At 42.9% G+C, this 144,179-nt stretch overlaps 1 protein-coding gene across 1 annotated transcript; it reads right to left on the reverse strand.

Moving 5' to 3' along the window:
- Positions 1-14,828: 14,828 nt before the first annotated feature.
- Positions 14,829-116,776, reverse strand: TNFSF10 (TNF superfamily member 10). The gene is made up of 5 exons (XM_069213042.1): positions 116,536-116,776; positions 86,790-86,948; positions 67,302-67,347; positions 58,735-58,854; positions 14,829-23,272 (listed from the first exon to the last, which is right to left on the reverse strand). The coding sequence occupies exons 1-5, from the start codon at positions 116,656-116,658 to the stop codon at positions 22,836-22,838; spliced, it is 885 nt and encodes a 294-aa protein (XP_069069143.1). The 5' UTR covers positions 116,659-116,776; the 3' UTR covers positions 14,829-22,835.
- Between the last annotated feature and the right edge of the window lie 27,403 nt (positions 116,777-144,179).

The raw sequence follows: 144,179 nt of genomic DNA on the forward strand, positions 1-144,179 counted from the left end.
GCTGCCCCTGCCTGTGACTGTGCTTTGTTGGGCTATCCTGCAGTAGCTGCTTCTGCCTGAGAAAGGGGACAAATACTGAAATTTGTGGTATACTGCTTCTTCAGAGGTATCTCCAAGGGATTGGACTGAGCCTGCCCACTGTTCTGAATTCTCTGGGACATCAAACACTTCCTCTACCAGCACCTGGAATATCTGCTGAGTTTCCTACCCTGCCAAGTGGTGCCTCAACCAATCCCTATGCCCTTGAAAGGAGAAGATGATGAAAAACTAAGAAGAACCAAGTGTACCGACTTCAGACGACTCCGGACTGACGCTACAGCTGATTCTGCAATGCAGCCTGCAATTGAAGCCGTGGCCGCTGCAGCCTTGCTGAAGTCCACAACTCCGTGAGTCCCAAAGTGCTGTGCCACTGACATCTGTGACACCCAACTGCTCCGCAGCACGCCGTGACTGTCGGATATGGACCCCATCGGAAGTGTGCAGATCCAACGCTTCCCACTGGTGACGCCACACCTCCACAGCAAGGACTCGACGCCTTGCACTGACACCTCCACTCCTTCACTTTGCAGCACTGGAACAGGAGCCACACTGGATCCAGCGACACCTTGAACCCTGACTGTGCACCGGCTTGTTTCCTCATTTACACAAAGTACTGTACCTGGGGTTCTGTGTAACTCCGTGACCGGCATCATTAGTGTCGGGTTGTTGGGATCGACTCCGTCACAATGCCGTGATATCACCAAATCGAAGCACTTGTGTTTCTAAGTGCTATATTGAAGTTTAATCTTTAAAAAATCATAACTTGGCTTGTGTATGTTGGATATTTGTTGTTTTGGTCTTGTTTTACTTGGACAAATATTGCCTATTTTTCCAACCTGGTGTTGAGTCCTTGTGTGGTGTTTTCACTGTATTACTGTGTATATTTCTGTATATAGCGAATCCATTTAATGTAAAAAAGTTGTATCTGCCGCCACTGCGCCTGGACCATCGAGATCTGGACCATACATCTGGATTCCGAGCACAACTTCATATGTTGCCAAGCCACCCAAAGATCATCTAGGCAGATTATTTAATGCTCTCCGGACTCCTTCGAGGTGATAAATCCAACTACGACCTGAACTTAATACTCTAGCTGTTAAGGATTGCTTTAAGTCTCGGTTTTTCATTTCTGCAATCAAATTTCCTTCAGGATGATATGGAGAGGAATAATGCACAGCTACACCCAGGGTTCCCGTGGTGTCCCTGTAAGCCTTGGAGTCAAAGGTACGGCCCTGGTCCAAGTGGAATGCAGCTACTGCGTGTGTTCTGAAAGAGACTTGCAAATCTTTAATGACAGTGCGAACGTCAGGAGATCACTGTGACCACACCCAGAGGAATTAGGAGCAAGCATTTACAGCAAGTAAAATGTTTTCAAATGCACATCCAAATTTAGGGGGCTGCAATGGTCTAGATACACATACTGCAGTGCTTTGTTTGAAACTAAGAGGGGTCTGCGTGGGTGTGCAATGGTGGAGCTTTTAAGTTGTTGGCAAGTGTCACAACTAAGGGCATACTGCTCTGTCTATTTTTACAGACCATGCCACCAATAGCATCTTTGTAACTGTGGCCACCACACCAACATGGGCAGATGCTACACCCTCATGTGCCCCTTTAGTTAACTGTAACCTGTTGTCCTGGTTGGGTATCAATCGATAACCCACCCCTGGAATGGTGGCAAAAGGAATGCTTTGGGCACTTGGGTAGTAGGAATATTTTGCTCGATATCCTTTTCGTAAAGGGGTACCATTGCCCAAAACATTAATGGCAGCCATTATTTCTTCATCTAGCCTCATATGAGAATGAGTAATCGCAGCTACTGTAGCAGTCTTAACTGGAGATTTGACAGCTTCATCAGCCAGTGAATTCCATACAACATGTATTCCAATATGTTGGTGACTCAGTGTTTAAATTACATGAGCCTGTGGCAGATTGTCTTTGAATTATGAAATTTTTCACCAAAGCACTTTATGCTTTATAGTATTTCCTTTTGAGTCATTTAGGGACTAATAATGCAAGCTTTCATTGAAAGACAGGACACAGTAATACGAATCTCACACTTTAACAGTGGGGAATTCAGGAATCATATGTTCTCGTGCCAGAATCAAAGCCTTTAGTTTAGTCAGTTGTGCAGTGAAATACCTAGGCACTGCGTGAAAGTTTGTTGAGCGTGGAACTCTCCATCCCTCATTACTCCATATGCAGCTGCACAAGTCGTGGAGAATTTGTGCTTGGTGCCTATTAAAGGCTGAGCAGAATCATCAGTGTATATATAGTATATTTATACTGTTCAAGAGGCGATATGTTAGTGGGAATGGGGTATTCTTGTTCATATTGGAGAAATGTTTGAGTCTGTAGCGTGGGGTCAAAGACACAGGGCCTGAGTTAGATCTTCACAGTGTTAGCACCCAACTGCCACGGTGGTGGACCCAAGAAGACCATCAATTCTATGGCATTCTGTTGGCCATATTTAGATGTATTGCTGCTGAGCCACAGACCGCCATGATGTAGCGTTCTTCCTAGCTGTCAGTCAGGCGGGTTCCAGCCACTCGTATTTAGATATTACTGTCCTGCATATAGAGTTCTGCAGGCGGCTTCCTGACTGAGGGAGAACATCGCTGGACCCAATGAACATCAGACAATGGCAGTGGCTGTGGAACAGAGGTAAGTCTCACACACACACATACACAGAACACACAATACCCTTGCCATGTGTCCCTCTGAATCACACACGACAACACACCACATACAATCCATTGCAATCCCACCACAACACAACATGTACATGCCGCAAACACACATTCACATTCATTCATGACACAACATACACACACTATTGATGCTGTACCCACACACAAGACAAACAATACAACTGCACATTTATCTATACAAACACAGGCACACAAAATTACAACTACACAAAACATGGCAACGACTGCCGCACACCAACACTCACCTGAATATTGCACACAGCAACACAACACACAACACAACATACACAACAACATCTATGCCATATGCAAAAGGCACAAATACTGACAAAACCACATCACCTGCTTCACCTCCCTCCACCTCAGTGAGCCAATAGCATCGCACACACACATACACATACTGGGGGCATATTTATACTTTTTCGCACACAAATGCAGTTTTGCATGAAAAAGTTTACCGCCGGTAAGCGCCATTCCAAGACGCCGGCCTAGTGTCATATTTATGGAATGATGGTAGCCGGCGGTAAGGCCCAGCTAGCGTCATAAAAAAGGATGCGAGCTGGGTGGAGAGGAGTATGAGGGACAGGAGGTTGTGCATCAAAGGATGACGCAAGCTTGGGCAGAGGCATAAAAATGCCTCTAACCAGACTAGCATCATTTTTTGACGTACAACTCCCATGGACATTACTCCCCTCTTAGTAAAGACAGGAGTCATGTCCCCCACCCCAATGTCCAAGCCCAGGGGACATATGTCCCCTGGGCATGGCCATTGGGCCCAGTGTCATGTAGGGGGGCCCAAGTTAGTCCCCCCATGGCACTTTTAAATAAAATTGAAAATACCTACATGTACTTCCCTTACTTACCTGGGATGGGGTCCCACTATCCTCTGGTGTCCCTCTGGTGTGGGTGGGGGTGTCCCTGGGGCTAGGGAATGGCACCTGTTGGCCCATTTCATGGTCTCTGACCATAGAAATAGGCCCACAGGTCCCCTAACGCCTGTCCTGATCTAGGCGTTAGGGGACCTGCTTAGCACCATTATTTAAGGCCACCTTCCCCCGTGCGTCATTTTAGAAAGGGGGAATAAATATGGCGCGAAGGCCATATTGTCATTTTTTGCACGGGAACGCCTACCTTGCATCTCATTGACGCAAGGTAGTTTCCTGCAAGCAAAAAATGACGTTAACTCCAAAACTTTGGCGCTAGACAGGTCTAGCGCCAAAGTATAAATATGGAGTTAGGTTTGTGCCGAATTTGCGATAAACAAAATGACCCAAATTCAGCACAAACAGAAGATAAATCTGGGCCTAAGTCTCACACACAACTCGATGCACAACATGACAGGTACAGGTCCCCTTGCAATGTGCACACATGGATACAGTTAACAAGTGTGATTGTACCATCATTGTGGTGCCAGCATTCATTTGGCAATGAATACTGACACTATAATGACAGTTGTAAATGTGTGCAATATGTATTGTGTACTAGTGTGTTTCCATCCATGTCTAACCCACTTGTGTCCCCGACATATGCATGTCATAGTAATTTAAAAAAATTACTGTGACATGTATATGTCTGCAGTGGTCCCGAGCTCATGTGCAGTGACCTCCCAACATACACAGACAATGTGGGTTTCTTACCTTCATGTCCAGTGCCGGGGTCATGTTTTCTCTGGGGTCCAGCAGCAGCAGCGATGGAGTGTTATCCAGTAATGTCCAGTCTAGAAGAAGAGTGGACTCGGAAAAAAAGGTGAGTTTTCACCAGCCCCATCCGCCAGTTCAGAAGTGGCGTTCAGACTGCCACATTTTGCTTGGCGTTAAGGCCCATTCAAATCTGCTTGGCGGGAAGTGTGGCTGGAGTCCTGCCGCTAGCCACTCGTTCCTATGGCCCCATGGCGACAGAAGGAAATCCTTGGCAGAGTCTGCAGGACACAAGCGGGTTATCGTCTATGGGAATAACGGGTGGACCGCCCAACCGGCAGTCTGGGTTTTGTCAAAAAAGTGGTGGCAGACCCATTACTGTCAACATCTAAATCAGGCCCCAAGTGTACAACACAGGTAGTCAGGGAAGTGGTTGATTGTAGTCAACAAGGATGTAAAGGCTTTCTTGTTTTGGGACGCTGGCCTTTGTGATAGTCTCTAAGGCTGGAATGGGAGTGATAACAATTACGTGTTTCCCTTGATTCAATGGTCATTCCTTTATGACAGCCATCTGAACTGCAGTCAGAATATTTTCAGTGGATGCAAATCCCGTTACTGCATTAGGAAACAAATTTGATTTATATGCAATTGGCACTCTGCCACCTTCATCAAATGTAACACAGGTGAAGCTAAAGGCACCCGGTATTATCCCGATTACCAGAATTTGTTTTATTGACACATGGATGTAGTTGTTGTGTTGCAAACATGTCAGTGTGTAATGTTCTGAGAATGTTTTTGTGCTTTGGTGTCCAATGATTGCTTGAAAAGTATGGATGAAATAATTTGCATAAGGGTTTGATGCATAGTTTGGAATGTATGTTCTGCCAACATTGAAAAATTGTAGTTTTTTTAACTGTGTTTTGTGGTCATCATTATTCACACTCCTCTAGGAAGTGTGTGGTCCCAGGCTCTTTCCCTCATTTCATTGCCTGTATCCTAAAAACAGATCACTGAGAAAAGCAATTTTAGTTTTTCTGTAAAGGAATTTGCAGCCATGTTCAGAAAATTTCAAAACAATGCTACCAACCCTGGCTATGTGTGTGTTTAAGTCATCATCTATAAGATATAGGTCATCAACATAGGATAATGTTTCTGGATCAATGTTATAAAATATTGATGTTATATGGGCAACATACTGTCCTGGACTGTTCTTTTATTCTTGAGGGAACCAACAAAAACAGCATTGAGAGCTGAGTGTGGGAAAAGCAGTTAGATCCCTGCCTTCAGGAGCTATGTTTTGTCAGAAACACTTAAAATCCAGGGTTGTTTTGTAAATTTAACAGACAATATTGTTCAATTGTGTGAATTTTGTATTGGAAATGTGCATGTGTGACTTTTTAAGTGTCTACAATCTAAGACTATTCTATAGGAGTGATCCGTCATAGCTACTGGAAACAAAGGCTATTCATAGGATATACAGAGGGTTGAAACACTCCCTGTACTCAGGTTGTGAGAGAACTTCCCTCATTGGAGCTTTCAGTTTATGTTTATTTGGATATTGTGGGTGCACTTGTGGGCTAGACCTTAAGGGTATTACATGATAAGGTGAGTCCTTATTCCAGCCTACATGGTTGTGGTATAATGCAGGGGTTTCTAAAAGGGCCCGTTTTACATCATAGGCTTGTTTTACTTCTTCAGGAATAAGGACCAAGAAACATGGTAATATTAGGTCTTCCCCTTGTGGGAGAGTTCTAACGAACTCTGTGGACCAATCCCTTTCAGCCAACAGAATGTCATACTTTTTTTTTTTTTAATCTGTTTATTAGTCATAACACTCACTCAACAGTACATTTGCTATTAATAATTTTGCGATCTGTTTACACACATTTATAAGCTTGTACAACGCTGTTGCGCAAGGAGTTGCCAAAAGAGAAAAAACAAAAAAAAGGAAAAAAATTCAACTTGAAACTGTACAATAACTAGTTAAAGTCGCAACTAAACGCCGCTAATGGCATTCCTAGTGCTGGCTACCCCCATTGGAGGGTGGGGGAAAAAAAAAAAAAAAAAGAAAGATACAGCTATTGTGCATGAGGGGAACGGAAGTAATAGTTGAGGTATGAATTATGCATTGCGGGGCATGAAGGGGCGCAGAGCCAATCTAGTAATAAGCAAGCTAGGTATGAGTTGCGTATAAGCATAGCCGCAGAAGAAGCATCCTAATATGTTACATTGTTACATTGAGGGAGGGGATGAGGATGTTAATACAGAAAGTGAATGATGGAGAGGCAGCTGTGAGTAGCGTCATAACGATGTTAACCAAAACGGTAATACCTATATATGGCACCCAGTTTAGGGGGGGTATGTGTCATCCCTAGCTTCTATTGCTACCACAAACGTGTCCCAAACTTTGGGGCCATCCTGAATTAAGCCTTTGTGTTGTAATAAGCGAAGTGTCTGAGCTTCGGCTTGTGAACGACTATGTAAGTCGCGGAGCCAAGCAGAATGGGATGGAACGTGTGGGGCTTTCCAGTGCGTAGCTATTAGGTGCTTGAAAACAGCAAATGCTAGATCTATAAATCTGTGTAACTGTTTATCCTCTCTGATACAGTGGCGTATGCCAAGTAAACAGGAGTCTGGGGTGGGCAACAGGGTGTGGGACGAAATGTCTGCTGTGGCATCCGTAACGCGGTGCCAAGCCGAGTTTATTGAGTGGCAGCTCCAGACCATATGGTAAAAGTCCGCTGCCGGAGTAGCGCATCACGGACATGACAGGGTTGTGCTCGGGTATATTCTTTGGATGCGGGCCGGGGATACATATGAGTGGTGAATATAATTGAATTGGGTATAACGCAGACGAGGATTGCAGGATATTGACTTGATCATTGTGAGAGCCGCGACCCAGGTTTTTTGTGGTAATGGTGAAGGGAGGACTGAGTCCCAGCATGCCTTAGCGATCGGCAGGGTAGTGCAAACTGCTGCTAGTAGTTCTTTATATAATTTAGTTATGATGCCTTTTGTGCTACCTATGGTGAGGATGGTGGTAAGTAATTGGGACTCAGGAGGTTCGATGTTGCAAGAACCCCAGAGGTTATTGAGTAGCCGCTTGATGGCACTATATGTCAGAAAGGCACCAATGTGCATAACCCCAGCGGACACCAGTTCCGCAAAGGTATGCATTGCGGAGCTGGAGTAAAAATCACCCACATTCAGTGTGCTTATGTCCGTGTATCATGGTGTGATGAAAGTATTTGGGTGCCCGGCAATTGAAACAGCGTTAACAAAGGGGAGTAAGGAGGAGAGGGGGTCTTACTTTGAACGTATCTACGCCAGCAGAAGCGAGCTGCTTCCAACAATATGGGTTTTGAAGGTAGGCGGTGAGGGCCAGATTACAGTGAGGACAGTATTGTTTGCGGGGCCATATATGCCTGTAACATTATGCCTTCGGGAGGAGGAGTGTCCTGAAGCCATGTGGATAACCACAACAGCTGAGCAGCTGCGTAGTATCTTTCGAAGTTAGGCATGCCCTGACCACCCGCCTCTTGCGGGTATTGTGTTATAGCTAACGCTACTCTGCGTCTATCTTTGCCCCAGAGCAGGTCAGTTAATAATGAGTGCAGTTTACAAAAGAACGAGCGTGGTAAGCATAGTGGGAGGGCAGTAAAATAATATAAGAACCTTGGGAGGATGAGCATTTTGGCTATTGCTACCCGACCCATAGGGGATAGGGGAAGTGAGCTCCAAAACGACAATGAGCTGTGGGTGGAGCTGAGTGCCCTGTCAATATTGCCCTCTTTTAGATCGGCAATGGAGTGATAAATTTGTATCCCGAGATATTTAAAGGTAGCATGTGACCATGGTAGTTTATATTGCGGTAATGCCATGTGAAGGTCATTTGGTATGGGGTAAGGGGGAAAATACTTGACTTGGACCAGTTGACATGTAAACCAGAGGCAAGAGCGAAGGAAACAAGCATTTGCAACACTTCTACCATAGAGGTGGAGTGATTACGCAGGTATATCAGGGCATCATCTGCGTATAAGGATATAATATGATGTGTGTTTGATTCAGGGATGCCCCATATGTGTGTGGCTACGTAGTTTAATTGCTAATGGTTCCATGGCTATAGCGAATAATAAAGGGGACAATGGACAATCTTGTCTGGTACCTCTGCCTATGGGGAATGCTTCGGAGATAGTGCGTCCATTTTTGACACGGGCTGTGGGCGTGGAGTAGAGCGTTTTGATCCATCTAATGAAGCCGGGGCCGAAACCGAACGCTTTGAGTGTGTTTAGAAGATAATCCCAGCTTAACGTATCAAACGCTTTTTCAATATCTAGAGAGAGGGCCACCGCTTTTGATTCTGTATTACTGTGCATTATGTGGAGCAGCCTTCTAATACTTAAGAAGGTGCTTCTCCCTGCAATAAAGCTGGACTGATCATAGTGTATCAAGCTTGATAAGTAAGGGAGTAGCCTGTTTGCCAATATTTTCCCCAATAATTTGCAATCTGTGTTGAGGAGAGAGAGCGGCCTGTATGATTTAACGTCAAGAGGATCACGGCCCGCCTTTGGGAGGACAACTATTAGAGCTTCGCACATGGAGTCTGGCAGTTGTAATTTACTACGCGCTTCGTTAAATACCTCTATGAGTGGTTTTAGGAGGTGGGTAGCATGGGAGTTAAAATATTCTACCGGTAGGCCATCCGAGCCAGGGGTTTTGCTACGTGCCATTTGTGCCAGAGCTGAGCGCAGCTCTTCAATAGTAATAGGACCATCTAAAGTGGCGGTATTGTCAATAATGTGTTGGTTTTGGGAGACGAGTAGTAATATGTCAGTTATTTGCTGCTCCGGCGGGGGGGGGGAGGAGGCGTGTAAAGGGCACGATAATATGTGGAGAAGGCTTCGTTGATACCTGCTTGGGTATTGACAATGACGTCAGTGTTCAGACGTATCGCACCAATGGGTGATTGTTGCGAAGGTTGACGGGTCAGCCACGCTAACAGCCTGCCTGATCTATCCCCTTCAGCGTGTTGTCTTGTCATATAGTGTCTGTAGTCGTGCTTACCTAATCTGGTGTCTACTTCACTATGGGCAGCTCTAAGTGAATTCAGTGTTGCTAGTGTGGACTCATTTCTGGAGACCTCAACCTCCGCTTTGCGGAGTTTTACCTCCAAATCTTGTAGTTCTTTGGTGAGTATCCTTCTTACCCCCACCGTGGCCGCAAGGCAATGTCCGCGTATTACCGCTTTGTGGGCATCCCACTCTATAGCGCGGGATGAGGTTGTGCTTTTATTCAGTGAGAAGTAATCAGCCAGTCGCTTGGACATTTCTGCATGAAAGGGGGGTCTAAAAGAGTTTCTGACTGCAATCGCCATGTTGGTATACGAGTGTGCATGTGGCCCCAGGCCATTATTGCACAGAGAGGGTTGTGGTCTGATATGGTGCGCGCTAGGTATTCGGACGTGCACACTATCTGAATTACGGTTGCGGATACAAAAATCATGTCTATTCTGGTATGTAGCTTATGTACAGAGGAGTAGTAAGAATATTCTCGGTGGGTGGGGTGGCCCACCCTCCAAATGTCTCTCAAGCCGTTATTAGAGGCGCAGTTTGCCATTGCTTGTGAGGCACGATTGGATGGGGCTGTGGTGAGTGGGGGAAATGAGCGGTCTATTTGAGTATCTAGGACGCTGTTAAAGTCGCCCCCCCATATGTACTCTAGTGTGGGGTCACTGAGATTGCCAGTGGTGAGCGTGCTCAGGAAATCACGTTGATTTGAATTTGGGGAGTATAGCGCTACCAAAGCTAAAGGGGACCCGTCAAGGACGCCTTCTAGTGTCCAGTGTCTACCATTTGGGTCGCATTGTGTGTGAGATATGATAAATGGGACCCCAGGAGCAATCCAGATCGCCAACCCCCGAGCGAAAGACGAGGAAGTTGTGCCGTGCAATTGACTTTTCCATTTTGAGCGTGTGCTTTCCAACGTGGATTTAGAGAGATGTGTCTCTTGTAGTAGAGCTATGTGTACATGATGCCTCTTAAGAAAGGCGTGAACCCGTTTTCGCTTACGCGGCGTTGCCATACCTTTGATATTCCATGTGAGTATCTTATATTTCAAGATACCTTGATGAGTTTGGGTGGCCATGAGGCTATTATAGCTTTCGCATAACCGGAGAGATGTGTGTCCTCCGTCCCCATTATGGAGATATTGTGACGCTTACCCACTAAGGCTAGCCAGTAAATATCCGTAATGTTGTAAGATGTAAACCTATTACTATGGTAAATATGACATGCGCGTTTGCTACTGTGTTTGCGACTAACTAACGTGTGACAAAACCAACAACCCAAAAAAATGCACTCAAAAACAATATATAACAACAACTGAAATAATAAAAAATAGAAAACAATTCCAGCGATTGCCGGCTTGGAAGAACAGTCCATATGGAGCAGGGGGGTGCCGAAGGGCATTGGTTCAAAGTCATGGATTTGCCCTGCCCGAGTTACTCATGGTGCAGAGTGCGCCGCCCAAGACCACAAGCGGGCTATGTGCCGCAATAAAGGACCGATGGTGCCGCCAGGCCGCTACTGAACAGCCGAGGGGGGGAACCAATATTGTTGTATCTGAGGAGCGGGAGTAGATGGTGCTTGATTGTCTTAGCAAATGTCATCCGCTATGCGCGGCGTGAGAGTAGGACCTCGTGTGGATTCCGCTGAGTCAGAGTTTACGTCATGTTCCGGATCCACATCAGTTTGTGTGGATAGGGCAGTTGGCGACGTGTTAACAAATCTAGATGTGGCCCGCAGGAGCAGGGAGCGTTCGGTTTGTAACTGTTCAGGTGAGGGTTTAATGCCTTGTTTTTTGCATTGCCTACGCCTTGTCATGGAGGAAGACCAATTTTCACCCAGGGTGCTTGTGTCTATCGGGTCGGCTAGACCCTTGGCATGCAGCCAGGTCCAGGCATCTTCCGGAGTAGTGAAGAAAAGTGTCAGAGTATCGTCTTGTACCCGGAATCTGGCTGGGAACATCAAAACATACTTGATGTTATGTTTGCGGAGGCATACCTTAACACGATAAAAAGAGCTCCGCTTCTTCTGCACTTCTGCTGTAAAATCTGGATAAGCTGTAATCTCTGCGTTTTCGAAGCGTATCGGTCCAGATTTGCGAAATAACTGTAGGATGAGGTCTCTATCTCGATAGTTAAGGAGTCTTGCTATCAACGGGTGAGGCTGTGAGCCAGGTGGAGGGGGCCTGCCGGGGACCCTGTGGGCACGTTCGACGGAGAAGAACTTCGGGATGTTATCTTTAAGAATTGTGTCCGGAAGCCATTGTTCTACGAATAATTCTGTGCTGGGACCCTCGACGCGCTCAGGGAACCCCACCAGGCGAATGTTGTTGCGCCGGGACCTGCCATCTGCATCCTCAGCTCTACGTTTTAAGAGGTCCACCTCTGCTGTTAAATGAGCCAGTTGCGATTGGAGATCTTTCACAGTCCGGGGGAGGGTTGCAGAGTCTTTTTCAAGTTCAGACACCCTGTCGGCCAGTGCGTGTTGATCAGTACGAAGTCTGTTACCGAGCCTATTTTGGCTTCTAGGGTGGTCTTGGTTTCTAGAATGGCGAGCAAAGGAGCAATCTGCGAGGTAGAAGAGGTGCAGAACCAGAGGACCACAGATAACTATTGAAGGCCCGAAGTGAAATACTAACGACAATGGTGTGGTGCGCGATATTAGAGATCCACCTCTTCCGCCTTCGGGGCAAGTGTACAGGTTTGTGGCGAAGAGATTAACTGGCTAGTTCCTGGTGGCTAGCAGAGTGCTTTAGCGCTTTGTCGTGTGTCCGTCACGCCTCGCGATTCCAGGCAGCGGAGGGGTCAGGCGTGTTATGCTTCTGCATCCACATACAATAGCCAAGCCCAACATCCACACAAGGGCGACGCAGCAGCAGGTGAACACGAAGTGACGTTTATGGCCGGGTTAGGAGGCGCACCACAGTACAGTCCGGCATGGGCGCTGAGGTCAAATAAAGCGAGAGTAGGCCAGTGATAGATGGAGAGTAATGGCCTAATGTATTGGCTATTGCTTGCGCAGTTTAGAGATTGTGATGCTGGTGGGAAATTATATGTAGAGTATGGTGGGGTGGGGGCGGAGCCCCATGTATCTTGTTGGGGCTATAACTGCCCCGAGTTCATTGGACCGCGGGGGTGGTCGACACAATTGCATACTGCGACTCGATAAATGTCGCCGAAAGGCTCACCTCACTTATCCGTCCGGTCCAGTCTCCCTCTGCGCTCTTGACCTCCGGCGGCGTTCCTACCGCCTCACCACTCCTGTGGTGAAGCTCGGACAGGCACTGGGTGAGGTCCCAGGTTTGTTAAGTCTTTGGTGGAAGTGGAAATCCAGATGTTGCACTGCGTGCCTGCAAAACGACCTCCGCTAGCCCACCACGCTGAGATGCCCCCTCCAGGCAGGCCACAGCAACCCCCAGCCTTGGGGCACAGCAGAGTATCAGACGCGCCCCCACTCCGTAAGCGGGAGGGCCGGGACGCCACCACCACCGGCAGCAACCTCACACAGGAGTCAGTGAGATTTTAGACCTACTTGTCACAGTTCTGACCACACCACTCTCACAGACCTTTTGTCAGATGAATCCTGAAAGCAGTGAGAAGGACGTGTATCAGGATACTGATACTTTATGGGTCGTTTTAAAGTATCACAGGTACATAAATTATGACGTATTTTAGACTCTCTGGCTGCGGAGACTCTCGCCATGATTTTGTTTTTTCTTTGTTTTTTTTGTTTATCCCAGCATTTCTTAGAAGACGCTGGTGCTTGCTTAGTATTGTCCTTGTCAGAACTACCTTTAAGATGTGGCTTGTTGGTCTGGCCTTCAAATTATCTCAAGGTGTAAAGGTGTCTGCAATAATTTTTGGTAACTCTTGCTCTTGGTTTATACCAATGGTCTGCATGAAACACTGGCAAATTTCTAGTGCTGCTCCTTTAGTATTTCCTGAAATAATGGAGGACACTAGCAAAATTGCCTATTAAGTTCTTCTCCACGTCCAGGACAGGGGCAGCCCATATTCATTTTAAATGTTTTAGCACATCAGGTAAAACGGCGAGTGATGGTGTACCATGAGTTATGATATATATATATATATATATATATATATATATATATATATATATATATATATATATATATATATATATTTATATATATATATATCGGCAAAGAGGGTACCCCATGTGGCACAGTCGTCTATGGAGGGTACCATTCCAAGTAGAAAGCCCATAGTGAGAATTCTACGTTTATTTTGGGATCCAGTATGGGGAATCACTGCTTCAGGTCGGTTTGTTTTTTGAGCAATCCAGGACAGAATTTCCTCCCAACTAGCGGGTACTTTACCCATGATAGCATTGAATAGTTACTGGGTGAATTCCAGGTGTAGATGATTGTGGATGGACAGCTTGAGCAGCCCTAGCTGGGGCAGCTGTTTCTGTATGCATAGCAAACTCTGTTAAATGTCTGTATAGTCTAACTAAATTATCATATAAAGAGTGCAAATCGCCCACTGCTAAATTCTGTATGTTTGGGTATGGTATGTAGCCAGCTAAAACTGGCCATGTGGCCCCATCATTACTAAGGGGACCCAGTCTAACATGTTGTAAAATGTGTGGTAGGGCACCTTGGAGCCACTTTTGATGTTCCTGGAATGTTAATAGTATTTCTAATTCATGATATGGTCTGTATTGTCCTGGTACACTGGCTGCTGCATATGTGTGAAATGTGTTTGCATTTGTATCGACTGCAGGAAAAGAGACCCATGAGTAAAATACTTAAATTTTGCATGCACTGTGTTCCTTAACCATAAAGGTAACAACTCCATCTCCATTAGGTAGCCCATGCATGTTTAAAAGTGGTGTAACAGCATGCCTGCAGCTAGCAGGAATATTAATTGGATTTGCAATTTTAATATGTGGAATTGAGAGAGAGATAAGTACAAAGGTGGGGTAACCTTTTAAAGGTTCAAGCTTGAAAAACCTACAGACAAGTATAGGTACTACCTATAATGCTGAGGAGGATTTAATCCCTAACACCACGGACGTCTTTGTATTAAGGAGACTAGGGGACCTTGGGCACACTACTGAGAGAAACTACAATTGGAGACCTGATAAATAAGTACCTGAACTATGAACGTTGGTGGCACCATGCTATGCAGTTACTGCTAACATAACAGGACTGCGTATTAGCACGACAGAACTTCAGAATTTAGCAAACTAAGGCCAACCACACCATCAGGAGCCATTGGCCCAATTCTAACCTAACCTTATTGGGGTTGAAGGTGATTGTGCCAACTTAAGCTTGACACTTTGACTCCCGAGCTAGTCATGGAAACAGATCCTACCCTTTCATTGGATTACTCATGCATGCCCCAATGAAACACAGGAGGGGTACAATACATTTATTGAAACAAACGTAGTCTTGCATAGCAAAATAAGCTCTTATAATTAAGCAGATGAAAAAAGCACAGTAATCAGCATTAAGAAAATTATAAAAAGAATGAACAAATCAACCATGGTAAATGATTTCTAGGTATTTATACAGACTCTTGACCTATACTGAGAGCATAGTGGGTGTACCCTCGCCTTTGCCCGATCTAAGATGTTAGAGGGAGCCCCCATACCAGAGGAGCAGTGTTAAGAGTCAGCCTGTTGTAAGAATGCAATCCTTTTGTGAAGCTGGTAAATGGCACCAGCAGAGCTGCATGTCAAACACAGCATCCCAAGATGTTCACGGCTGAAGTGCCCCTCTGCCCTTCCGAGCCACTGCATCCTTTATGTAATAAAGCAACACCTGGTTAGAGGAAAAGCTGTGATGCAATGATATGTCCAGTTGGTAAAAGCTGTCTCCGAACAGGCAACTTCAGCACTAGGATATCATGTACTGTGTTCCCAGCCTTGGACAGAATGTCCTGATTATACGTTGAGAAAAGGCTAAATAAAACAAGCAACTCGTACAATATGTTCTTAGAATAATATCATACAAAGTGTGTAAAATGTCACTGCTAAAAAGCACTGCAGCTAAAATGTGTAAAATGTAAAAGGAAGCTAAAATTGGGCGACAGAATTAGGTCCAAAAGGGCCTCACTACAGCGTTGGATAGTAAATCACACTTTGCATCGAGTTTGCCTTTCTGCTTTGTCTTGAAAAGGGCCCTCCATTTACACGTGATTGATATGATATTTTTTTGTAATTTTTCCACAAAAATCTGTTTATTTACAGGCTTACCTGAGATGATGGAGTAAATAGGAACGAGTGGAAAATCATGGAATAAAGCAGTCACAATCAATTACAAAGTTTGGATTTTTCATTTAAGATTGTTGAGGTGGTCAACTTTTTGTCCGGGTCAGATTATTTTTTTGAAGCCTCTGGTTTTGGTTTCTAAATACTTCCCGACGTAGTGTATGTCGGGGTTTCCATTCCTAAGCAATCATAATACATTACTATTTAAAAATTATTTAAGCACTCACCGGCTTTTTTCAGAAATAAATCCAATAACTTGCACCATGTAACGTACAACTACACAAGTACAAAATCTAGTCATACAAAACAAAGACAGACTAAATCAGGTAAAAAGCCATAAAAAATATTTGTTCAATATATACATAACACTGAGGTTCACAGGATGTAAAATCACAGTGGAAAATGTGCTACACTCTCGATTGTGATTTCTTGAGCCACTGCAAGAAGATAAAGAAACCTGTGTGTTTATTTTGATCATGAGGTTCTTAGACCTTTTGTTCCAAACTAGATATTCGATACACGTTTGTGAAACACCATGAAAACCCCTAAATATATTACCAGGGCTGGAATTGTTGATCTATTAAAAAGCAAACCCCAATCAGGTGTTCACGACACAACCAATGAATATGGAAAAATTCTATATAATGAATTTCAAAGTAGATTACTTGCATGTGTTTTGGTCTTTCTGAAATCTTAACTGCTGTTTACTATTCACTGGGCCCACAAGTGTGACACTATCTATTTTAATATAACAAGAAACAGGAGAAAATGAAATCATAAAAATTAGACATAAGAGTTGTGTGGGAGTTTGTAATGGTCATTCTACGTGACAGACCTGTCATGTCTTTGTTTGAAATATATTGCAATGGCCCACTCTTTTCCATGGTGGGGTGGAGGTGGCATAGATGTGTTCAGTGTAGTCGTAATGAGAATCATGTGATTTATGAAGTCCATTATGTCATGCATGACCCCATACCACACAAATAGAGGTACAATATAAATAACAGCCTGTATGGTAGTCTCACAAAATGTTACCAGACAAAGAGAAGTGCATGGGGAAGTTCGAAGCTGCGTTGGTGATGCTATGTTATGTATTAAAACTTGATTCCCATCCACAATATATGATATACTGTGTCCTCAATCCCAACACACAGATTACTGTGATCTGGTGTCCTGCCACAAATCTTAAAGAGATTATTCAAATTAAAGGGAATAAAAGGTTCACAGAACTAGGTCCCCAATTTAGAAAGGGTCACAAATATGGATCGAGTATTTTCACCCTTTCTCTGATTTTGGAATGAGGCTAATAGGTTGCATCACAAAATATCCAGCAGCCAGAAACAGTGGGTTCCAAAATGGCCTGCTTAATGATTATTAAGCAGTAGGGATCTATTTGTGACCCCTGTGGTTGGCTACAAGGAACATTAGACCCAGAGATCTGGGACCTACTGAGGATAATGTCCCTAACCATCTTTTTCTCATGGATTCCTGGCTGAACCCTGCTTCAGCACTTGACATCACCAGAGGCATCCCCCCTGGCTACAAGACTGTCAGACTTCACAAGCATGGAGATGGAATAACCATCATCCACAAGAACCACATCTGTGGACACTTTATCCTCCAAAATGGACACCTTTCATTCAAGCTCCACATCACAGCTAACTTCACTCTAAGCGTCACTCTCATCTACACACCTCCTGATCCGTGCTCCAATTTCAATGACACCAGCATGTGCTTCGTCACACCACTTGCCCTCGATGCTGGCAATTACATCCTATTTGGAGGCCTGAACTAACAACTGGGCGACCATCCTGACCCCAACGCAAGAGCACTCATCGAAGACCTTGGAAGCCTGGGTCTCACCCAATGTGAGAAGGGGTCTACCAACACCAATGGACACCTCCTGGCCCCTATTTTCACAAACTTTGGCAACATCCAAGTTAAAGAGCCCACACCAGTTATTTTGACAGACCATGCCCTAGTCAAGTTCACAATCCCTGTCCACGTCCAACGCGCCATCACTAGACCAGCCGACCAAAACTGGAACAGCATCACTGACAAGGTCTGGAACACCACTCTCAACACCCACACAACCAAACTCAGCAACAGCCTCCCCAAAGCCATGGAAAATTCCACCAACCAGATCACCTCCTGCACTGGCCCCCCTAAAACACAACAATACAGCAAGATCCAGACCTCACACTAGCTTCCACACAGAGGACCTCAGGCTGATGAAACACCACTGCAAACAACTGGAGCACAAATGGTGAATGAGTCAGGACAATGCAGAGAGGGGCACGTTCAAATCAACTTTTGACGCTACCTGGGCCATCAAATGGGCCACTCTGGTGGACTGCATTGATGCCAGCACCAACAGAAGCAAATAACTCTTTGCCATGGTGAAAGATTTCACCTTACCATTGGCCGCCACCAACTCAATCACTCCTCGCAGGTCTTCTGCAACAATCTATCTCAATTCTGGCCTGTCATCACTCCAGAAGAAACCACTGCCACCATGAAATCCACTCTAGAAGACTGCAATCCATCAGCACCATGCTCATACCCATTCTGAATTCCTCCACCTCCTCTGAGATCTTCTCAGATGCTTGGAAACAAACAACTGTCCTCCCACTGCTGCAGAAACCCTCTGCAGACCCTTGAAGACTAGCCAACTACATACTGATCTCCCTGATACCATTCCTGGCTATGGTCTTCGATAAAATCCCTAACAGCTCTTTTTGCATGCCTACCTAAGATTAGGAAATTCTTAGTGTTTGATATGCAGGAGTTGGTATTTGTAGGTCTTTTAAAAACCAAAGCGATAACATGATATTTTCAATTTCATGTATATATTCATAAAGTGATTCACAGCTACTATCTTACCTGTAGTTTCTGTGACTCTGGTTTCATTAGTGGCATTTCAAGTTAATTTTTGTGACCATTTACAAGAAAGAAATTTGAAACAAATTAATGCAAATGGGTACTGTGTACCTAATGTTAATAACCCAAGACAAATTCTGTTAATACTTATTACCTTCTCATTCATCTCCCTAGTCTCAGTCCTCACTTAGTGAGGCATTCTCCTCTGACAAAGACATGATTTACTAGACCACAACCAAAACCATTTAGCCTTTGAACAGTCCTTCCAATGTAACTCCTCCCCTCCTGATCACATGTAAATCCATGTTTACAATTGTATTTTCTGTTTGTTCTTTTGTGTTATGACTACTATAATTGTTTGCCCCTGAGTAACATAAACCACTGGTATTTACGCCGCTAAATAACGATGAATTGGGATGCAGCCCGAGCAATTACCAGTGGCTGAGATTATTTCAAGCATTCCATCCATCACTTTTTTATATATATTTCAGTGTGTTGCCCTAAGTGGGAGTGGTGTGCCCAGACATGGGTCCTGTGCACATTTTGTAAATGGAACCAAGCTGGACCCGGGTGATGACATAATAACTAGGGTAAAACTGGTCCTGTGTTGCTTATGTCCCGGTTTAAGGAGAACCTGGCCTGCCAATTTTGGCTGGACTGCTCCTTTTGGAGCAGGGTTACCGCTGATTTGCATATGGCTTGGTACAAACCGAGGGGGCACTGTGTGCAAAATAATGATGAACTGAGATGCGGACCAAATAATTACCGGTGGCTGAGATTAATTCAATCATTCCATCCATCACTTTTTAATATATTTCTGTGTGGGCGAACCTGGTCCTGGGTTGCATGTGTCCCGGTTTAGGGAGAACGTGGCCTGGTAATCTGGGCTGGACTATTCCTTTTGCAGCAGGGTTAAGGCTGGTTTTCATATGGCTGGGTCCAACCCGAGGTGGCGTTGTGTGCAAAATAATGATGGACTGGGATGCGGCCCGAGTAATTACCGGTGGCTGAGATTAATTCAAGCATTCTACTCATCATTTTTAGCATACTTCAAAGTTGTGGAATAAACACACATGTTTTAAGCACAGTGTAAGCCATGGGATTTTTTTTTAAATGTATCTCCGTTTTGGCTCTATGGCTTTTGGCTTCATTCACTTCACATGACTATTTGTGATTAAGAGACGCAACTACAAAATGTTTTAGACAGTAGTTGTCATACATATGGATTACACCAGATAGGTGAACATTATACTTTTGGCAAAGAACAAATACACTTTAAGCATTCAGAGAAAGTTCTTGTATATTTAATAGATGTTATGAATCAACTTCGTTGTTGAAAATAGATGAGCAGATTATTTGAAATTCTGTTTTCTTTTCACTAAACATATGTTTTTCCCCGTAGGCTTCGGGCATGTCTGGGACTTTTTCAAGTCTATTGATTGAATAAATTCCACTGTTCTTGAGCTTCCTCTGAAATACTTTCATCAAAAATAAGGGATTCTTTCCACGAACAGCTTTCCAAAACCCCAAAACCTGAGCGTCGTCTACAGTCAACACACATGTTGGCTGAAAAAAAAAAAATTCAAATTATCTGCTAATCTATTTTCAGCAACAATGTGTATCCATAACATGTATTAAAATAACAACTTGTTTGTAATGAATAAAGTGTACATGTTCTTTTTTTAAAGTATAATTTTACCCTAACTATTGTATCTAAACATTTGGTATTTGCATCTCATTATCACAAGTGTATTAACGAACTAGGGTTAGGACTAGATGCACACAGAGAACTATGGGCCAGAGGTATCAAAGCTTTTTGCATTTGCAAACGGTGCGATCGGCCGTTTGCAAATGCAAAAATGCCTTTCAGTATGTATGAAAGGCATTCGCAGTGCAATTTTAAGGAATCACTAAAATAGCGATTCCTTAAAATTGCGACCCCGTTTAGAGAATCGCAAATTGCGATTCTCTAGATAAGAAATCGCAAATAAGGAATCCTTATTTGCGATTCCTTAAACACGTGGATCAAGCTTTTCCTTCATGCGAATTGGGCATTAAGGAATCGCAATTACCACCAAATACAGTTTTTAAATTTAAATTTAAAAAATGCATTAAAAATGCATTTTTAAAATTGACATGTAACGGACACATGACCCTTTGGCATGTGTGCGCCTTACATGTCCTAAAATAATTTTTGGGGGTGCAGCAGAGAGCACCCTGGGGGATTGCGTTTCCGAAATTGCGAATTCCAAAAATGTAAAAAGTTTGCAAATATGAGCCTACAGGCTCATAGGTGCAAATGAGATCAGAATCGCTATTTGCGATTCAGTGATAGCATTTGCGATTTTTAAGAAATCGCTATTACCGATTCTCAAATATGATGCATACCACTTTGCGACTCTGAAATTGCGATTTCTTAAAAATCACTATTTGAGAATCGCAAAATGGATTCTTGATACATCTGGCCCCATATCTTAAACATTAGCACTAGGACAAAATAGTGCTAATAGTTGATTGAGCAGGGGGTGTAGGCCCTAAACCTAGGCACTCTTGCATTTCCCATTAAAGGTCCATCCACACTGGTTTGCAACTATTCTTCGTTGATTCTCTGTTTCTAAAGGTGCTCCAATTTATGGAGATTATTAAGTATGTAGTCACTGCTTCTGACACCTGAGTTCGAAAGTTCATTTTCTCTATTTTTCATTGAAGTCTGGCTTGTTTTAAATGTTGATCTTGAGATCATTCTTTAAGGAACTGTACTTCTTGACCTCCCAGCCCTTCCATACGTTGTGCTTTCCAGAAAAGGAAATTTGCTCCTTATTGTGCTAGGTGGCTTGGAAACTCAGCCGCAGATTTTCTGAACTTTCACGCAGCAATGCAAGACACCTTCCTGCACTGCGCTGCATTTAAAGAAGATGGCAGGAATGCACCATATTTAACATTATATGGAAAATTCCTGTTCTTTCCTTGCACTGGTAAACAATATTCTGCCTTGCGCCAGCGCAGGCACTCTTGTGCTGTGGTGCAAGGGTGCTTGTGTTGCAGGAAGGATTGTTTTTGTGAAGGAAGGGATGCCTTCCTGCACAAAAACATTCCTCTGAGGCTCTTACTAAGTGTACTGCAGAGTGCAGCACATATAGAAAGGAAAAGTGAGGGGAAATAAAGAAGAAGGAATATGTGACAGAACAACTAGGTCCTAACCAACTATAAGCCTAAACCACTACTGCTAAACAACTAAAAAGTCTCTACAACTAAGTACTGAACAACTACAGTACTGTCTGAACAACTATTGTGTCTGAATAACAATTGCCTGAACAACTAATATATATATATATTCTAAACAACTAATAAACCATAAAAACCAAAAGGAAAACCTTACCTTAAAATTAGTTGTTCAGGCAATTGTTATTCAGGCACACTTGTTGTTTAGACAGTAGTTGTTCAGTACTTAGTTGTAGAGACTTTTTAGTTGTTTAGCAGTAGTGGTTGAGTCAAGTAGTGGTTTAGACCTAGTTGTTCAGGATGTTTCCCAAGGAGAAGTAATGCGCCAAAACCCATGGGTGGATATGTGGAAACACCCACACTCCAACGATGGAACGCCTTCCCAGTGCAAAGTAATGCAAGGCAGTGACTTGTGCTGCCTTGCGTTACTCCAGATTTACCACACACCACAAGGCCACGAAAGGTGGCCTTGTGTTGCTTGGTAAATCTGATTTGGTGTTGCATTGCCCTTGCGTTACCTTGCTTGAAACAAGGGCAATGCAGCACTATGATAAATCAACCCCTCAAGTTTTAATAGGAGCTGGAACTTTCAACAGGCAAGTAATTGAAACACCTGTACTCAATTAAACCTATTGCCAGACGAAAGTTATTGCCAGACATGAACTAAAATTTCTCTATGTTGAATATTTGTTGTGACTCAACTAGCCTGCATTAAGGTACTTCTTGTGCCAATCTCACGAGAAATTGAAGTTTCCAGCAGAAATATCTGTAAAAAAATGTTATAGACATCACAAATGGCCCCTTGATAAAAAAAGATGCATCCCCACATGCACCTATCTACGTATAGGGGCAAATATACATTTTCAGGAGACCCAAAGGACACCTGACGAACTGGCACACACCTGTACACACATTTCTGGTTTGTTCATGAAACGTCACCGCCGATGGCCTGCGACATCAATAGGGTTTTGAACAATGGTCCTTCAGGAAACACTGAGCAATAGAAGGAATGTGTCACAAGTTCAACAAACGTTGAGTTTTTAAGTTCTTCAACCAATCAAAAACGCGCCAAAGAAGCTTGCTTCTTTATCCATGTCTATTAAGTTTCTATCACTCACAGAAACGAAAATTCTGTCTCTCTGTTTTAGTTCGAAAACGCCTCCCTGATTTACGGAATGTAGTCCAAATTCTGCAGTTTTGGACCAGCAAGTTGTTTTTGCACTTTTCATCAGAAGTATTGGCTCTGGATAACTTGTCATTTTGTATATGTACTGGACCATTTGTTTCACCCTTTTGGCTCCGAATGAATGGGTAGGTGGTTCTGGTTCTTGGTACCGGAAGTAAGTCTGGGCATATATATAATAAAACCCAGTTTTCTGAATGATCAGCTCCCCATTTTGGAGAACAATATTGTTCAAAAATGACAGTCCTCTTTCAGACTCCCAGGTTTGCAATTTATGCCCCAAAGCATTTCTTGGTACAGAATCTGTTGACAGAAGAAAAACAAATAGGTTATTAAAAGAGTGCATTATGATGTTCACTGGATCTGATGTCTTACAGTACTGACTGGTTGGGGGGTAAACAGGGTCACAGACTGAGCCATACCTCTGTATAATGTGGAAAAATATTATGGGACATATTTACTATTATATTTACTATTATAACATGCAACGCAGGACAGCAAAGGAACATGCTGTGGTGCGCGAAAAGGAGAGAGCAGAAAGCGTCCACAATTATAAAGATGTTGGCCTTCATTACAACTTGGGAGGTCTTACAGAAAGACCGCCGAAGCTGTGGGCGGTATTTGTGGCTCCCTATTATTACTTTTCCGCTGGGCCAGCGGAAAAGTCACATCAACATTGCAGCCGGCTCTTAATAGAGCCGCTGGCAATGTTGATGTGCAGCGGGTGCAGCAGCACTTGTCGTGCATTTCACTGCCTGAAATTCAGGCAGTGAAATGCGCAATGGGGCTGTGCCTGGGGTCCGCTGCACTGCGCATGCCAAGTGCAAGGGCAGTGCAGGGGCCCCCAGCGGCACCCCGAGTTCCCCTTACCGCCAGCCTTTCCATGGCGGTGTTTACCGCTATGGACAGGCTGGCGGTTGGGGATTATTTCCGCCTGGCGGAAGCCTGGTGGTATAATGGAGGGGCCGGCGGTATGGTCGTGGCTAATGCGTCACGGTCATAATACACTTGCGATACACCGCCAGCCTACCGCCGGCCGCCAGGGTTGTAATGAGGCCCATTGAGTATTTCTGCTCTCTCCTTGCAAGGGTACCTATATTAAGGGCAAGACTGTTTTTCTGAAACCTTCCTGCACAAATAGAGGCATTTTACTCTTTGTGCATCATGCATAAAAAGAGGAAATATTGAGGAGAAACAAAGATTTCTCTCCCTGTTACGCCGTCCTATGGTGTATACAGATGTATTTAATTCCCAGATTTACAAACCTTTGTAAATCTGGAATTGCATAAAATCCATGAGTAGATGCATGGAAACGCCCATGCGCCACCCATTGAACACCTCCCAGCTTAAAATGAAACAATCAGTGCATGCAGCTGTGTTGTGTTACATTTCTTTACAAAGCCAGGCAAAGCAGCGCAAATCGCTGTGGAAATCTGAATCAAGGAAGTGTGCTGCCTTGTGTCCCCCTGCGTGATGCAAAGACCTTGTAACTTAATATTATATCTGCCCATACATGTTTTAGACTTCAGAAGACAAATATATAGTTCAGGTTGTTGTAAATTTATATAATAATTTATCAATGTACAGGCAATGAAAAAAATTGTTTTTAATCAAAGGTAAAACATAAATGTAATACTGAATGTAATGGCACAGCTAAATCTGCCAGGCTCTTATTCTTACTAAAATGTGCGGTGTTGATGTGCCCCTGCCCTCTCTCATAAGGTGCAAACCCAGTGTCTCCTTTTTTAGCAGCAGTATCTACTATTCACCCTATGACCTCAGCAGCAAGCTGCTCCTCCCCCATTGATCCTAATTGTGGCCCTGTCCCAAGAGAGGGCCTCAACCTTGCCAGTATCTGGATTAGGAGCACCATGGCTTCCAGTGATTGAAAGGCAGAGTCCTATATTACCATCTCAGAGGCCACAGTCTCTGGTCCCAGCCAATTTGGTGACTACATCTCCTGAGGGTTTTCTGACATTTTTCCTTTGGCAATGTGCAGCTGATTGATACTCAGATCCCTCTGGCCTCATCCCATCAGTCATGTACGCTTCTAGTGGGAGTCACCCCATTTACTTTAATACCTCCTTTACGAGATTTTAATGGCATAATCACTGTATGTTTTCCTTGAAGGATAGCAACTACAGGTGCACCTCCCACACACTGCTTGCACACCCTGCTTACTTTCTGGGCACTCCTCTGAGTTCCAGCCCTCCATACGTGCAGTCTATTCTTGGTCCACTTCACTTCTGAATGAAGGGCACTGGGGCAGGTAGCGAGGGTCATCAATAATGGGGGTGCACACAGTGGAAATTGGAAGAGAGGCTGCATCAAGCGCCTAACACATCCAGCCTAATTATCCCACAGCACCACCAAGTTGGATCCTTCTGCCTTCGCTATGCCACATTTACTGCAACAGTAAGCGCACGTCGCGGCCGCAGCCACATTTCCACCTTCTGTCTATTTACTCTACTGGTCTTGGTTCGTCTCTGTTTGCAACATGGCAGCTGTGTCTCTTGCTCCCCCCCCCCCCTCTCTCTCTCTCTCTCTCATCGGTGGTGTCGTTGGGGAGGTGGGTTGAGAGAAGCAGTGTGTGGTGAGACAGCTCTGAGCAGCAAGGCTGCGGAGTTCTTCCTACTCTTTCAGACTAAATTGGGCACTCTGAGCAGTATGAGCATCCCTGGTAAAGAGCTTGGTTCATAGTAAGCTCCCCTCATCCCTTGAACTCCGATAGGCCACAGGGTGAGTAGAGATTGATAGACAGTCCCCTAATCGAGATCAAAGTTTGACAACAGCAGAGGGCCCAATGTATCCAAGACTTAGGCGGAATAACACTCCAGCTGAACCGTCAAAAGTAGTTGAAGTTTCTGGTTCCCTACAAGAGGTTCCATGTGAGATTTTGGAGGAAGTAAAATCAGTGAAGGCTACACAACAAATAAATTCTAAGCAGTTGGAAAATTGCCTAGCCAGTCTGGAGGGAAACATTTCACAAGCTCTTGATAAATTGTGAGTGATGGAGCAACGCATCTCAGATTGTGAGGATAAGTTGTCATCGGTCTCTGGGACTACGCTGCAGATTTGAAAGAAAAGCTAGCAGTACTAAGGATAAGCAAGAAGAATTGGAAAACCATTAGTGCAGGTCAAACCTTAGGTGTTCTGGAACAGAAGGAGGATGTGGAAGGTACAATCAATTTCATGAACAATTTGATCAAGTAATACCATATTTCTTGATCAAATTGTTGGTGCCAGTTAGGGGAAGGTTGGAACTCAGGTGTCACATCGAGGAGAGCTCCAGAGCGAGGGGCAGTGTGATGGTGTGGGGCTACAGAAGTTTATGAAATGGGAAGAGTTTGCATGACGGGAAAGTTAAGAGCTCGAGCAGCTTGAGGAGCATCTTGTTGCCCAAGAGCTACTCAGGAAAGTTTATCTGTAGTTATGTATATCCAAGGACCATTTGATAGGCATGTTCAGACAAAGGGCCCGGTAAGCACCTTTCATACTCTATTCCTTTGGGACATTGCACTTTGTCTAATGGCACTTTACCTCTTGTTGAAAGAAGTGAATGATGTGAAACCTATAGGATTGTGCATGAATAGGTGTACATCGCTGCTGGAGTGTCTTTTGGAGTGCACATGTGTTGTGGTGTATACCCAAGGTCCCTCAGCTGGTTGGGACTGGGTGAATGGCCTTCTTAACATTTTAAATGCCCAAGCACTTTTGTACATTTCATTTTGTCGAAGGGAAGGTAACTGGTTGTGCTTCCTGTTAAGGTACCTTTCTGGCTTAGCAATGCCATAGTGGAGACATCACAGATGAATCTAAGATATTTAAGATGGCAGCTAGTACTTTGCACATTAAAATGTAAGCACTTTTATTTAGTGGCCATTGTGGGACAAGATAGCACACTGGGTCTGTGACTTTCTAATCATGGATCCTCCCTTGTCCATCACCAGGTGTTAAATGAAAGTGTAAATCTATAGGCACAAATTGATGCTTTGAAAATCATTTTGAACAATGCCAATGGCCTAAGTAACATTCAAAAGGCAAGGCAGTTGAAGACTAGATACAAGGTCATTCCCACTTTTTGCTCCAGTAGACCCATTACAGGGAGGAGGGAATCCATGCTTTGTGATGTTCAGAAACTAGAGCTGATAAGTGTATTCATCAAATGCCAAGGCATGCAACAGGGGGTGGCTATGCCTGTTAACAAATTCTTAAATATTACATAAGCACTTTTCACGCTGATAAAGAGGGGGAGGTGGACTTTGGTAAGTGAATCATAAACAACGTTAGAATGTTGGACACCCCAGTACTCGCCCCTGTTATGGATGATCTAGCCCTTTTTCAGGTCCTGTCAACTATTCATGGTAAATTAATTTTGGGAGGGATTTTAATTTACTTCTGATCCCAATAATACTCATCCACTATTTCTCCAAAACAGAACAAACCATGGCCTGGCAAACTTCTATCTGACAATTTAAAAGTTCTGAACTTGGTGGATAGCTGGAGAAATAAGTATCCATCTAGGTGTGAATTCACCTGTGTTTTAGAATGGTATTAGTCGGCAGCAAGGTTAGACTATTTTTGCATTCATGGGATGCGACCTTAAGGACTACATACATGTCCCATATGGGTTTTCAGACCACTCCCTAGTCGCAGTCACCGTTATAGGGCTATGTCTTAACAATTCAGGTGATAGATGGACTTCTAGTGGGGTCAAATTAGACGATGATGATTGGTTAATAGAGAATGAGGTTGAGATTGCTCCTGCTTTAAGGTTAATCAGCATTACAGCTAGCCTAGAAACTGTATGGGAGGACTTTAAAGCAATCACATGGTCGTGTATAACATCTGAGAGTACTGCCGAAAAAATGCCTTGTAGGAAGAAGAAGAGAACTAGAGAAGGGTCTAAAGAAAGACAATGAAGAAGTGTTGCGGTATAGGAGCCTTAACAATCAACAAGAGCTTAGGAAGGTGAAATGGTTAATGCAAGATTATTATTATGAACAAGCCTACATTGCTTACAGTGCCTACTCACAAAATGTATGAAGAAAGTGAGTGTATGGAGAGATTTTTAGTCTGGCAGACTCGAAAAAAGAGGGCCAAGAATGGAATTACATCACTGTATAATGAGGAGACCAAGATTCAGATTACCGATCTGGAGGAGATTCAGGCCGAGTTTCAGAAACAGTATGAACGGATACATATAGTGTAGGGTAGGCGACGGAAGATAAACATGTTGGACATTTGCTGAATAGTCTCCATTCCCAGGTTTAAACAGAGTTAACCATATGGTTGACCGCTGTGTTCACGTCAGAAGGGGTGGAGGAAGACATCAAATCATTAGCCAATGGGAAGGCCTGTGGGGAAGATGGCTTACCGGTTGAATTTTATAAAAAAATATCTACCTCTGTTGAAGTCTAAGTAGTGCAACATTCCAGCCATATTTCCATTGTCATTTAACAATGCTATTGTTGTTAGCTTTTTATAAAAGATAAGAATCCAGAGAACATTAACTCGTATCGGCCCCTCAGTCTTCTTAATACAGACTATAAAATAGTAATGAAGTTATTGGCCAACCAAATGAATAAAGTAGTTGGAACTCTTATTCATTGAGAGCAGAGTGGATTTATTTTAGGTAGGCAACAAATACAATTTATTTGGTAAAGGCTTTACATTACCTTAAACAAATATTCCAAACAAGGTGTGTTTTTTTAGCCACCAAAAAGGCTTTTGACCTGGCTTGTTGGAAGATCCTATTTTTATTCTTGAAAAGTTTGGGTTTACCTTAAATTTTATTCAAGTCATATCAAAGATCTACGAGGGAGCAATGGCATAGTTAACTATAAACTCTGACAGAATCAGCACCATTAAGATAAACCAGGGCACCAGACAGCAGTGTCCTCTTTCACCCATTTTCTTTATAATATTTATGGAACATTTAGCAATCGTGATTAGAAATTATGGAAGTACAGAACCAACTTTGAGGAGATGGCAAAATCAAGTTATAAAGTGATGGCATGGTGCTGTTTTTATAACCCAAAGCTGACACCCAGCAAAGGGTTTTGGTCATTTTTTGGGAATTTCAGGTTGTGAGTGGCTATTAAATAACTTGGTTGAAAACTGAGACTCCCTCAGGTAATTGTACAACTGATTCTTTACCCCACCTATTTTCGCCAGTTGGTGAATTTGAAACCCAAGAGGGACCTTGGCATCTACACTATGGAATATGTTAATGATGTATTTATATTTAATTATCTACCTCTTATCAAGAAGATCAAGGGACTTTTCTGTAGGTGGACAGGTTTGCGGACATTTTTCATGGTTAGGGACACGCTGATTCACATATCTGTATTGCTTCTGTTGAATTTTTTATTTGTCGCACTGCCTGTACCCTGCAGATAATATTTTTCAAGGAAATTGAGGGATTGTTCTCTACTTTTATTGGGGCTATTAATACGCTGTGGATTGCTCTGAGGACTTTATAAAGGCCAACAACAGAGGGCAACCTGGCACTGCCGAATATAAAACAATATTACTTTACCAACCTTGCGCATTCCTCATGCAGATTTTTTTATACCCTTGGTTCTGCTGAACCAATTGACAACTTTTTCTTAGATTTAGGGCCGGATTTAGAGTTTGGTGGAGTGGTTCTCCATCACAAACGTGACGGATATCCTGTCGGCCGCATTACGAGGTCCATACTCTACAATGGCATAATCTCCTACGCCAAACTCTAAATCAGGCCCTTAATCATACAGGAATATAAAATTAAGGATTTTCCGCACCTAACCAAATTAACAAAAAGGTTCACTATAAAGATATGCAATGCCTTTGGAAACATAAAGGGCAACTATTTAAGTATTCTAACATACCAGATATCAACAGCTCTACTCAATTTAGGTTTTAAAAGGATCACATACCATTATCAACAGGAGTGCAGCCTACAAATGAGAGATACATTTTGCTAATTGTTTGAGAACAGATACTTGGAAAAAGTGGCCAGATATAGATCCTGATATCAGCTACTGACCGACATCCCTTTGTTGGTCCTTTATTCGAATTAGATATTTATTAAAAAAAGAATAGGTTCCAACAAAAATTAAGACCAGCTCTGAATTAGTGGAAGAATTGATTGAATCTAGTACTCGTAGGCTAGTTAGATATTAGATAGCCAAAATTCAAAAGTATAAGGTGGGTGATCTGTTAAGTAAAGCCAGACAAAAATCGCAGTCAAGGGAGGGAGTGTTGATTTTGGCCGAGGTCTGGAATAAGATCATCGTGTGTAACTTTTCTCTGTTAAAAGGCGCTAACCTCTGCCGGATGCAATATTACACAAAGTGGTGCCTAGATAGAACACCTGTTTTTTGCAAAGGAGTAACTGCCAGATACAGGTGAAATATTTCAGATGTTCAAAAGAGGATGAAGGGAGCTGCACTTGTAAAGTCTGTTGATATGAGAAAGTACTGCATTTGTGAGTTTTTATAGGACATAATGGAGTGACTGAGTGGCTCATCTTGTTTATTTATTGTATTTTAATGAACTATGTGCTCTCTCTATGGATTTATGGTGTATTTATGTGAACTCTTAAAAAAAATCAATGTAATGCTGAAGATACTAAGGATATATATGAATGGCTTAATTCACAAAAATTATATATAACTTTAGGAGACATCGGCTACAACGTCTTTAGTAAACGTTATAATTATTTGTGAAAGTAAAATGAATAAAAATTAAAATTAACAAACATCTTGAGCTAAAATGAAATGCTAGACTAATCAGAAAAGTATGAAGATGAAAAGTGTTCACCTCCTGCAATATCCAAAAAATACATTTAACTCAACTGTTCTTCAAACAACGGTTTTACATTTCTTCCAGAAAACAATCAATGAGTGTTTCAAGTCTCAATGAATCTGGTAAAGAATTGCAGACCCTTGTCTCAATGTGAGTTACGGACTGATTTTTTATCCTAGATAACTTGAGCCCAGTCGTATCTCAGAATACTGCTAATGCTCACGCTCCAAACCCCACTAGAGATTTTCATTTTTCCTATAAAATGGATTGTGGTTACAAGGCCACTGGTCTTAAAACTGAAAGTTTTATAAAACACTATATCCCACTTAGGACATTTGGAGCATGTACTCATAAAGGAAAACATAACAGTGAGAAGATCATAGTGTATGGAAATTAGGCTCTAGCCGTTGCACACGGTGAACCTAGATCTGGCATCCTTCCATCTCATACATGTAGAATTTGGGTTTAACTCAAAGTTCTGAAATATGGGCATAATATGGTTACACTACTATCCCCAGCAATCTGTCTAGCTGTGGAAAATAGCATTTCCTTCATGTTAAAAAGAAAGGACTTTGCAAGGCTAATCAGCAATGCAAAGTCAAAATTAGCCATGAAAAGACCATCACCAGAGTGATGAAAGTCAAAAGGTAGCCAGAGCAGATGTGTCAGTGCAGACCACCCCTGAGTTTAAATTGTTCCAACAAACGTCTTCAATCTGCCCCAACTGGTGAAAGGGGTGGGTACCTTTAACCCCATTAAATTCCGGAACACAGCCTAAATTGATTACGTTCGCTGTGAGCACTATGGAGGAACACCCATACAGGGCCTTATTTACGAGGAAATGACGCAGCATGGTGCTGCACGCCACCTTGCTGCGCTGCCTCATTTTGAAAGTGCAGGTATGCATTGTATTTACAGAAATACAACGCATCCCTGTACTTTCCTCTGAGCTGGTACACAAACTGCTGCCTAGCGCCAACGCAGGCACCCTTGTGCCATGGTGCAAGGGTGCCTGCTTTGCAAGACTGATTGTTTATGTGGAGGAAGGGACATCTTCCTGCACAAAGACAATCATTGTTGGCATTTTTCTCTTTCTATGTGTGCTGCAAAATGCAGCATACATAGAAAGTGGAAAAACTGGGATAAATCATGTTATTTCTCCCCGTGCACCAATTTAAAGCCACCCCTCAGGTGGTGTAGGAATCTGATGCCTTCCCAGCGTTGTAAATCTGGAAATGAATCAGATTCTGTCAGGTTCCATAGGTGTTGCGTGTGAACACCCACAGCAACATCCAAGGAACACCCCTTTCATGCAGAGTTATGTGTGTAAGGGGGCCATATTTTCAAGGCCATGAAAGATCATGCAAGCTGCCTTTGCATGGCCATGTAAGTGTGGACAGCACACTGCCCCATTGAAGCGCTGGTGGCATAGTCTGCCGCTAGGGCCTTGTCAATAAGGCCCAGGGTCTCTTTGTTGAAATGTAACTAAGTTGTGCCACTCACAATATGGAAGTGCGGTGACCGAGTGTTCGGAGATCATGATGATTACTGATTGGTGGGACCAGTCAATGACTGTGTAGTGAAACTCCACGTGCAAACTAAACAACATGTGGACTAAATTGCTTCTTCGTACCACATGAATGTCAAAAAGACTGATTTGGCCTCCACCACAAAGTTTGCTGACGCCAAACCCATCAGGTCCCTAGGAAGTAAGTCACCTTACTCGAATGGAACAGATGTTGCAGTCAGACAAGGAGGAAAAACAGGCAAGATCCATCAACATCAGTCATGCAAAATATCTTATCTAGAGCCTGATTAGTGGAAGTGTCAGCCTTCTGCAACAAAAAACACATTACCTGGACTGTGAAGGCGTCAGAGCTTCCTATCAACATCACCCTCAACATTATGTTGACATCTTAAAATACTATTTTTTGCTAAATAAACTAATTGAATCCTCAATCTCCGGTGTGACATTTTATGAAATGATGTGCATTTTGCTCCAAACTACTAGTATTGCAGTTTGAGTAAATACTTTAACATCCCGAAATAAAAGGTTTTCGTTGTCTGTAAATAAAGTTTATTTTGTTAGTAATACCAGCTTTCATACTCAGATTGAGGATTCAAATACCAGCTTGCCATTTTTAACAATTAATCATTTTACTCCTGCCCCACATGGACAGATTATGCTTCACATGCCCAAGTAGGCCGATCATATATTAGGAATGATCATAATATGACAGCAGCAGTCATTAACACGTTACGTGCCTTACACCAAAAATGGTTGATGGCTACAATCAGGTTATGTTAGGTCTATAGATGTTTTAACGATGGCCACTTAATGCCTGAAATGCTAACAATTAAGCCAAAAATATCTACAATCGTCTAAATATCAACACCCAAATTTAGGGACGTGTTGTGTGTGGGGTGACCACTACTAAGCATAGGTTGACTAACATTATGCCAAGTATACTCATATTATGATGTCAGGACCATCATCATGCCAGAGACAGCCACAATTAGCCAAGGGTTAAGCATCCCTACGCCTTGGTTGGACATCCTTAAGTCATAGATGATCACAATAAGGCCAAATGCACTTCCTTTTCTTTTTCTTGCCTACAAGTTAGGACAGATGTCCATAATACACAAAGGCTAATATTAAGCCAGACAAGGTCACCTTAAAGCCAAGCACTATGGAAAATATACTTGTACCACGATCATGCCAGTGGTGGCTATCATGATGGTAGTGGCCACCTTGAGGCTTAGAAAGCCCACAATTCACCAGCACCAGCATAAATGTCCCCATTCAGACAGATGCCCATAAATCTACTTTCATGCAGAGACTGATGAACTCTCATACAAACAAACACACTTAGCGTGACATGCAATGAACGTGTGGAGGCTCCCTTTAGACTATACGCATGCGGTCATTAAGTAGGTCATATGATTCAATTGGTCCCATAAGTTGTTTTTCTTCAATGAGGGCATTGACATCTAGTACCATCTTCACCAGGCATAAAGGACAGTTATAGCACAGCAAGCACCTGTTTCACAGTCTGAAACTGATTTCCCAAGCCTTTAACATGCTCGCACACACACACACTCACACAGTGGCATACACACTCTTCACACAGGCATGCCACAAAAGTGCACAAACACATCTCACATTCCAACTCTACCTTCTACATTGTTCTGTAAAATGGCAGCCGCAACCTATTTACCTTTCATACCAAGTGGTTAAAAACCGCAATTTTGAGCAAGGAATTGACCAAAAAAATGCAAAATTAAGTAATATTTTATATCAGCCGGAAAACCTTTTTTTTGCTAATTTAACATGTTTTTATCGTCAATACGTTCTTTCGGACTTGCGTCAGCTATGCCAAGGTACAAGCTGGGGTCGCTGGCTGCATCCACTTGTATATAAAGACATTCACTGCACTAATTTTTTAATGGGACTTCAGGATGGAAACATATGAATCAGAAACTACTGCAAGGCTTTTAGGAGAAAAGTGAAATGTCAGGTTATCGTTCAAAAACAGGGATTTTCAAAGGAAGACTAATGTGCGGGAGAACTGTACAGACTTTCCCATCAGTATGAGTATGGTTCTTGCAGCGGTTGTGTGACATTTTATGTTTCATCGGAAATGGCAAGATGTCACAGAACATTAAAAGCAGATGGTAACTAGACGCATTGAGAGCAGTATACATAAAGATTCAGTTGGGAACGGGATTTTATTTAGAACGTTTGGGGGGCCTGGCCCCATCTACATAAGAGGACTCTTAGGGCCATATTTATAGGCCCCTAGCGCCACAGGAGCGTTACTTTTAGTGACGCTACTGTGGTGCTAAGCACAGCGCCTTATTTACAATGTGGCGTTAAGCCACTTTTTGTGGCTTAACGCCACCTTGTAAATACGCCCCTTTCCACACATCACTGTGCGTGGAAGAGGGGTGCAATGGGTGTTGCTGTGGGCGTGGCACAGCAACACCCATTGCATTTTGACGCTGCCTCAGATTTATGAAATCACGTAAACCTGAGGCAGCGCAACGCCTCCCCCAGGGGTGGCGTGAGCAGGGTACAACAAAGAGGAATACTTTTATTCCTCCTCATTTTTTGCTTTTTCTAGGCATGTAGCATTCTGCTGCACGCATAGAAAAAGCAAAATGGTAGAAATTATTGTTCATGTGCGGGAAGGTGTCCCTTCCCGCACATAAACAATCATACCCTTCAGCACAAACACCCTTGCACGATGATGCAAGGATGCCTGCGTTGGCGCTGCCAATTGTGGCTCAGCACCGCGCTGTGCCACTTTTCTTTAAATCTGGCTCTTAGACTTTTGCAAATCAGAAGGTTAGAATGGAAAAAAAGAGAGAGACACATTTGCAGTGTTGATTCTTGAGCCTGAATGACTGCTGGGACAGGCTAGGAGTCAGTATTGCTTAGAGGCTTTTAGGCTTTTGAAAAGCTTTACGGGTATTGGCATTGGAATTTTGCGAATAGGATGATCTTGGGATCTGTTTTCTGGATGGGCCTTGGTACTGTTCACTCTCACCTCCTCTCTGCTCATTCAATAGGCTATTCCCTACTTTGCACCTTCCCTTGTCTCCCATCCCCATGCACCATTACTTATCATCCTGCCCCACTTGAATCACCTACATGGTTGCCTTCTGCTCAGGTACTACCTAATCTCCTTACCTTTCTTCTCCAATGAAAAGTGTGTGGCTAAGAGTACAGGAAAATGAGCAGAAATGGTACCACAGCACTGATATTGATCTCGATGTCAGATGGGATTCCTATGAGGATGGCAACAGTGTAAACTGTCTAAAAATAATCCTGCCAACCCACTCCACCTACCTGTCCCAATTGCTCTCCAAACATATGCACTCTATACACTACGTCATCAGACACTGAGCCCATGACTAGGCAGGACAGCAATTTATGAATTCCCTCACTGAGTTCAGATACCTGTCCCATTAGGTAATCAGGAGCTAAAGACGCAATATTTCTAGATCTGTGAGAAGCTGCCACATGACCAGTCAATGGATGCAGGACCATCCAAGATGTCCCCGAAGACCAATCTCAGGTTAAAGAAAGTAGGATCAAGGCTTAATAGGCCTATTTTGATGGATTCTAGGGTTGAACCTTTCCTAAATATGTTAATCCGTAATACCCAATCAATCCATAGCAATTCCCTTGCATTTTCTGGATGTCTTGGTGCCCATCCAGGATACCCATGTATTTAATTTTTGTTGGGGGTTATGTGGGTACCTCTCACAGGCCCACTGGTTCTCTGCAAGTGGCCCCATGGGCCACGCAGGATCCAGCAACAATTATACAAAAGTTAAATAACTGGGGTGCCTTGGAGCCCACCCAGGGTACCACACATCATGTTTTACATTGCTGCCTGGGGGGAGAACCCCAGGGATCATGTTTTATATTGCTGCCTGGGGGGAGAAACCCAGGGCCCCTGCAGCCTCTATGTGTTCATCTGGTGGGAGTCAGCTTCTTTAGTTGTTGGTGGATGCCACTGTGTTAATCCAGGCATCCACAATGAGTTCCTTGTTGAAGGCTTAAGAGGAGTCCCAGCGTAACGCAGGCCTAGCCGTCTTCCCGGCCATCACCCTACTAGGTGCTGGTGTGAGCAAGCTCCACTACTTTGCTCTGTGAAGTCTCCACTGCATGAAATAGACGATTTTTTAAGCTTAGTGTTTTAAAAACTACTCAACATATTTACATCAAATGACAAAAAGCATGCTTTCTGCAACACGATCTACCTTTCTGCCAAATTTCCTGTAATTCTGTTAGCCTTTTTGGCTGTAGTTGTGTCTAATTTTTCTTTGGAAAATTAATGGGAAAACACGTATTGGGACCCCCCTTTTTCTCAGCCCCTCCTGGGTGGATCAGCATTCCTGAAGAGAATAGAGGTGGATGAGACTTTTTTTGGAAAGTTTAGTAAAACACCACCAAAGTTGTAAGCAAATATGGCAATACAATCTTGGGTTAAAAATAAACCTCAGAAATTCACTGAAAAAAACAAAGGTTAAATCGACCTTATCAGACCTGCCAACTTCCTAATAAATGTCACAGTGATGAGGCATCAAGGAGGGGGCGGGGACTAAGGAGGGGCCAGGACCTCAAGTCCATTACCTCTGAAGTTCTGAAAGTGCACTTAAGGGGCATATGACTATCAGGGTAGAGGAAGGGGCTTTCAGCAGGTCACTGCCATGAGCCACAGTAATCCTTAACCCCATCGCTAAAAACCAACAGTCTCAAGGCTTCCACCGATGTCCTGGGGAAGTTGTAAACCCTTGATGGACATCAGCTGTGCTCAGCCTTGAACACAATGTGATTTGGAAATGCTCATTGCAGGAGTCTCCAACTCACATTGTCTGCCACTGTGTGATTTCGGCTCCTCACTGGGTGACTGGGTGAAAGGAGCTGAAATCGTGTGACACACGGTGGAAGGTAAGAAGATTTTAAGATTTTGGCTTCTATAAAAAACAAAAACTAGAAATTCACTGAAAAAAACATAAAGGTTAAACCAACATTACAGTTAAGTGTTAAAATATTCACTGACGTTATGTTACATAACTGATTACATCACGTATGACATCTCAAGTTATATCATTGACTGCAACTCAAACCCTTGAGTTTTGCAAGGGCCACATGAAGTATTAACATGTGAGAGAAGTTTGTGCCATTCACATGCTGCAGGTAAAGCTGGCACCTGGGAGCATCGCACTATTGGTCTCTTCTTGGGTTCCTGTGTACTCCCTTTGCCCAGGCAGCACCACCCACTCTTGGTGATTCCATCCGGCATGGAAGGAAGGCGATGGAATAGAACTAGGAGTAATGCTATTATCGGTAAGTTATCGACGCATTACCTCCCATCCATCCCTCGCCTTCTTAACCAGTGAGACATAGCAAGTAAAAATAGAAACAGACAACTGAGTTGCAAACACACAAAGCAAAATTGACCTTAGTAACGAATGAGGGAACTGGAACCAGAACAATCTTGCCCTGAAACACTTTAGAGAAAGGAAACTCACAGGATGAGTCCCCGATCTCTCCCAAGCACCTGGCAGTCATAATGGTCACTAAAAAGCATGTCTTCAATGTTAAAAGTTTCAAATCAGCACCTTCAAGGGACTCCGATGGAGGCCAGTCAAGGCATCTAAAACCAACTGCAGATTCCAACTAGGGAACAAACAAACCATTCTAGGGAACAAGTTCAACAGACGCTGAAAAAACCTAGGCATCAGCACCCATCATCCTTTAGATTCTGCCAAGAACCACAGAACGCTTCAATCTCCACCCACTGAACCCTCAAAGTGGGGACCAACAAACCCAAGTTAGCACCATCCTGTAAAACCTGCATAACCAGAAAGATGACCCCAGTAGGATCCAACTGTTTCCTCAAACACCATTTAGAAAGGGCCCTCAAATGCCTGGCATAAAAGTGCAGAGTAGGACATCTCTGTGAAGCGTGCAAGGTCACTGCCAGCCCCACAGGAACCCTCAGATTAGTTCAGCCAATCCATTCAACCTCCATGCCGTCAAATGCAAATTCCTTAAGGACCCCAGAAGAAGGGCAGGAAAGAAAAGCAGAGACAGCACCACTGGAAGATCCCATTCCAGACCGCCCCATAACAACTGCAGTAGAGGAAACCAATTTGCTCGAGGCCTCCTTGGCACCACCAAAATCACCTACGCCCTTTCTCTCCTGACTCTCCCCAGAAAAGCACTGACCAACTGAAAGGGTGGGAAGGCATATCAGCGATCAAGGCCAACAACAAGTCAACCCATCCACCACCCGTGCCAGTGAACATTGACTCCGGGAAAACAATATCTCCACACCTTCGCATTCCCTGGTGAAGCAAACAGGTCTATGACTGGAAGACCCCCACCTCAGCATCAGCAGATCGAATAGAGGCAGGAGCAGGGAGAAATCCTTGGACAATGGAATTTCTCTGCTCAGCAGATCTGCCCGGACATTGTCCTCCCCGAATATACAGAGCATTTAGAGACAGACAGAAACCTGCACCCACAAGAAAATATTCTGTGCAATCAAGTTCAGAGTCTTGGACCTGATACCCCCAGTCTGTTGACATAAGACTTCGCCACCAGATTGCCTGTTTGTACCAGTACCGCTTTTCCTTCCAGGAGCACCTGAAACTGCAGCAGAGACTGAAGATCAGTCATCAACTCCCTCGAATTTGATGACCTCATAGAGTCCTGAAGAGATCAGAACCCTTGAACCTGCTCCGACCCCAGTCAAACCCCCACTTGGAGAGACTTGCATCCATTGTAGCAATCACAGGAGCTGGAGGAGACAGGGGGATTTCCTCGACTAGACGTTCCTGCTCCAGCCACCACGACAGAGCCCTTCTGACTGGGGCTGTCATCAGGATATGGCCCTTAAGACTGAAAGTCCCTGGAGGCCTATGGGAGAGAATCTAGTTGACTAGACTGTGCAGGTGAAAACTGACCCCAGGGACCAGGAACACAGCAAATGCCTAGTGACCCTGCACCTGGAACCACTCCAAAGCCCGGGGATCATCCTGATCCACCAAAGATGGAAACTCCCCTTCCAACATGTACAATTTTAGTAGAAACCTAGGGACCTGAATTTTATCCAGATCCTTACATTCCCTTGTTACCATATCCCTAACAGGACCTTGAAAGGGCTTGGCAAACCTAGAGGACATAACATATTCAGGAAATAGAGCATTACCTGCCTCCGCTGCTTGTCAAGATGAAAAGTCCAGGTTCTCCCTCACATGAGCCAGAGTGTCTCACACCTCTTCACAGGAAATAGAATTCCCTCCCAATTAAGTAGATGGAGCCTCCAAATCTGAGGCTGATCAACCATCACCCGCCACCACAATCTTAGGCATGGCCGGTATTCCAGGCTTCACAGGGCAAGCCTATGGAGCTTTTGTCACTGCTTCCTCAATCATGCCTTGCACTTCTTCCCTAGACATGAGAGGCGCACTCCTCCCTCCTGAATCCTCTTGTGAAGTGAAAAAAATACTCCTCTTCGAGGATGTACTTGATAGCACATGTTTCTGCTTGATAGCTCTCTTCTCTTTCATGATCAAACATAAATGCCCCAAAACCCATCAGGGCACCTTAAATGAGGGAAACAAACCGCATGCTAAACCAGTGGGAAAATTGCAGCAGAACCAAACCAGGAACCAATCACAGCCTCAATTTTCCCACCAATATTTCAAAGTAAAACTGGCCTAAACCCGTTCCTACTGTTTCTCCAAAACAGTTGCCTCAGAAAATGCACCCTGCCCAGCAAAGGTGCCGACCCGGAAGCTTAGCCCTAGCTGCAGCAGGACCACCCAACTCCGTTGCGGTGTCCAACAACATTCCTTCACCAGCCATGCTACCAAACACATAATTCTGCTAAGCCGGGAGACCACTGCTTGGAGCTCCGCACCCAGCTGGGTTCCAATCATGAAGTTCCCTAGGACCCGTGAAGGAGGAAAGAAAGTAAGTCTCTTGGAAGAAGAAAAAGAACAGGATGAGGAGGGGGCATTTTATTTAGGAAGGGAGTGGCCTATTGGAGGCAAGGGAGCCTCACTGGTTAAGAAGGAAGGCGAGGAAGGGAGGGTAGGTAATGCCTAATACCCTGTGAGCAATAAGTTTCAAAGCACTTGCCATCTTCTAATCTAATCAATCACAGGTAGATGACTGCATTCACTTTCCCACCTGCTTCTTCCTGTTTCAGGCATATTAAATTTATAATTTGGGAACACAACATTAGCTAATACATAAACATTTTGCACCTTTGAGCCATTCTCATAATTTCCTACATGATGCTCATGCTGAAAGTTTATTCAAAGATGAAGAAGGAAACGCACTAAATGTATCTTTTTTGAAATATGTCTATCTAGACATGGTGACTGGTTTGCATATAGCTTGGTCACACTGAGGTGACGTTGTGTAAAATAACAATGGATTTGGATGTAGCCCGAGTAATTACCAGTGGCTGAGATTGATTCAAGCATTCTATCCATCACTTTTTATGTTTTTTATATACTTTAGTGTGTTGCCCTTAATGGGACGGTTAAGCCCAGACGTGGGAACCGTGCACACTGTGTCACTGGAACCAAGCTGTACCCAGCTGATGAGCCCATAACTAGGGCAAAACTGGTCCAAGGTTGCTTGTGTTCCAGTTCAGGGAGGGCTTGGTTGATAGTTCGGATGGACTGTTCCTAATGGAGCAAGGTCAAGGCTGATTTGCAAATGGCTGAGTCCAAACTGAGGTAACATTATGTACAACAATGGATTAGGATACGCCCCAAGTAATTACCAGTGGCTGAGTATGATTCAAGCATTCCAACTATCACTTTTTGTATACTTTAGTGTGTTACCCTTGGTGAGAAGGGTATGCACAGATGTGGGTCCCGTCCACACTGTGTCACTGGAACCAACCTGTACCTAGCTAATGAGCTCATAACTAGGGCAAAGCAGGACCTGGGTTGCTTTTGTTACAGTTCAGGAGGACCTGACTTGGACGTTTGGGCTGGACTGTTCTGACAGGAGCAAGGACCAGATTGATTTGCATATAACTGGGTCCAAACTGAGGTGACATGGTCAGCAAATATAACAATGTACTGGGATTCAGCCTGAGTAATTACCAGTGCCTGAGATTGATTCAAGCATTCCCTCCATCATTCTGATTCTAACTCACATAACTAGGTGTAGCTGGCAGTTCACCTTTGGGTATTGCTCACAGACAGCGAGATAAAGGAAATATAGGTATTGGCAGGATGGGCCACTCTGAATTACTAAGGGGGAAAAGCTGTCACCTACCACACTTTCACGTCACAAAAGCTCTGCCCGAGCATTCTCACAAAGGGTTTGATACTGCTCTATTGTGACTGCAGACAAGCTTGGGCCAGGACAGGGAGGAAGTAAATCTCAGGGAAACTTCCTGAAGCTTGTTCAAAGCTTCCTCCACTTCAGATTGGACACTAGGTATAAATGCTGGACCTCAGACACCTACTCTTCAGTACACTTCTGGACCTGTGCAGTCTGCTCGGAAGAAGGACTGCTGTGCTGCTGAAAGGATTGCCACTCAGCTGGACTGCTCCTGTGCTGGATTACTACCTTGGTGGAATGCTGCCTTGTTGGATTGCTATCCTGCTACCCTCTTACCAGAGTCAGAGGGATTTGAACTTGCACCTGAACCCAGGACTCCCTGAATGACTACAAGGACTAGTTGGCTTTGCTCCTGACTATAGCCAGAGGGGCAAAAGGCTCCAACGACCTTGAGCCCAGCACCTGGCTAGGAGTGAGTCTGCCATCTGCCAGTCCTATCTTTCCAAATGGTGCCACCCCAGTCCTGGACCATGGAGGTTTGCTAGAGGGTGTGCTGCTAGCCTATCTGCGGATCCAACAAAACTGGCCAGCGCCTCTGCTGTATGGCACAACCCAAAACAGAATCAAAGCATCACCTCTGGTGCATGCATTTTTCCTGATGCAAGGTCAGGCTCATCGGAACTGCTCCTGTATGATGCATCCCAGATGCAGGTGCTCACAACGCAAGTTGCTCATCAACGCCAGTGTTGATGATGATGCAGGACTCCAGATCGCAAACCCTGCAGCTCCTATAGAACCCGCCTGTGCGCGACTCCTCCTTGACACAGGACTTCACATCGCAAGCCTCTCATCGACAGCCTCCTCGATGATGGCGTGGGACCTCGCAGTACAGCCTTGTAAATCCTTGTAACTGATGCTGTGTAGAGCATCTCTGAACCCGGACCTTGCGCCGGCTCAGCTCATGATGCATCTTTGACGCGGGACACCACAATTTTGTGCAAGCGGACTTTAAAGTACTGTTGTTGAGCTGGCCCAACTGGGTCCTTGTAGCCACACCATGCATTATCACGGTCGGCCTGAACTTGTGACTTTGTCCCTGCCTAGTGTGACCAGAAATCCACAGTTGCCAATTTGTGCTTTCTGGCACTATTTTCACTTTCAGCTTTATTACTGCATATCTTCGATTCTAATGATTGGATTTTTGTCACTTTGGTTTTGTTCTTGTTTTATTTATTAAACTTTACTAATTTTTCGAAATTGGTGTGGGATTAGTCTTGTATTGTGTTTTTTACTTTATTACTGTTTGAAGTGCTGCATAAATACTATACACATTGCTTCTAAGTTAGGCCTGATTGAGATGTGCCAAGCTACCAGCGGGTTGACCAAAGGTTAATTTATGGATTGCTTCTTCCTCATCCCGGCAAGGTTAGTGGTTCCTGCTTGAGTAGGGCTTAATCCCCCTCAACCAGTAAGCTATTTTTCTACAACACATAATTATTTTGAATATATAAAGTTAAGAAAATATTTTTTTTCTGTAGTTGAAATTTTAAAGAAATTCCCACCTTATGCAAAAAGTTTTTTTTACTATGTATTAAACATTATTACAAGTGATGTATACAAGTATTAAAAGTGATTTTATTATTTTTTATTATTATTAGTGTTACGTTACTTTTTCCATTTAAAAAGGTTAATAGACTATGTTAAACTAAAATAATGATTATGTTGTGTAGACTTTAAACATTAAATAGTATGTATTCATATTTTTTAAATAGTTTAAATTATTTCATTTATCTCACCAGAACTTCATATGGGATTTTATTTTAAGTCCCTACTTCTGTTATTGTCTATGGGAAGGTGTTGCAGTAGCAGTGGTTGGTCATGTGTTGGGCTAGACGTACTCCAACTTTGAGATGGAATACATTCACTACTGTTTTGGGTACTTTTTGGAGGTAGTCACTATAGTCAGGCAGTTGATGAATAGCCATAAGATTACATTTTTGTGGGTGAGTACATCTCACTAACCCTTCATTAAGTCCTCTTTACCTCTCCCATGAGCCCTCCCATTTAGTTGCAAGTATTCCTCATTTTCAAGACACTTCTTAATGTTGCTCCCACATTTATTATTAATACGTAAGCATGCAAGTGCTGACGTTGTTCTGCTCTGGCAGGGATGATCAGAGACACATTAAGCATCACTCATGAGCGCGGATGTCAGTTTGTTTGGTAAGCTTGTCTGCATTCTCAGATGTGGAGCTCATCAGTGAATTGGAAGAACTACTGTGCAGGTTTTCTAAACGTTTTTAGGTGGAAAGGAGACCATTCTACAGAACAAATAGATGAGAGATTGGTGAGGAATGTTTGGTAAGATAGAGTATCCACCAGTAGGAGCATTACCAAGGGTAAGTAACTAGTTCTTCTGATGGATACTTCTAACTACAAATTCCTCACCTTGTGAATACATAACAAAGCAGAACTCCCATCATGGTCGGCTTTTGAAATGGCTCAAACTATAAAGCCTTGCAAGACTGAATGGACAAAAAGCCCATTCCAGAGGCCCTGACAGTCAAGGCAATAGTGATCAGAAATCATGTGCACACATGCCCACAAAACTGCCTAGAGATATCCAGGACACACATTCCATATGTCAACGCAGTGGGTGCTACCTTAGCTCTGGTGGAATAAGTACTCAGACCTTGTGGAGTCTGCTTCCTAACCATTGCATTGCAGATCTTAGTACAGAGGACTATCCATTGTGAGAAGGACTGCTCCTGTACTGCCTTGCCCTTCTTTGGCCAAGAGAACCCCGTAAAAAGGTGATCCTCCACTCGATGCTCCTTTGCATGATTGATGTTAAAGCTAAGCACTGTCTTGGGGTCCAAACAATGACGTCCCTCTTCCTCTTTCAAGGAATGAGGCAGAGCAAAGAAGGTCAGAAGACTGATGGCTTGTATAACATGAAAAGGCATTACCATCTCTTGTAGAAAGTATGCTTGAGTCCTTAACATCAGTTTTTTCAAAAGAAGTGTGCTATAAGGGTCTGGACCGCAGCCAGAAAGACAATTTTAAAGATGAGGAGGCCCAATTCACATATAATCATAGGTGCAAAAGGGGTAAGAATGAGCAAAGTGAGAATTACATTTTAGTCCCACTATAGTGTCACAGACATCTGTTTGCAACTGTACCAAACCCTGAAATCTTAGGGGGTGACATTTTCTCTTGCACAGTGGAAACATTTAGAGGAAACATTCTCTTTGCAGAGTCAAGAAAAATCAGAGAGGAGATCCCATCCACGTCTGAAGGTGTGGAAAGAAAGGAGATGACATCAGCACAAGTGTGGCCCTTCTATGCAGCTCTGATCATCACTTCCTGAGTGGAAGAAGGTTGGCTTGGAGTTTCTCTCCAGTGTCCAGAAGCACTGTTTTTTGGGTTTCTGGATCCAGACTTTCATTGGGGATATTGATTATGTGAGGAATCTGCTGTTAGACATAATCATCAGAATGTAACCGTTTACTTTTCTACCTCCTGGGATGGAGAAAAAGGAGCTGGTGAAGGCTTCATCTTCCCAGTATTGTAAAAGAGTGCAAAGGACTAAGGAACATCACATTGCACTAATGTCCTCAGGATAAGAAACACATTTTGTGGTAATATTCAAACCCTTGATGTTCTTACCTGTTTGATTCCGGCAAGTCAAACCTTCAGAAATGTACCGATCAGGGAGAGGGCATGAAAAAATGCAAAGCATGCTGAATTCTGTCTTTTAAACAATAATTCTGAATTTTAAATCCCATTTTAATTCTGCAAATTCCAAATAAGAGGTTTTATCATATGTGGTTAATCCCCCCACACTGTTCATCAAACTTGTAATAGGGGGTTCTTCAACTACTCACAAAATGATTCTGGGGTAAGCTCTTACTTCTGAGGTGCTACAGACATGAAAAGACACTAAGGAAAGATGAGAAAGGACTTGATCCTAAAGCATGAGGAAAGATTATTTCAGCAAGCACTTGCTGCTGTGGCCTCCTATCACTGAGAAGGCACTCTCTGAGCAGGATGGCACTATGTGGCATCCTACAGTACTGAGTAAGCATTATTGGTAGAAGGGTGTACTGAAGGGTACTCTAGCTCTAAGAATCACTTCTAATAGAGGGGAATACTGCTAGAGCTCTCCAGTTCTACGAAGAAAACCCTGGGGCGATATGGGCGCAAACAGGGACATTGTGCCCTATTACCAATAATAGGCTGCCCATTGGGCAGCCACAACTGCACTACTTTGGGGGCAGCACAAGTGGAAGAGAGAGCAGCTGACTGAAGCCCAACTTTCACAGTGCAGGTGATACCCGGTCCACACTTTCAAGTGAGATAGAGATCCTCCAGCAGATGGGTGCAGTGAGTGACTGCACCTGCCTGAAGGGGGATATCTGATGGGGACCATCAGATCTTCCCCACTCCCCCCCAAGTATTGCCTTCAGGAGGCACACTGACTGTGTGCTGCCGCTTTGTGGCGCCTTTGCCTCTGTGCACGCATCCATAATATGGTGCAGAGGTAAAGTGTTTCTCTCAGTTGCATGAAGCCACGCCTGATGTAAATGAGGAAATGCCCTCTTAAGACAGCGCAGCACTACATGTGCATCACCACTACCAGCAAAACAGAAGCAGCTGTACAAGCATCTGCGGCCCGTTCTATAATACAACAGTCCCCCGAGGCTGCAGAAAACAGGCGCGCATGCCCTTTGTGGCCATGGGACACTGTCTGTGATGCTGCTCTGGAAAAAGTTCATATGATTGGGACCCTTTATCACTGAGAAGCTGGAGTAAGTAGACATCATCTGGGTTCCTTAACCACAGAAAATGAATTACTGTAGAGTGCAATACTGAATATGTCCTATAGTACTGAGGAGTCATGGATTAGCCTTGCTTTGCTACAGTCCATTAGTATTGAGAGGGCAGAGGTGTAGGAATCTGGTGATTTTTTGTGCTAAGAAGGGAAGTTGACACTTCCTGGGTTTGCACCAGCTCTGTAGAGTATGTTCCTTGCAAAGTAATGACTTGAGGAATGTTTTTGTACAGAAAGTGTGGAGAAGTGTGGCACAATGGTTAGAGCGGCAGACCCTGATGCAGAAATCTGGTCTGGGTTAAATTCCCACCTTGGCGGGTCTTGGGCTCAATTCACTTGGACCAGATAATTCTCACCTCAGTGCCTAATCTAATTAATTGTCCCCACTCTGTAACTCTGGGCAATAGCTTGCTTAATCTCCACAATGGCCCTCACAGCGTGTGGATGCTTGGCTTTGCCCTGGGGCTGTCCAGGAGTGGGTGCCTCACAGGGAAAAGCCAGGAGGGGTTCCACAGTGGTATGTGTACAGCGCCTTGAGACCCTAACGGGTGAGTAGTGTGCTATACAAGTGGAAAGTTTACAGAAACCCTTCCTGCTATATAGTGACTCCCTATGTAGTCCTTGTGAAGTAGTGACTCACAAAGTTTTTGTGTGAGGTAGCAGGGACGGGGCACTGGACGCCAACCAAGTGCAACATTTTCTGGAATTTTATTTAATTCAACAAGTTCTTTTTGGATCTAGTACGAATTTATAATCCTTCAGATTCTTGCACTTGATCTTCCCTGTTCCTTCTAGGAGGGCCAGTGATTTATTTTGTATCCTTGATGGTCCATTTACAATCACATAACTAAAACGCTGTTAACCTACAGCTTTAGACATATTTCTCAACTAACACTTCTAGAGATGTCCTTGGTCCTCATAAAGGATTTATTTGTCCAATTTATGATTAACTGTTGAAAGCCATTTCTTGATTACTGCAGCTATTCCTATTCGATTAAGAAGTTACAGTTTTTTGTCTTGTAATCAAAGTTATTTTAGACACACAATATTAGTCTAGTTGTGTACTTATAGAACACAATTGTACACCGAGGATCACTTGGCGCTAAGGGGGAGACAGAAAGCCTGAATAGTGGAGAGTGTGGGTTAGCTGGAAAACAGGAAACTGTTTTCGACATAGGAAATGAGAGGAAATTAATTTTAGGGCAGGAGGCCAATTGTTCTATGAAGTTGAGCCATGGAGGAAAAGGATTTTCCTCTATAGCTGATCTCTTGAAGCCTTTCAAGTTTTATTATGAGCCTTTCAAATTTAAAAACAAGGGACGCACAACTTCTCATTTCATCAGGAAAATATTACAATAAGATCTTCACACACAAATTTCTACTTATAAGAATAATCGTTTGGTATGCCCTACCTTTATCGTCATTGTTTTTATTTAGTGCAGTTAAAATCACACCATTTACATTAGGTCTGCTGAACATATTTATATGGTCATCATGCGACTGAAGTGATCTTCATACCCAAATACTCTGTAAACCTATTTCTGGCATGTTCAAGAGAATCTTAAAGAAACTTGTTTGTTGCAAAAGGACACTTGAGACTGAACATCAACAACATTGCTAATGTACTTATTACCAATAGAGTGAGTTATAAAAAACCACATCTTCTACAATACATGCTACATATAGAGCTTCCAACTAGTAAATACAAACATTAGCCATTAGGCATGGGGGAAATTTGAATTAAGCCAGCCCAATTCTCCTAATTTTGGGAACTTTGCATTATTCTTTTTACATAAACTTCCTGCAATGACGTCATTTTGTATGATTAGGTGCCATTCGCTGTAAAAACCTACCACGTAATGCAAGCAGCTTTTGTTTGCAGTGCTTTGCTCAAATGAATCCTCGCTCCACAAACTGACACAAGGACCCATTTCAAGCTAAAATGTAGTGCAAAATGACAGATTTGCATTTTAAAGAATTGCACATAATATTGCTGAAATTTCACGAATTTATGCACAAGCAAACTACACAAATTTTGAGCACCTTAAGTAACATATGGCCACATTTATGGTTGGGCATACTAAGGGCCTGATTTAGATTCTGGCGCATGGAATACTCAGTCACCAAAGTGATGGATATCCCATCAGTCTTATTATGATCCTCATAGGATATAATGGAATGTAATACGGCAGATGGATATTCGTCATGTTTGTGACAGAGTATTCCCCTACGCCAAGATCTCAATCACGTCCTAAGTGTAATGAATAATGGTGGCTGAGGACACTGCCTCTATGACAATCACAGGTGTCTTTCTGCCGAAGTAAGAGATGATTGCCAGCCCAGAGGTAATCGCTGTACACCGAGAGGAACTGCTATCACTGCGGTTCCATTCAAGATACAAAACATTTGGTGGGTGGCTACTGTCAGTTTTGAGAGTAATTTAACAAACCTTCCCAAAGCTTTTGTGCTTCAAAAACAAGCACTCAAAGCAGGACTTTTTATTTCTGAAAAACAAAAACCTAATGACCCCCACACCCAAGGAGTTTTTTTACAGGGTGTTGGGGGTCATGATTTTTTTTTTCCTGACCACCACCGCCTGGTTTTACACTGCAGTGACAACGACAACAAAAATAGGACATTATACAGTCCACCTTAAATAGAATGGACAGTATAATTCTCTTCCTCTGATGGTCCCTACTCCATTAGGTCATCAAAGGACGCTTTCCGTTAATAGATTCAATGGAGACTACGTTGACAGAAAGCTTACGGTCAACCCATCTCTCAATGAGACTGTTGAATCAAGGGTTTGTCAGACAGTGTACCTGTTGCCTTTGCAATGGAGTACCCCGTCCAGCAAACCCGAAATCATGCGAAAATTTAGGGCACTATCTAACCCTATAACTATGAAAGGATCCAGTTTGAAACATAACTGGTAAGAGGATTTTCAAGATACTAGTGATATACAAGACGTACAGCAATTTATTTCACAGTGAAATAGTCCATATAAATGATTAAATGGAGAAAAGAGTAGGAGTTAATTTGGAAATTAAGTAAATAAAAAGGCTTCATTCATTAGAAAGTTAAAGGGATGTGCCCAACCACAGGGTAGGCAGGCCATAGGGATGTGGGTTTCAGGAAGGAGAGGTGGAGAGAGCATAAGATAAGGAAGAAAGAAACCAAAAGGGGAAACATAGTTATAAATCACTAAAAGCAAGATATGAGGAGGAACAGTAGTTTACTAAGCAATGTTACTAAATAGGTTAGTTGCCTTAAATATCAAGGGGTTAGCATTCAGAGCCAAACAGAAATGATTCAAGCAAGAACCAAAAAGTTTAATACCTAATTTAGCCTGTCTACAGGAGACAAGAGTAGCTTGGAAGATTGATCGCTATATGGGAGGCTGGGGGTGAAGAATTGTTTTGATTGCTCTGCAGAGGATGCCATTAAAGGGCAGCGAAATCAATTTACGGCACCAATTACAAGATTTCCATAATAAGGCAAGCCATGGGTGGTACAAGGAGAAAAATATGAGACAGCCTTATATATGAATGCTCTATGTAACGCCTGAATGAAGATAGTCCAACATTCTTTGGAGAAATCAGAAAGGTTCTCATGTCACTAAATGGATATTATCAGGAGGCTTCAATTACAATTTAGGTTTAATCAACAATACAACAAATAATTCAGGCGGCCTCTGCCTTCCCCCATGCCAAAATGTATTAATGATATCTCCTTACTAAATAACAGTCAGGCCTAGATGGATCAATGGAAATGGTGAAACCTGAATGCAAGGGATTGTGTTATTCTGTCCTGTACACATACAATATTCTAGAATTGACTACTTCTTGGTGAGTCTGTTTTAGAGTTTCAAGTGTTAATTTTCACCACATTTGTCTTTCAAATCATGTATCCCTCTCACTAATTTAATAACTTGCAGTCCCTCTGCCATGAAATAATAAAAAATTTTTTTTTACCAAATAGGAGCATCAGGAAAACGATTTGTAGCAAAATTAAGATATCTGTGAAGGAAGTTATTAGCAATAATTGTGGTACAGATAGTATCAGTATGGTGTAGGGCATGCTGAAGACCACCATAAGAGGATATACTTAAGAGTATGTAGTATAAATACCCAGAATGTCACAGGCGAAGGTACGGCAACTAAAGACCACACTGGCATGTTGCATTGATCAAAAACACTTACAAAAGGCAGCAAGCGACTTGGCAAGGAATACAGATTATTAGAGCACAGATCAAAGCATTATGTTGCAAGGGATATGCAGAAAAGATACAGCATTCCAGATTCTTTTACCATGGGGAAAAAATGTGTCCCTTTAAGCTGCACAAACTTGTTTACAGTTGGGAACCCATAGGGTCCTAGAGATGTACAGTGCGGATGGCTATCAAGACAATCCTGATGTAGAGATATATGATACATTTCTAAAATATTATAGCCACCTATATGCTTCACCTGTGGGGGGTTATAATCCAATTGAGGGCTGGACTATTGATACATTTTTAAGACAAGGAAAATTGCCTAAACATCCACAACAATGACAAGATAAAACTATCTCATTCTAAAAATCTATAAATAGTATTAAGTAGAGTTTTTTAGGGGAAAACTACCTGGATGTATGTCATGCCTAGTGAAATATACAACGGGTTAATCCCTGACTTTACACCACCTTTTCTCCAATTGATCAGAGAAATCACAGGCTGGGCCTTGCCTGAGTCCTGGAAAAGATTCATATTTCATAGTCTTCTGAAAAAATGAAAAAAAAACATGATATACAGAATCTTATAAATCCAAATATATTATTATGTGCAGATTATAAAAGTTATAGAAGATCGTTATCACTCTAAATCAAAATTGTAATCAATGGTTTGGTTCCTCCATCGCGACATGGATTCACCCCTTGTGGAGTCAACACAGCTAATACTAACCTTGCTCCAATAATAATAGTTTGGGAAGAATAAACAAATTATCCCTAGTTGCCAATGTCTTTAGCTGCATAGAAGACATTTGATTTGGTGTAATGGTTATTTCTTTGAAACATTATGCAGCAGTTTGGGGTTCCTAGGGTAGTCATCAAAAGGATTCCTGCCATCTATTGGAACCATCCAGCTGGGTTGGTAGCCATCAACAGTGTTCCCTTTAATATATTTCCAGACCCAAGAGGCACCAGACAAGGATGCCCATTGTTGCCTTCTTTATTATGGTATGTTAATTACATACATAATGAGCACAGCACTCCAAGAGCATCTTGGAAATAATAAAGAATACTAGCAGGTGTGCTTGAAATGTTCTTGAAACAGTAAGGTTTTTAGCTGCCTTTATTTTTGCTTTTTATATAAAAGACACTCTTAGTTACAGAACAAGTTTGTTCCACTGCTGAACTGCACTGATTGAAAAATAAGACACTCATGTCCAAGCTTCTGTGAATTTGAGAACTGCTTAAGGATGTCCTTTGTAGGCCCGTAATTGTCCCACTGGTAGGTACTTAATAATCCGCTTGGAAATTAAATCTACGGTATTCTGTACAGAATATAATGTGCAATGCAATTAACCGTACATTTGGCATGTTGTTCGAGGGAAAAGTCAGTGAAGGTCTTTTTGATTAGAAGCAGTTGGACTGAACCTTGAAGGGCCCACCACCAGTCTAGAAGCATGATTGTCATGAACTTGAGTGGACCACAGACAGCAGGGAAGAAATGTTTTATATTCATGTACAGGCTGTTGCAATAGTTCAATCCTGGTTCCTAGGTGGTGGAAATAGTCATTGTTCTACTGCCAGCTGTAAGATAAAGCAGAACGGAGCAACCCTGACAGAGATGGAAGGTGCAGGTTGATACTACTGCTGACAAGTAGTAGTCAATATGCAAAGCTGCAACAATTTTAACTGCCAGGCTCTTCACTACTTTAGAAGATTGAGGCCAAATATCCCAAGAGTGTTGCCAGAAAGTAAGTTGCCATACCATGTTGTTAGCATCAGATATCAGTACCTCGGTTTTATCCATGTTGAGCATGAGCCAATCCTGCCTCATCCCGCCATGGACAGCAGTAAGGCAATTCTGAACATGAAATGAGTCCTTGGCACTAGAACCAAGTTTGAAGAGAAGTTGAGTACCATCAAAATAAATATAAGGAATAAGGCTGTAGCACTGGACTATGGAAGCGAGTGGCAGGATGTAGATGTTAAACAGATGCAGTGATATAGAGGAACCCATGGTAACTCCAAAGGATAGATGTTTCAAAGATAGTTTTTAGTCAGAAAACACCATCTGGCTTCAGACTTTGAGAAAAGATGAGAACTAGTGGAAAATGGATCCACCATTACCTATTGAATGAACTTGATTATCAGAAAGGCATGATCAATGTGTCAAATGCAGTGGAGAGATCAAGAAGGATTGAAACAGAAGGTGTGATCTCATCTGCTGCCAGACAGAGGTTCACTGACACTGACTAAAATAGTGAGGTGCATATTTGCAAGCCCCTAGCGCCACCAGGGCATCACTTTTTGTGACGCTCCAGAGGCGCTGTGCACTGCACTATATTTACAAGGCAGTGCAAAGCCACTTTTTGTGATTGAAAGCTGCCTTGTGAATATGGGCCCCTCCGACGCAGTTTTCTGTGGCAGCGGAGCGTGCAATGGGTGTTGCTGTGGGCGTTCCACCGCAACACCCACTGCTTTTGACGCTGTCCTAAATTTACAAGAATTCACAAATCTGTGGCAGCTCCAAAAACTAACGCATCCCAGGGGTGCCATTAGCATGGTGCAACAAGGATAAATAAGTTTATATCTCTTCATTTTTGCTTTGTCTATGTGTGCTGTATTCTGCAACACACACAGAACGAGCAAAAGGCCATGAATTATTGTTTATGTGCAGGAAGGTATCCCTTCCTGCACATAAACAATCATTCCTTTCAACACTGACATCCTTGCACTATTATGCTAGGATGTCTGCGTTGGTACTAGGTAGCTAAATTAGCACCAGCACTAGGGGAAACACAGGGGTGCACCGTATTTTTGTAAACACGGTGCATCCCTGTGTTTATAAAGTGACGCAGCGTGGTGCTGCCAAATTCGGTGCCAAGCAGCGCCACTTCATTGAAAAAATGCCCCTCGGTTCTGTGCTTTGAAAGAAAGAAAACCTACCATGGATCCATCATGAATGTTATTCAATTTCAAAAAACAGATTTATAGTTTAATTTCCTGTGACTCCAATATGTTTGTAGCAAAGGGGAGCAGAGCGGTAGGATGCTAGGGGGTTTGCAAGGATCCAGATTGAACATTTAGAATAACAGAATTAAAATGTCTTTTTTAAGGAGTCAGTAACCAAACCAGATGCTTAGGATGCATTAACAGTGTACTGAAGAGCAGTAGGACCGACAAAAAACATAGTAGATATATGTTTCACCAGATATAGATGTACAGTGGTTTAATGAGGGCGATATTTCCACTAAATATGTAGGAACAAAATGAGTCCATTTTATTTCCTGTGAAATGGAATTAGTTGATATCCATACTTGCATAATAGACATTGTGGATGCCTCATCGCGAGGCGATATTAAGGAATTAAGCAAACTTCTGATTTTTTTAAATGTTGGAGATACAAAATTTGCTAAGCTATTACCCAAATATTCAAGATTAAGAGTTGGGTTTGGAGGCACTAAATAATTCTTTTAACATAGTAAAGGTTTCCTTTGGGTTGCCAGGGCCTTACCAATTCTATTAGAAAAGTATTGTTTCTTAGCAGCTTTGATCACATTGTTATAAGTCTTAAGTTTGTCTTTGTATTATTTTAAACTACTGGGATCATATGGTTTCCTTCAGGCTCTCTCGCTTTTCTTTAAGGTTGTCTTCACTGAAATGACCTCATTTGGACACCAGGGTATAAATATGTTTTAGGTCACCTCCGGGTAGATCTCAGCAGGGGCAGAGTATCAAGGTCATTGGGAACAGCACAACAGTAAAAGGTATGTGTCTCATAAGCATTGAGTATATTTTCCAACTTTATCTCAGACCTCAGTATGAAAGCTAAAGATTCAGAATTTAAGCGCGAACAACTTTTTGTTAGTTGAGCCAACTGCAAAAGAGGTGTAGAACTGGCTATATTTACTAGTTTTCCTATTAATAGGTAAAGATCTGATCATGTTGTTGAAATCGTCTACAAGTTGGTAACACTTTGTTCAGGGTCAGTCACCCGGTGTAACCTATGGTCAGCAATGTTCATAGCTCCCTCAACATGTTGTTGCATTGAACATGAAGTGAGCCACAAATCAAGCACCGTCAGATCAGGTTCCCCCAATTGATCCATGTGAATATCAAAGTAGTCTGCATTCATAGGTTAATAGTGAGCAATAGTGTATTCAATTAAAAGGTCAGTGAAATCATGTGGAAAATCCAGCTTAGAATCAGGAGTTTGAAAAATACACATCAGGAGCATTTGATATGGAATGAAGTTTAATGGTCCATATTTCTGAATCGTTATGGGAGGGAAGGATAAATTAAGCCAATTTATTTGAGACAAAAGGAGCTACCCCACCCTCTCTGTCAATATCAATATACTGATCTAATGAATGGAGTGGCCGCTTTTATTTATGCTTCCAAGTGAGGATTTAGCCATGTTTGTGGGCCAAACAGCATGTCTAAACCAAAATCATTAATCACCTACCCAGTATCAAATGTGTGTTTAGGGCTAGACAGAACATTAATGAGTCCAACATTAGGAGTAGTTAGGTAGGTCTGGAGTAGTATAGGAAGTAAGGACCTTGTAGGTGTAAAAAATGCACATGGAACAGCTCATACTAGAATTATATTGTAGGGCAATAGACTTTTATAAGTGTGTATGATTGTATTATTAACATACGTATAAGTGATCTAATTCATTCTGCAGGTGTAATGCGTTTTATTGAAAACTAATATATTTTCATCTGATAAACTAATTTGAGTAGGAGAGACCTGAGATTAGCTACTGCTAGTATTAAAGGATCAAATGCCTTAAAAATGCCATGGTTTGGATGATAAAATGGACTGACAGGGCATTATGCGACAATATGAGTGTGTTCGTAATATTGAGTCTCACTATGAGTTTGGTGGAAAGGGTACTGCTGTCAAATGGTATGAGATTCCCCGGCCGCCAACTTGGTGGTCTGCCTGCTGAATTATGATGTTGGCTGGTTGCTGAGCGAGAGCCCACCGGAGTCCCACCGACTCCGCCAGCCATTTGCTGATCACCTCAATGGTGGCATGGGGAAAAGCAGCTGTCAGAGGCTGGTAAGGGCAAGTTTCCTGCCATCCGGATTACAAAGTGCCTTTCCCTTGAGCCGACTGTGGCAGGGAGACCACCTGCTTCAAGACAGCAGAATCAAAGAAAATGGGGTGCAAACTCACCTATTTCCTTCTTTTCCCTTCAGTTTCCAATGTGAACCCCTTCGTCCAGCGCCCCACTTCTCAGCAGCAACCTGAGCCCAATGAAGATGACCCAGTTGGGGCCGAAACTCAGGTAAGTAAGTTTTGCACTTTCTCCCATTGACTGGACTGTGCACATATGGTCCAGACTCCAGAAATGGAAAAGTACTCTTACAAGGTATTTTTTCACATACGTCATGCATATACCTGCATCGACGCATATGAAAAATATTCCCTGAATTGCTAGCTGCGTCCTGGGCTGGTCCCTTGACATCAGAAACACTTCCGCTGTGCCAGCGGTGACATCTAAATATGGCGTGCGAAAGACCGCTGAGTCCATGGAGTGCTTGGGACCGCCACCGCAGTGGAATGGCGGCGAGTCCACCAAACTCGTAATCAGGCCTATTATCATTATTGGAGTTAGGATAGTGGTTTTGGTACTTATTTTGTTGAATTAAATTGGCCTACTAGATCATATTAAGCAGATCTAAGTTGAGACCAGGAGCATCTACAGATTTGTACGAGTGTGGACAGGCATGGGCAGGTACAAACAGACGTGTCTTTGCATTTAAAGGTGTCCTCTTTTCTGGACAAGCTCAGTTGGATCGATTAGGGCAAAACTGGTCTTGAGGTTCTTGTGTTCCAGTTCAAAGAGGACCTGGCTTGGCTCTTTAGGCTGGAATGTTCCTACTGGAGTAGGATCGTGGTTAATTTGCATATGGCTGGGTCTAATCTGAGGTGGCATAGTGGGCAAAAAAAGATGGACTAGGATACAGGCCTGTTAATTACCAGTAGCTAAGATCAATTCGAACATTCCACCCATTCACTTCTTTGTATACTTCACGGATCAATTAAATGAAAGCGTCGGGTAAAAACTCTGTGGAGAAACTGACACAATGTTATACCTCGGGTAGTCTTTATTTGGGGATTAAGTTAAATGCAGATGTAGCTGTATTGTCACTAAAGTGCCAGTGCAAATGAAAATATGAGTAAAAATGTAAAATTAAAATCATAAAAAAACGACACTCTAGTTTAAAGGAAAATTGATGAAAAGTACTGATGTATGCCTCATATGTGGGACAATTCCTGAAAATGAATTTAAGCCAGTGAAGTTTATGAGCTGTGCAAACAATGTGTGAATTATTACACCAAATCCTAGCACAGAAGTACCCGCAACTGAGTAGGCAGCTGGACAGCGTGGAACTTTATCCAGATGTAAGTTAAATCAAGATGAACCTGAGATATTGAACATAGGAACTTATACAACACAGTTCCACGTGCTGTAACCCGTTTGAACTATTTGGGTATTAGACCTCCACCTAATTATTGATCTTAAGAGATGTAAATTGTAAGAAAGGTTTTAGATAAACCTTTCTCTTAGTTAACAAATGAGAGGGACAGCCTATATCTATTGTTGGAAGAGCTCATATAATTGAACCCAATTACCTACCGAAATGAATGTGTTATTTTAGGGCAAAGTCTATTTATCTCCAACCCTCATTCTTTAGGCACATTGATGCTGTGATTACTTTTGCAAGGGGACATCAAAAACCTTGATGATCGCTATGGTTTTTACAACTGTCAGTGGTTATAGGAGGTTCCCTAACATCACATTTTATTATTGTGCTATTTTATGTGAGAGACTCACTAAGATAAATGTTGAGTAAAAAAATTCCCCAGTGGTTCTTGAAGTAAATTTGTACAATGCAATCAAGCTAGTACAATAATGCTACTCTTATCCATAATACCACTTCAATCATGTTAAATATAAAAATATCTTTGATCTTAGTAATATATGTATGATATTATGAACCATTTTCAAGTACCAAAATATCATGGCTTATTCCTCGTTTGAGATCATTTGTACACTTAAATTCTCATGCTAAAATGTAATTTTGACCCAGATATATTCAGAAGGTATATTTAAATAATTTCATCAGATTAGGGAAGAATTTGATGGCCCCAAACCTAGTTCTAGAAATATTTGCAGATATGTACCATCTAAAAGCAAAAAAGCAATGAAATAGCATCTGAATACTTACTGGGTATATATGTGAGTGCCTGTTAGACAAAGATCCATAAACAACTTCTGGCAATTACAATATCATGATGGAGGTAGAAGAGCTACCTATTTGGGCACAAACATGGTAGGGCTGGCTGAGAGGTAGGATAACCCCGACCATGTTTACACAATCAATAGAAAAATACCACACATTAACCAAAATGTTGAAATATTGTATTTGGCATCACCAAAATATATTACATTTTTATATTTCACCAGCCAAGATTACTGCATTGTTCACTAACATAGTAACCCTCTTGCCCAGATGTAGATCAAGAGGCAGACCAGGTATATATGTTTACCACAAGCCCTGTAATATGACCTTTGTGGCACACGGTGTTTAATAGAATTACATTTATAGTGGGGTTTTCTATTGGTTTCGATGCTGTATTGAGTATGATGAGATTCATTAGGGATGTCAAAAGTAACCCTAATTTTCTGGCTATTCTGATTACACACTTATATTTAAGTTTGCAATTGAAGACTATTATGCAACCAAAAACTAGTATGTGGGAGGCAGGAGTGTTAGACAGATATACTATTCATAAACAGGCAAATATAGACAAATTTGAAGTATGAAGTAGAAGGCCTGGGAAACCACAGAACATGAGTAAGTCCATAAATATTAAGTATGTCTATCAAGATTGTGATGACTGTAATGAACTACATCTTGTATTCTTTACTGACCTTGTTAAATAAAACATATCCCATTGTCAGGGACATGTAACTAGCTTTTGATGAATGGATTTGTATTTATCAATCATTAGTATGGATTCAAACAAGCTTTTATGTGTTAACAGTTTCCTCCTGTGATATATGTGTCCATTTCTTACTGTTTTCTGATGAGAAAGCGTTCCCATTATTTCCAGACACATGTGCAGCTGTTCTGAGCCCTGGAAAATTGTCGCCATATTTTTCATCAATTAAACGTGGAAGAAGTTGGGAGATTTCACCTGTAAAGTTTGGTAAGACGATTAGTTTAGGGTACAGAGAGAAAGAAACTACTTTGCTTTTGTTGATAATAATTTATTTTATCAAACATTTTGAAGCAATCTTCATACTACTTATGCAACCAATATCGGTTTGTTCACATATACCTACTAGCCCTGGAAGATCCATATGACCTATAGAGTCCACAAAGGTTCCATCTTGTCCCCCATCATCTTCAACCTTATAAGGAGCCCATTTGGGCTCTACTTACTGATGCTTGAATGAAATTCACCAATATGCTGATGATACACAACTCTACATTACAGTCTCCTCTGTGCCAGAAATCCAACGCCTCATATACTGCCTGCACCTTATCCATCAGTCCTGGATGTTCAGCACCTGCCAGAAACTCATCCCCACCGTCACAGTATTCCTGTTAAGTAGACCACACTTGTCTGAATGGCATGAAGTATGATAGATTCATACCCCAATGTCTCTCAAAGGGAATTCGCTTGGATTTAATCTGGATATTAATGTCACCCATAAGAAAAACACTGTAGAAAAGCAAAAAGAGCCTGGTACCAGCTCTCTTTAGTCAATAAAGTGAAACCATTCCTCCCGGAAAGTAACTTCAGAACTGCAGATCAAGCTCTGCATTTGTATGATAGCGATGTGCTGCGACATGGTCTCCAAGGCTCCACACTGAGCCCCCTGATGAGCATCATAGACACTGCTGCATGTCTAATCCATTGCCTGAAGAACAGTCAACCACATTATAAATGGACTGTCTCCCTTTGCCAGCCACTCCATGTTTAAAAAAAGCTGCACCATTTACAAAGCTTTACCTGCAACCCCTCCTCCCATCTGGCTGAGGAGATCGCCATCTCTGAAATCTCTTGGCGAACCCACACCCAGGACACTATCAGAATAAAGGAAAAGATGTGCAAACAATTAAAACTATAAGGCAACACTCTATTTCCACCTATGCCCCAGGATGTGGAACATCATCCCTGTCTCCACCCCAACCCTGCACTAAAGTGAAGGAGCAGAAGGCTCGCCCCTTATATAACACTACAAGCTAGCCACCCTGTCAATTATTTGTTTACTGTTTCTTTGCTTTTGATCCAGTACATCACTCTGCAGCCTTTTGGCCAGGTTGTGCTTTACAAATACCATAGACATGCATAGTCTGGCCAAACAAAATACTGCTACATAATTCATTTGTGCATTTGTTTTGTACCCTGCTGCAAATGTGGAAAAGCCCCAAAGGGCTAGCGTCAAAGTGAGGGTGTTAGGTGGGATTGTAGCAGAAGGAATCATGTGTTTTCCTCATTGAGGAATGCAAATCAAATCAAACTAACAATGCATACAAAATGTTAACTACTACACAAATTAGACTGTGTCACGTGTTTTTAACAAGTGGCTGTCAATTGTTAGAGTTGCTTTCCCAGTTCTTTCATGCTTTGGGAAAAACTTCCAGTTTAGAAACATTTTGGAGTTTAAATTTGATTTCAGGTTCAGTTGTGGGAAAAATTGATGGGTGCCTGTAAGCATCGTACTACTTAAAGAGAGCAAACAAAATAGGACGTCAAAGAGCGCTACAGAAGTGGATCCGATGGGGCAAGATGCAGGAATGGATGTAAAGTGCCAGTCGTGTTGCAAGGATGTCAATGCCCTGCCCCATTAGGTAATAATAGACAAACAGAATAAGTGTGTAGTAGGCCCCTCCACTCAGGCCTCTGCATTTATGGCCTCATTTTGTATGTAACTGCAACAGTGTTCCCTTCCCACCAACATAACAGTCCACCCATCCAATTTGGAGTTGGGTGCACCATAACTTTGACGACAGCACATACGAGGGAGACTCCTCCGTTTCCATCGTGGTAAAACCCAAAGGCTTGGCTGTACGTCCTCCCACCTAATTTAGAGGTGCAAACATTCAGCCATTTTTCAGTGCCTGGCACAACCAGATAAAATGGGGCGGTAAGGGGCACTAAAACCTACTAATTGCCCCTAGGCCATGGGAGGGAGCTTTTTCCTTTTAATTTCCCAAAGCAAGTACAGCTTTGGGAGCCAATCCTATCACGTCAAACACTTTAGAATAGGGCTACCAGGGAAGGAGAATGATTGATTGATTGGTTGATCTACTATTCAAGTGGTCGGTTGCTGCCCAATGCTTTCTCAGTGCCAACATAAAATATTGTAGCAGTGATCAAACAAGACCTTGGGAGGCTGCAACAATCCCACTAGATGAACAGATAACATTTGATAGCCTTTTAGAAGGATTATCAGTTATGTTTATTTATCTTAGGCTAAAATTGAGTTCCTTCCATATTTTAAGGGCTAAATATCTAAATGATCTACTTCCATGCTGTTCTTTCACTTTTCTGGGGATTTGCCGGGGTAGTTGGCCAGGGGACTTTATGGATTTCTGTAAGCAGGAGTGCTTCAAGTGATTAATAGCCCTCTGAATGCAGTCAGCCATACACAGGTAGGTTTATGTAGTTGGAGAAGGTAAGAGGGCTCCTTCAGAATGCAGCTATACATTTTCAATTGATGAGGTCCTATGCTCTCTTCATTTGGGAATGGGGCAATAAATATGGATGACCACTAATATTCATATACTTGGATATTATTCCACATGTTAATAATGTAACAGCTCAAATGTTTCCACATTATGGATACAGCACTGTATCATGTTGATAATAGCAAAATGTTTGATACTTGCATCTTATAAACATTCCATGGTCTGTGGCTCAGATGGCATTTGGCATCATCTATACCATATGGGGGAGCCCTTATACCCCCGCTGTACCTTGGCAACGTATCAATTCTAAAATATCGATATACAGTGGGGATAAATACATATACACTTTATATCTCAATGAAAATATCAATTAATCACTTAACAGAATGTGATCTTTTCAATCTTATTAATTACTAATATTTGTCTCTCTTTGTCTCAATCTACTATTTCAAATGAATGTAACAAAATTATACACACATCTTAATCACATGAAATATATACAAAACAAACTATGAACTTCTCAGTGCTTAATATATGATGGTTAGACATATGCCACTTGGTACTCAATGTTCTAAAGGTCTTTTGCACTAACAGCTTCCAACAAAGTTTTAAAATGTAAGCTGCTGAGCCTTTTTCAGGCAAGCAGTATTCCAAATGAGGTAGTGATGATTAATACCGCCATTCCTAGGCACTTGTTCTTGTTGATTATTTGCGGTATATTCCCATTCTCATCATTTCATGGTTCCAAAATTCAAAACACTCCTCAAATAAATAGTCGACGCGTTTCCGCCTTTCAACTTATGCCCTCCTCAGGACATCAGAAGCAGTACCTATATATACAATTTTAAGGTGTATTACTCTTTAATCCTAATTCACACAGCAACAAGACAGTTGCCACCAGGAGCTCTACGTACCCTATTCACCATTCTGTCTAATCCACACCTTATCAGTGTTCCCATCATTGTTCATGCCCAAATCTCATTGACATACAAGTGAAATCATATTCAATTTTTTGCATTCTGTTCCGAGTCCAATACAGTAATACACTTTTACTCTATTATCCCAAGTGGTGAATACTTGCATTACAAATAAATTAGAGGAACTCAGTGTGTCTAATATCACACACCCTTTATATATTGTGTATACCCTCTGTGCTCCGTGACTTATTTAGCCATGCACATGACTTTTTGGCTGACCTTTATATTAATTTAAAGACAAGCATGTTCTTTTTAGCAAGACCTCTGGCGACTCGGGAAATCCTATCGGCTTTCACCGTTGTCTGGCTGCTTATGCTTTTGTCTCCTTTCACTAGAAACATCATCAAAGATTTTTAAATCCATAAATTGCATAGCTCAAAAATACTTACTCTCTCTTAAGAGTTATGTTTTAGTTTACATTCATTATTTGCTTTTCCATACGATGTCCCGGGACCACCGTCACCCCGGTGTTCCTTGCTGCACATAAACAATCTACAACAGTGATCTGGTAAATGCAGCACGCATAGAAGTAGCAAATCATAATTTTTGAATAATTGTTTATGTGCAGGAAGGGACACCTTCCTGCATATAAACAATCTTTCACAGCCTTTTACTCTTTCTATGTGTGCTGTATAATGCAGCACACATGGAAAAGGCAAAAACGAGGAGGAATAAAACATAGCTCCTCCTTCTGTCATGCTAACTCCACCCATGGGGTGGTGTTAGTTTTTGGCGCTGCTTCAGATTAATGTCTTCTTGTAAATCTGGGGCAGCTTCAAAAGCAATGGGTGTTGCTGTGGAATGCTCACAGCAACACCAATTGCATGCACCTCTGACACAGAAAACTGTGTCGGAGGGGCCCGTATTTTCAAGGTGCTGTTAATTCACAAAAAGTGGCTTAGCGGTGCCTTGTAAATGTGGTACACTGCACAGGGCCACTGGAGCATCACAAAAAGTGATGCTCCAGCAGCGCTAGGGCCTTATAAATCTGGCCCTAAGTTTTCTCACCATCTTTTCGGTTACACATCTCTACTGTCGAAGACCATTGTATACAATACAAGACAGCCTCTTGCTTGTGATTTGGCGGCTTTCTTATGTATCTCATCCCCCTGCTCTTATTTGATCTCTTTTCTTCCTATTCTTGTGCTTGTCATCTGAATGGATGTGTTGTACCCTTTCACTGTTGACATCAGAGAACTACTTTTTCATTTGTGTTTCAGCAATCTGTGGTCGTGCTTATCTTTGATTGCTATCTTCCCTCACACCTCCCACAACAGCTCTGTTGCTTCATCTTTTAATATTAGAACAAGCTGCCCTTTATCAAACAGGATCATTCTAAATAGGAATATCTTAAGGATTTTGAGGGGCCTGGGCCAAACGTATTTTGGGGGCCCTGTTTGTAACATATTTGAATTCATGATTCACTTTCAGCTCTTTCATGCTCTCTTTGGCCAAGTCACTGACACTGCACAAGTACACTGATCCAAATTCTAAATGTGTTTACATCTAATAGTCATGGATAGTGATGTGTGTTTTCAATACTGAAACACAGCAGCAGCTCCCTAATACTACTGAAAATAATCTCTGTGACACCCTCCCATTTTTCATATGTGAGGTCCTATTTTGATCTAAAAGAAACTCTTTTTATAAAAGTTGCATGAACCTTAAACACATTCCTCTGCAAAATGTCTATAATAAACTCCCACCCATCACCCACATTAAAAAATAGAGGAAAATGGTATTTAAACAATGTGTTTAAGAATTATTCAAGGTCATCAGGGCATGACTCTCTGCAGAGTTGGCTCTAACAGGCCCCCCCTGAAAGGCTGGGGAACTGGGCCAGAGTGCACTTTGCCCATGCCTTAAAAACTCTCTGATTGTAACAAATAAAGAACATTTCATTGCACAGAATAAATGTACTTTCTTAGTATCAGCTGGGTTTTACTCTCTTGCTTCTTTCAGAACATCCAGGAGGTGCCACAATATCAAGTACCAACCTTATAACCCTGATTTGGCTTAATTATTTAGCCAACAGAAATAAATACAAATCATTAGAATATCTCAATTGACTATGTAGATTTATATGTTGCAGCCACGCCTTATCTTAGCTCTCCCATCTTCGAAAGCATATTCAAGTTTTTGCCAAAGCTCTGTTCCACTTATCATAAGAAGATTGTCAAGGAAACTACTTTGCGCATAGCTCTCTCACTTATGAGGCTGAGGGGACAGTGGTGTTAAGTACACCTTAGGGCACCTATGGACCTCTATTATTGGCACAAGGTAATATTCCATCAGACAGCAAATTCCATTGCCTGACTCAAGGGAGCCATCTAGTGCGGGACTGCGGTACTGCACCTTTGTGTAAGAATCCTCAGGGACTAATGCTTATCTAATAAGGAACATTAAGTATCAGCTTGCTGTGCTTTACTTTAGTAAACGGCTCTTGATCTCTTTATTTCGCAAATGGTTGGCGGCAAGTATCATTTCTTGAATTTAAAATATTGTTCTATCTTTAAAACATACTGCAATGGCAAAACTTCACTTCAAACATATTGTTTGTAGTTCCCAGCACAATTTACGTGATGGGCACTAGTGTTGGAAGAAAAGATAAGCATTTATTTGACAAGTATTACATATTATTTATTTAAGCACATGTGCATTTCTGTGTAAATTCAATCGAGATTACTATAAATTCAGGATCAAATACAGACGACTATCCATGAATGCAAAGAAAAAGAAGGGATAAAATAAAAGAAACTCAAAATGTACTGCACTATTCCATTGTCGTCTTAAGGGTGGTTTACATGAAATGTGTGCTGTCGCTGAAAGTTAAGTTGCTTGTACAGTAATTGCAGAACAATACAATTATATTCCCAATCAATTGCCACATCTGTCAACTTAAAAATAACAACTTTTTATACACGAATAAGCAAGGTTTGTCACGATTCCTCCAAATTATTATGAATTCTACCATTGAGCCAAACCTTTCCATCTCTTTTAGAAAGACATGATTGCATTTTACTCATGACCTAAACTTACAATAGGCCTTCACCACATTCAAAGAAATAATGTGGACTTGAAACTGTATACATTTTCAAGAAGTAGGCCTTAGGCAAAGTTAACAGTAGTGTTTAATTTAAAACAAAAGAACTAAACTATGTCAATACTGATGGTACTCGATTTATGGGGGAGTCCATGGGTGGATAAATGGTTGTATGAATACAAAGATGAGTGATCAAGTGGATGAATGATGAGTGGTTCAGTGCATGCATGGAATCATTCTGTTCTCCATCTATCGGTACATCCTGGCATTCACAAATGTGCTCAACATCAATACAAAACCCATACACACATGTTCACCAATCACGTGGCACTTTCAGGTATAAATCAGGGGGCTTATTTACAAGAATGTGGAGCAACGCAGCGCATAAGTGACCTTGCTGCACTGCCTACACCACAAGGAAAGGGCGGAAGTGCACTGTATTTACAAGATATGGTGCATTTCTGTCCTTTTCCCCTGCGCTGGTGCACAAATTGCTGCCTAGAGCCAACCTAAGCACCCTTAGATCGTGGTGTAAGGGTGTCTGCGTGGTCAGCAGGACTGTTTTCATGCCGAAAGGGGCACCTTCCTGCACAAAAACAATCCAAATAGGAAACAACAAGGAGAAATAAAAATATTTTCTCCTTGTTGCACCTGCCCTTGTGACGAGTACAGTTTTGATGCATTCCCAGGTTTACAGATTCTTGTAAATCTGGAAATGCATCAAAACCTATGGGTGTTGCATGGGAACACCCACCTCAACGCCCATGGTACGCCTCCCTGAAGCAGTGTAAGGCAACACAGCGACTCGTTCTGCATTGCCTTACACCATATCTACAAGGCCAACAAAAGCATACAAAGTGGCTTTGCGTTGCCTTGTAGCTATGGTTCTGCACTATGTGCTGCCGTAGCGTCACAGAAGGTGATGCACCGCGGGGCACAGGGTTAGTAAATATGACCCAGGTCTATTGGCTTTGCCCGTCTTCATTTCAAACTGCACATATCTCATTTTTGCCTATTTCTCCCTCTCTGACTGTGACTTTGTTATTCCAATATGTTCATTCCTTGATGACTCTAGCTCGCTGAGGCCGACAACCAAATTATTTCTGGGGTACCTCTGGCAATCATTTCCCTTCTTATAATGTTTCCTCTATACCCTTGTCAGCCTGAATAAAAAAAAAAATTTTGAAAAGTATTTTCAAAGTATAATTTTAAAAAATGTAGTATTTGAAGTCATACATTTGAAGGTTAGAGGTAATCCATACAAGATACGAGCTTATGCCTATCATTTTCACAAAATTACTTTTTTTGAGGGGGGATAAACCTGAGACTTTACGTGGACCTATAATCAGAGGATTTTCATTTTAAGCCATACGAAAATGGTTTGTCCATGTGACGAAAATCAAATTTTCTACATTACCTAAAAATGTTAGGTTACATATTCACTGTTAATTTGCTCACTGTCCCCATCATTTTTACCTCTAACATTAAGTGAGTCAATTGGGTATGAAAATCATTCAAAAGTACTTTTTTAGTAACCAAAAAGGTATAACACATGTTTAAAGGCCACCTCCCGTAAAGGCCACACCCATGTACCCAACGTAATTGTACTTTAAAGCAGAAAATCGAGCAGTGGACTGCATTTTCCGTGGCCGTAAGATTTATGTTACGTTTTTGCCATGATATGTGTACCTTAATACAATAAAAGCCATTGCCGATGATGCCACATATTTTCTACTCCAAAGATACTTTAAATATTGATGCCATGCTGAAATTGTTTCATTTTCATACTTTAGCAGGTTTCACTACATTCCTGAAGAGAAACCAAAAAGATGAGGCTTCATATCTTTTAATGGCAGTGAACATTATTTTCATTTTATGAGATACATTTTAAATATATTCTCATAGTTAACTAAATAACTATACCTCTCACTGCAGACTTTATGTCAGTCCGGTAGTTCTTCAATAATATCTGTAAACATAATGGAAAGAGTACATCAGTACTTGAATGTGGAATGCTAAGAAGTATTACTGATATTGTTCAAATTCGGAATATTCTGATTTTCTTTATTGTCCTACAAAGCAATGAACAATTTTCTTTTGCTTTAGAATTGTGCGTTCAGCTCAGAAATGATTATGTAAATTACTCGCCCACTTTCCGATAATCTGGTAACTAAAATGAATTTGCAAGATATTATTGTTAATTTCCAATGTAGCACAACCATTTGCAGTAAACAATATTGTTCAGTACATTGAGAAAACCGTATACAAGCAAACATAAAGAGAGCACTCAGTTGCTTCATTAGTGAATTCAATTTAAGTGAGCTGACTCAGTCACTCATTGCTCGACTGTGTGCCCACAACTCATGTACTCATGTCCGAACCAATATCATCCAATTTAAATTAACTTCTCAGTTTGATACGCCCTCCCACCGTTCTGTGAACATAAAATTCACTAGAAAAGTATAACAGAGACGAGGACATTTCTGCTGCATCACTGTACATCATGATGCAGTAGAATGTGAAAAGGTAAGTTGACCACCTACCCCCTCAGTTCTGTGTGATGGTGGTGGACTTTTTGTTAAAATCACTTTTCTAAAACATTGCTTCCAAGAAAAACTGTTTTTCTTTGTAGTCTACCAGTTTGATCAGGACACCTTTTTGTAAATGATGACCTTCTTTAGCATCTTTTGGTTTGATTTAGTTTTTTGAATATCAGTTTTAATTAATTTCACTTTATATACACGCACAAACACACACAGACACACACACACAACTATAGGCTCACGCACATACACATACTCAGAAACATATATGCAAAACTACTCCCTGGCACTTATGACATATTAAAAGGTATCACTGATGACATCACTGATGACATCTCAAATGATATCGATGACCACTGATAAAACCGTAGTAATATACAGCACAGTGCTACTGTGAGTATTCATGTGAAATGGAAATAGTGTAAGCCTTCACTATCCACAGTGTTGTTATAAATTATGTAAGTTCAGACTTAGAAGTGATTTTATCAATGATATCACAGAACCTGCCATCAGTGATGTGATAGCTGAGGTATTCAGTAGTTCAAGGCAATGTCATGAGTTATAGTTACTTTAGCGCACAAGTTATAATTACTTGAGGGAATTATAACTGGTGGATTTCCGTGGTTTTGTTGTTTTAAAATGGTATGTTTTAACTGACATTTTAACCTAACTATAACACCCCTTTAACTTTGTTTTCTCCATGAATTTCTTTTTTTAACATAAAGTGAGATATCCATCACTGTGTATGGCATGGTTTTGGGAACACAACTTCCGCTGAGTGCCCAACTCCCCGTTGCACACAGCCACCGCCACTGCCTGACTTTGTCATGTAACAATATAAAGGGAGTCATTTCATTTGACAGAATTACTGGCTTTGCAGAGGGTCAGAAGACGAAAATATATCAAGCAGTGGGCCTGTTGGCTTTGTCAAGGGGTCAGCACATCAACATGTTATACAGCAGATCTATTGACTATGAAATAGTTACCAATAACTGTAATCAAACGTCAAATTAATTTATGTACAAATTCACAAATTGCAATATTTAATCATAGTGAATGTCACAAACTATTTTTAATAAAGCATTATTTAAAAACAATAAACAAATAAATGTCTTTGAATCTTTTTGCATCATTTGTCAAGCCATGAAATGCAATCATAGAACCAACCACAAAGGGTCCATGTACTCCAGCTGAAAACAATACATCTGGGAGTGCTTTAAAATTATGGTTAGCTCTCTAGGGGTCATGGATTTAACAACCATTTACAACATTTTAAAAAACTTGGTGGTGCCCATGCCCTGTCATGGGGCACCACCAGGATCCAAAAATATTATTAAAAAGCCATCCCTGGGCATCATAGAGAGCTCCTTTCATAGAGCAGTAAATAATAAATGAGCAGCTCCTGCTGTTCATTTATTAATATTTATTTTTCTATGTATTCAGTTATTTTTTGGGTGTCCTGGTCCCTCCTGGGGCACCCACACTTTATACTTTGGGGCTCAGGAGGGTGCCCCAAGGTCCCTGCTGGCCCCCCAGTGAGCACACAAGTAGAAGTGGGTCATTTCTTTTTTTAACCCCGGATGTCTTGGTGCCCAGCCAATGCAGCTACATATTTTGTTAATTTAAGAGCCATGGGAGGAGTCCCAAGGCCCCTATTGTCCCTGCCAGCTCCTGAGCCAGCACTCATCACAGGTGCAGCAGCAGCCAGCTCTTACCTTGCTCTTGCCCAGACGGGAGCAGCATTTTTCTGTGTCCTTTCGGGCTACAACAAAGTTGCATTCCCTGCCTGGGAGAGTGTGGGCAGGGAATAAAAGTTACATTCCTTGCCCACACTCTCCTGGGGGGGGGGAAGCAGTTTTCCAGGGCATGTTGTCTATGGGGCTGATCTACAGCTTTAGGAGGGGGCCCCCAACACCCCTCTCTCCACAAAAAGGGCTCAGTTGGAAGGAGTCCCCTGGGCCTCTCCCAGGCACCTTGATTATTGTTTATTCCCCAGGGCATGAGGGCACCAGGGTTTTACACAGGCTCGGTGAAGGGGACCACATGTCCCCTCCCCAAATTGTGATATAGGACATGGGGATGTGGAGGATGGGCTCAGAATGGTGAGCACCAGACTCCTCTATCCACAAAGTAACTTATTGGCCTGGGAGATGGGGTCACAGGGTCTCCAGAAGGCTAGGAGAAAGGGGCAGCATGCCCATTACCCACATAACCAGGCCTTGGAGGTAGGCTATCCCTGCCTCTGTATATTGTTTAACCTTTTCCTTTTTGCAGGATAGGAGTCTGAGTCTCAGATCTAATGTCAACCAATCAGATCATATATTTTGTTCTCTTAGGGCCATATGTACAATCACAGTTTCCCATTGACATAGAATGGGAAAAACCCTTTGCTAGATCTGGCCCTTAGACCCATGAGTCCTCTGCAGCGATACATATACATAAATTATACCCTTAATTTCTCAAACTCTCCTGAACGGATTTACACCAAATCATGCTTTCTGGACAAAAATCTAGATTTCTGCCAATTATGGCATATTTTTGGTCAGTCATTTAGGCTGTAGCTGTCAAACTTTCCTATGGAAAATTGCATGGTGAAATGAGTTTTGGAGTCCCTCCCCTTTTTCTCTGCTCCTGCCTGATGGATCACTTCAAAGCTTTCAAGAAAGCAGCTGAGGTGGATTTACTTTTTTCAAGTGGACGAACTGGTGTTCATTGTGATTTGAAGAGTCCATCATCCATCTCTTGGAAAATAGCTGTTTCAGCAATGCAGTGAGAGCTCAAACCAAACAATTAATGATTTAGTAGGGGGTTGTTGGGAAATTAGTACTGTAATTGGATGACCATTACTTTTTAATTGTTTTCTAAAAGAAGGGAAGGGTAAAATGAGAGTGTTGACTTTGTGGAAGAAAATGGTAAGTTAACCTAGTTTGTGTCTGTCAGTAAAGATACTTCCATGAATGAGGGGCTTAGGTACGGATTTTATACTGCTGGAGGGAGTAATGCCTCACTAGTATGTAGTGGTCTTGAGTGTAATGATGAGAGGTTTGTGATGGTGAGTGAGAATTTAGTCCACTTGGTCATAATCAACTGTGCTGTTGATGAGCACATTGGACAGTGAATGGCTGAATATTGCCATCCAGTAGTTTGATTTCGTTTATCTTACAATGAAGAACTGTGGTCCTAATTATGAGTGTGGCGGTCTGAGGAGTGTCACTCATGCTGGAGGTATGACCCCCCACACTACAGGCGATCTGACCACCCATTTACAACCTTGGCGGTCGGACCCACCAGGAGACCTTCCCCACTGGGAACATCGCTTCTGACGTGGTGACAGCAGTCTGAGTTGTACTCAGCCAGGACGGCGCTGAACTCAGCACGGTCTGGCTGATTACAACTCCCCTCACCTCCAGCCTTTCGATGGTGGTTTCAATGGCATGGAAAGGCTGTAGGGTCCCCCCCACCCAAAACCATCAGAATGCACACTGTCTGTTTTGCAGACAATTCGCATTCCGAGGGTGCTGGTTTGCATCCTCTGTAATACGAGATAGCACTTGGCTCCTTTAAGGGAGTCAAGTGGTATCTCGTAGCACTTTTCCTGCTGGCCAGACTAGCAGGAATGCTCTATTCCAATGATCCCGCAAGTCAGACTGGTGGAAACATTGTAATAAGGCAGGGGGACACCACCACCATGGTGGTAGCGTCCTCCTTGCGAGTTTGGTGGGCCCCCGTTGGGACAGCCAAACTTGTAATGAGGCCATTATTAATTGATGCTGCATTTCCCGTTAATGATGATACCAGAAGGCTATGCTAAACAGCTGAAGCAATGGTTGACAGCTTTCAGTAGTGTGCTGATCTGTTGAACGCATCTGTTCAACACAGAGACAGTTTTTTTGCAACATGAGTGGGTATATTTCATAGAGGTTAATATTATCTGGGAGTAGAGAGGCTGGTGATACCTCTTCACTCTTCCTTAAAAGGCATGTATGTAGCATATAGAGTGCTTTGCAGATGCATGTTGAGCTATGCTTCCGAGGGAGGGCCCAAACGATGTGCTTTTAATGCCAGACATCAGTAATAAAGAAGAAAGAATGTGCAAGGGAGGAGAGGAACAGAGAAAAGAAGGGTGCTAAGTGGCCTCTAAATCCCTCTGTGCAGCATTTGGCCTAACTGTTAATAGCATGCACTAGTATGTGGTAGAGTGAAGCAGGGCTTGTGCGCTCTAAGTTCTACGTACCACTCCAGACATGATATGATGAGTTTGTTGTAATTGGCCTTTATCATAGGTGACTCCATGGCCAAAGAATATGTTAACATAGTTTTAGGGTTTAAAAAGTGTGTAGAATTACCATCCATGACAATTAATATGGATTTTGAGAGAATAAAGAAATTGCAAATTATTCCATCAATCTTATGTTAATTCTGATCAGATACAATCTAGTTAAACTATATGGAATGTGCATGGTATTTATGGCATCCCAAAGGTACTTATACCACTTGGAGGGCCAATATGTGAAAGAACTTGACATGTATCAGTTAAGATTTATTATACCAGATACATTGCCTTTATATTTCCAATGTGGAAAGCATAGCATTTATGGAGAGAGGGGAGACCATGGTAAGTCTTACAAAGGAATGTGTGTCAATTTTATTTATTGGGGTTTAGTGAAGGTGTATGATTTAGGTCCTACCTAACTACAAAGAACACCAGGGTGCATTACAGAGAACTGTACATTGGTGTGCATTTGCTCCTACATAATTCTGTATGTGTATAAATGATATAGATAATTTTATTTCTTTGAATTTATAAAACTTTTTAGTCAAAGTGTTATTCCCAAAAATATAACTGTGAAAGTATTGTAGGAAAATCAAGTTGAACCTCTTATACATGTAAACTTCAGCACAAAGAGAATAAAAAAGTTCTCCAAAGATATTTATTTGACAAGGAAAGCTAAGACCTGTTTTCATTATAAAGAAAGTGAAAGACAAAGAACATCATGCAACTCAGTTCTAAGCTTTTGACGTGTAATGGGAAATACCTGAACCAAGAAGGAGGCATGGGTAGGCAGTTGAAAGGGCTGTGACCATCCAAGCGAAGAACATCTGCTGTGTCATGTGGAGCAAGTGCAGATAATTAGGGACAAGAGGCTTTGTGCATTTAAAACGATGCATAAGTAATGGACCTGAAAGCTATTTGAGATGTGGAAGAGGTGTAAGCCAAATATATAATGTGTGAAATGAGCTAAATAAACATCAAGTTAAATGTGAATGGAAGACTAAAGAATACATTGAAGCAGAAGAAGAGGCTATTGCAGAAGATATGCATAGAAAGAACTGCAATTAGTTAATATCATGATACCCACATATGATAACCCGAATATTTTTCCCCTTTCAACTTCAAACAAGTGGTATTCTTTTGATAAGCAGGTCATCAATTCAATTACGTTAGGCTGATGATATAATTTATGTGTGCAATGTTAATCATTAGCTAATGCAGTGAAACGTAAGATAGTCCTCTGCAGAAAGCAAAATATGAAAACTAATACGCAAATATCTAGAAGAGATTCTCAAAATGTTTCTAAGTTTGATCTTATAATTGGTACTTTTTTCACTAAGACTCTCAATTCAAAAATAAATTGGTATGTTGCTTCCATGAATGTTATGCAACATATTAAAATATTAAATCTAATCAAAATAGATGCAACTCTTGACTGGGTGTTGCGTTGGAATCCCCAATTTGAATATAGAGGAACAATGTGTGGGTATTTTCATGCCATTTCAATTGAATCTCAATCAAATGTGAAATGAAATTAAGGCAGATTAAAAAAGTTAATGTAATCATGATGGAAAAGATTCCGACTCACATGACGCATCCTCACGATGGAGGATCTGCCACTGCTAACATCTGTGTTGGCCTACATTTAACATTATTACCAAATCCCCAACCTAGTGAGGGAGCTGAGAGGCTCTTTTTCAGGTCACTACCGCAAATGTCCTTCACTGCTAAGGCTCAGGTAACTCTATGGCATATGCTGAATCAATTCAATTATGCACAGCCCCAGGCATCACTGTACCCTAGAGGGTTCCTTTGCTGTTGCATCAAAAACAATTACCTTTTATTGTGCCTAAAAATCAACAACAAATTCTAACTGATCTTTTTAATAGTGTTCCATATGATCATATAATGTATGGTTGACTTGACATACTACTGAAAGAGCTGAAATATACCTCCACCATCAGCCATACCTGTTGATTTTTGCATCTTTGTTATTTTGAGCACTTATATGTTGAAAGAGCAGGCATAATTGGTCACAAATATGCCTGAAACACCATTTCAAAAATCCTTAAGAAACCTCTGACAATGGCACAGGGATTGTCTCATGGTACGTGGAACATTTGGTATCAATTTTGTTTAATTTATTGCAAGACAATAGACCTTATTATGTAGTCTCTATTCTTGATGTTTATTTAAATAGCATATTCAAAGCCCATACCCCTGCTCCTATTGGCAGGAAGTAAACAACATAGACAAAGGACTCCACGAAGTATAAATAGATGTAGTATGTAATTAGCCTCTTTCTTTTCTTTCTGCTACATGAGTTAAGTGCTCCCTCTGAATTTAACCAGGTTTTGTATTGAGTTGCATATCTAAGGGCAAGCGCTATAGGCAGCTATCTGACCATTTAGATTTTTTTTGCGGAAAATATTTATATATTGGTTTGTTTGCTATAGATATGTAATATGCAGTCAGGCTGTCCTGGCAGATTTTTACTCCTGTCGAGTGTTTATAATCAATTACTATCAAGAGCTTTATGGGAACAAGCTCAACAGTTTTTATTGATTTTTTTCTTCCCTGAAAGTGTTCTCCTAAATACTCTCAAGCAGGGGACGAGGAGTGTGTTTACTTGGTAACTACTCAATGTCTGGTTGTCCTGATGCAGGTTAAGCTTCAGTATAAACCTCAATTTAACTTTTCAGTTTTGACTAGGGATACATTGAATTCACACACAAAGTAGGAGAGTAAAGAGTGCTTGGTTCATATAACATTTGCTAGTTTGAATTTTTATTTCAAGGTCTTTTTTGAAGCTGTGCATTTAAAGAACTGTCAAAGATTTGTTGAAAAGATAATCTGATATTTTTGGATTATATTTGGGTTCAATTCACTAAATTATATTTATCAATGCTATTGTGCAGAATGGATCGCCTGCTTTAGATTTCTTGAGAGCCAGTGATGAGTCATCAATTGTTGCATCCAAAATAAGAATTTTGATTTTAGATGCAAAATGTTTGTGAATGTGGTAATGTATGGCAGGGCCCATTACAGTGCTTAAGTTTTAAATGAAGTGTTGTTCCCAGTTTTTTCCTTAGGAGGCTGCTGCACATCTAGCAAGGCCTTTTCTGAACCCTTCATGACTCTAAAGCAAATGCAGCCTACTAAAACCTACTAAACTACTGGCCCAAAGCACCTTAATGTCTGAGACCAGCCTCATGGCAGCTCTACAATTAGGATAGCATCCTTCATACTGTATGTACATGGGGTGATGACATAGGAAAGCAAGAGTGTTGCATTTGTTGCACGTCGTTTATTGTTAAGGACTATACTGAAATCAGACAGGGAGTGATCTGGCTCACTTAAACTGCTCTCTAAGTAAAGGCAGCACTGAATGAGAATAGTGAAGTTGGAGAGGCTGTAAAGAGTCCTGGTCCTTTGAAAATTGTGCCATGGTGCGCATTGGCAGTCACAAATGGAGTATTGGTCAATTGGTTGTAGTACATTTTAAGCTCTGAGGTTTTAAGGCTCAATTATTGTCATGGACAAATACACTGCATGTAATCTGACCCTTGTGTGGCTAACATATATCTAGTTTGTGAGTTTCTCCTCTTTTTCATAATCAGTAATAAGCTTGTCTTGTAGCTGCATGCTCACCAGCATCACTGAACTACAGAACCTACCATTTTGGCACTGGTTAGAGCGATTCTGGGCAAATTGTTCTAAATGACCATATTTGGCATTATTTCCTCCAAATTTTCCATACCTGTTTGGTAGCATATGTTTGCAGTGCACTTTACCCTTGTTAAACAGGAATAAAATCACTGTGCCACTTTTAAACATACTTACAATGGATTATTTCTGACTGACATATTTAACTTGCCTATAAGATCCTAGTATATAGTGTAAAACTGCAATCTGTGCCTGGAAGCTAAATACCACTTACAGGCTTCAGCACCTATTGTGCCATCCACATAGTGTGCCTGTGAACCATGGCTTGAGATCTACCCTGTGTAGCCTAAATGCAGCAGCCTAAAACCTGAAGTCAAGCATGTCAAAATAATCCTTTTTTGATAGGCAGAAAAACCTGCTTTTGAATATTAACAAGTCACCCTTGAGCATACCTTTTTGCCCACAAAGCAGGGGGGTGATATTTTAAAGTGTAATGTGTGCAAAATTATAATTGGAATGTTCCTCCACTGACTAGCCCCCAAAAGCATTTTTCACTGGTAGAGCTGTTGCTAGAGCCTTGAAAATATCAAACTAAAAGTTATAAACTTCAGAATGTAGCTTTTGACAGGAAACTGCTAAGAAAGTCAATTTGAATGACTATTTATCATATTTATTCAAATTCTAAATCATTGGTGAAGTTAACTTTTTAATAATTATTTAGGGAAAGTGACTTTTAGAAAGTTACCTTCTCCCTGAGTGCCACGCCTGGTGGTAGATTTGATTACCTGGCTACCAGCTGCCCAGTGCAGAACAAAGGCTTAGCCCTGGTGATGTGATAGACAGGAGTGGGGCATTTGATCCTTTTAAGTTCAGGAAGGACAACTAGGGTGGCCCCATGAACTTCATTAACTTGAAAGAGACAAAGGTGAAACTTGCCCATCCTTACTTTAGGGTAAGTGGAGACCAAAAGAAGGAAAGGACTTTGTCATCAAGACCCACACTGGCCATGCTGCCACCAAACCCAGTGTAAAGAAAGATACCTTGGGTGGAGTAGACACTGGGAAGGGGACAGCTAATTTCCATGAATACAAGGGCACTGCACAAGCAAGGAAGGATTTCCCCATCATAGATTTATGAGTGAGGTGCACTATCTGATTATATGTACTAAGCCAAACATGATGTGCTGCAAAAGTGGAGTAGATTGTCGCCGGGAACTATTCCCCCACTGGGCAGGGACTGTTTAGTAGTCATCTACACCCACTAGCCAGTGATAACAATAAATGGCACATCAATGTACACTCCTCTGAACACTTTCTGCACCTGAGGAACATCAGGAGAGGACTAGACATGCTGGCTAACATCTGAGAGGAGCCCAAAAGGACTGTCCCTGCTCCCTCTTGCACTCAGGACAATGAAGTGCACTCCAAGGATCAGTTGGCTGACCTCCTGTGCGGCCACAGAAACACAACAAGCTAGCTGCAAGTGGCTTTTTCATTTAAGTTACCAGTTGACCAGTACCAACTGGATCTACTCTAGACCTAGTTGGTGGCCTCTGCTTGAGTGGCTCCTGTCCCTAAGAGCTCTCCCTGAGGTCCTGTGAATCTTAGAAGTGACCCAGAGCAGCAGCTCCAGAAACCCTGAAATGTTGGAACTTAGGACATTTTGGACTTTCAAGACCACCAGAGCCATCAGCAGGACCTCAAGACACAGGTGATTTGGAGTTCACCCTGACAAGTTTGTTATTATTATTCTATGATGTGGACGGATATGCTAATTTGGGGCTTTTACTCATTCCACACACTTCAATGGAAATGTTCCACTAGGTTTCCACATGCAAAGATGTCAGCTGAAAAACCCAGAAAAAAAATGTATCTGCCCAAAATCTTGTAGCACTAACAGAAAAAATAGAATAGGGAGCACTCTTCCTCACACTCCAGCATGCAGCCAGCCCCAGTGCATCATGGTAAATACAGTACAAGTTAATTTTATATCCATAAAGCAATCTGTTGTATTTCGCCTTAGTAGGAGCAGCAAGTGCTGTTGATCTCTGGACACGTGTTTCTGGGTTTAGACCTTCATCAGCAGAGAGCAGCTTTGCCTGTGGGGGTGCTGGAAATGCTGCCAAAAGTCCTCTCAGGTTTATGTACCACTCACTGGCACGCAGGTGCTTCAACCACAGCTCGTCAGCTCATTGGCTCAGGGAAGCCTTCTTAAATAGGAAACATAGAAAGGGAGCACTCTACCTCACACTCCAGCAAGCAGTCAGCCCCAATGCATAATGGTAAATGCAGTACAAGTTCATTTTATATCCATAAAGTAATCTGTAAAGTAACCTTAGTAGGTGCAGCAAGTGCTGTATATCTCTGGACACGTGTTTCTGGATTTAGCCCTTCATCAGCAGAGAGCATGTTTGTCTGTGGGGTTGCTGTAGCACTAACTCAAGAATCCTGGGACACCTGTAAGGAAGTCCTTGTTATTATACTTGCACCCTGAAGGCCATGAGGTGGTGATTTTCATTTTCCACAAAAGGCTCCATATGCTATGAAAAGCAATCACATTATAGGGTGTGGACTTGGGTGAAACAATGGCTGATGCTGTTTAAATATTCATAATCTATGGTTTATGAGTAGCTGCCAGAAAGACCTAGTTCAAAGTTCACTCTTTGTGTTTTACTAAAAAAGCTAGAGCCAAGAAATACTATTCTTTTTCCTCGACTCTCACACAACACTACTGTAAGCAGCAAAGCCACTTGAACTGTAGCGTCAATCAGCTTTCTGGCACTAATATAACTTAGTGTCAGAAGCTGACACAACTGCAGCATAATTAATGCTTTGCATCACAGAATGCCAACAACCTGTAAGTATATGCCAAGGGAGTATAACAGTGGAAGTAACAGAGCAAAAAACCCTACTATTTGGTGCCAGTAAAATCTAGCATGACCCAGCATGTCCTTAAATGAAACCAGGTGCAAACAAGAGAAAGCAGAATATTGTGTGATATTCCCCAGCCTAACCTATCATTTCCACAAAATCAAACATGTTGCGAACTTTTCTTTGGGCACTTGTCATTGTGCTGAAATTTGTTCTGTAGGGGTATCTTGAGTTGAAATCTCATGCTAGACACTGCTTGCTGTGCCCATTACAACGCTGAGCCTCCCATAAAAGACTTTTTTTGCACAACCTATGAAATCATTGGTAGGTGACTTTAAGGGGCAAGTTTTTCAACACCGCAAAGTCGAGCGAAGTGATGTAAATTGGGGTAAAGTGTTAAGAAAGTATTTACTTTCCAACCAATACAGTTTTGTGCAAGAAACACAAAAGTAAAGTAACACAAATATTGCTTTGCGCTACTTTGCACCATGAGTACTACATGGGCGTTACTACACTACCACCCACGAGTTTTTGACAAAAAGCTTGATCAACTAAAATTGTTTCAAAAAACTTTGCACTAAGAAATGAAGTCTGACTCCTTGAGGTAGGCCCAGAGATTGAGACATCTTTTAATTTCTTCAAACCTTCGACACATTGCATTAGTGCTAGTGCTAGTGCAACAGCACACGGGCAATGTGTGAAAAATGTCAAGGTTTGTCTAACTATAGTATTTTGTACTGGAAGTGTATCCTTCAAGTAGAAAGCCCATGCTAGATATCATGCGCACACTTTGGCACTATGGTGTGAAGGTGTGTGTGTAGTGCTGGGCAGCCTATTTGTGCACGAGCACTGGGGAAGAGAGTAGCAGTGATATACCTTAGTAAAATGTTTTCCAACCTTTTGACTTCTGTGGGCCCCCACTTTAATACTTCTGGAACCCAGGGACCCCCAATGAATCATCATTAGAATCTGTGGACCCCCCACTGAGTCATTACTGGAAGCCTGATACCTCAGCTTAAACATTGTTGTTAATTTGAATCACAAAACAATATACAAAAAATAAACAAACATTCATCAAACAGACACAAATGATAAAACATTTTACTTAATGTGCAAACAAATATAAATAAATAAATACAAATAGACATTTTTAGAGGAATGTTAGAGCTTTTCTAAATTAAATTGAAACTACACATCTTCCATACTGTATTCTGTTTGATGCACCTGCACGCTCCCATTAATCAATCTAAGGATACTAAGTTAGTTTCTAGTCTCCGATTTCAAATTCCATGACATTTACAGTATGTTTTAACATTTTCAATAGAACGTTTAGCTACTTTATTTGTATGCATTTTATTTATCTGTTAATAATATTAAATTTTCTAAGCAGTTGTGGACCCTCTGAGGATGCTTCGAGGACCCCCAGGGGTCCCTGGACCACAGGTTGGGAACCACCGTCTTAGTAGATATGTCTTTGTGCTGCTCTCCACCTAGCGCAGCGCAACAACTTAGGTTGCTACACAGCGTTCCACTTCTGTTTAGTAATTCTGGCACTATGCAATTTTTTATTATTCGCTCAAAGCAGCTGTGCAAAACCTGGGTCTAGGAGTGCCAAGCGTACTATATAGTGCATTGTTCTTTAACTTTGACACACATATTGATCCATTTGCAGTATCTTTGTAAAGGGTACAATTTCAGGTTGCACTGTTTTTCACATACTCCCAAAGCACACCACCATATTTTGAAATATTTATGAACTTCCAGATCACTGATAAATATGATCAAATGCAGCATTTTTTAAATCGTGACATAATAGATCTGTGCTAACTAACTAACATATATCACTATGTAGAGCATCTGTGATATTTTACCAACGCCCACCCTCTTATTGCAGCCCTACACTTATGGCAGTGATAGGACTGATTGGGTGTCTCTGACATTGCATGACACTGAAAATATGGAATGTCAGTGCTTAATTCCAAACTCCCCAACATGCCTTCGCTGTCCCAGTACCGGCACGTCTGCCCTGCGTAATGCTCTCACCGACACCGGAAATAAAAACTAATTTGTTGACAGTTTCAATGTATTTAACCCATAGAAACGACTTTCAGGCAGTGCCAAATTTCCATCCTTTTTTTCCAACATCCTAGGGATTCTAGAGCTACCCAGAGTTCGTGGGTTCCCCTGGAGTAGATCACAAAATGAGCCAAGATACAGCAATATTTTCGTTTTTTTTTTTAAATGGGAAAAAGGGCTGGCGAAGAAGGCTTGCTTTTTTTTCCTGAAAATGGCATCAAAAAAGTGTTTATGGTGCTAAAATCACCATCTTCCCAGCTTTCAGGAACAGGCAGACCTGAATCAGAAAACCACATATTTCAACACAATTTTGGCATTTTACTAGGACATACCCCATTTTTACAGAAATGGGTATGAAACCAATGCTGGATCCAGGAAGCTAAACATTTCTGAAAAGTAGCCAAAATTCTGAATTCAGAAAGGGGTCATTTGTGTAGATCCTACAAGGTTTTCCTACAGAAAATAACAGCTAAAATACAAATAAAATTGAAATTGAGGTGAAAAAAACTGCCATTTCTCTCCCCGTTTTCCTCTGTAACTTTTTCCTGCCATGTCAGATTTTCAAAAATAATATACCGTTACCTCTGCTGGACTATTCTAGTTACAGGGATATATAGGGCTTGTAGTTTCATCAAGATCCCTAGGTACGCAGAGCCAATAAAGGAGCTGCACCTTGCAATGGGTTTTCATTGTATACCGGGCATACTGTAATTCATTTGGTGAAATATAAAGAGTGAAAAATAGGTATCAAGGAAACCTTTGTATTTTCAAAATGGGAACATGATAAGGTGTTGAGAAGCAGTGGTTATTTGCAAATCTCTGAATTCCGGGGTCCCCATACTGGCATGTGAATTATAGGGCATTTCTCAAATAGACGTCCCTTTTACCCACAGTCTTACATTTGGAAGGAAAAAATGTAGAGAAAGACAAGGGGCAATAACAATTGTTCTTCTATTCTATGTTCCTCCCAGTCTCCCGATATAAATGGTACCTCACTTGCATTGGTAGGCCTAATGCCTGCGACAGGAAACCAACATGGACACATCACATTTTTACATTGAAATCTGATCTGTTCTTTGGAAAGTGCCTAGCTGTGGATTTTGGCCTCTAGCTCAGCCGGCAACTCGGGAAACCTGCCAAGCCTGTGCATTTTTGAAAACTAGACACCTAGGGGAATCCAGGATGGGGTAACTTGTGGGGCTCTCAACAGGTTCTGTTACCCAGAATCCTCTGGAATCCTCAGCATTTTGCCAAAATACATGTTTTCCTCACATTTCGGTGACAGAAAGTTCTGGAATCTAAGAGAAGCCACAACATTTTCTTCCACCCAGCATTGCCCCAAGTCTTGTGATAAAAACTGTACCTCAGTTGTGTGGGTAGACCTAGTGCCCACGACAGTAAATGCCCCAAAGCACAAAGTGAAGCAAAACACAAATGATGGATGGAATGCGGAACCAATCAAACATTCACCCCCAGTCACAGATCTGGGTTTAATCCATTGTTCTTTTGCTAACTATGCCACCCCAGTTTAGACCCAGCTGTATGCAAATCAGTCTTGACCCTGTTCCTAATGGGAACAGTCCAGCTCGAACTGCCAGGCCAGGTCCTCCCTGGACCGTAAACAAGCATCCTGGGACCGGTTTCAAGGTCTCACAGGGTCAAGACTGACTTGCATGTGGCTGGGTCCAAGCTGGAATGGCATGGTGAGCAAAAAAACTGATGGATTAAACCCAGATCTGTGCCTGGGGGGTGAATGTTTGATTTGTTCTGCATTCCGTCCATCAACTGTTCTTTTTCTAAAACACAAAGTGGGCACATCCATATTATTAAATAAAAAACGACCTGTTTTTTCTGAGGGGGTACCTGCGTTTTTGGTCCTGGGCTCAGCAGCCATATAGGGAAACCTACCCAACCCAAACATTTCTGAAAACTAGACACCTGAGGGAGTCCAGGGAGGTATGACTTGCGTGGATCCCCCAGTGTTTTGTTACTCAGAATCCTCAGTAAACCTCAATTTAGCTAAAGAAATCAAATTTTTCCCACATTTCTGTGTGGGATCACCGCACCAGGACAAATTTCCTACCACCCAATGTTCCCCTCAGTCTCCCGGTAAAAATGATACCTCATATGTGTAGGTGGGCCAAGTGCCTGTGACAGACAAGAGACAAAACATGCCGAAATTGAGGGGAACCAAAGCGGGTCCAAAAGGGCAGTTTGAAAAAAAAACATTTTTAGGCTGACCAGTGGGGCAGAATTTTTATTGGTATAGATGCGAAAATGCTGAGTGGCAGGAATTTTGTGGATTCCTATAGATTTCGGAGGGTTCCATCACAAAAATGTGGGAAAAATGTGTGATTTGCAGCAAAGTTGGAGGTTTGCAGGGCATTGTGGATAAGAAAATGGTGCAGGGTGCATGTGAAGCACACCACCCTGGACCCACTCAGATGTTTAGTTTTCAGATGCGTCTAGGGCCCGTGGATTTTTCTACATGGCAGCGTCCCAAAGTCCAAAAAGTGCAGCCCTCACCATTCCAAGTGGGACGATTTTGAGATTTAGACAAGCTCTCATGGCCCAAATGTAAAACCAAAACCCAAAATAATAAAATGTCCTTTTGCTTGGCGTGGAATAACATGTTTTAGTGTGCAGGGGAGAGCTGAAAGACTGATACCCCCTTCAGCTGGGGTGGGGGCAAAACTATGCCCATACTGGTTGGTAGCCACCACCCCACATTTTTTCTATTTTTTATTCCTTGACATCTAGTAGGCTTTCTGCCCCCCCCCCCCCACGCCCTCCCCCCCACCGGGAAATGGATCGGGGGTAATTGCCCCATTTGCCTTCCAGTGGGCAGAACAACTTTGTCCCCATTTATTTGGTGTGGCCATACCCCCACCCTCTTTTTTGGAGAAACAAAAATCTTCCCTGGTCTCTGGTGTGGTTTCTGCCCCCGTTAAGGGCAGATGGGCCTTCCAAAAATAGGCTCATCTGCCCCCCAAGGGGGAGCAGATATGGCCAACAGTAATGCACCCCATAGGGAGCGACCCTTGCCCAAGGGGCTGCCCCCCCCAAACAAAACACACACATACAAACACCAATCCCTGGTGCCTAAGAAATTACCTAAAATACGTTTCCCCCCCAGGGGAGTGACCATTGCCTAAGGGGTCGCTCCCCTTGCGTGAAATTGGCTCAAAAAACAATCCCTGGTGCCTAGTGGTTTCTGTCACCCTTGGGGCAGATCGGCCTAATAAAAATAGGCAGATCTGCCGCCGAGGGGGGCAGAAATGGCCTAAAATAAATTTGCCTCCACGGGAATGACCCTTGCCTAACGGGTCGCTCCCCTTGCGTAGAATTGATGCAAAAAAATAAAAATCCCTGGTGTATACTGGACCTAATGGCCTAAAATAAAATTGTCCACCAGGGGAGAAACCCTTGCCGAAGGGGTCGCTTCCCATGTCTAAAAAAAATTTAAAAAATAATCCCTGGTGCCTAGAGCTTATGCCCCCAGGGGGCAGATCTGCCTTATTAAAATAAGTCGATCTGCCCCCAAGGGGGGGGGGCAGAAATGGCCTAAAACAAATTTGCCCCACCAGGGGAGCAACCCTTGCCTAAGGGGTCACTCCCCTCACGTGAAACTGGCCTAAAAACAAAAAATCCCTGGTTTCTAATCGTTTCGGGCTAATAATGGGGTCATTCCCAACATATGAAAAAATAAAAGAAACAAAAAAAAAGTTATCCTTTGTGTCTAGAGGTTTCTGCCCTCCCCCCGGGGGCAAATCGGCCTAATTATAATAGGCCGATCTGCCAGCGGGGGCAGAAATGGCCTTAAAATAAATTGCCCCCCTTTTCCCCGGCTTGGGCAAGGGCCGCTCCCCTTATGTGTACATTTTTTTAAAATCCCTGGTATCTAGTGGTCATTCAGGCAGCAGAAGGGCTGAGAGAGATATCAAAGAAAAGGAAGGGAAAGGCCTTTCCTTCCTTTGATGCCTCTCTCGCCCCTCCATGTGATCAGAGGAGAAATGCTAAAGCATTTCTCCTCCGATCCGCGCTGGAAGCTGAGCTTCCAGCAAGGATGGGGGAAGCCTCTGATGAGGTCAGCGTGCGATCGCACGTTGACATCATCAGATGCCACTTGGGGGTGGGGGTGAAAGGGGAAGCGATTCACCTTCCAGCCCTGCCCGTGGGAGGAGGGAGCGAGGCACCCGGGAGGAGCACTAGTGCTTCCCCCGGGGTCCGGTACTTGGACGAGGTGGGTAAATCCCTGGCACCTGAGCACCACGGCTGCGGACGTAACAACCTCGTCCAAGGCACCCGAGGGGTTAATGTTGTTAAGTAAAAAAAGACAACATTACCTGTAGGTTATGCTCATAATGTTGGACAAGTTGTCAGCTACGATTTTGTAGAACAAATAAACATGATATGTTGATTTTTAAAAGGAGAGTCAGTTTTGGGGAAGAGTGCCTCCATCAGGTGAACATGTTTGTATGTGGAAGTTGATTATAAGGAATTTAAGGCCCGTATTTATACTTTTTTAGCGCCACGTTTGCGTCATTTTTTTATGCAAAAGCGGTGCAAACTTGCAAAATTCTATTGTATTTTGTAAGTTTGCACCACTTTTGCATCAGAAAGCGGCGCAAATGCGGCGCTAAAAAAGTATAAATACGGGCCTAAATGTTTAAGTCTCTATTGACATAGAAAGGATGTGAGTGGCAGGGAATATGGTAATTTTTGGTTCGGAATGGCCCTACATCCCATGCTATACTGCTAGCCACTCATGTTTTTTGTCAGCAGCTATTGTATTGCAGTAGTATTTTTTACGTTTCAAAGGTAAATGCGTGGCTATCTGTTCCATTTTTTTCTTTGAATTCCTGCACTTGTAGACTTGTTTATTCCATTATAAAATGAGGACTACACGTTCCAGAATTCAAATAAAAAACCTGGTCTCGAGAAGTTCACCATGGATGGACTTAGGAATCTTGGCCGCTTTGCAGTAGTGTTGCTTTCCCAAAAGCCAGGATTGTCGGAAGGTATCACGCGACACATACAGGGCGCCACCTTGCAGCTAAAGATCTATTTTAATGGCAGCCCTGCCAAGTGCAGCACATCTCGTGTTAGAATAACGCATTTTCAGTCCTTTTCCCACATTACCGCAATGCCTGAGATTGTCACGCAAAAGAACCGTGTCCTGAAGTGTGGTAAATCCGTGTAGTTCCAGTTTCTCACTTTACTAGCTAATCTCTGAGTACTGTTTATCAAAGGCCAAAAGGAGACACGTGTGCAATGGGAGGTATAGGATTCTCGATATATTACGAGAAAATACGTATCCTACCATTATAGAAACTTATATCCCAGCCAAGCAAGCCAGCCCCCCTCAGCATCTCAGTTCCAGGGCTCCATGGTGCAAGCACTGGTCCTCGGGTAGATGGGGCACCCAACGGAGATCTGGTGCTCGGTGAGAGGACTTTACACATGCCTTCTCCCCAAAGATCATTAATCAAATTATGATGTGCCGACCCCCAAGGTCTTCTCCCCCCACCCTCGGAGAAATGAAGAGAAAGTGTGAGCGAGCGCAATGCTCCTGAGATTACAAGGGCACTAGGATAGTACCCTTCCATTCTGGTGCTTTGAAGCACTTTTAAGGTCTTCTTACAGTTTCTGGCTGCTGAAATGGGTGTCATTTCTGATATCTATATGGTTACCTCGTCTTCATCCCTTGATTTTGCTCATGAGAAAGTGTCACTCACAGTCATTGAAATGTCACTCATAATTACACTGAAATTATGAAAATGTCACACAGCAATCTGAAACCTTGGCTGCTGTGCAATGGCATTTCAGGGACACATCTGCACCTGAAAGGCGATTAATTTATTGAGGTACTGCACAGAGCATAGATCCAGCTAGCACTTCTTCTAAAGGCATTAGTTATATCGCAAAATAAATCAAATTTTAGGTTAAGCTACAAAATCTTATTGCAATCATGCACAGATACCTTCTTGATTAATATAGGCAAGTGGCGCTTTATTTCCCAGCAGGGGTCATGCCCTTCCGCTCTGTTCTCATCGTCCCTTGATTCAAGTGTTCTTGGAAACACTCCGAGGTCCTCTCCCATTAGACAAGCCACGTGGCTTTTCGAATATGCCTCTCGCAGCTGTGGAAAAAAAGCATGACTTCAAATAAGCCCTTTGCATTTATGGTAATTTCTCTAGAGTGGGATACCTAACTCAGATTTTTTTTCAAAGAAACATCACAGAAGATATTCTAGGAAACCGGAAATAATTATGATAATATATACTGGCCATGCATTCTATTTTACAGACAAACTAACCAATCCACTTATGCTTCAAGGCCCATATTTATACTTTTTTAGCGCCGCATTTGCGCCGCTTTTTGACCCAAAAGCGGTGCAAACTTACAAAATACAAATGTATTTTGTAAGTTTGCACCACTTTTGCGTCGAAAAATGACGCACATGTGGCGCTAAAAATGTATAAATATGGGCCCAAATGCGTAAATGCATGGTTTAGTAAAAAAGAAATCTTGGTTTTCACATCAGTGACATTGCTAGAGTTTTTTTGACTCAGTGGGCTCCAACATGCCACACGTCACCGCCATCCCAGTGTCTTTGTCTAATTTTTAAAAAAAGGCTCTTTCAGCAAATGTACTTTTTTATTTATGCATCTGATTTTTTTCAGATTTTATTTGTTCATTTCCAGGAAATATTTTTAATTGCAAAAGCGTTGTCCAAGATTTTAGCTGTGTCCTTCAGAGATGGGTAGTGCTTAATTTGAGCCGGTGCTTGCAGCTGAGACCCACCTGTAGTCATTTTTGGGAACAGGCACTACTGTTCCTTCATCAGACTTTGGCACAGAGGAAGACAGAGGAAAACAGCAAGGGGAAAGAGAAAAATGGGTAACGGTGACCAAAAGAGAAAGGAGGGAGGGAGACTAAAGGAGAAAGAAGGGACGAAAAAGAACATGCAGGAGTGAGATAAATGGACAGAGAGTGACTAGAGGTGGATGAAGGAGTCTTAAGGTGGAATTACAAGTAGACATTTAAGACCTGTCATGGGCTTCTGAGCAAAACAATGAGACCTGACACTTAGGGCCACATGTACAAAGCATTTTTCTAATTGCAAATGGGCCGATTCACAGAATCGGCCTGCTTACAACTAGAAAAATGCTTTTTGGGTTGTACAAAGCCCAAATTGCAAATCTGTTACTTGTTACCGAATTGCACTTTGGGTTTTGGAATTCAGTATTTGGAAGGGGCATGCTCAGGGCATTCCTTCCTAATACCGAATCTGAATGGTATGTACCATTGTTTTGTGACCATGAATGCAGTTCCAAAACAATCGCAGCTAACACCAATTTGAAAATGGCGCTAATGCAATCGCAAACGGGAAGGGGCCCGCATGGGACCCCTTTGTGAATGGCAGTGAAAGTATTTTTTCAGAGCAGTCAGTAGTCCCACGGACCACTGCTTACTCTGAAAAAATTAAAAGAAATCTTTTCATTTTTCTTTTTGAAACAATGAGCCCTGACACATAGGGCCACAGGTAAAAAGCATTTTTCTAATCGCCGTCTAAAATAGAAAAATACTTTTTGGGATGTACAAAGCCCAAGTTGCGAATCAGTAACTTGTTACTGAATCGCAATTAGGGTTTTGATATTCAGGATTAGGAAGGGGGTGTTCAGGGCGTTCCTTCCTAATACTGAATCTGATTGGTATGTACGATTGTTTTGTGACTGTGAATGCAGTTCCGAAACAATCACAGTTAACACCAATTTCAAATCGGTGCTAACGCATTCACAATCAGGAAGGAGCCCGCATGGGACCCCTTTGTGAATGGTAGTGAAAATATTTTTTCAGAGCAGTCAGTGGTCCTACGAACCACTGCTTACTCTGAAATAATAAAAGGAAACCTTTTCATTTTTCTTTTTGCAATGCATTCCATTTTCCTTTAAGGAAAAAAAAACACTGTCTTTTAAAAAAAGCAATCACAGACATGGTGGTCTGCTGTCCCCAGCAGGCCACCATCCCTGTGAGTGCAGCCGAACCAATGAGGTTGTGAATTGCAACCCATCTCCTGAATATTAATGAGGTAGGCCATTTGTGACCCATCGAGAATTGCTAAATGTGTCTCAGACACATTTGTACATTTCATTTTGCAAGTCTCTAATTGTGATCTGCAATGAATCGCAATTAGTGACTCACGAAATGAAATGGTCGTACATCTGGCCCATATTCTTTTAAAAATCAAGCACTGGGGTCAGATGCATTTTATTTAATTTTATTTGCTCTTACTCCTGCCAAAAAAGCTATGATCTTTGGTGCCACGTGCCCGCATGCTATAAGTAATAAATTTAGTCATTCTGGTTTTCAACAAATGCTGGGACGCTCAAGCCAATAGTAACAATATTAAAAGTTAAACTACAACTCCCTGATTGCAACATGCGACTGGATAAAATGCAAGGACTGTATGATGGTGTCACAGGCAGCAACTACGTATAGTTTTATCCTGGAGGACTATCGGACTCTTTGCTTAATTTGTGCTTGTTGTTTCTGGTACTGAGCACCAGCACTTATTGTTGAGGGCCGGCGCTTATTCTTCGTCCCCAAGCATTTGCTGTGAGCAAAAGACACATATGGGAAAGACGGAGGAAGAGAAAAACGAAAAAGCGTCACAATTGGAGAAAGCAGAAAGCTGCAAAAGTGAGCTGAAGGGGCAGGGAGCGGCTTGAAATGGAATGTAGTGGCCCGAGATAGCTTCAGGATTACGCAACCTCAATATTCCGTGTTCCTACATTTAATTGCAGCAGCTGCGTGTTTAAGAGGAGAGCTCTGAGCACCGGCACCTTGTTATTTACAAATTAAGCACTGATCGGACTGTACTATCAGACCTTGTAGAGACTACCAGGTACACACTACAGAAGACACTCTCACATCCTAAACCAGATTAGCAGCAAACCCAGGAGGACCACCTTATAACTGAAATTTTGTGTTTATCTTTGGGTCTTGTGGTGTGAGTGAGCAGATGAATGCAAGAATGAGACAATGCATGGATGAATAGATGCATGAGTGGAATGATTAATAAGTGAGTGCTTGGACTGGGATGAGTGACTGGATGGATAAAAGCATCAAGTAACTTTCATCGTGAGCTACTACTATTAGCCTGGCCGACAGCTGGGGAAGTGGGGGCTTGGAGTATGCATAAGTGCGCTTGTATGCAGACAGCACACTGAGCACCTCAAGAGGCATTTAGGGCCTAATTTATGGAAAGTTAGCGCCACCTTTGCGTCATTTTGTGTCGCAAAAGAAGCATAAACGTTCAAAATCAGTGCTAACTTTCCATAAATCAGGCCCTCAAGGTTAATGTGTACTTCCTATCACTCACAGAATACACAGTAGCAGGAGCTACAATGGCAGTGGCATTGGGAACTCTTTCAATAGTTCCAGGTACTGATGCCTGCTTCATTCAAGAGACCTCTAGTAACATCTTAGGGCTCTGCAGCCCAAATCAGTAAAGTGCCGAGTTCTGATTTTGGAGGACTTGGAAACATGAATGGCAATGCTTCTTTCGAAACAGCAAGACCTAGTGACCTTGCAAAGGTATGTTTACATATGATATCGACCCAGGAAAAGATCCGGGCCTGCATACCAATTACACGTTTGTGAAAAAAAGGCCAAGAAGAAATGTATTATTGTCAGACGATCATGTACCAGTATGTTTTCTTTATTTCAGGTATCTGCATTTTAATGGGAAAATCAAGCAAATAACAGAATGTCAACAAACACAATTACTGGTAAGCTCGGACATGGGACAGCTTTAGCACTGCGGACACCATCCTGTGCCCCCCTATTTCACATGGAGGTGTGCCTCCTATTGTTCATCACTCTGTACCCCATAATGAGAACAGCCAGTTCCCCATGAACTGCACCAACTGTGCTCCCCTGAAGCACAATACTCAGGAGCGCATCCCCCAGTGCACACCTACGGAGCATCCTCTGAGGTCCATCACACATCTCTCTTGATTTGCATCAGATGGGCTTCCCTGCAGTGCATCACCTGGTGCTCCCTGAAGCATAATACCCAGGAGCACATCTCCCAGTGTACATCTCAGGGGAATCCCCTAAGGTCCATCACACATCTCTCCTGCTGTGCATCATCCTGTGCTCCCCTGCACTGCATCGCTCAATGCTCCCCTGAAGCACAATACCCAGGAGCACATCTCCCAGCGCACATCTCAGGCGCATCCGCTGAGGTCCATCACACATCTCTCTTGCTGTGCATCAGATGGGCTTCCCTGCAGTGCATCACCCGGTGCTCTCTGAAGCACAATACACAGGAGCACATCTCCCAGTGCACACCTCACGTGCATCCGCTGAGGTCCATCACACATCTCTCTTGATGTGCATCAGACGGGCTTCCCTGCAGTGCATCACCCGGTGCTCTCTGAAGCACAATACACAGGAGCACATCTCCCAGTGTACATCTTAGGTGCATCCGCTGAGGTCCATCACACATCTCTCCTGATTTGCATCAGATGGGCTTCCCTGCAGTGCATCACCCGGTGCTCTCTGAAGCACAATACACAGGAGCACATCTCCCAGCGCACATCTCAGGTGCATCCTCTGAGGTCCATCACACATCTCTCTTGCTGTGCATCAGATGGGCTTCCCTGCAGTGCATCACCCGGTGCTCTCTGAAGCACAATACACAGGAGCACATCTCCCAGTGCACACCTCAGGTGCATCCTCTGAGGTCCCTCACACATCTCTCTTGATGTGCATCAGACGGGCTTCCCTGCACTGCATCACTCGGTTCTCCCTGAAGCATAATACCCAGGAGCACATCTCCCAGTGTACATCTCAGGTGCATCCTCTGAAGGCCATCACACATCTCTCCCGATGTGCACCATCCTATGCTCCCCTGCACTGCATCGCTCAGAGCTCCCCTGAAGCACAATACCCAGGAGCACATCTCCCAGCGCACATCTCAGGTGCATCCTCTGAGGTCCATCACACATCTCTCTTGATGTGCATCAGACGGGCTTCCCTGCAGTGCATCACCCGGTGCTCTCTGAAGCACAATACACAGGAGCACATCTCCCAGTGCACACCTCAGGTGCATCCTCTGAGGTCCCTCACACATCTCTCTTGATGTGCATCATACGGGCTTCCCTGCACTGCATCACTCGGTTCTCCCTGAAGCATAATACCCAGGAGCACATCTCCCAGTGTACATCTCAGGTGCATCCTCTGAAGGCCATCACACATCTCTTCCGATGTGCACCATCCTATGCTCCCCTGCACTGCATCGCTCAGAGCTCCCCTGAAGCACAATACCCAGGAGCACATCTCCCAGCGCACATCTCAGGTGCATCCTCTGAGGTCCATCACACATCTCTCTTGATGTGCATCAGACGGGCTTCCCTGCACTGCATCACTCGGTTCTCCCTGAAGCATAATTCCCAGGAGCACATCTCCCAGTGTACATCTCAGGTGCATCCTTTGAAGGCCATCACACATCTCTCCCGATGTGCACCATCCTATGCTCCCCTGCACTGCATCGCTCAGAGCTCCCCTGAAGCACAATACCCAGGAGCACATCTCCCAGCGCACATCTCAGGTGCATCCTCTGAGGTCCATCACACATCTCTCCTGATGTGCATCATCCTGTGCTCCCCTGCACTGCATCACCGGTGCTCCCCACAGCACAATTCCCAGGAGCACATCTCCCAGTGCACAACTCAGGAGAATCCCCTGAGGTCCATCACACATATCTCTCCTCTGATGTGCACCATTCTGTGCTCCCCTGAACTGCGTCACCCGCTGCTCTCCTGAAGCGCAGTACCCAGGAGCGCATCCCCCAGTGCACACCTAAGGAGCATCCTCTGAGGTCCATCACACATCTCTTCTGATGTGCATCATCCTGTGCTCCTCTGCAGTGCATCACTGGTGCGCCCCGCAGCACATTCCCCAGGAGCACATCTCCCAGAGCACACCTCAGGAGAATCCCATAAAGTCCATCACACATATCTCTCCTCTGATGTGCACCATTCTGTGCTCCTCTGCAGTGCATCACTCAGCGTTCCCCGAAGCACAATACCGAGGAGCACATCTCCCAGTGCACACCTCAGGTGCATCCCATGAGGTCATTCACATATCTCTCCCCTGATGTGCACCATCCTGTGCTGTGCCGCCCGGAAGGGGATCAGGCACAACTCCCAGTAGATGAATCGCTACTTTCCCCACTGCAACACATCACCCAGTGCACCCATCAGGCACATCATACAGTACTCCCCTGGGGAGCATCACACATCATTCTCTTGCAGTGCATCACCCATTGCTTCTCCGTGGTTTATCATTGTGGGCTCTCATGAGGTGTAGTACACAGAGATCCCAACGAGTGCATCACTAGTACTCACCTGAAGCACACCACCCAGTGAACAAAGGAAGTGTAACACTCACAACTGAGATCCCAAGTACCACCCTTGTGCACATAGCTCTGTACTCCTGTTACACACCGACTTGGCCCTCTGCTGCTTATTAGACTGCACTCTCTAAAGCCTATCAGCCAATGACTGCTTCTGCTCAAAGTCACCTACCGCTGTATGTATTGAGGCCTTGTGGTTTTCTGCTCAGTGTGCAGGGGTAGCTGTCTGTCTTGCTGACTTAGTGAAAATGTGTGTCTTCCGGTGCTTTGGCTTATATGCATGTTCTATATGTGCATGAATGGTTTCTGCTTCTGGGCATGCACAATACAAACGACAAACTGACTGGCTTTGACAACGCCTGATTTAAATAACTGAATTATGCTGCTTGTTACTGTTATTATGGTGTAACTTGTTCACTGAACCTGCTTTTAGTCCACATACCACACAGCAGCCCTCACAGCAGTTAAGAATGACAACCTGTTTCCATTGCTCTACTTTTGGAGATTATCCCATTATCAGATATAATGGTATACTGTTTCTTCACCTAAGAAGGTAGAAGGACTAAGTCAGCCATGCCATGATACAATTTTGTGGCCTGTAGGTCAAACACACACATGCATTCCAACAAAAAATACTTAGCTCACTGAGTTATGTAAGCCCATTGAGATTGTAGCCTATGTTGTAGTGCCCAACCCCAGAGCTATAAAATGCAAAGTATAATTTAGGTAGTGGCTTTCTGCCTCTTCATCTGTGGCAATGAAGGATTAACTTGCCCAGTGGGTGAAAAGGCAGAGAAAGCCAGTAAAATGCAAATTAGAACATCAGTAGTTAGACATGTTTAAAAACACAGAGAAAGGAAAATGAATGTCCTATCACCCCTCTTCCTGAGCATGCCCTCTCCTCTGCCCCGTCATTGGAGTAATTTAGGTGGCGTGGGTACAACATCAATGTAATGTGCCCTCAAGTGCAGCACACGCTGCAGTGCTTCATATGTGGAAGATAAGTGCCAGGGCCCTAGACCACGTGCCTCTGCAGTGTGCACACCCACTACCCCGGGCCAGCATTGAAATGGCAGTGCCAACACAATTAGTGACCATCACACACCTACAAGTGTGATAATTTAGGCTACTCCAAGCTCCTTAAGCTATAAGAGTGGCTTGGGCTGCACATATTAGTCATTTTTAATGTATATTGAATTAATAAACAGCTGTTGTTCTAGTGCTCATCAAATTAAGCAGATAGCGCCCCCATCTGGCAGACTGTCAGACTGGTAGATGTTGAAAATTAAGTGCTGGAAACCACTGGCTCAAATTAAGCCCTGACATGCTGCAGGTTCTGCCCAAGGAGGGCTGCCAGGGCTGATCCATTATCCTGGTGTGCCTATGGTCCATATCTCATTTCCTATGTATTTACATTCTTCAAACACAGCAGACATTATTGCTGAATATCATTGCTGCAAGCAGCCACCCCAAAGTCATTGTAATCTAAAGGATCTTTGGAGCCCTAGGCAATAAATATTTTGAGTCCCTATGATTGGTACAACTTTGAAGTTTATTACACATTATCTGTAAATTCAAGCCATCATGATGCCAAATAATACTGAACATTCAGCATTGTGGCCACTTAGCTGCTGCAATATACCTTGCTCACTGTCCTACAATTTTTAGTATAGCACCCAGAGGGGGCTCCTCCACTATGGCGGAGGAGCATCACCCCTGCCAGCAGTTGCAAAACTTGAAAAATAAAATGATAATAAACCATGTTTATTTCCGTTTTATTTTTCAAGGCAAGGCGGTGGGCCATGGGGGATGACAGGCAGGGAGGGGGAGTGATTTGCATCTCAGGGCGGCCAAACTCACATGCGCAATGAGCTCTCTCCAACCCAAGCTATGTTGCCCGGTTGGAAACAGCCGGCACAGGCTCCCAGTCTGCCTGGGAGCACAAAGCTAGGGCGCTCAGGCCAATCCTGATGCTGCTCTCATGCTGCCAGAGAGCAGAGTCAGGATTGGCCGCAGGGCAGGCTTGGAGCCTGTGCCTGCAGTGAATGGAGCCAGAAGAGCGCCGATGCAACTGTCGTCAGGTAAGTTTTTAGTTTTTTTAATTTCTATTTTTGTTTTCTTTTTGTTTTGTGCCCCCGCCACTTTGCCCCGACAGCAGCCGCCCTGGATGGCACAGGGTAGAGAGAGTGGATGAGTAAAAAAAATAGAGACCAGTAAGATAAGGAGAGAGAAAGATCAAATTTCCAGGGAGCTATTGGAAGCTGGGGGCCCTGGGTAAATGCTCACTCTGACCAAGCCTTAAAACGTGACTGCTTGATGTTATGATGCATGGATTGCTTACCTCAGATTCAGAAAATTAGAATCGGAATAAATGTGAGTGTTCCTTTGGAAACAGAATTGTAAGTTGAAGTAAGAAAAACTCCTTTAGAACCATAGTCATATGTTCCATACAAGTGCTACATTTGCGATGTATTATTATATTTTAAGCTTATATAGCACTTATATTACAGAAGCCACTTTCAAAGACTTAAGCTGAAAGCAGTCACGTTTAGCAGAATGAACATGATAAAGTGTAGTTATTTTAATTGTTCTCTGATTTCGACCTGGGAAGGATGGAACGCACAGTCGGCTTTGCCTTAATTGGAACTCGTGACCTGCAGATCTTTGCAGAACACTGCAGTCAGCAAATTGACCTATGTTAGGACAAAATCTTATCTGTGAATAGGTGGAACCTTCTATTTTAGGAAACTGATCTTACCTGTTTAGTGTATGTGAGTTTTATGTTAGGAATATGTGTTTGCTGTTTGTTTGGAATAAAGTATCTTTGTACGATTGGCTCTGACACTCGGTTGCGTCAGATCGAAGTGATGAGGCATCCATTAGAGAATTAGGGAAGACAGTAGGCAATAGAACAACCCACCAGGATTGCATTATTTTATATTCTACATCTTTGAAACTGACTTTCCATTTTGGAGCTGCCTGTCCTGGGTACTCATACAAGCCCCCACCCGGCTAATCAAACTACCATGGAGTTTAGGCTATATTTCAATGCATCAGACACTGGCGTACCCTTGAATCCAAGGGCTAATGCTTCAACTGTTGGTTGGATGTCCTTGTTTGGGAGAGAGAGTCGAAAGTATTGTGATAGGATGACCTTCAATTATCAGGGATATTAGAAATGCTACGTCTTTGTTAAAAACTTTGAAAATGAAATCGGAGAATTACAATGAGTAGGAAAATTGTATTTTTTAAAGGGAATATTTATAGAATTCGGATAAAGTTTGCGTGGTTTGTGTTTTTTAAACCATTCGTAAAGGTAAAATTAAATGACATTGAACTAAGACAAATATGCATCTGAGAATGATTTTCCTCTTTTTATCACGTGTCTGTACCAAGGCGTGATGAAACTGATGTGATGACTAGCTGCTTTTGTGAAAGATGAATCATCTTTAGCATAGAAATGTGACTGTTGTCCTTGGATGGCTCCTGTATTTAGCTCCCTTTCTTCACCTTTCATCCATTATTGCTTAAGTGTTTACATTGGTATGATGACTTGTCATGGAACCCGTTAGTTATGGAATTCTATTTGGAGCACTGTGTTGTACTGCAATGCAACTGGACTTCTTTTGCACAATGTATGATGTTCCATGCTGACAGAATCTCAGAATGCAATGTGCAAAAGTGCAAAGGCAGTTGGACACACAGATTTCTTTCAGTGAATGCCAATAAATGAAATTTCCCCAGGCCAAAATGTGGGCTAAAAGAAGGCCCAAACCCTAGAAAGGAAATGTGAAAAAATATAGAAGTTTATGTGGCTGCTGCATCATGTGTTGACACTGGTATTGGGGTGCTACCCACAGAAAGTCCCCTTTATTTCGAGGGGTTTGGCTTCCAGCAACAAAGTCCATAACGTTGATGGCCTAGGCTTCCCCACCACGCTTTCCACCTCTCTTACCATGAAACAAGTTACTAACTCATTTTTAGGGCATGGTGCCTGATCGTGAACTTGTAAAACGGCGGGCAGGATATCAGTAATCTCCTCCGCCAAGATCGTAATCAGGCCCACAGTCTTTCAGGAACTTCCACATCAGGGAAGTAATTGTTTCAGAAAAAGAACAGTGATCCGCAAACGCAATTTTTTTTTAAAGGAGTTAATAGTCAGTGACTTTCACCAGTGTTTATAATCGCTGCTTGCTTCCTAGCTAGAAAGATTGTGATTCCATGTTGTTGGAAGCCTCACAGCTGACCTTATAGAACTTCACCATGCTGACCATATCCTGCCTCACACGATCTTAATCAATATGCTGGTTGGAGGCCACTGTGAGAGACATAGGCATCTAAATGGAACAAGAAACCACCTCTGGAGGTCAACAATTTAATGAAACACAGGCGGGATTCTGACAACATAATGCTTACAAAATAGGATGAGACACAAACATTGTGTTAAAATATTGTAATGTCAAAGATATCATTGGACAGAATAGAGAAGGTGAGGATGTATATATTTTAAGTCTTTATGTGGTTTTGTGAAATATAGTAGTACATAACATTGCTCTTTAATTATTTAGTTGAGTTGTACTAGTTCATTTGTTATAAGGTGTTATTATTTTAATATGAATTATGTTTAGTTACTTTTTAGAGTGGGCTTGTTGTTTTGATTTGGTAACATATTTTAAGACTCTTTATTTTCTGTCAATTTTTTGTTGGGTTTGTGAAGGAATATGGTGGGAAGGTGTTTACTTTTTTTGTAATTGATTTTAATTTTTTATATATGTTTTCATTTGTTGATAAGCATGTTGTTTTATTTAAGAGACAACTTCTAACATGTGATATTTATGTTAACTGGGAAGCTAGATTATCAATTGTGTTAGCTATTTGATTGTTTTAATAGTTAATCAGTAATCACTTATATTATGTTCAATGACTTTTTATCTAATAGATATTATATAGTGTTATTATTTTTATTGATAAAGTGCATTGTTATTTTTTCTGCTTTATTTAATTTAGTTTTGTAGTTGTTGGTATTTTACAGTGATAGGGTAGGAAGAACTTGTAATATTTTTTTAATTTTTAATTGATATGCTTTTAAAATAGCATTTTATTTATAATGCTATATGTTAATTTCCTGTTTTTAGTTTAACATTTTTTATAATTATTATATAATGCTAAATATTGCATATGTCTATATGTTTATAGAAATATTATGTTTATGTTTATTTAAGTTGTATAAATGTAATTCATTTGTATTAATTTAGGAAAGGGAAAATTAAATCTGACTTTTCATATTCAACATTTTCTTTATTGTTGCTTACCCTCTGACCCTTCCAAAACCCAAGAATTACCCTATTGTTGCTATGTCAGAATGGAAATAGTCAATCCGACTCCCCTTCCCCCCAACCCCCAGGGACCAAAGTTTTACATACTGGTTAGTCACATTAGAGCTGGAATAATACATCTGGCTCATTGAGCTGCCAACACTTCCCCTACTTTTGCTTACGTTGGAGTGGAAATAGTAAGTCTGACCCCTCCAATGTCCAACACTGACCCTACTAATGCTTAGACAGGAGTGGGAATAGAAAATCTGATGCCTCCAATGTCCAACACTTTCCCTACTGTTGCTAATGTTGGAGTGGAAATAGCAAAAGTCTTCGCCAAAGTCCAATTCTTACTATTGCACCATGCTTTAGAGTGGTGATAGTAAATCGGGCCCTCCTAAAGTCCAACACTATCCCTGCTGTTCTTTATGGTCCAGGGGGAATAGTAAATCTAACTCCTCCAAACGTCCGCAATTCCCCACTTTTGCTTATGTAAGAGTGAGAACAATATATCTGAACTTTCCAAGTCTTATTTTTAAAAGTTACTGTAATGTGTCATTGTTTGCAGTAATATTTTTCAAGTATTTGTATTTCGATAGTGTTATTGTACTCATTTTTAAATAAAATTATTAGTATACTTTATTCTTTATGTTTAAATAATGTGTTTTAAATATTATGTTTATTCTTTTTTTGCACTTATTTTAAAATATGTATTTTTACTTTATGTAATGTAATGTAATATAGTGTGCTGCTTGTCACTCATGAGGGAATCTAATTGTTAAGTAGGTGAGTGTAGGAGTGTGGTGAGGCTGGGCCTGAATACAGGCAGTCTCAATGATCCCTCAAGAAGACTAACTGAATAGCCAGGTGTTCAGCTTTTTGCAGAATTTAAGATGCGAGGAGGAGGCCCTGATGTGTTGGTGGAGATTGCCTCAGGATTGGGTGGCCTGGTAGGAGAATGGTCAACTTCCCATTCTGCTTCTGTGGATGTGGGCTGTGTGTGTGAGTCAGAGTGATGCTTAGCGATGATATCAGGTGGGTTGGTGGAAGTGACGCCTGTGATTGAGTTATGCGCATTGTGTAGTGACTTGAAGGCGTATGTGAGAAGTTTGAACTAGCAGTGCTTCTGCATCGGGAACCAGTGGAGCTCTCTGAAGAGTGGTGTGGGTTCACCGCGGAAGGTCATGGGCAAGTTTGGTGGCGGCGTTTTGGAAAGTTTGTAAGTAGTACATTTTTTAATATATTTGTTTAAATGCAATATTATTTGTAAAGTTAATATAGTGTACAATAGGTAAAATGCGATATACTTACCCATTGTATAATGAAATTGTGGTCTTCTATTGTTGTCAATTTTTTTCATTCACACACGTGGTTAAATGCACCAGAAACTTTAAAACTATTGAAAAAGCCCATTATGTGGCAATCGCCTTGAGGTATATAGCATTTACTTCCTCTGGTGAGTCGTTGAAGAGCTTTATGGCTGGTAAGCTAAGCAAGTGGGTAAAGCAATGGTTGTTGGGCAATGTTGGTTACTTTTTGTTATTGGGATACATCTTGTGCTCTCATGAATCTGTTTCATGCATTTCTTCCAATTTCTTTGATGTACCTTAAGGTAATATGAGTTAGTGTGATCATTTGTGAGAATTAAAATAAAAAATAAAAGGAAAGTGGGTTGAGCAGATAGGGTAGAGGGAGGGTAGATATTGTTAGATATCAAGGATCGGTTATTCAGAAGGACGGTGTGTGATTTATGAGCAGAGGTATGGGACGTTTGCAGGGATACAGTGGAGAGCAAGGCAGACAGTCATGCAACAAAGGAGGTGACACTCAGGGAGAGTAAGGCATGTAGAGGATGGAGGATAAGCAGAAGGCCATTTGATAGGTAGTAAGGAGAGATGAAGGTATTTTGCTAAAGAGGGTCATCGTAGAGTGCCCACGGGGCATCTGTCTGTAGGAAAAAAAGCCCAGAATTAGAGATGGTCATCGTTTTTGTGAACAAGGTCGTCTAGAATCTCTAATCGATCACACTGGGAATAACTAGGTCATCAGCATTGTACCGTACTCTAAGTGATTCTCATTGGCTCTAATCTTGTAAAAAGGACTTCCGTAGTTTGGCGGCTTGAGCGGAGAAGGCAGTGCCATCAATATTTTCCTTCCTGTAACCAGGATTTCTTAAATTTGGTGCCAGCCTAGAACGTGAATTACTCAGAATACGTTGTGATTTTTGATTAAAGGAATTTTGTGTGTACCTCAACAACAATAAAAATTGAAAGTAAATAAGTTGTCATTTCTGCTCTGTATACCCGATTTGTAGATCGTTTAGCTGTTACAATTTACTCTCCATCACCTGTTTTTCGAGAATGAGAAAAACAGAGTAACGTCCCTGTACCGGCTGACAATGGAGCTTCAGAAAATGCCTGTGAAAGGTAACAGCATATAAGGCTATTTTCGAACTGATGACTACCTCAGCGATGAGAAGTAACAACATGTACATGCTTTCTGTATTGGAGCCGTATGAAGCATTTATCAAGTACAGTGCTTCGAAGTTGAGGGACTGTGGCAATAAGCAGCATTTAAAAGTAGCTTCGAGCTTGTCTTTTGGTTGAGGGAATGCTTTGGAAAACTTGGGAAACTCTGCATCATACCTTTCCTTTAGAGATATGCCGAAGATGGCAGATTTTTACGAGCTTCTCAAAACATATCAGATGTGAGCTTTGCAATCCATGCAAATCATAGATGGTCCGCCAGGTGCAGAGTGCAGGATCGGCAAGAGGAAGAAATGCAGGTAGGCATGTTTTTATTTTTTTGTTTCCACTTCAGTAATATTTTCCCACCTGTCGAAATATTTTCCCCCACAAACCTAGAAAATATGATGGTGCCCAGGAAACATTTCCGTGCCATTTGCAAATTCTGATGTGAAAATGATGCAAAAAAACATTGTAAGTGTCACCAACCATTTCCAATGGCCACTTGTGTGACCCATCACTAGAAACGCCCTTTCTCATCCAGAATAACTTTAGAAAATTAGTTACTCTAAGAGAAATGTGTGTCAAAACAATATGCAAATGCTAATTCTGAAAATGAGGCCCTGAGACAATTAGGTGGGCAAACTACTGAGAATCATGTCCTTTGTATCTTTTTGGTACAACGGCTTTTGATGGTCAATGACCAGAGGTGTCCACACATTCTTTCCAGCCCTAGCTTTAGTTGACCAACCTGAAGCAAAATAGCATGAGGCCAGAGGAGCAAAGTCCAGGTGTGTAGCACTGCAGCGCTTACAAGTAATGACAGTTAAACATTCCATGTCACTTCTACATAGCTTAAAAAAATTAGGCCCATTTTTATGGAAAGTTAGTATTGCCTTGGTATCATTTATTTTGATGCTAAAGCGACGCTAACTTAACTCCATATTTATATTTTGACACTACACCCATCTAGCGTCAAAATATTGGACTTAGCACCATTTGTAGGAAACGCCAACTCACCTTGCGCCAATGAGATGCACGGTCAGTGTTCCATCCCTAAAAATGACTCTAGCCTCCCAGCACCATATTTAACTCCCAATGCTGAAACGATGCGCAGCTAGAAGGAAGACCTAAATAATGGCGTTAAGCCCGATTAGCGTCATTATTTAACGCCAGGTCAGACCAGGCCATTTCCCCTACCACCATCCATCCATCACTAGCTAATGTATTTTTTTGAGACGCTAGCCATTCTTTAGAACCATCGTGCGTCATTTCTTAAATATGGCGCACAGATGGTGTAGGGAATGGCATTAGCTCGTGTTAGGGAAAATGACGCACAACTGTGCTAGCGCAGCTGTGCTTCATTTTTCATAAATATGGGTGTTAATCCTCATATTCATAAGAAAACTTTAGGGTACCTTTACTATTTTATTCACACAGCTCAGCAACCAAAGTTGCTGTGTTCTATTGTGTGAGAGGAAGAGAACAGTACAGCACTATGGCCCTCATTCTGACCCTGGCGGTCTTTGACCGCCAGGGCGGAGGACCGCGGGAGCACCGCCGACAAGCCGGCGGTGCTCCAATGGGGATTCCGACCGCGGCGGTAAAGCCGCGGTCGGACCGGCACCACTGGCGGGGTCCCGCCAGTGTACCGCGGCCCCATTGGATCCTCCGCGGCGGCGCAGCTTGCTGCACCGCCGCGGGGATTCTGACCCCCCCTACCGCCATCCAGATCCCGGCGGTCGGACCGCCGAGATCCGGATGGCGGTAGGGGGGGTCGCGGGGCCCCTGGGGGCCCCTGCAGTGCCCATGCCACTGGCATGGGCATTGCAGGGGCCCCCGTAGGAGGGCCCCTACATGTATTTCACTGTCTGCTGCGCAGACAGTGAAATACGCGACGGGTGCAACTGCACCCGTCGCACAGCTTCCACTCCGCCGGCTCGATTCCGAGCCGGCTTCATCGTGGAAGCCTCTTTCCCGCTGGGCTGGCTGGCGGTCTGAAGGAGACCGCCCGCCAGCCCAGCGGGAAAGTCAGAATTACCGCCGCGGTCTTTCGACCGCGGAACGGTAACCTGACGGCGGGACTTTGGCGGGCGGCCTCCGCCGCCCGCCAAGGTCAGAATGAGGGCCTATATCTATTAAGATATGGTGGTGCTGTTTTCTTCAAAAGCGCTGGCACACACTCACTCTGCTAAGTGCCACACACACACACACACCTATGAACCATAGTGCAAAGGTGTCTGAGTGACTATAGCATCAGTTTGCAACAGAACGTTACCTTCTGTAGGAAACTGGGGTAAAGTGTGAGACAAATGAAACCCAATTCCAGAGCAAACCGCAATCCCTGTCAGGGTGAAGTCACAAGCAACCTCAAAATTAATCTGCGCTTATCCTTCTGGTAGCTTGGCATAAAGCAGTCAGACTTATCTTAGAGGCAATGTGTAAAGTATTTCTACAGCAATTCAGACAGTAGTAAAGTGAAAACACAACACAAGAAAAATCACACACTAATTTACAATAATAAAGTAAAATTATATAAATTGTTTGAGACCAAAACAACAAAAATCCAATCCGCAGTACCGGATATATGTTATTTAAGTGAAAATAGTGCCTAGAAGAACAAAGCACCAACTGTTGGTTTCTGGCTACGCTGGATTGGGAAAAGGTTACAAGTTCAGGGTGACCCTGCTGGAGTGCTGGCTGTATACAGGGACCAAGTTAAGCCAGGTGAATAAAATACCTTAAATCCTGGTTTGCAGAGTATTGTGGGATCCCGCGGCGAGACTGCATCACGCAGCGGCGGTTCCGAGGAGCTGCCATCATTGTTGGGGACACCCCTGTACACCTGTGGTTCCAAAGAAGTTTCACCTCAACTTTGTCTCTCAGGCTCTTTCTGTACAGAGCCAAGTGCCTATTCCACTTTCGCTATTACACAGCTCTGTAACTGTTATCAAAATCCATCTCTCTTTCTGCATTTAATGTGTGTCTCTTAAATTCGTCTTTTTGCTTACACCACATTTCTGTTTCTGCCCTCCCCGCCTCTGCATTTCTTTTTTTCTCCACTATTCTCTTTATCTGACCTGTTTATCTACACCTATTCTCATTTTGTTCTCTCTCTACCTTGCATCTCTTTGTTTTTCTTCAAATATCTGTTTCTACCTCTAGTTCCTCCTGCATTTACCTTTCTTTACTTCCACTGTTTTTCTAAATTACCTCTCTTTCAACCTCAACCCTGGGAGGATTGAACGCATCTACTTCTCTCTACGTGTTGTTTTCTTTATCCCTAGCTCTTTCTGCCCCTCTACAGTACTCTAAAACTTATATATTCCAACGCCGCTCTTTCTCAACCTAGTTTATCCTTTTTCTACTTCTTTATGTTTTTGTTTCTGCTAGTTGCACCTTTCTTTACTTACTTTATGTCTCTCCTTATCTCGCATATCTTTCCAGTTCATCTCTATTTTCACCCATTTTCCTCTACTTTGCAACTCTCTTAATGCTGTTGGTTTAATGTAAATATATAAAGTGGAGAAGAGAAACAAGGCAGTGGAAGAGAATTTAGGTGAAAAGGCGCAGGTTGTAATAATCTAGATCCAAACTCAAAAAGAAATGGCTTAATAAATGATTGTTCATGCTTTTTTGGCACTAGTTGACTGGTGTTCACCAGGCAGTTTGAGATTTCCAGTTTTTTTGTGCCCTTTGTTTCTGAACATTTAACATGTAATTCAGTATTGTCTGGCATCACAAGGGCGTGGGTGAGTTGTAAAAGAAAAATAAATTCAAAGTTGTTCCAAAGTTGTACCTTGCCAGGGGCAACACAAATCCTTGAAATGTCACTGCCTGGGGCGCATTAATGCTACCTGTCAGAATGGTGGTCAAATGATGCTCGCACTATATGGGCCTATTTCTGGAGCAGGAGGAGCATAATCCTGCATCACCACCACGTGCCGCGTGACAGGAACACATTGTCTAGTGACGCGAGCTCCCTATTGTGGTATGACAGCTGCGGGCGAACTCAAGTCTCCAACCTTCCAAGAATCACGTGTTTGGCATGCGCCACATTGAATGGGGAGTTGTTGTAGAAACAGAAGAGCAGAGACTGTCTAAGTATAGATGCTCATCACCAGAAATGTAACAATGTGAAGAATCAACATAGTAACTCTCTGAAACATAGCGACACAAGATTACAAGCAATATTAGTAACTATATTTAAGGTAAATAATCACACAACATGTATTCGTGGGAATTAAAACTTATAAACATTTTTTGTGGAAAATGTCACACTCAGGTGAAGTTTTTGAAAGGTGCCAGTCTCAGAGTGTTTGCCACCTTTGCAAAATGCTGTGCAAGAAATCATAAATTCTCACTTCCCTTTGCTTCTCACGCTTTTGTGCTGTTGATTTTCTTTTATGCTGAGCTTTCCTGTTAACATCAGGGACTTTGCTACATGTGTTCTCATTTTAAGCATGTTTACTTGTTTCTCATAGTTGTAAATTACATAGAAAGGTGCATTCTGGAGCTGTCATTGTCATATCAAGCTCAGACATTATTTGATCGTAAATGCCGTCTTCACATTCACCAGCCTATTTTATTCATTTTGGGGCATTTTTTACACAGAAGAGGCACAGTACAGCGCGAACATTGGCAGCGCCGCACTGCATTAGTTTTGAAACACAGGGATGCACCATATTTACACAAATATGGTGCACCATTGTGTTTCCCCAAGCGCTGGTGCTATATTTAGCTGCCAACGCAGACATCCTTGCACCATAGTACAAGGATGTCTGCGTTGAAGGGAATGATTGTTTATGTTCAGGAAGGTATCCCTTCCTGCACATAAACAATCTACAATGGTGATTTGTTCCTTCTAGAAGCAGCAAACTGTCATTATTGAATGACTGTTTATGTGCAGTAAGGGACACCTTACTGAACATGCACAATCATTCACAGCCTTTTGCTCTTTCTATGTGTGCTGCAGAACAGAAAAAGCAAAAATGAGGAGAAATAAAAGTATTTCTCCTAGTTGCACCATGCTTACACCACCCCTGGGTGGCATTCATTTTTGGCGTTGCTACAGATGTATGATTCCTTGTAAATCTGGGGCAGCATCAAAAGCAATGGTGTTGAGGTGGAATGGACATAGCAACACCTATTGCACGTACCTCTGATGCAGAAAACTGCGTTGGAGGGGTCCATATTTACAAGGCAGCTTTAAGCCACAAAAAGTGGTTTAGCGCCGGGGGGCGTGGCCTGACGCCGATGGCAGTGGAAGCCTCTCCGTGAGGCTCCTACCAGTGATCCCCACTCCGGTCCAGTCTGAAAGGAGGTGGACCCCCTGCACGCCCCATGGACTATCAGCAGGGTCGGGGGGTCCGGAGACTCATTTGGCAGGGTCCGACCCCGGAAAAAGGAGAATTTCGGGGCCTAATTAGCGCCCGACGGAGTGCCGCGAGGAAGGGAGAGAAAAAAAGAAGATGGCGGCCGCGACTTGAACGGCGTTTTTGGAGGCGGAGGACCCAGTAAAGGCAGGTTCTTGCTCCCTTCCAGTGTATCCCCCCGGGAGTCAGAGAACGAAGGGTGCACTAGGGGATACTTTTGGGGACTCATAGCGACGAACAGAGAGGTCCAGTATTGCGGCGGAGACCAAATAGGGACCGCGGGGCATTCGCAGCGCGGCGTCCCGCGCCCTAAGGCTGAATCGGATGGGACTCGATAAGGGGCGATAGCGCCGGGATCTCTCCTGGGGCTCCAGAGACAACCTACCTTTGGCGACGACTGCTTGAGAGAGACGCGGTGGATCCGAGGGGCCTTTTCCGGTGCGGCCCGACTCCTTGGTCCGCCGGAAGGGGGCTGGAGCGAGAAAGGCGAAGCTAATGGTTAGAAGGGGCGAACTCGAACGAGACAGAGAAGCGGCGCAAAAGTCCCCGTACTGCGGAGATTCCCCCTGATGACGCGGCGCTGTGTGCACAAGAGCGCAGGAGATCCCCAAATTCAAGTTGAGAGCCACTCCGTCTTGAAGGTTCTCCCCATGAACAGCGAAGTAATCGGGCTGGATGAGATCGCACCCTGACTCACGGACGAGACGGTGAAGCGGCACAAAGGACCCCGTGCTGCGGAGATTCCCCCGATTGCGCGGTGCTGAGAGCATAAGAGCGCAGGCGACCCCAAAATCCAGGATGAGAGCCAGTCAGACTTGAAGGTACCCCCCATGACCGGTGAAGAAATTGGACTTGATGTGATCGCACCCTGACTAGGAGGAGGGAGTGAGGGGCCCATCCTTCTGGAGTGAAATACCCCTCGGGAATGGTCAGTAGTCTAGAGTGAGGAGGATGGCTGGTAACAAGAGGCGATAAATCTCACATGCGGGCATAGTGTGCTGGAAACAGCTATTTATTAATGAAGGACTGGAGATCCCCCTGGCGGAGCAGGGCACCGAGTTGGGATGAAAGAATAAATGTTTAATGACCATTGAACAGTCGTTGTTGAAGCTACACCTCAGAAAATGGGTAAAACCGGTCGCCGAAGAGACACAGAACAAAAAGAGGGGCCCACAGTTGAGACACAGGCAGATACGCCCGAACACAGAAATGACGCCTCGGGGGTGAACATACCGATCCCACACTTCAAGATGTCCTGCAAGCTATAACGGCTTCCCGGGTAGCACTGGAGGGGAAAATTGATGCATTAGCCACGGATTTTACAGTACTACGAGACGATCACCGCCGCCTGGCTGAAAAGGTGTCCACCACAGATAGACAACTAAAAGAGCTCTTCCCGGAGGTCAAGGATTCTACTAAGGCCACAAAACTGCTGGAGTCCAGAATTAGGACCTTAGAACTAAGAGCAGAAGATGCCGAGAATAGGTCACGGCGCAATAACATTCGGGTGATTGGAATGCCTGAAAGTGTCCCTCAAACAGGCCTGGCGGAGTTCCTCGAGCAATGGCTTCGAGAGGGCTTAGCGGGCGATGGACTTTCTCCCTTTTTTGCCATTGAAAGGGCTCATAGAGTACCGGCACACCCTCCCGCACCGGGAACCCCCCGGAGGCCTATAATAGCCAAGCTGCTCCATTACCGAGACAGAGACTACCTATTGCATCAAAGTAGAACCAAAGGGGATCGTACAATGGACAACCACAAGGTTCGTATTTTCCCAGACTTTTCCCGGGAAGTTCAGAAACAAAGGGCCACCTTCAGTGCTGCAAAACAGAAACTGCGCCAATTAGGTCTGCAATAAGGCATGATGTTCCCGGCAAAACTTAGAGTAGTAACCAAAGAAGGGACACAGTTTTTCACTACGGCGGAAGAGGTATGGCAATGGCTTGACCAGCTTCCACAAGAGGGGAATGGTCCTCCGGGACAAGTCCCCGGTCATGGGCGGAAGAGAGAGGCTAAACGCAAAACGGCCCGTACTGTAAACAGTCCTTCGCATGGGGAGATGCAAACGGAGAGGCGAAAAGCCATGGAGGCAGCAGCTTCATTGAACGGCTCGGATCGCGGGTCACAAGTGCAGTCTGCAGCGAACTGTGAACCATCTGATTCAGAGCATGAGTCAGAGTCCTCTCGGGTATCCGACGGATCGGGACCAGTCATAACTCCGGGCACCTCTGACTGTATCATATGAAAGCCCTCATACCAAACTGCTCTTGTGGCAGTTGTCCTAGTAATGAAGGTTTCCAATGGCGGACATCGTGGTGCTTAGTGAGGAGGGAGCACTGGCTGTTGCTGTGGAGGTTATCCTCACCAGATGGGCGAGAAAATGGGTCCACAAGTACTACGACACCCTGTAATCCGGTAGTGGGGATCAGAGGGATGGCCCACTCCTTCGAAGAACTTGGAGTAACCCCAATTACAATAAGCTAGTTAAGATTTTGAGTCGTTTGCATGAGAGCTGTTTTAACTTTTGTCCTGGGGAGAGGGAGTTGGGGTGTTAATTGTTGGGGTATGTTTAGGGGGAGTGATGAATGGTGGGTATCTATCACTGATCTACTGATGGTGTGTGAAGTGAGAACAGAGTTCCAAGTGGTAAATGCTAGCCCTACACGGGATTGGACACAGATGGGGCTTGAAACACAGCTATGGCGTCATTAGGCAATTATAAATTTTTATCATGGAATGTACGGGGTATGCACACAATGGCTAAAAGATATAAGGTATTTTCTCATTTGAAGCGGAGGGGGATTCAGATTGCGCTGCTTCAAGAAACACACTTAACCCAGTCTGAAGGGCTTGCTCTGCAGAAAAGGTGGAGAGGCCAGACATACTATACCTCTTATTCTGCATTTGCCAGGGGTACTTTGATATGGATCGGAGCTGGGGTCCCATTCCAACTTTTGGACAAGCTCATAGACCCGGAGGGTCATTTTGTAGCAATCCGAGGGCGATTGGAGGGAAGGGATCTGGCGTTGATTAATGTCTATGCCCCGAACGGGGATCAGGGGGAGTTCTTCACTCGCTTATCGGGCCACTTGGCCGCCTATATGCAGTTCCCCCTCGGGATGGGGGCGATTTTAATTGTGTGGCCGATCCTTCTAGAGATCGCTCCCACCCCCCGTTACACGATTCTCCGTTGATGAGAGTAGCAAGATTATTTTCTTCCTGGCAGGCGAGTTGGGGACTTGTGGATGTCTGGAGAAAGCTGCACCCGGGGGCCAGAGACTATTCCTTCTTCTCCCCTTGGCACGAGCTCCATGTCCGTTTAGATGTGTTTTTCTGCTCGCCAGACGTTTCCCCTCGAGTGCATAATGTTTAATACCTGTCCCGCACTATCTCCGATCATAATCCTCTTTTATTGGAGATAGGCTGGGGTTCACCCCCTTCCCGCATCCCCACCTGGCGGCTGAAGATTGAATCCCTAGAAGACAAACCCTTTCAGGAAGAGCTAAGACAGCATATTGTCCATTACTTTATAGATAATGAGGCTTCGACAAATAACCCATTGATTGAATGGGACGCTTTTAAGGTGGTAGTGCGAGGGCGCTGTATTGCGGGTGCTGTGGGGGTCCGAAGGTCTTTACTTAGGGATACTGAAAAAGCAGAGAGTGAACTGCGGGAGATGGAGAAAAAAAGGCCTGAAAATCCGCTCCTTCAGCCTTCTATCTTAGAGCTTAGAGCAACGGTGGCTGACTGTGTGGAGCGCCTTAGATGTTTTGACTACCAAAACTATATTACACGGGCACATGAGGAGAGAGACAAAGCAGGTCGGATGTTAGCTTGGGTGGTATCGCAAACACATAAGACGTCGCCCATCCTGGAAATGATCTCGGAGGATGGGAATTCCCTTTACGGGCAGGAGCAAATTAACTCTCACCTGATGGCCTTTTATGAACGATTATATAAAAGCACTCTCTGTACAGACGGTAGCTCTATCGATAATTATGTATCGGGACTGCAGTTGCAGACACTGCCGCCAGATGCTACACCACAACTTGAGGGCCCCATTACACAACCAGAGATTCAGAAGCCCATTAGTGAGCTATCGAGGGGAAAGACTCCGGGTACAGATGGTCTTCCCATCGAATTCTATGCCGCATATATAGATCAGTTAGCTCCTAGACTCGAGATGCTATATCAATCTGCCAGAGATAGGGGAATATTACCGGCAACAGCGAGGGAGGCAGTAATAATACCCTTGCTTAAAACAGGGAAAAATCCAACGGAAGCTGGGGCATACAGACCTCTATCCATGCTGAACCTGGACTACAAGATCCTCAGTAAGGTTCTGGCCACTAGACTGCTCCCCCACATGACAACACTAATTCATACTGATCAGGCGGGGTTCATCCCGGGGCGCAGCACAGCGGATAACATACGCAGATTTATAGCAGTCATGAATGATCGAAAATCGTCCAGCTCAGCCCCCGGAGTCCTCGCAGTCGATATAGAAAAGGCCTTTGACAGCTTGGAGTGGTCATTCCTTTATACAGTGTTGTCCCATCTTCGATTTGGACCAGAATACATTGCCTGGGTCAGACTGCTGTATACTAAACCCATTGCTAGAGTACGTACGGGACGGATCATATCCAACCCCTATGTCGTTGAACGGGGTACCAGACAGGGATGCCCCCTATCGCCGCTGTTGTTTGCACTGGCTATGGAGCCGTTGGCGGCGGCGGCGCGGGGGGGAGAGGGGGCCCTGGTATAGTGGCAGGGGACAAGAGACATCAAATAGCGTTGTATGCAGACGATCTATTGATTTTCCTAGACGATATACACAGAGACCTACCACGGGCCCAACAGTTGCTTTCGCAGTTTGGTGAGCTTTCTGGTCTACGGGTGAATTGGGGTAAGACCGGCTTGTTTCCTTTGAATGCTACAGTAACGCCTCCATTAGAATTGGGAAATGTCCAGTGGGTTCCAAGATGCCTCTCATACTTGGGGGTCAAGGTTTTTCACGACCCACAGGATATAATCGACAGCAATATTGGAGGCGCACTGAGTTCTACCCGATCCAACATGGCTTTTTGGCAAACCTTGCCTTTATCTGTGGCGGGGAGGGTAGCCATCCTTAAGATGGTGGTACTGCCTCGTCTCCTGTACTATTTCACAGTCCTGCCGGTATGGGTTCCTAAGGCCATATTTACAGAACTGGAGACCATGGTCATAGCATTTATCTGGGGAGACAGTCGAAAGCGAGTTGCTCTGTCCAAACTTCAGAGGCGTTCAATAGATGGTGGCCTAGCAGTCCCGGATTTTGAGGCTTATTACTTGGCAGCGCAACTTCAATGGTTGGCACAATGGATATCCAGCAGGGCTGCAACAGGGTTGAGGGTTAAGGCGTTTACTCCCCCAGAAGCTAGATTATACGAACTGTTACTAGGGTACCCGAGTATGGGGAAGAATGACTCCCCTGAGTTTAAAGTCCTTGCGCGATGTTGGAGGAGATTTTTGCGTAAAATCAAAGTAAGGGCTCCTTACTCCCCGGACCTGCCCCTCATGTCCTTAAGGGCTTTACCTCAACGTGGAGACTGGGGCGGCCTCCGGTCCTGGGTGGAAGCTGGGATACAGTCGGTGGGAGCACTGTTTAGGGAGGGAACACTGATGTCATTTGAAGCACTGCGGTCACAATTTAATCTACAGGGGGGACACTTTTTATTATTTGGCTCTGTGGCGGCTAGTATCAGAAAACATTGGTTAACAGGAACTGGGGGGCCCGCAACACAAACAACCTGTACATATTTGGTGACCTCTTCTGGGGCCTTCAGAGCAGTTTCTAACCTTTACAACAGAATTCGGGAGGATATGGCCACACCTTTGTCTCAGCTCAAATCGTCCTGGGAGGTAGACCTGGGCACAGCTATATCCGACGAGGATTGGGAGCGTACGCTTGGTGGTTTCCCTAAGATGACTCGCAATGCCAGATTTAAGCTGATTAATTTTTATGTCCTACATAGGGCTTATCTCACTCCTGAACGGATCAGCAGATACTTTGGGGTGGAGGGATTGGGATGCCCGAGGTGCGGGTTGGAGAGGGCTGAATTTGGACATATGTTCTGGAACTGCCCTGTTGCGGAGGGATTTTGGGCAGGGGTGTGTAGACTGGTGTCTGGAGCGATGGGAAGAGAAGCCCCTTGCACGATAGGGCAATGTTTGCTAGGGTGGTTTCCACGCACGGCTAAGTACAAAATAACCAACAGATTCAGGGATCTGGCCTTCGTGTTGGCCAAGAGGGAAATAGCGATATCCTGGAAAAAGCCGATTGGACCAAGATTGTCCCAATGGTCCAGAGAGCTAATTAGATGGGCTGGATGTGAGAGCTCTGTCCTTCATAGTGAGGAGAGAAGGGGTAGACGGCCCCTGGGGGCGGCACAATGCTGGGATGCAATACTTGATTCCTTTAAAGAAGAAAGCCGGGTTGAACCAGTCCCCCAAAGCGAAGGGTGATAAGATGCCATTTTGAAACTGTCAATAGTCCCAACAAATAGTTGCAATGCAAGATGACCCAGAGGTGAGATTCTAGGTGTAGGCTATTCGGAGAACCACGTACACGTTAAGAGCAGAGGGCTGACTCCTTCATATCACATCTACACACAAAACGACAATCTAGGCATGCTACTAGTATCATCACTGGGGGGAGGGTACAGTTGGGGAGGTTGAGGGATGGGGAGTAGGGTAGATAACATGACAATAGAATGCTAGTTAAGTGGGAATGAGTGGGTTGGAGATCACTGGTCTTATGAGTATGTAAAAGTTGTTTTTTAATTTTTTATTGCTATGTACTCACAAGTGTTGAATTTCCTACTTATTGCTGTTAAGAAATGCAATAAAATTTGTTTACAAAAAAAAAAAAAAGTGGTTTAGCGCCACCTTATAAATACGGCGCAGTGCACAGCGCCCTCTGAGCGTCACAAAAAGCGATGCTCCGGTGGCGCTCGAGGCATGTAAATATGCTCCCTAATGTTTGACATTGTTTTGGTGTGGTTGGAGTTGAGTGTACAAAGAAAGGGTTTCTCTTTATTTATTTGGCTGAGTTGACAAAACATATCCAGGATTGAAAATGAATAATGCCTGATGACTATAGGCAATGGGTTCTCAGAAATGCTGGTAGGGCTGAGATAATGTAAGTCACATGCCAGGTCCATCTCTGAAGAGGCAGGAGGCCTATAGCAGTGCCTGTCATGCACAGTACTTGTCTTGAGAAGCAATTAGAACTGTGGCAAAGTCAATTTCAAGTTTGATGCGCATTTTAATGGCCATTTGGACAGGGATAGTGTTGGCAGTGTGTCACTCTTGCGTCTTAAAGGCCAGAAGAGCTGGGATTTGTCTATCAGATGGGAGACTCACCACTAAAAGGCTGGAGGGGCTTAGGAGAAGTCAGTCACCTTTCAGCCAGTATGCTGAGGAAGAGTATGGCATTTGTCAGGTGGACATCAAGAGACTGGTATAGACGGAGACATGTCAGGCAAGTTTCAGGTACACTTGTTATGGGTGAAAAGTCACTCTATGTGCAAACTTTAATTAGGTGCACAATCACTATTCATGCAACATCAGCAGGAGCGTGGAAACCACTGTAGGTGCAAAAACACATTTAGATGCAAAATAAAGGATTGGGGATTGGGGATATCAAGAACCTGCCCGGTGCCCCTAAAGGTTGGTCCTTTCCGCTGTCAGGCCTTAAGAACCAAGGACTAAGCACCCACAGAGAAGGGCACATGCACACGCGCACAGACAGTAAGACCACCATGCACTCAGAGGACATACCTACAGGCAACTGCGCGTATAGAATGTCCATGTGCACACATGCATCCACATCTCTGTGAGTGTAGGGGAAGCTTTGCATGTGGTTACCACCTGCCCTACATAGTGGATAACAATTTGGTATTATGCAACCCGAATGGTGGTCGCAAAGCATTTGTACATGCCAAAAAACAGAGGGATGACCTTCACTGCACCCTACCCCTTGTGTGATGCAAAATATTTGCATGATGATTCACAATGGCAATTATGAAGCACAACACAAATCTGTACCTTGTGAATTTGCATTTTGTATTCACAAAGTCATGTGCCATGACTTGCAAACGAGGATTTTTTTTCGTCAGGTTTACTGTCTACCTAGATAGGGCTGTCGCTGAGAGGACCATGAGCGATGCATTACAACATCTGCATTGCCTTGCGCATGTCTTATTCCTTTGTGTGTGTGTGTGCGTGCACCTGTGCACTTGTGCATGTGTGCGCTTGTGTGTGATCCTTCAGTGCTTCTGCCTGTGCTGCATGTGTCCTGCTTGTGTATGGAGGAGAGGGAAGGCTGCCCTGAAAAGCCCTTCTGGTACATGTTTTTTGAGTGTAAATATGCATGCACAGATATTGCCTTCCTGCACCTGTGTGTGTAAAGGAAGTGTTGCACCCTCCCACATGCATCCTGCACTCCCCTGGACACTTTGGACCATGCCCCGGGCTACTGGAATTATGCGGCAGAGGCGGAACAAATTATGGTTGGCTAAATTAAGCAGCACGAAAAGGCAACGTATGCAGCGTGATGCAACACATTTCTTGACAGCATTATTTAATTATTTGGTCATTTGTACACATGCTTGCACGGTTTGGCAAAGGTTTCGCCCCACTAGTGCCAGTTTAACACCGAAATACAGCAAAAAGCAACTGAAAAGTGACCAATCAACCTTTGCAAAGGACTTTCCACCACGCAGCAGCACACGTTGCTGCCTTTTTTTTTTTTTTTACTTTTGAGCCCTTTGGTTTAGAAACATTTGTTTTGTTAAAATCAGTGGTTTATGCAACAGATGATGAATTATGTGGCAAACGTGGCAAATTCATAGTTATGTGTAAAACGCCGCAGCTACAGAATCGCATAGTTCCTGTGGCCTTGACCAAGACCTCTTACCAGATTTCACCAACATACCACACCAGCACAATGTGAGTGGTAGAAGTGTAAATATCTCTAACACAAATAATATTTACAAGGCAAGTGGCAGCAATGTGTGTCCTCACACACAGCTTTTAATATCTACATCAACAAGCTCTTTCCACGTTACATTAACAAGGGCACTGTGCACAGAAATCTGACATAAATAGTTTGTTACCATCAACATACAAAGCACTATTCAGGGTTTGAGCTAAAACGCTCAGATAAAACACCGTTTACATATTTTAGCTATGTATTCTCGTACTTTTTCCTCAATATATATCTATATCTGCCATCCTTTCTGTATTTTGCATTAACAGTTATCAAAAAAACACTTAGTACATGCTGCACATGTATTACAAAAATGTTAACATGGACGCCTCCCTGGATGTTGGCTACTTCTAGATTAATGGTCATGTATGTAAGTCTCCTTACACAAACGAAAAGCCAGTCCTATTGGCTTTGACAATGCTTACTTAGACATGTATCCTGAAGCAGATGATCAATTATTGCTACTGGGCATGTGTAGGGAATGTTCTAAATGCTGATAGACAAGTCTCGCAGTATTAGCCTTATATTTACAGGAAAATGAGGTGGCTGATTAGAAAATCATAAAATACAAACTCTCCCTCAACTTTTTGGAGCCTACTGTGAACAGTTCATGTCACTCTCTCACACCGAGACCCCGTAGGTAAAATGCTGCTTTTCACAAGTTATGTAACATTTTTTCATGATAAATTTTAATATTAATTTTTCCTATTCGTTTTTTATTTTCATGTTTTGATTTTTCGATATACCTTTTCACATTGTAACTTTGAACATATATTTAATTAAGTAAACCACACATTGTGTCAGCCTTGCATACCTCTTTGTATTCCACTGCACCACGCAGGAGTAAATGCCACAGTGTATATTCTGTTGTTTTTATAATTATGTAGTTTGTGATTTTTTGTTACAGCAAACTATTTGTTGTGATAACGTGGCTTCAGAAAGAGTACTAAAAACTGTGAAAACTGTAAGAAAGTAACTCCGGAGACAGAGGCTGTATGAAAGCCAAACAAAGCCACTAACAGCGACACGTTGCATCACCTGCATTGTGGGTCGATGAACTATAGTTTCGCCACGAGCCGGGCGCAGACACAGGTACACAGCGGGAGCACTTACCTTTTCGAACTCATTTGTGAAGTACAGGAATGTAACTGCAACACAAATGGTCTGCAACAACACGGCTGTAATGAGTACCAGTCCGCAGGTCTGGCTCGTGGTGGACGCAACCACGGTGGTCATTGTTTCCAGGGGTGGCCGTTTTGGATCAGCGCGCGAAGGTCCCTCTCTGTTGGTGTCCTGTGATTCCAAACTGCACGCGAGGTGTAGCTGTTTCCTGGATCAGGCAGACGCCGACCTGCCCTCTCGCAGAATTTGCCTTGGCTGGAATCCAAAGAGGCTGAAAAACAAGATCTCCGATGAACCAGGAAATCCAACAAACGTCAACAAAACCGAATCAGATGTGTTTAAACAAAGGTTTGTTTTGTTTGTTGCATTCGCTCACGACTCTCATGAAACTCCACGTATCACAGGATGGGTACAAATATATTTCAAGAGTACTCTACATTTAGACAATTTTCAAACAATTATTCTTAAACTATTATTCCTGTGAGAGACGGACCTGGTGGCTCGCTGTGAAAAATAATACATTGCCCTGACTTGAAGCAGATCACGCACACGAGAGGCTGTGAATCTGTTGAGATGCACAACGCACGCAAATCCCTCCATTTCCCATCTCAGGGTCAGTAGTTGAAATCCCAGAGTGTGCCCTTAGCCTTTCATCCTTCTCAGGTAAATACAATGTGTACCATTGAGTTTGGTGACAATCTATCAAATAACATCAAAATGGACCAAGGGATGGCTATAACAATTGCCTGAACTTGTTCTCCATGTATTTAAAATCTGTTGGTGATCCAATACATTTTTTTTATTGTGTGTACATGGGCTACATTTAAAAAATGTGTAGAATTTCAAAGCAAACTTTTTACTTTTTTAATAGCACGGTTTGGACGTATAACTGTTTACGAAAACGCGTTTATCAGCTCGCCTTTTAAATCGGGCCACAAAAATGAGTTATTAAATCAATATTGCACTCTGGTAAGTGTAGCTGCAGGTATGTAATGTTATTTTTTTTGTGGGGGAGGGGTTAGAATGCCTAAAATAAAGCACACTGACTTTAGCCCAGGTGCTAGACACCGCCACACGTTTCTTTGGTGCATCTCCCACCAAAGAATATTTTTACTGAAAACGGCGTCCAGCCTGGAGTAGGAGCCGGTTTACAACAGCGCCCAGAGGCTTTTTCATCCACTACAGACTGCCCCGCTTGATTAGAGGGGCCACACACTTTGAAGAGAGACCGTAGCCACAATTTAGTACAATTCTTTGGACTCGATTTACCTAAATGCCGGGAGTAGCAGAAGTGACACAACACACTGAGCGTTCAATGACATCTGAGCGGTGACCTATGCTCTGACTTAGTCCTATGACAGCCTCCTATTTGTTGCTGAGGCATTAGAGGATGAGCTATTTTAAATCAGCTTTTACAGCCCTGTTTATATTATGTTGCTGCTAGTTCCTCAATCCATCCTCAGACCACAGGCAGCAAGGGCAGTGCACTGGGTAGCAAAGAACAACTGAGGGATAGCAGCTGCCAGAGCCGGCTTTAGGGCGGTGCGACAGGTGCTGCTGCACAGGGTGCTGACCTGGATGGCTGGAAACTGACCTCAGGGGAGGTGCTGCGTTTATTAATATTGTATGATTTAAAAGCACCTGCTGCAGAGTTCCTTGTCCGTCCAGCTTTCGGACAGCAATAAAAATGTGATGATCAATCTTGTTATTAATGTACCTGACAGAGAGAGAGATGGAGGTTTGTCTAGTGGCAGTTTCAACTCTCCGTAAAGTAGTACAGGGGGGTTAATGTGCCTGATGCAAAGAAAACATCTGTATTTTATGTGAATAGCTGAGATTAGTAAAGACAGCCTTTACCAGCACTTTAAAACAAATGAAATGTACTTGAGAGAGGGGCTGTGGAGAGATGTGGGGCACTTTTGCCACTTGGTAGTTGGGGAATCCGAGGAGGAGTTCATTTAGGGGCTGGCGGTGCCAAAATAGACTGTAGCATCAGGTGCCACCAGCACCAAAGCAGGCCCAGGCATCTGTTTTTGTTGTCTGTAAACACATAGGGCCTGATTTAGATACTGGTGGAGGGGTTATTTCATTGTGACGGAGTAACTCTCCCACCAATATCTAAATCCGGCCCATAGTTATGCTAAAAGTTTGATGTGTAATCTGCCATTGCCAGGGATATCTGCCACCATAGTGACAGAGTAAACCTTCCACCAATATCTAAATCCGGTCCATAGTTATGCTAAAAGTTTGATGTGTAATCTGCCATTGCCAGGGATATCTGTCACCGCTGTGATGGAGTAACCCTTCCACCAATATCTAAATCAGGCCCACAGTTATGGTAAAAGTTTGATGTGTAATCTGCCATTTGACTATTAATCAGGAGTTCTTACTGCAAAGCTTATCAGGGTTCCTAACTTGGAACACGAAGCCTGAACTTTGAAAATAGCTCTGTTTATAAAAGCATTATTCTGTGTAGCTACATTTAAAGACCACTTCATCGGAGTTTCTCTCCTTCACATGGTACCATCCTTGCATCTACCTACTTGAAATATGAAACTGACTGCCATAGTCGGGAGGCTCTCTAGTTGGGTACCATTCTTGCCTCAGTGAGCTCATCTCCTTGGTCAATGTGGGGGAAATTGGAGCCTAATTTTTCTGTGATCACTTATTTTTCAATAAATACATTTTGCAGACTCATCTCAATAGCAGACTACTGAAGTGTTCTACAACAATGCTATCTCTAATCATCATCCACGCCTTCAAGAGGAGACACACAATACTCCACAGCCAGGGGGACAATGATTGACCATTTCTGTGGGAAAGGTTAAAGGTGCAGATTCCTTTGATGCAAAAGGGACTCCCCAATCTATCAGAGGCAGGATGCTAGACAGGCCCCTTCGCTCCTGTTCTCTCCAAACAACCTGATACATAATGAACATCCCACCATCAAATAGATGCAGCATTCTTATACTGCCTGCTGTGCTGGCTTGCATGTGAACCGGCATCCTGGATGGCATACTGTGACTGTGTGGCCAAGCTGAGAATTCAGAAAACAGTCTTTGCCAGCATTCTCCACCTTCACCAGTGCAGTCAAAATGTGGACAGAAACATTGAGTAGACCGTGGCAGTTGTGTACATTTGTGGTGAGATTAGAGGAACACATGCTAATAGATGTATTGCCTACATGCTTTCAGGCAACAACAGTTAATTTTTAACCACCTGAATTTTCATCTTTCTCTGCATATAAATGCTGGATGGAATATTAAGAGCCATTTGGTGCCACAACTGATGGCAATTATGTTTATTAGCAAAATCTACAGCAAGCTAAGATTGTCCGATCTACTGAGATGACTTAATAAGTAGGCAATAACCAGTGTCAATGGCCTCCTCTCAGAGTTTTGCTAGGTTCTGTGAAGATGTAGTGCGGGATATGATGCAGACAGAGGGCATGGGTGAGACTAGGGATAGGTGCTAACAACCTTACTGGCCACACTCGGCCTCATCAAGACTATTAATACTAACACAAATTAATCAACTTTAAAAGATAGGCAGGGCTTACTGAGATCCATGGACTTGTTTAGAGCACTAAATTAACTGAAGAGAACAACCCCTCAAACCAAGGGAACAAGGAGATGAAACCAAACCACCAAAAAGATCCCCTAAAAAATATTTGTGAAGACAAACGAGTGAAATCAAAAGAGTTACTGTGCCGTGCTAGCTCTAAAACAAACCTACAACTTCTTCAAGTTCGCAGATGCCTTGGTGAGTTTTGTAGAAAAAAGGATGCTGGAAGGGTTTTCCTTTTGTATTTCTTGCCCTAGAGTGTATTTATCCTCAAAAAGTTTTTGAAAGTTTTTATTTCACCTGCTTCTACATTGTATCCATGGTGCATAAAATGTGCATCAACAGTTGTGTCTCGAAAACGTTGTAAATCCCTCAGATTCTTATGGAGGTCACATTGTGTAGGTGTTCAAAAGGGTTGTTACTGTCAGCTTCAGAGACATTAGTGTCGAAAGAGATCTCCCTCAAAAAAATTGGATAAACCACAGGCGCATACCCAGGAAATAAATTAACCTTTCACTGTGTGCTGTGTTGTGTCCAGTAAATACCCTGAACCCCAGCTCTAAGAATACCTTAGGTGATAACCACAAAATACCATGACAGGCCTATTACCTCAGTCAACTGAAGTGTTGATTCTCCAGGCACAGTGAACTATTTAAAGACCACTAATGTGAACCTGTTTTCAATTTCAAGATTTGTCAAATCTCGCCCAAGATTATAGTCTCTTGCTCTCAGGGAATATGCATAGGCCCCTAGAGTTCCTAATATTATGGGATTTGGTGGCCATTTGGTGGGTGTGCTCTGTAAACCCCACCATACCCTAAGTCTGTGCTTCTAAGGAACGAAGAACAGGCCAAAGAGAGCATTTAGCAGATGTCTAGCTCAAGGATCTCCAATAAGCTTCAGTAAGGACTGCGAACTCCAAGAACTGTACTCACAGCACAAATCCTGCAAATAATAGAAAAAACAGAGAAGAGGGTATCAGTGCATATTCTTGCAGTTATGTGAGGCAAAGATGGTATTCTATGTGTTAAGAATTCTGAGCAACACATGTTTAGTTGTGGTTAGGCCAGAAGAACTGGGAAAGTGGTTAATGTAATACACTTATCTTACTGTAATGTTCAAAGTTAACAAAAACAACCCAAGAGAACACGCTTAATAGGGCAAATCTAGATAGATCTTAATTATCCCAGTAGCTCTGTAAGATCTCCCATCAGATGAGTGAGGGGACTATGTTGTTAGAAGTATATTTATTGTCCTGCACTTTGCCCCTCATTGTGAGCAGAACGTGTTCCGGCACAATTGAAGTACTCAATCTTCCTAATCAATCACCATACTGCAGTTATATTTTCCAGTTCCTTTTGGTGTGCTCATAAGTTTGAGGATAATTGGTTGATGAAGAGGCTACGTCAAGACCATAAACTGCTGAGGGGAAAGAGACAACCTACCTGGCAGGCTAGTGGGCTACCTATACATCTTTAGTCTAATCAGTTACATGATTCCAGGACCTCATAAGTTAGGGACTCACCTAGTACGTATGCGGACGATTACTGATCCTCAAATGCATCAGACATAAATCAAACCCATGCTATTAAATGACTGTAGGAGCTTTGGGTTACATGGATTGTTTCATACTCATGGGAACAAGTTTGCACGAAACAATTTATATCAGTTTGCTTGTACAGCTACATAAATTTTCTTAATTTTACAAAGATCCCAAGAAAGTAGTTATTTTTCCTAAGTATTCGATTTTCATAATATGATCTTACAGAACTCCAGATATTTCTACTGAGAATGGTGACCCTACCAGAGGCTCTAATGCAAGATAGAAAAGGAGTGACACCAGCGGGAAACCCATTGAGTTATCTCTTGCCAACATTATAAAAAGTGCCACAACACAATTACTTCTAATCTTAGTTTTGGACAGTAATAAAGTATATTTAATCATACAAATATTGTTTCATCCAATCCCAAAATACAACAGTACTCAAATTGAATTCCAATCTAAGGAATCAAAGGCCTTCTCCTTGTCAAATATGCCAGCCTCTCCCTGGTTCAGAATATTCTATCAAATATGAACTAGGCCGCTCAGATTGTATAAGTATGTCTTTGATATATTTAAAAAAAAGTATATTTGTGTTTTGTGTTAAATCATCCCTAGTACTAATGATCCCAGCTGTAAAGAGTTTGGCATAAATCTTAACTGTCCCAGTTATTCAGTGAGATTGGCGTGTGTTCCACAGAAACTCAGCATTGTTTCTCTGTTGTCTTGAGCAATTTAATGTTTGACTCAATGGCCTAAGAAACTAATATCACCATATTCATTGCCACTCCATAAATGGAATGCAGGATTATTTCAGCAATCAGCCAAAAGTCGATCTGTCTAATGATCCTTTGCAGAATTAAGTAAGGTTACTGCAGATACAACTACTTACTCTGTTTCCAATTCTGCTGCCATGGTACAAATCAGAGGCACACATTTAAAGTCATCTGTCTAGCACCTCTTTTCTTTTCTGGAGGAAACATCACCACTATTTTTGAATACTTTAGAAATGTATTCTTAAAATACATTATACATTTTTGGGGTTCTGAAGTCTCACTTCCTGTCATTGGTTTGATGACTGAAAAATTAAATATAATGCACCACCATTCTCAAGATGTTATGTTAGTATTGTAACCCAATTAGCATCCGTTCCACTTTCTAAACGATTTGTTCTGAAATTGTGCATGTAATCAATCTCAGGCCATCACCTTAGCTATCACCATCCCTAGATCATGTTAAGGTTTGGAAATGTCATAATACATATTTTCTACCCTGGATCACTCACAGTCTTACCTCTGGATTTAATTCAGAAAGAGACATAAATATTTGTTTTTGTTTTATATCATGATAAGTCATATGCAGCTCCCACTTAAACTTTAAAAGCCCTCCTACATTATAGCCTGTGTTGTATCCTTGTCAACACTAATTGAAAAATACATTCTCAGCAGTTACACATATAATTCTTTCATTTGTTCCCCCTGAAATATTGTACAAGGGTTCACCATCTATTCATTTATTCTTCTGTTTTAATGTAGCACACATCCTGCAATGATCTGCAGTGGCGTAGCCAAAGCACGTACACAGTTATTTAGAGTTTGGTGTATGCCGTACAGCAACCAAAAATTAGAAACACACTCTCTAAATAGGACATATTGGATATCCAACACTTTTTGACAGCTCTGCCTCATCCATCAAACTCTAAAATTAGTAGGTGTTCTCTCCAACTTCTTTATAGTGTACACTTCTGAATTACGACAAATTCCAAGTAACCACTTTAACCTGTTTTACCTGTACTACACAGATTTGGGATTGGGAAATAATCCAATATGAAGAGCATATGATTCAGAGTAGAAATGGAATGAAAATTAACTTGCACCTGGGCTGACCAATCACCAAGGACCTATGACATCAAATTCTTTATTCATGTAGATAGTAATTTTTGATCTCATTTTCAAATGATTGCTTTACATTTGGGGTTTTCGGATAGGTCCGTGGGGGCCGGATCCATGACACATGCTCGAAACCTTCCACATGATATACATTTGTATACAATAAATCTAAGTAGAACCGATTCACTTGGTAAGTGATTGCCTTAAAATTCTAGCATTAATCCAGCTCTATTATATGGATGGGGATGGTAATGCAAACATGGATGTATTCATATGACACGGATACATATTCAGTTTTATAATAAATCGTCTATCACATTTGCTTGAGGTTATCAACAAACAGAGCAGTTATTATATTTCTGATTTAGACTCGGGTCTATGTTTCATGCTGCAATGCCTATCACTTGCTGTGATCACAAGAAATTGAAAATACTTTTTTGAGGAATCCAGAAAATGAGCAGCTCTGCATTAATATGTGGTTCCCTGATGGCAAAGATATTCATTGTAGTTGGCTTGAACCTGTCCTTAGGTCATATTGTGTCAGCTGTTCAGTTTTATAATGAGGCTTGACTACTTAGCTTGAGTAGTTGATTGCATTTGGAGGGTGTGGAGCTGCCATATGATTGTTGGTTGCACAAGGTATGGTGCTTGAAGGGTTCACTCAACCATTTCTTTGGGTGGACGAGGATGAACACAAACCGGAAACTCTAGGTGTTGCTTACAAGAGCAAATGCTTTTTGGCTAATTATTAAAATTAATCATTTAATGAAGGTATGAAGAGGATAGTCCTAACGATGAATCATAGTCATTTTTCACAACAGAGAGCAAGTTATTGAGCAATATTTGTAGGTGTTGCAACTTTAAAACCTGAAAGAAGATTTATACTATTTGTGCATTCATTTCTTAATTTTTGAAGTACAGAAACACAATAAATATCAATTAAATGTATTAGCCAATGGAAGTATATGATTGTAGATATGCATTAGGATGTATGATCTTAAGGAATGTCCTTATCCCTTCTTTATATATTGAGGAATAGCAAGCAGTATGGAGAAATCCACAAGTGAAATGTTGGAAGTAATATTGTACATTGACTTGTAAACCCTTAGAATGTTTGGGTTACTTCTATGCATACACTCTTCTTTATTCCTGCACTCCTAAAGAAACTATAGTGACGCGTTTGTATGAGTTTATAGAATTCATATTCTAAAATGACTGAATGAACAATCTTATTGTATGGATCTTAGCTGAAGTTGCATGTTTCGAGTGGTTGCGTGGTCACCCCATAGTTGCACTCACGCGACAAGAAGGGCATGAGTACGGAACGACAGGGTGGGGTCGTGGTTCACATAGTTATTTACATTTTTGAGTAATTTACACTTTTAAGTAAGGTGACTATTTTTTGGCTGTTCACAAAATCCGAGTGTGAGTTACATTTTTTGAAAACATTTACTCTCGGAATTTGTGAATGTGCAAAAAGTAGTATGAGTATTTAGAAGTGTAAAAAGTGTAAATTATCTTGGGAATCAGGCCCTTTGTTTCTGTTGGTGTTTTGTGTGTTACTCTGTTTAATTGTCTGTGGCGGCGGAAAAACAACGAACCCTGGTGTGAGGAGAGGACTGTTTTCCATCGCTTGTCCTGTTTTGGTTTTGCAGTCTGGCGATCTGCGGAAGGAGATACAGAGAAGAGGTAACTTTGTTCAGGCAAGCCTGAAACTAAGGCCTGGCGTGTGGCCAATGCCATGAAATATGCACACTAAGCTCTAATCCAGTAAAGACACAAAGCAGTGGAACGTATCCAGCCTGTGACGTGGCCTTTTACAGGAAACCCATGTTGCAGGAGTGTGAAACTGAAGTCCGCATTTTGGAAGGGAAGGTGGTGTTTCTGTCCCCTCAGGGATGGACGAGGCCATTAGCGACGTTATAGGTTTAATATTCTGGAAAGCTGAGATAGCCACATTATATCTGAAGTGCCAAGGGGACAAAATGATTTACCAATTTTAAAAGTTCTTATTACAACTTATTTCTCCAGTGCATACATATGCATCTATGCCTCTCGAGTTGGGGACCCAAGGTTTTCAGAATGAGTTCCTGAAAACATACAGGCAGCACCTACAGACGAGGAACACCTCAGATCCATTAAACACCGCACTAAAGAAATAGTCAAAGATCAGTTTCAGGCCAGAAAAAGGATATTATGTTATGGTACATTACGTTACGGCTTATTTTTATATTGCACGTCAAACAGTTTCTTGGCGCTATAAAGGATAAATCAAGATTATTAGAGAAAAGAAAAATCAAGACGTTTAAACATTTTCCAATTTGTTGACTCCTCTAGAAGCCATACAGTAATCACAAAATGTTCTGAAATGGTTAGCTTATAAAAGAATAAGACGAACAAAAACGTTTTATGTAAACACATATATGCCTAATAATCTCTAAAAGCCTCAATGTGAGTCCTGTTAGTGAGCCATTAATAGATTTTCTCAGGGTACCTCCTTGTGAGCTGCCGTGCAAATTAAGTAAAAGCGGGGGATGGGAAGGTAAGAGGAAAGATGTAACTACAGTGGGAATAGTGATCACCTATATAGCTTTCTTGTTGGCGTACAAAAAAACAAAAAGTGTGTGCCTTTATTTCCCATTCCACAAGTGCAGAGACTCGAGGTTTCTTTTTTAGTTGACGTTGCGGTTCTACCCTGCAATGAAGAAAATTCCAAGACTTAGGGCCTCATTACGACCCTGTCGGTCTTAAAACTGGCAGGACCGCGGTGGCGGTTTATCTGTGACCAATGTGGCTGTCACGGTCGCCACATTGCGACGTGAGCACTGCCAGATTTCCTCCACTAGAAGGGCTGGCGGTGCTGGTGGTCCTTATCCGCCAGGGCAGTGATGCAAGCAGCGCTGCCCTGGCGATTCCGAGTCTCTTCTCCACCGGCGATTACATTGCGGTAGCGATGCTGGCGGAGATGGGGTGCAGGGGGCCCCATGGCTGATAGGTGGTGGTGCACCCTACGCACCACAGCATTGCTGCCGGCTCTATTATGAAAGTCAATGTTGTGGGCTGTTTCCCGCTGGGAAACTCGTAATAGGGCCCGTGGGAAGAGGACCGCACTGGCGGTAACCTGACTGTGGGCCACATTCCTGGACAGTGCCCTTTCATGAAATACTATTTGCTTAGTCTCATTGGACTAATCTTTAGGTCAGGTGAAGCACAGAGCTGCTAATGCTCCAGCAACAGGAAGAAGTGGGGGCCAAAAGCCACAAAATGATCTGCCCCGAGTCACCTCCTTCCAGCCCACCATAGTCAAAAGGCTTGTGAATGAGCCTAAGCGGATGACAAACCTTTGACACAAACCTCCAAGGGGACACTGACGTACAATTTTTAGACAATATACGACACACACATTGTCAGATCAAACAGGTTAGGTTCATACATGTCTACCAAAGTGAGGATTCACCATTACTATATTAGGGCTATACTTCTTCTGTGATAACAATGTATTTCTTTTTTAAACAAATTGCATTCAGATTTATATTGTTTAACAGCTCATATATCAGTCATCCAAGGCCTTTGTTGTTGATTATCCAGTTTGTCTGAAGGTAGATGCATTAGTGAGTCTGTACCAAGAATAATATCCAGATATACTATGTGGCATGGCCCAGACATCCAACCTTTCTGTATGCTTTTGTGTGGGGTACCAAATCCTTGCACCTACATACATACTCCCTCACTTACTTCCATCTTGAGCATTGAACAACTTGTAACATTTGGTAACAATCTAGTATCACCCCCCTTCTCGCCACTCTGCCTAGTGTTCCCCTATTGTTGTGTTTGCACCCCATCACTGTACAGAAGAGAGAGTGTCCCTAATGAAGGGTCTTCCACCCGGGGAAAGGCATCCCCGCTGACCCATACAAATACCTCTATTCTACTGTGGAATATTTCAGCTGCATCCCCTTTATGTTTCAGAGCCTCTAATCATGGAGACGGGGGATCGGCCTCTGAGGAGTTTGTACCCTGTTGGTCAAGTGCCATCACCAATGCCTTCCATGCTGCGGCCCCATCCATTAACTCCTGCCCCTTCTAACTTCCTGTAATTTGATCACACTCTCATAGCCAACTCACTTCAGCTTCATTCATCTCCATCTCTCATAGGGAGTCCTCTGGGTTTTTTCCACTGCCGTGCTATTTCCCTCTTGGCTAGAATGTACGCTAAGTTTTGGAATTGACTTGCAATTTTTGTTTTAGAGGTGTGGGGGGACCAGCTGAGTAGACAACGCCCGAGGGTACAGAGAATCTACCTTTCAATGACCAATGTCAGTTTCCTAGTGATTCCCTCCAAGTAATCAAGTAATGAGGGGCAGCTCCAAAACACGTGTAAATATTCCGCTCTGGGCTCTCCGCAGCTGGAGCACTTCACCTCATCCTGTCCAAAGTGTCAACTGAGCTTGCCCGGTGCAAGATATGCCCTGTGTAGTATATAAAGGTTAATCAATTTAAATCAGGCGGTGTGGGGTACCTTAGGTGTAGTCTCCAGGATGTGCTCCCAGTCCCTGCCCTGGATAGGGCTGCCTAAATCCTCCTCCCACCGTAACTTGAGGGCTGTCAAAGTGGGCAGTAGGTCACGCCTCTGTTGCCTATATAAGCAAGTAACTGCCTTGAATTTTCCGGCTGCAGTGACCAAGTACTGACAGACCTCAGAGTGTGGTGGTTCCGCTAGGCCCTGTTTCCAATATCGGCAAATTTTGGTCATTACCGCTTGGTGCAGAAGAACTGACCGGGGCTAAAGTGTAGCACTCTTGGAAGTCTGCAAATGGCAGGAGAGTTTCTGCTTCGTATAACGCCTGTGATCACAATGTAGGTACCCTAGAAGTATTTCCTGTGTTTCCAGTATTAGCTCCACTGGCAATCATTATGGATGTAGAAGCAGTTACTCCTTCCTAGTCGCTTCCATGCCCAATGTGCTGCTTCACACATTTAAGCCACACTGCAGCATGGGCACACCGTATTCGACTAATGTTGCTAATAATGTTCCTGATCTAACCGTTCATGAGTGTTCTAATTGATCTAATATTGTACAAATTATTAAACAACAACTTTCTGATTTTCAATTAACTTGGCTCAAAACGTCATTTTAAATTATTGTCTCATTCTTAGATTCCCTGCCTTTTGAGATACTGCAAATGGATGTGCCTATAAAATAGGATAATCTTGTTAACATTTCTAACTCAAATTCCCTTATTGATTCTGTCCATTGCTTAATCCTTTGTTTAAATCTTAAGATTGGTTTAGTCACGAGAGACTGCCACGTTAGTGCCTCTTTGAGGTGATCAACTATAACTTGCTGAGTTCGTGTCAAAAGTAGATATTTTGGCAATTGCAAATGAAAGGATCTCCCTCGAGATAACTGCATATGATTTGGATTGCCTGTAAGAGTGGTAATAGACATGTTACCCTTAATAAAGTCACAAATTGTGCCCATTATACATGGTAGCCAATGGTGACAGAAGATGGTGCCACCACAATATTGAGACACTGGCGGACCCACAGTGTTTATGTAAGTTCTTTCTGTGATTTCTTCACTTCTTCTTTTTTTGGTCTTACAGAACAATTATGCTATTTTAAGCAGCAGTGTGGTTATTTGGGGAAGTTGCATTTGTCTCTTTCCCTTCCTTGTTCTGTGCTCCCCTAACCTTATCTTCTATAGAGCTCCTTCACACTCAGTAAAATCCGGGCAAACACATAAATAGCACAAACATCAGCTGGCTAATTCTTATTATCAAAATAACTTGCTTACTAAATGTAACCTAAAAGTACACAACTCAAGGGCTTGATAGCATCATGAACCACGAGTCCAAACCTCCTTGAGTTCTGTAAATCAGACCACTTCTTTGCTTTGGTGAGATTACCACGCCTCAAATGTGAATTTTTGCTGCATTCTGATGTTGTTTTTTTCTGATTCTTCTTATTGTAATAATTCTTCATTTTTCATCAGTTCGGTCCAATTTATGAATATTTGTGTTATAAAAATAGGTGCTTCGCAGGACTACAAGTCTACAACATAAGTATGAAAACATACTTTTGTAAATAATGCAACAGTCATGCCAGAAACACACTAGCTGCAGTTTAAAAATAAAACATTTGAAATACATGAATACATTCAATTAATAACCCGAAACATTCCTCAAACCCTATTCCTAATGCTGGCCTTTACACTAAATTCAAAAGCACCCCTAACATGACCCTGACAGTAACAATAAGGCTAACTATAACGCTAATCCTAACTGAACCCTAACTCGCTAACCCTAATTACCAACCCTATTCATGACCCTATCCCAAAATTAACGCTAACCGTCACCCTTGCACTAACCTTGATTATACGCCATGGGCATTATTACGCGTGTTCTGCACACAAGGGTGTTATTTCCGCACCCCTGGTGTTAAAAATACCAGATATCCTTTTAACTCAGTGGGACAGAATCAAAGGGTATTCTAGCTGCACCCCGTAAATCCCGTAAGAAATTAAAAACTACTGGGTGAGCAGTAATTTCAAATCTGATACCCAGACAATTCATAATGTGCCTCCAGATTAACATCTGACATTTCAGCTTCTTCCAAATACACCAATGAGTCAATAACTGCTGTTAACGACCCCATCGGTAAATAAAGGAATCTTTGAAGGTACACTTAACATCAGGCCCTCACTTCTTATGTCTGGGGTAGAGACAGCTTTAAATGCCTCAAGATCTTTAGCATCCATCACAAAATGAACAGAAATATACAAGAACACACTATGCAAAAGGAGGGACTTTAAGTCAGTCCCTTTCAATCCTACACGCTTGGTAGTCAATCAGGTTTTAAACTAACTCAGTGGAAAGCCATTTGAAGATGAATATATCAGTCACAGGCATATGTAGTTTAGCTGTTTATGTCAACTGTGATTGTCTGGCAGATTGGTGAGTAGTTCACCTGGAGAAGAGCTGGACAATACCATTTCATGATGGCCTCCCAGTAGTTTAGAAGCAGTGGCAATGCAGGATGTGGAAAACTGGTGATGAAATGAACTGCCAACGGTAGAACTGTCCAGTAGCACTTAATAACACTCCTTGGGAATTGACCAGTGCTAAAAAATACAATAAAAAAGAAAGAAAGAAACGAAAGCCCCTACCAGACTGCTCATGGTACAACTACTTCCACACCATTGCCAATGAAGCCTATTGCCTTTATCAATGCTTTAAGGCTGTTCCCACCTGGCAGGGATCCTCTTACCTCTGTCCACTCCGGCTCATACACCCGTACAGTTTTTTTTAAATTTCTTATGTTGGTTGATTGTCAAAAGCATCTTTGCCCCCAGGTTGCATCATGCTGGCAGACTATGGTCTGCTGGGATATCCAATATTGGATGAGTTGGACAGATAGCATCCCACTTGTTTGGTACTTAATATCCCAGCATCCTCTGCTGCTTCATTCTAGTTTATATTTTTTAACTAGGTTATAACCTCATCACTCACACCAATACTCACCATCACATTACCACACACCACCACACACCCTTATCACACACCATGACATCCAACATACATCATCACACAAACACAATCACACACACAGACACAAAATCACACACACTGATGAAAACTTGCACAGGTGCTGAATGAGCTATACCTCCTGTTATATGTTCTTTGGAGAGAGCCTGCACAGTTGTTGTCTGTGCCTCTGTTTGTGATGGAGCTGTGTAGTGCTTGTAGATATGCTGCACATTTTCATGTGTGTGAGAAAGTATACATCATTCCTTTTTTGTGTATTTGAGGGACGTTTGCTACTGAACAGTTTATAGCCTAATAATAGGCCGATCTGCCCCCAGGGGGGGGGCAGAAATGGCCTAAAATAAATTTGCCCCCCCAACCCCCACCCCCCCGGAGCGACCCTTGCCTACGGGGTCGCTCCCCCTGCGTGACATTGGCGCCAAAAAACAAATCCCAGGTGCCTAGTGGTTTCTGCCCCCTTGGGGGCAGATTGACCTAAAATCGGCCAATCTGCCCCCAAGGGGGGCAGACATGGCCTAAATACAATTTGCCCCCCAGGGAGCGACCCTTGCCTGATGGGTCGCTCCCCATCTCTAAAAAAACAAACAAACAACAAAAAAAACACAACAAAAAAATTTGCCCTGGTGCCCTGAGGGTTCTGCCCCCCCCCCCCCCCGGGGGCAGTTCGGCCTAATAATAGGCCGATCTGCCCCCAGGGGGGGCAGAAATGGCCTAAAATAAATTTGCACCCCCCCAACCCCCACCCCGCCCCCGGGGGCGACCCTTGCCTACGGGGTCGCTCCCCCTGCGTGACATTGGCGCCAAAAAACAAATCCCAGGTGCCTAGTGGTTTCTGCCCCCTTGGGGGCAGATTGACCCAAAATCGGCCAATCTGCCCCCAAGGGGGGCAGAAATGGCCTAAATACAATTTGCCCCCCAGGGGAGCGACCCTTGCCTGATGGGTTGCTCCCCACCTCTAAAACAACAAACAAACAAAAAAAAAAACACCCAAAAAAAAATTTGCACTGGCGCCTAGAGGTTTCTGCCCCCCCCTGGGGGCAGATCGGCCTAATAATAAGCCGATCTGCCCCGGGGGGCAGAAATGACCTAAAATAAATTTGCCCCCCAACCCCCCTCCGGGAGCGACCCTTGCCTACGGGGTCGCTCCCCCTGCGTGACATTGGTGCCAAAAAACAAATCCCCGGTGCCTAGTGGTTTCTGCCCCCTTGGGGGCAGATAGACCTAAAATCGGCCAATCTGCCCCCAGGGGGGCAGACATGGTCTAAATACAATTTGCCCCCCAGGGGAGCGACCCTTGGCTGATGGGTCGCTCCCCATCTCGAAAAAAAGAAACAACAAAAAAAAAAAAATTGCCCTGGCGCCTAGAGGTTTCTGCCCCCCCTGGGGGCAGATCGGCCTAATAATAGGCCGATCTGCCCCCAGGGGGGGCAGAACCCTCAGGGCACCAGGGCAAATTTTTTTGTTGTGTTTTTTTTTTTTTTTTTTTTTTTTTTTTTTAAATGGGGAGCGACCCATCAGGCAGAAATGGCCTAAAATAAATTGCCCCCCCCCCCAGGGAGCGACACTTGCCTAAGGGGTCGTTCCCTTTGCGTGAAATTCACGCAAAGAAAAAACTCCCTGGTGTCTAGTGGTTTCTACCCCCCATGGGGGCAGATTGGCCTCATCAAAATAGGCCAATCAGAAATGGCCAAAATATAATTTTCCCCCAAGGGGAGCGACCCTTGCCTAAGGGGTCGCTCCCCACCAAAAAAAAAAAGAATTAAACATAAAAAAAAAAAAAAAAAAAAAAAATGGTCCCTGGTGCCTAGAGGCAGGGGGGGCAGAAAAGGCCTTCCAGAAAAAATGCCCCCCATGGGAGCGACCCTTGCCCAAGGGGTCGCTCCCTTATGTGAATTTTAGTAAAAAAAAAAAAAAAAAAAAACCCTGGTGTCTAGTGGGGTTTCAAAAGCCGGATTGCAAGCAATCCGGCTTTTGAAACCCTCGGAGAGACTTCAAAGGGAAGGAAATACTTTTCCTTCCCTTTGAAGCCCCTCCGGGCCTCCCAGTGATTGAAAGAGAAATGCTTTTGCATTTCTCTTTCAATCACGCTGGAAGCAGAGCTTCCAGCGCGACGAGGGAGGCCCCTGTGACAAATAAGCGCACGCTCTCACGCTGACGTCTCAGGGGGGGTAGGGGGGGTCGGGGATGGAAGGGGAAGGTCTTCCCCTTCCATCCCCGACTTGGGGGGGGAGGGGGGTGCACGGGGGGCACGCTAGCGCGCCCCCAAGTTCCCCTGTGCCATGGACGAGATGATCTCGTCCAAGGCACAGGGGAACTGTAGCCTTGGACAAGATCATCTCGTCCAAGGCACAGAACTGGTTAATAAAACCATCCTCACCCTTAGTCGCCCCATTACACTTTCGTCCTTATGAGGGAAGTGTCCCTGCCCTTAGACTAGGTAGACTGACGGCGATTCAACTGATGTCCTGAAGACGAAGACTGATCCTGTATGCTGACTCGTTCCGAGGAGGGTAATTATGACAGTTGCTCTTGTAATTTGTCTATTCGCTTTTCCTTTCTAGGTACCAACTGCTGTATTTTTGATTAGAGACCTTAGTTAGTTATTTTCCAAATTGATGTTCTAAATTGTTTTTGCATGAAGTCCAACATGCTGATGCTAATTAGTGGTTAGGATAGGGTTCACCTCGACTGACGCGACGACGTGACTGACATTGTGCTATGCTGAACTGGGACATACATGCTGTTCTACTTATTTGATTTGTGCATATATCATATATTAGTGGCTTAATGTTTGTCATCTTCTCATTGTCAAAATCATATCATAGTTGCCGCATTGTGACTATGCTCTTTGCTTCTTGGTTTTGAGATTAATACATCTGCTATTAGATTGTAATCAATAGGGAATAAAATTCACACAACTTCAATAAGGAGTGGTTATTCATGACTGAAAGGTCATGGTTGCGTTAACAATCTTAACTAATGTCTAAATTGAGATATATTGTGGTGATATATGTTGACAATATTATTGAGATATTGCTTGATATATTGATCAGTTACCTCGTCTTACGGTGTCTCACCACTGGGTCCAAAGATTAATCGGCCTAAAACGAGTCCTAAAATGTATAAATTAACATAGAAGGACGTGTTATCAGTTCTGGTAGCAGAGCAACGGCTTGGCCCTTGGGGGCCCTAGGACGGAGTTTCATTGTTTAATTTGTTTTTCTGTGATAATGCAATTTGGAGATATGATGGGTTTCTAAGTTCACCATGGCTTTCCCGGGATCTCGGAGCCTGCCTAAATGAGTTGGGAATGTTCTCTGTGCCATAGTGTGCGTGGTTAGGGTCTTTGCGCTTGCCTAAGCTTATGCATCTTGCAGGTGGTTGTGAAACATTTGTGTGTATTAGGCCAAATTAAGTGTTGTTTAGCAGGAGTGGGCGTACTCCACAGTATGAGAGTAGGGAAGTTGGCGTACTTCATGTGAATGTAGCGCTTGTTGCTCAAAAATATCCACGTGGTTGGTTGTTGTGTACGGACATGTCGAGGTCTAAGACTCCGGAGTATTGAAGACAAATGTGGTTTATGTTGTAATCTGTACGGTTTAATAGGTCAATCGGGCGTGGTTGACAAGTCAAGTTTGAGTTGTAACGTGTGAATGAAACCTTTGATGGAGATTTGACAAATTCTAAAGTGCACTGAAGGAGTCATTGACAAGTCGAGAGTAGAATTTGCGGGTCGAATTCTGCTTGCATATGCGGGAACTGAAAAGGAGAAAGTAGCGGCTGAGGCTTCAAGTGAAATCTCTGTAAAGTTCTGAAGCGAATGTGTTACCCTTCCTGTAGTAAACCGACAGATTTGTGTTGACATTTTAAGGTGCTCGCAATAATTTGCATTAGTTTGTGTGAGTTGTAGGGGTCAGTGAAGAGCGGACAAGCCGCAAGACTTTGTCAGCTGCTGTGTGTGTGTGAGTGTGACGTCAGTGGTGCCGCGCTGAGATAGGTCAGATGTCGAGAAGGGTCGCGCACGGATTGGCTGCCGTCCGTGAGAGACAATAGGTTGAGAAAGGGTGGGTGAAGAGTGTCCTGGGAACTAAGCCATTTCTGATTAAATACGAAATACGAAAATCGCAAAAGAATGAATTTTGTCAAAGCATTCAAGAGCGCTCTAAAGGGAGATGTGTATATTGTTGCAACCGATGGAGAACCCACACCACCTGAGGGTACCCCGGCTTACACGGTTATGGAAGAGAAAGGTGTCGCACCTTGTTTATGGATGAAACAGTGGCGCAAATTAACAGAAAAAGAAGGGTGTTTAGCGTTTCCAGAGCATGGGACGTTTAATCCAAAGGTACTAGAAAATCTGAGGTGGATGTTAAGTACACAGAAGCCACCTCCGAGACCGGCACAATATGAGGCTTTAGCGATCTGGGATTTGATGGCCCTTAAACATAGACAAGAAAGGTTTCAGAGAAGGTTGAGAAGGGCAGAAAAATCATATGCAGAGGCTAGGTGGGACAACGAGAGCAAAATATGGAGAAGGGGAATCGTAGATGGGTTGAAGTTATTCCCAGCAATAACCCAGGGAGAAGAGACACAGGGAAAGAAAGCCTCCTGTAAAACCGACAAAGATTCAGGCAAAACTAAAGAAAATAAAAGGTCCTGGGAAGAGGAAGATGATTCAGATGATGAGGAATTTATGGATAGATTGTTACATGATCATCAGCCACCATATGCGGTGAGTGACAATACTCCAAGTACTAGCTTGGATCCTTGGAACCAGACGCAGGAAAAGGGAGTTACTGATACAGTACAGACTAGCGATACAGCTTTGATACAGAATGGTGTCAGTGTACCCACTGCACCAGACTTGCTGATACAGTTGCAGCCTCCACCGCAGATAAAGAGAATCTATCCTGATGTTCCAGTGCTTGAGACTACTACCAACTTGATAGTGCCGCCAGACCCGATATACACAAAGCCAAAGTTAATACAGATTGAATCGACTCCGAAGCTAATGTCTCAACCACCACAGTTGATACCAGGGTATAACCCTGTAGCGGGACCACCGTTAGTGCCTGTACCGGGTACACTGGAGCAGACCTATGGTGTTGAAGCTCCAAGAAGTCTGGGTCCAGGTCAGGCACCTGCCGCTATATCGTTACCCATTACTGTTGGACCCCCGTACCATTGTATGCACAAGGTAAAACAGGGATGTGTGATCAGGGAGTGATGACTCAGGAAGCGATAAGAGGAGGGCCTATGAGAACTCCCCAGATAATGGCCCCTGGAGAACAAGTAAATGAGCCACTGAGACCCTTAATGGACCTTAGTCCAGTAGGGGCACCTCTCGAAGTGATGCGTCAAGCAGGGTTTGGAGTTTTAACTCCCCAAACTATGAGTACAAATACCTCACACACCCCAATGATACATGCAGGGAATATTTCACTGCAGGGTTTTACAGTACAGCAGTTAAATGAGTGGTTAGAGAAAACTTGTACCTCACAAAAGACTGCAATGACTACCATTGAACCTGAGAAAGAAAAACAAGATGAATACTTTAAATTTGTACGACTAGGGGCAGAAGCTGCCGAGTTAGTGGAAGGAACAATGGGAGTAAATAGGTTGGAATCATACACTGAGGCAGAATTGAGGTACTTATGCCCCAAGATTACCAAAGAGGTAGGCAAAGTACATCAGAGATTAGCGAATTTGGCAGATAAATATAATATTGATATCGGAAACACTAAGCATTTGAAAAGAAGTTACAGATTAGATTTTGACTCCAAAGATTTTGAACACATGAGATCTGCAGGCATGAAGGCACATCTGAGAGAACTGTTGCAAAGTGCAAAAATTTGGGGTGCATTGGAGAAATGGGAAGGCCGATTGGCAAAGAAAAGAGATAAGGGAAAGGGAGACAGCCCAGGGTCCAATGAAGTTAGGACGTCACCTGACCTGGGATCGGTAAAAATCTTACCTATGAGAGAGACAGCTGGTGGTGTTTTAGTACATGTGCCATGGTCTAGAGGAGATATTTGATCTTTTACGAATGATTATCCTAGATTAAGAGAGAAGCCGATTGAGTGGTATCAACAAACGGACAGGTTCGTGAAACTTGCAAAGTGTCTCTGGAAAGACTTGAATACTTTGTTTGAGATCATTGTTCCGCCTGATTTGTGGCTCGAGTGCAAGAGAGGGGTAGATTGGCCAACGAAGGAGCCGGCAAGAGATAAGGTGACTGGAGCACCTTCAGAAGAGGTGATGAAATATTATCATAAAGTAATTGAGTTCTTGAAACAAAAGGTGTCACCAAAGGTGACCGATTGGCAGAAAATCGACCGGACCTCTCAAGAGGTTAAGGAGTCAATACATGCTTATTACGAGAGATTATTGAAAGCGTTCAAACATTACAGTGGTACTGAGACTATCGAACCGAAGGACATGAATCACCTTGTGTTTAGATTCGTTGAAGGGTTGAGACCAGAGGTTAGCCAAATGATTAAGAATCATTTGATTTGTTGGCAAGCTAAACCGATTGATGAGGTGTTGCAGTATGCAAAATACTGTAGTGATGAGATTGAGTTGAAGCAGAAAAAGTTGAAGGAAAAGGTGATGGTGATGCAGATAAGGGCTGCCCAAGCTGGAATACAGGGAAATGGAGTTCAGCAAATGATACAGCAACAACCGCAAATGAATAGTGTGTTGCAGGCTCAACCAAGAGGCCGAGGTCGAGGGTTTGTGAACCGCGGTCTGGACATGAATAATGTTGTTGTTCAAAATGATGTTCAAGGAGTAAAAAGGATGTCACCATGTCACGCGTGCGGGGGCGTGGGGCACTGGAAACGGGAGTGCCCGAATATGGTGCAGGATGGTGCAGTTCAGCAGAGCATTAATGTTGGTACATTACAAAATTCACGAGGTCCAAAAGTGAGACATCAAAACCCGAATTTTCAGAATAATTTGGTACAAATGCAAGGGGTACAGCCCATGCAGCAGATGCAAATGCCGCGTTTTCAGTCAGTACAAATGCAACCAGTACAGCAGCAGATTCCTATGGTGCCTAGACAGCAAATGCAATTACCAATGGCTCCGATGGACAGCAACAGGTGATGCTTCCTCAGCAGGTCACAGGCCAGGTAACCAATCAAAATAATACTGTGCAACAATTCCCATTACGAGGTGAAAATGGCATAAATGAGGATTGGTCAGATGACAGCTCAGACAGTGAAGAGTGCAGGCTTGCAGCATCTCTAGAGGTGGATCAGAGAGGCCCATACGTAGAGGGAAAAGTAATGGGCTATAAGGTTTCATTTTTGGTCGACACAGGAGCTATACGCTCTACAGTTCAAAGTGCAGAAGTCCCGAGATTACCTCTTTCAGGGCGTACTATACGAGTGGTTGGTGTGGCAAATCAGTACCTGACTAATCCGATTACTGATCCGGTGCAGGTTTAAATTGGCAACTTTCAAGGGCTGCATAGATTTGTTGTATGCGATTCAAGTCCAGTATCCTTACTAGGAAGGGACTTACTGTGTAAGACAAAATGTTCAATTACCTGTTCCAACGATGGAATAGAAGTACAGACAAATAGTGATGATGAGGGAGATGAGAGTCAATTCATAGAGGAAGGAGGAGAGACAAATGAAGACTACCCTTTGATTACTTTATTCCCCATGCATACTTTGATCGACCTACCTGTTGAACTACAAGGGACAGTGACAGAGAAAGTGTGGGATTTGACTGGGAAAGAAGTAGGATTGATAAAAGGAGTAGAACCAGTCAAGGTTCAGATAAAACCGAATGCAGTGTTCCCACAAGTGTCACAATACCACATGACCCAAGACGTCCTCATTGAGGTGTCACAAATAATTGCAGATTTTCTCAGACAGGGAGTCCTGAAAGAAGTCTTGAGCAGTCCGTGTAACTCTAACATAATGGGTTTAAAGAAGCCCTGTGGAAAAGTTCGAATTGTGCAGGATTTGAGGAAAATAAATGAAATTGTGATAAAATGCTGCCCTGTGGTACCTAACCCAGCGGTAATAATGTTCCAGGTTCCTTGTGATGCTGAATGGTTTACTGTGGTAGACCTATCAGAAGCATTCTTTTCGATACCTCTTCATGAGGACAGCCAATTTTTGTTCAGTTTCAAATTTTTGGACAAGGTGTACAGTTGGTGCAGAATTCCTCAAGGGTTCTCAGAGTCACCATCCATCTTCAATCAAATATTGAAGAAGGACTTGGAACCTCTTGTGCTGCCTTTTAATTCGACTCCTGTGCAGTACATTGATGATTTGCTAATTGCATCCAAAAGCAGAGACAGTTGTAAATACGATACCATTGCATTATTGAATCATCTGGGAAAGAATGGATACAAGGTGTCACCCAGAAAGTTACAATACTGTCAAAAAGAGGTGAAATACTTGGGACATTTGATTGAGAGAGGGTCTCAAAGAATATCAAAGGAAAGAATAACAGCTGTTTTGCAGATGAATCCCCCAACAACAAAAAGAGATGTCAGGATGTTTTGGGGAATGGTGGGCTACTGTCGTCAGTGGATACCCAACTTCTCAATCATCTCAAAGCCTTTAAAAAAATTGACAGGAAAAGAAGTCAAGGATGAGCCATATACAATAACTTTGACAAAAGAGGAGCTTGAATAATTCGTAGAATTAAAAGAATGCATGTGCAGGGCACCAGCATTGGGAATGCCTGACTATGAGAAACCTTTTCTGTTGTTTTGTCATGAACGTGATGCTTGTTCTTTGTCTGTTTTAACACAGGTCCACAGAGATGCAAATCGCCATGTAGCATATTTTTCAGCTACCTTGGACCCTGTCGCAGCAGCCTTACCGGGTTGTTTGCGGGCAGTTGTAGCAGTTGGTCAAAGCCTTTCACAATGTGAAGGCATAGTCATGGGATACCCTCTGACAGTAATGGTTCCACATTCAGTTGAAATTCTGTTGACACGAACTAAGACACAACACATGACAAATGCACGTCTCCCTAGATATGAGACGATTATATTGGGGTCACCAAATGTCACGCTAAAGAGATGCACTGTGCTGAAACCGGCAACCTTACTTCCCAATGAAAATACTGAAATCAAAGATGGGGAAGAATTTGAACATGATTGTCTTGAAGTGACTGAACTCTGTACCAAACCTCGCCCAGACATACAGGACACCCAGTTAAAAGCAAACAACTGCATTATGTTTGTTGATGGGTCCTGTCTAAGAGATTCAGCAGGAACATTGAGAGCCGGTTACGCAGTATGAACCATAACTGGCATTGTCGAAGCCTCCTGGCTCGAGAAAGTGTCTTCTGCACAAGTGGCAGAATTAATAGCTCTTACTAAGGCATGCCACGCAGATGTAAATTTGAATGTCACTATCTATACTGACAGCAGATATGGATTTGGAATTGTGCATGATTTTGGCCAACTCTGGTCACAGAGGGGTTTCATGACCTCCTCTGGTTCTCCTGTGAAAAACGGTGAACAAATAAGAGATTTGTTACATGCGATTCAGTTACCTCTCGAAGTTGCCGTGGTGAAGTGCAGTGCTCACATCAGATCACAAGATTTTGTGTCTATGGGAAACGGCTATGCAGATCAAGTCCCAAGATTTTGTGCATTGAACTGTATATCGTTTAAAGAGCAGTGGGAATTGTTACCACAAACTGAAAATGACACAAGTTTAAGTCTAGCATTACGAGTGGTTGATACCTTAGACGAACTGAAAACATTACAAAGTCGTGCTAGCAAAGAAGAAAAACGCTCCTGGCAGAGAATGCAATTTGTACAAAGAGCAGATGATCTATGGGTTTCAGAAGAGGGAAAATTGGTTCTGCCAAATAGTCTTTTATCACAGTTTGCCCGACTCTATCATGGCCAGGCACATCTGGGAAGGGATGCCATGATCAGGTCCTTTAAGATTGATTGGTTCAATCCAAAATTCAGACATGCCGCAGAAATCACTTGCCACAGATGCGTCATCTGTCAACAGATGAATGCTGGAAAAGGAACTGTGGTAACTTTGAGCCACATTGGGAGAGCTGGAGGTCCATTCAACAAAATGCAAATGGATTTTATCGAAATGCCTGTTTGTGGAGGATTGAAGTACGTGTTGGTGATTGTGTGTGTTTTCAGTCATTGGATTGAGGCATATCCCACACGTAGGAATGACAGTCTTTCAGTTGCAAAACTGCTACTCAGGGAGCTGATACCAAGATTCGGGTTTCCGGTTTCTATAGAATCAGATAGGGGGAGACACTTCGACAATGAGGTGATTAAACTTCTGTGTGCCGCACTCAACATTGAACAAAAGCTGCATTGTAGCTATCGCCCTGAAGCATCAGGAGTAGTTGAACAGATGAATGGTACTTTAAAGTCAAGAATGGCAAAAATGTGTGCAGCTACAAACATGAAGTGGCCAGACGCCTTACCTCTAGTGCTGATGACTATGAGAAATACCCCAGACAAGAAGACGGGATTATCTCCCCACGAAATTCTCATAGGCAGAGCTATGAGATTACCAGCAGTACCTACAAATGCACTAGTGAATATTACAGATGATATGGTGTTGGATTACTTCAAAGGTTTGGCTGACGTAATTTGCTCTTTTTCTCACCAGGTGGAAGCTAACACGTTGCCACCGATTGGCGATCCAGGTCACTCTCTGCAAGCTGGAGATTGGGTGGTTGTCAAGAAACACGTGAGAAAATCGTGTCTTGAGCCGCGTTGGAAGGGGCCGTATCAAGTAATATTGACGACTACCACTGCTGTGAAATGTGCCGGAGTTCCCAATTGGATACATGCCAGTCACACGAAAAAGGTAACGTGTCCGGTTGAAGAAGAACTTGAAATTTCTGGCACGGCGACTTCAGGAAGAGAGGTCTCAGGGTCAGAGAACAGTCAAGAAGTAACTGAGACTATCGGAGAGCCCACTGAACCAGAAGACGAAAGAAAAGGAGACACTGTAGATACAAATCAAAACGTGTCAGAGTCTCCCGAACCAGTTGCAGGTCCGTCAAGAGGAAACACCATATCACAAGAGGAGGATGCTGTCCAAGGCCTGAAGGAAAACATCGAACCAAGACACATAAAGGCGATAATTGGCCAGACAAGTCACATCCTAAAATAAGAGAGGTATCGAATGACACAATAATAGAAGAAAGTGATACCTCACAAGCAGATGATCTGAGTGAAGGAGAACAACAAGGTGAACGAAGGTTAAAAAGAAAAAGAATAGCGAACAGAAGATATACAGGTCCTGAATGGGCATATGCTACAACCTCTGAATGGCAACAAGAATTCTTAGCATTTTGTTTTGATCGAGAAGTACCAGGCCAATACTACGGTACCTGAAGATATTCAAAGGGAAACTCGGCTAAAATTGAATTCGTGAAAGCTAAAAAAAAAAGAAGAAAGAGACTTTAGAAACTACTGGAAGTGACACTAAAACCGAACTTGACTTTTAAAGAAACCTGATTACGACAAGCTGCTAACCGGAATTGACAAAAGGGGGTCCTGGAGTGAGTGAAGACGCTGTAATATACGCAAACAGTTTATCATCAAGTTGATTGTTGATCTGCTATACTGATTCTATACAAACATGGCTTACAATAGAAATAGTAGCAAAGGGAGTAAGGTGTGTGGTTGGTTAGGTCTTATAATAGGTGTTGTATGTGCAGTAATGATTGTGGGAGTGATTGTGGGAATGCCATGGAGAGAGAAAGAAACTATTAATGCAATTTCGAACCCTGAAACTACCACTACTAAACTAAAACAGTGGGAGAGATTTGAGCAAGATGCCAGACATATGCATGAAGGGACTAATGCAAAAGGAGAACTATCTACTAATGTCTTCTATCGCTTATTAAATGAGTATGTGGAAACCATGGATGCGAAAGATTGTTATGTATGTACTAAAATTCCTTCATCTGTGCAGGAGGGAGTTACCTATCATAGCCTCCCTCTTACTTATGGAATTAGTTGCAGCTTGCTATTAACAAGATTCTATAATCAAGAGCATGTGCAATACTTTTATTCAAACTTGGATGTTGTATTTTCTTTTGTGCCTGTGATTGAATTCTTAAATAGATTTGCAAAAGAGCATGATATAAAAATAGTTAGAGGATTCTTTGAGCCAACACTTACATTTGGAACTGCTTATGCACTTCGCAACAATTTGAATTGCTTACTGTCGCCCGTAGAAAAGAGCTTTTTAGATCACACAGATGATAGACGCAAAGTGTTAAAAGAAAGGTTAGAAAAAGGGTTAGAAAAACTTACTTATGCAAATAATTATGCTTACACTGCAATCAAAACGCCAGGCAAATTAGCTATAGACGCATTACACGTAGGAAGGCTCTGTGTATATAGGCCAAAATCTGATCAAGATAATATATTTGTGGGTACGAGTGAATGCAGACATGTGTTTTTGTTTCAGAGTAAATGGACCTTTATGTTAAATGGACAAGATCCAGCGATCCCTGGAATCTATTATATCTGTGGACTAAATGCATATTACCGTCTCCCTAAGGGATGGTATGTGACATGTTATTTGGGAATAGTTTTCCCAAAGATATACCAGATTGATGACTTAAAACAAATACCTAAAACGTCCGAATTGCAACATTCTAGACAAAAACGAGAATCAGTGGCAGCTGTCATTGGTGATATATTTGGAGCTATAATCCCATCAGTAGGGGTTATCTTGAATTCTATGAAAATTCAAAAGTTGTCTACTATAGTGGATAACATGTTGACAAATTTTACAGGAGCCATACTCCTGATGGATACTGAACTTGCTGCAGAAAGAGCTATGACTCTTCAAAATCGGCTTGCTTTAGACATTCTTTTAGCAAAGAGTGGAGGTGTCTGCAAAATGCTTAATGAGCGTCATTGTTGCTCATTCATACCAGATAACAGTAAGAAAATTAGAAGCATGCTTACTAACCTTACTAGAGATAGTACAGACTTGAAGGATCTGAAAGAACCTGGTGTTTGGGAGAAATTTGGGAAAGGAATTGCCCGAGTGGGAAGCTGGTTTACCAAGATTTGGAATGGGGTACTTGCAAAAATTATGATGGGTCTAT

Source organism: Pleurodeles waltl, chromosome 11 (assembly GCF_031143425.1).
Source record: "Pleurodeles waltl isolate 20211129_DDA chromosome 11, aPleWal1.hap1.20221129, whole genome shotgun sequence".
Taxonomy (NCBI): Eukaryota; Metazoa; Chordata; class Amphibia; order Caudata; family Salamandridae; genus Pleurodeles; species Pleurodeles waltl.

Coding starts and splice junctions, on each gene's coding strand:
- TNFSF10 (XM_069213042.1), bottom strand. CDS start 116,658: ATGACCACCGTGGTTGCGTCCACCACGAGCCAGACCTGCGGACTGGTA. Junction 86,949..116,535: donor TCACAAATGAGTTCGAAAAG/GTAAGTGCTCCC, acceptor TTTTTTCCACAG/CTGCGAGAGGCATATTCGAA. Junction 67,348..86,789: donor TGCCTATATTAATCAAGAAG/GTATCTGTGCAT, acceptor TTATGTTTACAG/ATATTATTGAAGAACTACCG.